Source organism: Bombina bombina, chromosome 1 (assembly GCF_027579735.1).
Source record: "Bombina bombina isolate aBomBom1 chromosome 1, aBomBom1.pri, whole genome shotgun sequence".
Lineage (NCBI taxonomy): Eukaryota > Metazoa > Chordata > Amphibia > Anura > Bombinatoridae > Bombina > Bombina bombina.
The window spans coordinates 1,331,106,485-1,331,250,663 of NC_069499.1; the positions used below are offsets into that span (position 1 = coordinate 1,331,106,485).

The 144,179-nt window shown below is 38.8% G+C and overlaps 1 protein-coding gene across 1 annotated transcript; it reads left to right on the forward strand.

Moving 5' to 3' along the window:
• The first annotated feature begins 6,452 nt into the window (after positions 1-6,452).
• PLLP (plasmolipin) lies at positions 6,453-115,995 on the forward strand. The gene is made up of 4 exons (XM_053702093.1): positions 6,453-7,821; positions 86,617-86,790; positions 87,874-87,993; positions 115,580-115,995. The coding sequence occupies exons 1-4, from the start codon at positions 7,690-7,692 to the stop codon at positions 115,679-115,681; spliced, it is 528 nt and encodes a 175-aa protein (XP_053558068.1). The 5' UTR covers positions 6,453-7,689; the 3' UTR covers positions 115,682-115,995.
• Positions 115,996-144,179: the final 28,184 nt, after the last annotated feature.

Below are 144,179 nucleotides of genomic sequence, written 5' to 3' on the forward strand. Positions count from 1 at the left end.
ACTAAATTATTCCTATTTAAAACTAAATACTTACCTATAAAATAACCCCTAATACAGCTACAATATAATTAATAATTACATTGTAGCTATTTTAGGATTTATATTTATTTTACAGGCAACTTTGTAAGGTAGAAAAAAATCTGATTGGCTGATGCAATATGCCAATCAGATTGAAGTTCAATCCGATTGGCTGATCCAATCAGCCAATCGTATTGAACTTGCATTCTATTAGCTGTTCCGATCAGCCAATAGAATGCGAGTTCAATACGATTGGCTGATTGCATTAGCCAATCAGATTTTTTCTACCTTAATTCTGATTGGCTGATAGAATTCTATCAGCCAATCGGAATTGAAGGGACGCCATCTTGGATGACGCCCCTTAAAGGAACCTTCATTCGTCGTTAGTCCGTTGGTAGAAGAGGATGGCTCCGCGTCGTCTCCTTTGAAGATGGCTCCGCTCCGGATGGATGAAGATTGAAGACGCCGCCTGGATGAACACTTCTACCGGATGGAAGACCTCTTCTTGCCCAGCTTGGATGAAGACTTCTACTGGATCAAGGACCTCCTCTGCGCACCTTGGATGAAGAATTCAGCTCGGCTGAGTGAAGACGACTCAAGGTAGGATGATCTTCAGGGGGTTAGCGATAGGTTTTTTTAAGGGGGTTTTGGGTGGGTTAGAGTAGAGGTATGTGGGTGGTGGGTTGTAATGTTGGGGGGGTATTGTATTTTATTTTCAGGTAAAAGAGCTGATTACTTTGGGGCAAGGCCCCGCAAAAAGCCCTTTTAAGGGCTGGTAAAAGAGCAACAGCCGAAACGCGTCAGCCAAGGGGTACGTGACTACCCACACCGCATTGTCTATGTTGTCCGGTTTTGTTGCACCGGGCTTGTCCATATTATTTTTTTTTTTTTTTAAACTGACGCAATAAAGTTTCACGTTTTACAGCAGTCTGGTGCTCTTGTTCTTTCTTTGTACTACATAATGTTATTAACCCCTAATCTGTCGCTCCCGATATCGCCGCCACCTAAATAAAACTATTAACTACAAACTTGCCACTCCTGATTTCGCCACCACTATACTAAAGTTATTAACCCCTATTCCGCCACTCCCCAAAGATATTAACCCCTAAACCTCTGGCCTCTCACATCACTACCACTAAATAAACCTATTAAACCACCAGCCCCCCACATCGCTACAACCTAAATTAAACTATTAACCCCTACACCTACCCCTAAACCTAACCCTAACCCTACCCCTAAACCTAACCCTAACACCCCCTAACTTTAATATAATTAAAATAGATCTAAATTAAATTTACAATTATTAACTAAATAATACCTATTTAAAACTAAATACTTACCTGTGAAATAAAACCTAAGCTAGCTACAAAGTAACTAATACAGGTGGCCCTCGCTTTACAACGGTTCAATTTGCACCGTTTCAGAATAACAACCTTTTTTTCAGTCATGTGACTGCTATTGAAAAGCATTGAGAAGCAGTGCATTGATTAAAATAGCCAGTAGGTGGAGTTGTCCACTTGTGTTGCAGCAAAGATATGCAAGCCAAGCAAGCTGAAATTAATCAGTTTAACCAGACCTGAGCTATTGAGTAGCTTGCAAAGGAACAAGATCTTCCTGTCTATAAACCAGTCCAGATTGGAATGCATAGAAAGAACTGTTTGCATGAAAATGCAAGTAAAGTCTGTGTTGTGTGATTATTTTATTAGGTTTATAATGCTGTTTAGCAAATGTTTTTGCTCATTTAACTTAGTTTAATTATATATTCTGTATTGTGTGATTATTTTATTAGGTTTATAATGCTGTTTAGCATTTAAAGTCTTCATTTCAAAGCTTTAAAAATAATGTATTAGGTGTTACTTATGACAATTTTGAGAGGGGCCTGGAACCTAACTCCCTCACTTCCCATTGACTTACATTATAAACTGGGTTTCAATTTACAACGGTTTCGATTTACAACCATTCCACCTGGAACCTAACCCCGGCGTAAACTGAGGGCTACCTGTAGTTATATTGTAGATAGCTTAGGTTTTATTTTTATTTCACAGGTAAGTTTGTATTTATTTTAACTAGGTAGACTAGTTAGTAAATAGTTATTACCTATTTACTAACTACCTGGCTAAAATAAATACAAACTTACCTGTGAAATAAAACATAACCTGCCTTACACTAAAACCTAACATTACAAAAAATAAAAAAACACTAAAATCACAAAAAAATAAAAAAAACTACCAGTACAAAAAATAAAAAAAAACAAAATTATCCAAAAAAAAATAAGATTATTCCTATTCTAATACCCTTAAAAAAAAAAAAAAAAAAAAAACACCCCAAAATAAAAAGCCTAATCTAGAATAAACTACCAAGGGCCCTTAACATGGCCTTTTTGGGGTCCCTTAAAAGGGCCTTTTGTAGGGCATTGCCCTGAGATAAACAGCTCTTTTGCTCCAAAAAAAATACAAACACCCCCTAACACTATACAAGCCACCACCCCCCAAACTACTGGGGCCCCTTAAAAGGGCCTTTTGTAGGGCATTGCCCTGAGATAAACAGCTCTTTTGCTCCAAAAAAAATACAAACACCCCCTAACACTATACAAGCCCCCACCCCCCAAACTACCAAGGACCATTAAAAGGCCATTTTGGGGGGCCCTTAAAAGGGCCTTTTGTAGGGCATTGCCCTAATTTAAACAGCTCTTTTGCTAAAAAAAAATAAACATCCCCTAAAAAATATACATTACACAAAATAAACAAATTATCAAAAATAAAAAAATATTCCTATTCTAATACCAATAAAAAAAAACACCCCAAAATAAAAAACCTAATCTAGAATAAATTACCAATGGCCCTTAAAAGATATCAGCTCTTTTAGTGAAAAAAAATTACAAACCCTACTAACATTACAAACCCCCACCCCCCAAAAAAACTTACAAAAAACACTAATGTTAGGGGTTTTAAAGGGTTTTTTGGGTGGGTTTTTATTTTAGTTTAGGGTTTGGGCAATGTAAAAGAGCTAAATGGGTAGCTTAGGTTTTTTTAGAAATAGGTTTTTTATTTTAGGGGGTTGGTTGGGTGGTGGGTTTTATTGTTGGGGGTGATTTTTCTTTTAGATGTAAAAAAAAAAATCACCCCCAACAATAAAACAATAATTTTGATAGGGCTATTACATTAGGTGTAATTCTTTTTTATTTTTGATAATTTCGTTTGTTATTTTCCGTAATTTAGTATTTGTTATTTTTTGTAATTTAGTAATTTTATTTTTTGTAATTAGATACTTTGTCATTTTTAGAGTAGTGTTAGGATTTTTTTTTAATGTGTAGTTTAGTTTTATTTAATTGGTAATTAGTTTCATTTTAGTTGACTAATTATATTAGTTTAATTGTTAGTTTAAACTTAGTTTTTTCTTAATTTGACAGGTAAGTTTTAATTTAATTTAAGATAGGGAAATTGAAATTTTAATATAAAGTTAGGGGGGCGTTAGGTTTAGGAGTTACTAGTTTAAATTTGTTTATTGCGATGTGGGGGGCTTTCGGTTAGGGGTTAATAGTTTAATTTAGTATATTTCGTTGTGGGGGGCTTTTGGTTTAGGGGTTAATAGGTTTATTATAGTGGCGGCGGTGTAGGGCTTAATAACTTTAGTATAGTGGGGGCTATGTGGGCGGACGACAGATTAGGGGTTAATAATATTTAAATAGTGTTTGCGATCTAGGAGGGTGGCGGTTTAGGGGTTAATAAATTTATTATAGTGGTGACAATGTCGGGGAATAGGGTTAATATTTTTTTTTAAGTGTCGGCGATGTCGGGAGCGGCGGATTAAGGGTTAATACATTTATTATAGTGTTTGCGATGCAGGAGGGCCTCGGTTTAGGGGTTAATAGGTAGTTTATATATGTTTAGTGTACTTTGTAACACTTTAGTTATGAGTTTTATGCTACAGCTTTGTAGTGTAAAACTCATAACTACTGACTTTAGATGGCGGTACGGATCTTGTCATTTTAGGCTGTAACGCTCACTTTTTAGCCTCACCGCAAAACTCGTAATACTGATGCTATGGGAATCTCACTGAAAAACGTAATTTTTAGGAGTGCGAGGCTGACGTTGTGGTACAGGCTAAAAGGCTTGCGGTACAGCTATACCAACAAGATTTGTAATGGCGGCGGTGCTGTTTTAACTCTGAAAATACCATATTTTCAGCGTTAAAAGACAAACGCACAAACTTGTAATCTAGGTGATAGTGAGTAGTTACTTATCTTTTGTACAGGGAGTGCAGAATTATTAGGCAAATGAGTATTTTGACCACATCATCCTCTTTATGCAGGTTGTCTTACTCCAAGCTGTATAGGCTCGAAAGCCTACTACCAATTAAGCATATTAGGTGATGTGCATCTCTGTAATGAGAAGGGGTGTGGTCTAATGACATCAACACCCTATATCAGGTGTGCATAATTATTAGGCAACTTCCTTTCCTTTGGCAAAATGGGTCAAAAGAAGGACTTGACAGGCTCAGAAAAGTAAAAAATAGTGAGATATCTTGCAGAGGGATGCAGCACTCTTAAAATTGCAAAGCTTCTGAAGCGTGATCATCGAACAATCAAGCGTTTCATTCAAAATAGTCAACAGGGTTGCAAGAAGCGTGTGGAAAAACCAAGGCGCAAAATAACTGCCCATGAACTGAGAAAAGTCAAGCGTACAGCTGCCAAGATGCCACTTGCCACCAGTTTGGCCATATTTCAGAGCTGCAACATCACTGGAGTGCCCAAAAGCACAAGGTGTGCAATACTCAGAGACATGGCCAAGGTAAGAAAGGCTGAAAGACGACCACCACTGAACAAGACACACAAGCTGAAACGTCAAGACTGGGCCAAGAAATATCTCAAGACTGATTTTTCTAAGGTTTTATGGACTGATGAAATAAGAGTGAGTCTTGATGGGCCAGATGGATGGGCCCGTGGCTGGATTGGTAAAGGGCAGAGAGCTCCAGTCCGACTCAGACGCCAGCAAGGTGGAGGTGGAGTACTGGTTTGGGCTGGTATCATCAAAGATGAGCTTGTGGGGCCTTTTCGGGTTGAGGATGGAGTCAAGCTCAACTCCCAGTCCTACTGCCAGTTTCTGGAAGACACTTCTTCAAGCAGTGGTACAGGAAGAAGTCTGCATCCTTCAAGAAAAACATGATTTTCATGCAGGACAATTCTCCATCACACGTGTCCAAGTACTCCACAGCGTGGCTGGCAAGAAAGGGTATAAAAGAAGAAAATCTAATGACATGGCCTCCTTGTTCACCTGATCTGAACCCCATTGAGAACCTGTGGTCCATCATCAAATGTGAGATTTACAAGGAGGGAAAACAGTACACCTCTCTGAACAGTGTCTGGGAGGCTGTGGTTGCTGCTGCACGCAATGTTGATGGTGAACAGATCAAAACACTGACAGAATCCATGGATGGCAGGCTTTTGAGTGTCCTTGCAAAGAAAGGTGGCTATATTGGTCACTGATTTGTTTTTGTTTTTGAATGTCAGAAATGTATATTTGTGAATGTTGAGATGCTATATTGGTTTCACTGGTAAAAATAAATAATTGAAATGGGTATATATTTGTTTTTTGTTAAGTTGCCTAATAATTATGCACAGTAATAGTCACCTGCACACACAGATATCCCCCTAAAATAGCTATAACTAAAAACAAACTAAAAACTACTTCCAAAACTATTCAGCTTTGATATTAATGAGTTTTTTGGGTTAATTGAGAACATGGTTGTTGTTCAATAATAAAATTAATCCTCAAAAATACAACTTGCCTAATAATTCTGCCCTCCCTGTATTTGTGCACAACAGTTTAGTGTCCCTTAAACAATTAGTTAAAATCTTAACACTAACATTAAAACTGAAGAAAGGCTTGACATAGCATTGAAGGGTATTTTATAAGCTACAAAAATGATTGAGTGCTCAGTATTTACACTGGTTCTTAGGCAACAAGATCAGAGTTTCACAAGCAAACCTAGTTGCTCACCATTTTCTCTCTTTTTCAATGTTATTTACTTTACTATTGCAATACTAGGGGCAAACACAATCACAAAATATTATTAGGTGTGCGTATAATTAACAGTAATTTTGTGTTCTACTGCAGCAAAACAAAAAGCCAAATAGAGTAATTGGCGGTATAAATTATCTTTTAGTTTAATAAAACAAGTATGGCTGTGCAGAATTTGCAGCTCATCCACTGACTTATATTTAACTTCACAATGATTCCAGTCAGTGAAGGGTACAGAGAAAATATTACACGGGTGAGAGTGTCAGATTTTGGAATAGACTTTGGACGGTGCTGTAGCAACAGGGATCCTAACATCCTATTACTGTTTAACTTGCCTGTTCCCGCCCACCTTTACCTTGATGCCTGACTGCCGGGGCGTTGGTACCGAGATCTCTATCTGAGGGAAGAGGAGAAGCCAGAGCAGGGCTGAGCACATCTCCCCCTTGAACTGAACCATCACCAGCTTTTCACAAGACAACTGGGCCTAAGAGACACAGAGAGACCGTGTGACACATCTGACAGATCAGAGCTTGTGACATCAGCTTGTGTAGCATCTTTTGTTTTTCTAATACTATTAGAACACCTGAAATACAAAAGTGGGACAGACCGGTGACTTGTCTGAAAAAAGTATTGTGACACCTAAGATACTCCTCAACAGACAGGCTCTGGACAACCCGAAAGTTACCAAAGAGACAGGACAATCGAGACAGACTCTTTACACGATTAGAAAAAAGACATTAGACAAGTCACTTGTGCCACACCTATAATATGCTAGAGAGGCACTTGTAGTGTGCATTAGACTGACACCTTAGAGACAGACTTGTCCCACACCTGTAGTATACTGGAGGTACATTTAGCGTGTATTAGAGAGACAGTCTTGTCCCACACCTGTAGTATACTGGAGGTACATTTAGCGTGTATTAGAGAGACAGACTTGTCCCACACCTGTAGTATACTGGAGGTACATTTAGTGTGTATTAGAGAGACAGACTTGTCCCACACCTGTAGTATACTGGAGGTACATTTAGTGTGTATTAGAGAGACAGTCTTGTCCCACACCTGTAGTATACTGGAGGTACATTTAATGTGTATTAGAGAGACACATGAGAGACAGTTTTGTCCCACACCTGTAGTATACTGGAGGTACATTTAGTGTGTATTAGAGAGACACATGAGAGACAGTTTTGTCCCACACCTGTAGTATACTGGAGGTACATTTAGTGTGTATTAGAGAGACACATGAGAGACAGACTTGTCCCACACCTGTAATATGTTAGAGAGGTATTTGTAATGTGTATTAGAGAGACACCTGAGAGACTTGTAACATACTAGACAGGTACTTGTAGTGTGCAGGAGACAGCTGAGAGACTTATAACACACCTGTAATATACTAGAGAAGGACTTGTAGTGTGCAGGAGACAGCTGAGAGACAGGCTTGTGACACACCTGTAATATACTAGATAGGTACTTGTATTATGCATTAGAGAGACACCCGAGAGACTTGTGACACACCTGTAATATGCTAGAGAGGAACTTGTAGAGTGACAGCTGAGACACACCTAAAAGATACCTGAGAAACAGAGCTGGGACACACTTGAGTCACACAGTACCTGAGTAAAACGTGTCTCTGGAACAAACACATTCTACAGTCATGGCTGAATTTCCATCTAAAGTCAGCACTCAGACCAGCACCCCAGAGGCTTCAAGGGGAATATCTGGTTTTCTGAGCTTTGATGTTGACTTTGTCAGATCCATTCCTGGTTTACTGATGATCTTGGAATTTGTGAGTACAGTTGTTTAGATTTTGGGGATGGGGAAAACTACTTTATAATGCTGTATCCACTTGTCCTCTTATGGCTGTATCATATTATTGTAAACACTTATATGCTCTATAATTTGTGATTAAAAAATGTGATGTCTATAGAAAGTGTAAAACCAAAACAATGTTTATCTCATTCCTTTCAGAGCATTAGGCAAACACTACCTGCCTCTAGCATTCATTTTTTCTCTATTTAAGACATTCCTCTCCTTTCTTTCCCTTGGTAGTGACAGCTTGTGCTGTTATGGAGATAGAGCTTATTCAGAGAACCGAATCCTGGTCTTTGTTCTCCCAGTTCCCCCCACCCCCTTCCCCCCGGAGAGAACATAGTGAACTGTGAGGCACTAGAGCTGCTGCAGGAAACACATAGGTACAATGTCTGCATGTAATATGCACAGGCATTATATGTTATTAATACATACACACACATGCAAGCAAAGATTTGTAACAACAATTATCCTGATGTAGGAATATATATGTAAAAACTCACACACACTCTCACACACACTCTCACACATACATACACACACTAAACTCTCTCTCACACACACACACACACACACACACACACATTCGCACACACATACACTCACACAAACACACACTCTCACTCACACACATACTAACACACATACTCACACACACACACTAAACTCTCACTCACTCACTCTCTCACTCTCTCTCTCACTCTCTCACTCTCATACTCTCACACATACTCACACATACACTCTCACACACTCACTTTCACACATACACTCTCACACATACACACACATACTCACACACTCACTTTCACACATACACTCTCACACATACACTCTCACACATACACACACACACTAAACTCTCTCTCTCACTCTCATACTCTCACACATACTCTCACTCACACATACTCTCACTCACACATACTCTCACTCACACATACACTCACACATACTCTCACTCACACATACTCTCACTCACACATACACTCACACATACACTCTCACACATACTAAACTCTCTCACACAAACACACATACTTTAAAGTACTTATTTGTGAATTTCTGATTTGTGCTGCTGCTAGTTTTCAGAGCCCTGGCTATAGGTAACTAGTAAGAGATGTCAAACACAAGTCATCAGGTGGTAGCAGTTTCTGCTGGCTTCCCTTCCAACTTCCAGGAATTGTTGCAAGTTATTCAAATTGTTAAATGTGTAGAGAGTGAGCAGCTCACACTTTTAAAGTCTTGTAACATTTTAACTTACCAGGTGAGGATAAAAACCTTCTGAATACATCTGCACCATATTTGGATGAGCCAATGATTGGCTTGTAAAGTCTGGAGTATGCATGTCCAGTTCTTGCAGAAATTAGAATATCCACCGTTTTTAGAGTTAAAGGAACATGAAAGTCAAAATTAAACTTCCATGGTTCAGTTTTTAAAGGGACTGTAAAGTCAAAATTAAACTTGCATGGATTGGATAGAGGATGCAATTTTGAACAACCTTTCAGTTTACTTCTATTATCAATTTTGCTTAGTGTTCTTGTTATTCTTTGTGAAAGAGTAATCCTTGGTGAGCTCAGGAGCATGTACGTGTGTTTAGCCACCTAGCAGTAGTGTTTGCAACATTGTTTATAGCCATGTTATACATAGTTGCAAACACAGCTTCAATAGAAAGCTAAACACACTTGCATGTTCCTGTGCTCCTATCAGGATACCTAGATTTATCCTTCAACAAAAGATACCAAGAGAGCAAAGCTTTGATGATAAAAGTAAATTAATTCGCAGGAGAAAGAGGTAGCAGGCACTGCACAAAGGTTTGTACAGACCATGGAGGTGGACAAAGACAGGTGTCTTCTTCCCACCTCCATGATCTGTACAGCATTTTTATGTCCCATGTACTTCGTTATGTATTTTTTTATATTAACGTGTCAATACATTTTGGACTTTATTTTCACCCTTGTGCAGTGCCTGCTACCTCCTTCTCCTTTAATATACAGTCTTGCAGGGTGGTTTACCCGCTTTCCAGCTACGGCGCTCCAGGAGAATTGGTTAGTTTGGGTGATTTTTGTAGACTTCCGGATTTCCGGTTTTGGGGCCAGTTGTGTGCTGGAGCTGCTGGGACCGTACTTCGCTATTACTAAATTAATTCGAAAGTTGTTTAAAATGACATGCTGTTTATGAATCATGAGTGTTTAATTTTGACTTTACTGTCCCTTTAAGAGACTTTTATTATTATATTTTTATGGTAAAATTTAAGTTGTTCTTTTGTATCCTTTGTTGAAAAGCATACCTAGGTAGGCTCAGAAGCCGCAATGCACAACTGGTAGCTAGCTGATGAGTGGTTGCTATGTACATATGCCTCTTGCCATTGGCTCAACCAATGTGTTCAGCTAGCTCACAGTAGTGCATTGATGCTCTGGACCTTAATTAAATTATGTGTTTAACCCCCTTGCTGGATTTGAAAACATAGTTATATGGAAGTGATAGTGCAAAAATAAAAGGCCCTAACACATTACATAACAAAAAGCATTTTATTTTTGTACTTTTATGTTCCTTTAAGTTACAGAAAAAGTGGGCAAAATAAATAATGAAGCTATATAGTAATTTTATTTACTACTCTCCCTTTAAAGTTTAATTTTTGTTGGGTAAAACTAACAGATGCAGGTTCATTGTTTCTGTTTAAGGAATGGGGAAGTGATAGAAGATAGAGTTTAATCTGGCACTCCCTTGTTTATTAGGTAAGTTATTACCTTATTAATTTGGCCCCATCAGGGTTTTCTTTAGGGTTCTATGTGGTGGTACAAGTTAATGTTCTATATAGGCACTAACAAGATAAATATAAAGACAAGCATGTGCTGTCCACTGTAGACTCCCATTATGTGCTGCTTGGTTAAATTACACTTTTTATTCAGTTCCAGAATAATCACTTCACTTGACACTCATAAAATAAATATACACTGTGTATGTCTATGGGCTACGCTCCCACCATGCACTACTAGTACTTGGACAAATGTCACTTCCAGTTTCTAGTATATCCAGTTCCAGATCACTCACTCTGTTCAAGTGGCCCCATCCATAGGAGAAAATGTTTGGTCAGTGGCCCCCGTATACAATGAGCTTGTAACCCCTGATTTAGAAGATCTAGATTATTAGGCTCAGGTACAGCCCTTCCTTCATGAGTTTTTTGTTTTATTTTGACAATGCAGCCTATCACAAGCTATAGTGACAAAGTCAATATCTGCTAAGGGAACAGATTTTCTATCTTTCTTTTTGTCTATTGGATTGTTATTTGTACGGCAGCTCATACACAATATTTTAATTGCAAGAGAAAATGGGATAGCACTAGGATTAATACACAGTACAATTTAGCTAACATGGTATCAAAAATCCTCATGAAATGACAGCACAAGCAATGCAGCTTTTGATTGGTTGCATTATCATCAACCTATAAAAAAAAAAACAGTTGCACAGGAAAGGAGGCTGCACTTGTGCCTCTGAAGAGGTGAATCTGAATTAGTAAAATTCTAAATCTACCCATATCTGTTCAATATCCTGTTGTAATCTCAGCAAGGGAAGGAAAGTGATACATAAAAATGTAAATATCTGTGTTATGTCCCTTCAAATTACATAATGCCTTATAAATACAGACATTTTACTTAAGGAAAACCTTAAGTGATAGCCACATTGTGCAACCATTGGGCTTGACAGAGGAATTTAATGCAAGCAGTGGCTTATTAAATCGATGGTAAACTTTACATTTTAAAATCAGGTCCAGAATCTAAGCAATATTTTACAGGGACTTTAATTTATCACTTCGAATGAAGATGCTCTGTAACTTACTTTTTAATCTAGCCGTGCCATTCTAATACCCGCGTTCCGGCTGCCAACTTTAAAACAATTTTTTTTCTTCTTTTTGTTAAAGGGACACTGAACCCAATTTTTTTCTTTTGTGATTCAGATAGAGCATGCAATTTTAAGCAACTTTCTAATTTACTCCTATTATCAAATTTTCTTCGTTCTCTTGCTATCTTTATCTGAAAAAGAAGGCATTTAAGCTTTTTGTTTGGTTCAGTACTCTAGAGAGCACTTTTTTTATTGGTGGATGAATTTATCCACCAATCAGCAAGAACAACCCAGGTTGTTCACCAAAAATGGGTCGGCATCTAAACTTAAATTCTTGCATTTCAAATAAAGATACCAAGAGAATGAAGAAAATTTGTTAATAGGAGTGAATTAGAAAGTTGCTTAAAATTTCCTGCTCTATCGGAATCACGAAAGAAAAAAATTGGGCTCAGTATCCCTTTAACCCCTTAATGACCAAGGACGTACGCCACACGTCCTCAAAAAAAAGACAGTTAATGACCGAGGACGTGTGGCGTACGTCCTTGGTCTGGAAAGCAGCTGGAAGCGATCCTGCTCGCTTCCAGCTGCTTTCCGGTTATTGCAGTGATGCCTCGATATGGAGGCATCCTGCAATAACCCCCCTTGGCCATCCGATGCAGAGAGAGCCACTCTGTGGCCCTCTCTGCACCGGACATCGGTGGCCGGTATCGTTGGTGGGTGGGAGCAAGTCTGGGAGGCGGGTGGGCGGCCATCGATGTGCCGAGTGGAGGGAAGGGGGGCGGGATCGGGGGCGGGGGGACGGGAGCACGCACGGGAGCGCACACGTGCACGGGGGGGGGGGGGGGCGGGCGCGTGCACGGGGCGGGAGCGGGAGGGAACCGCTACACTACAGAAAAATAAAAGTGGTAAAAGTTAAAAATAAAATGTTTTCAAATATAGAAATAAACATCTAAGGGATCAAGACGGGGTGGGGGGTTGGTCTTGGGGGGGGGGGAAGCTACACTACAGAAAAGGGCATTTTTTTTTTAAAAAAAAAGGCACATTTGTTGCTAAACTGGGTACTGGCAGACAGCTGCCAGTACCCAAGATGGCGCCCATTAAGGCAGAGGGGGAGGGTTAGAGAGCTGTTTGGTGGGGGATCAGTGAGGTTGGGGACTAAGGGGGGATCCTACACAGCAGCATATGTAAATATGCCAAAAAAAGCCCCAAAAAAGCCCAAATATAGCTTTTATTTTAGTACTGGCAGAGTTTCTGCCAGTACTTAAGATGGCGGGGACAATTGTGGGGTGGGGGAGGGAAGAGAGCTGTTTGGGAGGGATCAGGGGGTCTCATGTTTCAGGTGGGAGGCTGAGCTCTACACTAAAGCTAAAATTAACCCTGCAAGCTACATAATTAACCCCTTCACTGCTAGCCATAATACACGTGTGAAATGCAGCGGCATTTGGCGGCCTTCTTATTACCAAAAATCAACCCCAAAGCCATATATGTCTGCTATTTCTGAACAAAGGGGATCCCAGAGAAGCATTTACAACCATTTGTGCCATAATTGCACAAGCTGTTTGTAAATGATTTCAGTGAGAAACCTAAAATTGTGAAAAATTTAACGTTTTTTTTTTAATTTGATCGCATTTGGCGGTGAAATGGTGGCATGAAATATACCAAAATTGGCCTAGATCAATACTTGGGGTTGTCTACTACACTACACTAAAGCTAAAAGTATCCCTAAAAGCTCCCTACATGTTCCATAATTAACCCCTTCACTGCTGGGCATAATACACGTGTAGTGCACAGTGGCATTTAGCAGCCTTCTAATTACTAAAAAGCAACGCCAAAGCCATATATGTCTGCTATTTCTGAACAAAGGGGATCCCAGAGAAGCATTTACAACCATTTAAGCCATAATTGCACAAGCTGTTTGTAAATAATTTCAGTGAGAAACCAAAAGTTTGTGAAAAAATTAGTAAAAAAGTGAACGATTTTTTGTATTTAATCGCATTTGGCGGTGAAATGGTGGCATGAAATATACCAAAATGGGCCTAGATCAATACTTTGGGATGTCTACTAAAAAAAAATATATACATGTCAATGGATATTCAGAGATTCCTGAAAGATATTAGTGTTCTAATGTAACTAGCGCTAATTTTGAAAAATAATGGTTTGGAAATAGCAAAGTGCTACTTGTATTTATGGCCCTATAACTTACAAAAAAAGCAAAGAACATGTAAACATTGGGTATTTCTAAACTCAGGACAAAATTTAGAAACTATTTAGCACAGTGTTTTTTGGTGGTTGTAGATGTGTAACAGATTTTGGGGGTCAAAGTTAGAAAAAGTGTGTTTTTTTTCATTTTTTTCCTCATATTTTATAAATTTTTTTATAGTAAATTATAAGATATGATGAAAATAATGGTATCTTTAGAAAGTCCATTTAATGACGAGAAAAACGGTATATAATATGTGTGGGTACAGTAAATGAGTAAGAGGAAAATTACAGCTAAACACAAACACCGCAGAAATGTAAAAATAGCCTTGGTCCCAAACGGACAGAAAATGGAAAAGTGCTGTGGTCATTAAGGGGTTAACTAACGATTTGAATTGTTTGCTAGCTACATAGAATTGCCATAGGGCTAGAGAGATGATTGGAGAACAGTTCAAACAATATGGGGTATTGGAATGGTACGGCTAGATTATAAATAAATTAGAGGGCATCTTCATTAGAAGATCAAGATTCCAGACCTGATTTTAAAACATGTTTGCCATCACTTTAAATGCATTTTATTGGCAGTGGGTTGCAAAAACTATTGGATTAAACCACAGGAATAATTTTTACAACTTGCAGTACTGGTGATTTTTTTTTTCTTTTTTCAAATTGAATTAAAAGAAGCAAAAATATATTAAACTGCATAAATAAAGTTTAATCAGCATTGTTTTAGCAATATCAACAAACGTGCATTTACTGTACGAACAGACAGTGACGTAAATAATACTAAAGAGCGGAGTACGGGAATAAGCCTGTTGAAGAAAGAAAAATAAATCATGTGTGTGTTGCAAATAGAAGATGGAGGAGTAATAAATGTGCCAGATAAAACTTACTATGCTGGTGCCAAGGAGACCCATCATTCTAATTTCCCTTTAATGCAAGCTAGCTCCCAGAACTTGTAAGCCATTGTAGTTTAGCGTATCTTGTTTTAAGCAAACTATGTCTCCACCAGGCTCCTAACCTGATCTTTACCTATGTGCATGTATTTTTTGTAGGTATAACTGTATTTTTCCTATGCAAGGTTTGTTTGTCTAGCACCAGGTCACAAGGTGATTCAGATGGCTTGGGCCAGTACAGCTGAGATAACAAATATCAGGCTCTGATCTCAGTTGATGAGCTACACCCATGTCTCAGCATTATTCCACTAGACTCACCTAGATTTATGGCATTAGCTCCTTTAGGCTGGCATGTGCTAGTTTAAAGCAAACCAACATTGCTTCAGTGGAAACATGAAAGATTGGCTGAATTCCACAGCAATACTATCTGCTTATTATTACTTTTTGTGGCAAATATAAATATATTTTTATAGTGTCCTCATTTAGGCTCAGAAGCTTCAAATTTCCCGTTGGTGAAGATGTAATATGGTGTTTGTAAATAAACCGGATTAGTCACAGAGCGTAAAATGAAGAACCTAATCTGTTGTCACTCTACAAATACCTGATAATAATAATAACAACCTGCACTTTTGGTATCACATAGTGTTTACAGGCAAAATGGTAGAATCAGGGGGAAATGCTTCTGTTTGGATGACAAGTGTTGGGAGTTTGTTTTTACACACATCCGTGGTTGAGCACTGTTAATTGCTTTTGTTTGCTGGCAGTTACTATGAATACTATGGAAGTACTATGTATATGGAGGTGATTTATAAAGCTGAGGCGGACAGGGGAGCAGATATGTGCCCCTGTCCGCTGCAGCTCGCCTCTGGCGGGCTGAATTCCCCTGGCGGAATTCAGCATTGCAAACAAGCGCTATTTTGCGATCGCGTGCAATCCCGCCCCCTGCCCGCGCACAGCCAATCACTTGCGGGCAGGAGCTGTCAACCTCCCCGGTCGCACTAGACCATGGAGATTGAATTTTGGCACTTTAGAGGTGGCGAAAAATTAGGGAAGCAGCGGTCTGATGGCCGCTGCTTGTTAAATACGGCATACAGGTTCTCTTGTGAGAACCTGCAGCCGTAGTGGGTTGAAAGGCTTGCAAAGCCTTTGATAAATAGACCCATATATGTATTTGCCATTTAGTAACATTATGTTCTCTGTTGCTTGTGTGTATACTTAATAGGGGTGCTGATTCTGTGCCACCTTTTTCCCCCAAGCATTTCAAAGACATTTTTGAGGGGCTGTGGGTTGTGGGGATCATGTTGTAAGTGTGGCCATTCATGTGACCCAGTAACTACACACCCAGCATGCACCACAGTACAGCTCACCTTAGGCCTACTGTAATATTTCCATTAAATGTCTATTTATTATTATTATTATTATTATTCTTTATTTATAAAGTGCCAACAGATTCCGCAGCGCTGCCCATGGGTACAAGGATTAAAAGTACAACGAAGAAACAATACAATAAGAGACAACATTTTACAGACAAATACAGGGGGAATTGAGGGCCCTATTCCCGTGGGAACTTACGATCTTACAATCCTCTGTTATTTTTTTTCTCTAACTCTCCCCAGCACTGCAAGTACCCTGAGCTCTCTCTCACATTATCCCCAGCATTGCAAGGACCCTGAGCTCTCTCTCACATTATCCCCAGCACTGCAATTACCATGAGCTCTCACACATTATCCCTAGCACTGCAAGTACCCTGAGCTCTCTCTCTCACATTATCCCCAGCACTGCAAGTACCCTGAGCTCTCTCACATTATCCCCAGCACTGCAAGTACACTGAGCTCTCTCTCACATTATCCCCAGCACTGCATGTACCACAAGCTCTGTCTCACATTATCCCCAGTACTGCAAGTACCCTGAACTGTCTCTCACATTATCCCCAACACTGCAAGTACCATGAGCTCTCTCTCACATTATCCCCAGCACTGCAAGTACCCTGAGCTGTCTCTCACATTATCCCCAGCACTGCAAGTACGCTGAGCTCTCTCTTACATTATCCCCAGCACTGCAAGTACCCTGAACAATCTCTCACATATCCACAGCACTGCAAGTAACCTGAGCTCTGTCTCTCACATTATCCCCAGCACTGCAAGTACCCTGAGCTGTCTCTCACATTATCCCCAGCACTGCAAGTACCATGAGCTCTCTCTCACATTATCCCTAGTACTGCAAGTACCCTGAGCTCTCTATAACGTTATCCCCAGCACTGCAAGTACCATGAGGTCTGTCACATTATCCCCAGCACTGCAAGTACCCTGAGCTCTCTCTCACATTATCCCCAGTACTGCAAGTACCCTGAGCTCTCTAACGTTATCCCCAGCACTGCAAGTACCCTGAGCTGTCTCTCACATTTTCCCCAGCACTGCAAGTACCCTGAGCTCTCTCTTACATTATCCCCAGCACTGCAAGTACCCTGAACTCTCTCTCTCACATATCCACAGCACTGCAAGTACCATGAGCTCTTTCACATTATCCCCAGCACTGCAAGTACCCTAAGCTCTCTCTCAAATTATCCCCAGCACTGCAAGTACCCGGAGCTGTCTCTCACATTATCCCCAGCACTGCAAATACCCTGAGCTATCTCTCACATTATCCCCAGCACTGCAAGTACTATGAGCTCTCTCGCATTATCCCCAGCACTGCAAGTACTATGAGCTCTCTCGCATTATCCCCAGCACTGCAAGTACTATGAGCTCTCTCGCATTATCCCCAGCACTACAAGTACCCTGATATCTGTCTCTCACATTATCCCCAGCACTGCAAGTACCCTAAGCTCTCTGCCTCACATTATCCCCAGCAAGCTAGCTCCCAGAACTTGTAAGCCATTGTAGTTTAGCTTATCTTGTTTTAAGCAAACTACTACTTTCTATGTCTCCACCAGGCTCCTAGCCTGATCTTTACCTATGTGCATGTATTTTTTTGTAGGTATAACTGTATTTTTCCTATGCAAGGTTTGTTTGTCTAGCACCAGGTCACAAGGTGATTCGGATGGCTTGGGCCAGCACAGCTGAGATAACAACTATCGGGCTCTGATCTCAGTTGATGAGCTACACCCACGTCTCAGCATTATTCCACTAGATTCACCTAGATTTATGGCATTAGCTCCTTCAGGCTGACATGTGCTAGTTTAAAGCAAACCAACATTGCTTCAGTGGAAACATGAAAGATTGGCAGAATTCCACAGCAATACTATCTGCTTATTATTACTTTTTGTGGCAAATATAAATATATTTTTACAGTGTCCTCATTTAGGCTCAGAAGCTTCAAATTTCCCGTTGGTGAAGGTGTAATATGGTATTTGTAAATAAACCGGATTAGTCACAGAGCGTAAAATGAAGAACCTAATCTGTTGGCACTCTACAAATACCTGATAATAATCATAACAACCTGCACTTTTGATATCACATAGTGTTTACAGGCAAAATGGTAGAATCAGGGGGAAATGCTTCTGTTTGGATGACAAGTGTTGGGAGTTTGTTTTTACACACATCCGTGGTTGAGCACTGTTAATTGCTTTTGTTTGCTCGCAGTTACTATGAATGCTATGGAAGTACTATGTATATGGAGGTGATTTATCAAGCTGAGGTGGACATGGGAGCAGATACGTGCCCCTGTCCGCCACAGCTCGCCTCTGGCGGGCTGAATTTCCCTTGGCGGAATTAAGCATTGCAAACAAGCGCTATTTTGCGCTCGCGTGCAATCCTGCCCCCTGCCCGCGCACAGCCAATCACGTGCGGGCAGGAGCTGTCAATCTCCCCGGTCGCACTAGACCACAGAGATTGAATTTTGCCACTTTAGAGGTGGCGAAAGATTAGGGAAACAGCGGTCTGATGGACGCTGCTTGTTAAATACAGCATGCAGGTTCTCTTGTGAGAACCTGCAGCCGTAGTGGGTTGAAAGGCTTGCAAAGTCTTTGATAAATCGACCCCTATATGTATTTGCCATTTAGTAACATTATGTTCTCTGTTGCTTGTGTGTATACTTAATAGGGGTGTTGATTCTGTGCCACCTTTTTCCCCCAAGCATTTCAAAGACATTTTTGAGGGGCTGTGGGTTGTGGGGATCATGTTGTAAGTGTGGCCATTCATGTGACCCAGTCACTACACACCCAGCATGCACCACAGTACAGCTCACCTTAGGCCTACTGTAATATTTCCATTAAATTGCCTTTTATTATTATTATTATTATTATTATTCTTTATTTATAAAGCGCCAACAGATTCTGCAGCGCTTCCCATGGGTACAAGGATTAAAAGTACAACGAAGAAACAATACAATAAGAGACAACATTTTACAGACAAATACAGGGGGAATTGAGGGCCCAATTCCCGTGGGAACTTACGATCTTACAATACTCTGTTATTTTTTTTCTCTAACTCGCACCAGCACTGCAATTACCATGAGCTCTCACACATTATCCCCAGCACTGCAAGTACCATGAGCTCTCTCTCACATTATCCCCAGCACTGCGATTACCATGAGCTCTCACACATTATCCCTAGCACTGCAAGTACCCTGAGCTATCTCTCACATTATCCCCAGCACTGCAAGTACCCTGAGCTGCCTCTCACATTATCCCCAGCACTGCAAGTACCCTGAGCTCTCTGCCTCACATTATCCCCAGCACTGCAAGTACCCTGAGCTATCTCTCACATTATCCCCAGCACTGCAAGTACCCTGAGCTGTCTCTCACATTATCCCCAGGACTGCAAGTACCCTAAGCTCTCTGCTTCACATTTTCCCCAGCACTGCAAGTACCCTGAGCTCTGTCTCATTTATCCCCAGCACTGCAGGTACCCTGAGCTCTCTCTTACATTATCCACAGAACTAAAAGTACCCTGAGCTCTCTCTCTCACATTATCCCCAGTACTGCAAGTACCCTGAGCTCTCTATAACGTTATCCCCAGCACTGCAAGTACCATGAGCTCTGTCACATTATCCCCAGCACTGCAAGTACCCTAAGCTCTCTGCTTCACATTTTCCCCAACACTGCAAGTACCCAGAGCTCTGTCTCACATTATCCCCAGCACTGCAGGTACCCTGAGCTCTCTCTCACATTATCACCAGTACTGCAAGTACCCTGAGCTCTCTCTCTCACATTATCCCCAGCACTGGAAGTACCCTGAGATCTCTCTCACATTATTTCCAGCACTGCAAGTACCATGAGCTCTGTCTCATTTATCCCCAGCACTGCAGGTACCCTGAGCTCTCTCTTACATTATCCCCAGAACTAAAAGTACCCTGAGCTCTCTCTCTCACATTATCCCCAGTACTGCAAGTACCCTGAGCTCTCTCTCTCACATTATCCCCAGTACTGCAAGTACCCTGAGCTCTCTATAACGTTATCCCCAGCACTGCAAGTACCATGAGCTCTGTCACATTATCCCCAGCACTGCAAGTACCCTAAGCTCTCTGCTTCACATTTTCCCCAACACTGCAAGTACCCAGAGCTCTGTCTCACATTATCCCCAGCACTGCAGGTACCCTGAGCTCTCTCTCACATTATCACCAGTACTGCAAGTACCCTGAGCTCTCTCTCTCACATTATCCCCAGCACTGGAAGTACCCTGAGATCTCTCTCACATTATTTCCAGCACTGCAAGTACCATGAGCTCTGTCTCACATTATCCCCAACACTGCAAGGGCACTGAGCTCTCTCTCACATTATCCCCAGCACTGCCAGTACCCTCCCTGAGCTCTCTCACATTATCCCCAGCACTGCAAGGACCCTGAGCTCTCTCTCCCATTATCCCCAGAACTGCAAGTACCACGATCTCTGTCTGGCATTATCCCCAGCACTGCAAGTACCACACACTCTCTCACATTATCCCCAGCACTGCAAGTACCCTGAGCACTCTCTCACATTTTTCCAAGCACTGCAAGTACCATGAGCTCTGTCTCACATTATACCCAGCACTGCAAGGGCACTGAGGTCTCTCTCACATTATCATACCTCCCAACATTTCAAAATTCAAAAGAGGGACCCCCCCCCCCGTGGAAATTTTTTTAAATGTGGTGGGCGGGGCTTAAAAAATCATAAGATTAAAGTAATATAAATAAAATTCTAAATAAAGTCATATATTTTAATACACTTAGGCAGCAAATCAAACACAAGCTCAAACCACTGGTATGGCTATGTGAGCTATGTATTTAATTAGCCTTTGCAAAGACATTGCTAAATATTTTTATCTTAATTGGACATTTAATAATAAATTCTTTAAAACTGCTCTCTGCATTCCCCATTAATATTCTAGATTCTGGCCTTTAAAGTCAGCAAAAATGCACAGTAGCACACTACATAGCATACACTTACACATGCAGATACACACACACACACACACACTTCATAGCATACACTTATACATGCAGATACACACACACACACTACATAGCATACGCTTACACATGCAGATACACACACTACATAGCATACACTTATACATGCAGATACACACACACACTACATAGTATACACTTATACATGCAGACACACACTACATAGCATACACTTATACATGCAGATACACCCTTTTACATGCAGATACACATACACACACTACATAGCTTACATTTATACATGCAGACACACACACACACACTACATAGCATAAACTTATACATACAGATACACACACACAGTTATGGATACAGATAGACACACACAATACATCATATATGGTTATCTGTAATTCATTGTATGAGGTCCTGGGGTTGGCAAGCACATTAGCTGGCAGTCTGCGGCTTCCACTGTTCATTACCCTGGTATTAGCACTGTTCATTGTATAAAACCATTCCTTTTCCACAGGGAATCTAACAGGTATCTAACCCTGTGAGAGCAAAGCCAGCTGCTTCTGAGTATGGGCCCAATAGAATTTAAAAAAAAAAAAAAATTGGGACTGTCCCGTGAAAATCGGGAGAGTTGGGGGGTATGTATTATCCCCAGCACTACAAGGACCCTGAACTCTCTCTCACATTATCCCCAGCACTGCAAGTACCCTGAGCTCTCTCTCACATTATCCCCAGCACTGCAAGTACCCTGAGCTCTCTCTCACATTATCCCCAGCACTGCAAGTACCCTGAGCTCTCTCTCACATTATCCCCAGCATTGCAAGTACCCTGAGCTCTCTCACGTTATCCCCAGCACTGCAAGTACCATGACCTCTCTCTCACATTATCCCCAGCACTGCAAGTACCATGACCTCTCTCACACATTATCACCAGCACTGCAAGTACCCTGAGCTCTCTCTCACATTATCCCCAGCACTGCAGACAGTGTGGCTACATTTACAGTGAGGGAAAAAATATTTGATCCCCTGCTGATTATGTACGTTTGCCCCTGACAAAGAAATGATCACTCTATAAGTTTAATGGTTTATTTAAACAATTAGAGACAGAATGACAACAAAAAAATAATATTTTTTTCCCTCACTGTATCACATTCTGTCTACTGCACACACTAGATGCAACTGCTCTTGATGACTCTTATCTCCCCAATATTCAGGCACTTCCTCCAACCTCTCTTTGTCTCTCTCCACCAGGACATTAGGAGGATGACACAGGACATACCTCCACATTTCTCAAGGTGCAAGTAAATAAATATCAGTCCATTGACTTGCATTGGGTCAGGGTGGTAGACAGAAAATATATGTTTGCTTTTCTATTCAGAGGCTGCAAATGTATGCTGTTGTAGTTACTTAAAGGTGTGTTACTGTGTTAAGCAGTACCTTCCAACTTGCCAAATATTTCATAGTGTGTGCTCATTTGCATATAGTGCGTCACATTGCCTGTTTGTGTGACTTGGCCCTTCTGTCAATAAAATATCAAAAATGCAGAACATGTTCAGGAAGTTAAATTCCCTAGGTACTCTAGGCGTATATCAAGAGATCCAATCAAGGGGGGATATATGTTTAAGGTCCCAATAATGTCCGTATCAGTATAGGACCAGTAGTCAATACAGTAAAGTCACTCTGGGCAATTCCAAGCGCACTGTCCCAGGTAAAAGTCCCAAAATAACAGTATGCCCCACTTCTGCCTAGTAGTCACGGGTGACCGGAAGTGTAAAGTCACTATTGAAATCGATCTACGGTAATCTCTTACCCTCCACTGGTCTGGTGGGGTGCCTGGGCGCACTGCTGTACTTCACCTTGGATTGGCGATGGAACCCTTCCGGGGGGGTGCAGCCTGTGTGTCCTTCTTGGCGTACGAAAAAGAGATCCGGTTCATGGAGGTGTTTCCTCAGTACGTCACCCGTGACGTTGCAAGGCTCTCTCAAGTGGTATGGCGTGGGGGGGCGGGGGGAGATAAGAATCAGGCTCGGAGTCCCAAGTGAAAATAGCAATTGAGTGGTGCTGAAAAGAGCGGTATGCCCAACCGCTATGGAACAATAAATCACAAAGGAGTGCACCAACTCAAAAGTTAGTTATGCTGAAAACAAGTATTTTTATTGTACAATCCATCAGTGGTAAGGTAACAAGGTCACAGTTAAGAACGCCTGACGCGTTTCAGCATAACTAACTTTTGAGTTGGTGCACTCCTTTGTGATTTATCCTTCTGTCAATAGCAAGAATGGTATTGCTACACCTAGTTGAGAAATCTGTGGCATTACATCATAGGCAGCATTACAGTGTGTAGTGTAAGGATTAGATTAACCCTTAATCTACTAGAGAGGACTTTTGCACATCTCTCTAGGGGCCAAAGTATCTAAAGGTCTTTGGGCTTGCAAGATTCTGTATAAAATCTTAACAGTACTCTGTAGCCCCTGGTGGAATTCTCTAAAGGCAGTTTTTTTTTAAAAAAAAACAACTTTATTGTAGTTAGTTCAGTTTTACATATGCTTGGACGCAACTCCATTATGTAACATACAACAATAGTTGTTACTTTTAGAATAACTTAGTAACAAAGAATAAAGTTTGTCGATACTGTCCAAACAACCACCTCCGTTTTACTTATCAGTCTTTTATGCAAGGAATTGTTTTACCACCTAGGGTCAGTTTACCAACAAGACTGCCTCTAATCTGAATGCATTTTGACTACTAGAGGACATAAGTTCATGTGTTTCATATAGATAACATTGAGCTCATGCATGTGAAGTTACCTAGGAGTGAGCACTGATTGGCTAAAATGCAAGTCTGTCAAAAGAACTGAAATAAGGGGGCAGTTTGCAGAGGCTTATATACAAGGTAATCACAGAGGTAAAAAGTGTATTAATATAACAGTGTTAGTTATGCAAAACTGGGGAATGGGTAATAAAGGGATTAGCTTTCTTTTTAAACAACAAAAATTCTGGTGTTGACTGTCCCTTTAATTTTGGGGGGCTTGTTCAATAACCATATCAGAGGGTCTAGCGGTAGCTGAGTTTCCAGTATGGATTCTATTTCCAAAATTATTGTTCTCCATAAATTTTGGACAGAATTACACCACAACCATATATGTGCTGCACTGCTGTTTACATTACCGCAGCGCCAAAACTGTTTTTTTTTAGTGTGGTACAGGCGATGTATTTTTCTTGGTGTGAGGTACCATCTATGTAATAATTTGAAATTAATTTCCAAAATGGAGGATGAAATTGAGCTCTAAAGGCAGTTTTTACCATAAGAAAATGGTGTCTGGCAAAGGGGTTACCCCCCATTTTAGCATGTGAAGTAGATGCAGCATACATTACAGTAGGGCTCCCCCCAAAAAAAATTGTAGGAAACTAATACATTTAATTATTGAAATAAAAAGATGCAGTAAAGGATTGTATTGTTAAATCACATTGAAAATTGTAACAAAATTGTAATAAAACTACACTTCATGTGCAAAAATAAACCGTGTGAAATTTGTACTTATAATAGGTGTTCCATGGGCATTGCTGAAAGTTCTCCATCAGGTCTCAGTGTATTTTCTAAACATTTCCCCCATGCAGATACCGCAGTTTTATCGCACAAACTTAAGGTGGCGAGATAAACCAAAAACGTATTTACGTAATAAAAAAAATACATGTATTCGAAAATATAGGTAACCGTAAAGGGGCGCAACATAGCGTATCACACGGTGGACCAAAACTATGACATTAGCTGCTTCAGGCTCATACTCACAATTTACAATATATATCACAAGCTGAGATCTCAGAGTTACTAAGCAAACTCGCTCCCGATACCGGGATCACTTCTACTTGTCTGTAATGTATAAACTCCAGTCACCAAGTTAAAGGGATATAAAAACCCAAAATGTTTCTTTCATGATTCAGCTAGAGCAGGCGATTTTAAGTAACTTTCTAATTTACATCTATTATAATTTTTTTCTTCATTCTCTTGGTATATTTTGTTGAAAAGCAGGGATGTATGCGTAGGAGCTGGACGGTTTTTGGAGCACTATTTGGCAGCAGTTTTGCAAGAATTGTATCCATTTTAGGGCTGCAACTAACGATTATTTTCATTATCGACTAATCGGATAAAAAATAAATAAATATTTTTTTCCTATATTTTAAATAAAATCCACATACTGAGTGTTACAAATATAAACTTCAGACTTAAACTTTACAACTTTACATTAAAACAACTATTGGTCCAATTTTTTAAGCAGCAGAACACATTTTTATAATTAGGCAAAACAAAACCACCAACTGTTTGAAAAGAGGTAGAACTAGTAATAGGTAGACTACCACTGCTTATAATATTCTGTTATTCACTCTTTCAGAAACTTTGCATTGAAATGCAAAAATGTCACCATGTCAACATGCTCCTGACTGTGGCTAGCTCTCTTTTTTGCAAGCTATTTTGCCTACAGCAGAGAAGAGGTGCTCAGATGGTGTTGAGGTGCCTGAGATGTATAAGTAGGGTTTTGCCAATTTCACCAAGGTGGGCTATTTATCTTTGTTAGCTCTCCACCAATGCAAGGTTCCTCTTAACAAAGTAATCCTGGAATTTATTCTGACATAAAAATAATCTTGAATATCTATATGCAATGGTAAACAACCAGCTATAAGGTTAGGGAAAATATATATTTAGTCCACTCTTAACTAACAGATATATACTTACAGAGGTTGAATTTGGTACATATTACATTAATTAAAAATATAGAAGAAAAAACAGGTAACAGGACACAGCCTTACACAATTATCTATAGAGTACATATAATCAGCAATAGCAAGCGATCCGCTAATAATTGTGCAAACAGGTAATAGGACATCAATTCATATAACAAATCCCATCAATCTATGGCTAGGTGTAAATAACAAGCTGGGCACTATCATATGCAACGCACAGTCCCAAACAATACAAATGATGACTCCTATTTTTCTCTGGGTTGCACATAAGCCAGGAGTAGTTGTAAACTTAAAAAAAACTGATAGTGTCCTGAAAAAGTGAAACGTAAAATGTCTGTAGACGTCCTTTAGGCTAAGGGCATAACCATAAAACACCATACCATGTGCAGGAGCTCATTGGAGTAAAGCAGCTGGTGCTGTGTGCAAACCAACTAATTGCAAACCCACTAATCAATTATGAGATTTGTTGACCACTATTTTTATAATCGATTATTATCAATTATGCCGATTAGTTGTTGCAGCTCTAATCCATTTGCAAGAGTATTAGATGGCAGCCCTATTTCCTGCCATGTGGTGCTTCATATACCTACATAGGTATCTCTTCAACACAGAATATCATGGGAGAAAAGCAACGTTGATAATAGAAGTAAATTGGAAACTATTTTAAAATGTTGTGCTCTGTTTGAATCACAAGAGAACATTTTTGGGTTTCATATTCCTTTAAGGAATTTATAGAAATGATCCAGTAACCGTCATTGTGTTCGCTGAGTAACTGAGATCTCAGCTTGTGATATCCTACCCATTGGGTGATTGTAAATTGGGAGTATAAGCCTAAAGCAGCTAATTTGACATGTTTGGCCCATCGTGTGATCTGCTATGTGGCGCCCCTTTGTTTGTCCTTTGTTTTTCTAGTGAAGAGGATTTGAATCTCAGCATTTCAAGCTAATTGCAGCCTGAGCATAGATCAGTGTAGATTATTTGACACTAAAGCCTGCATTTAACATCCACAGATGGACAGGGACATACATATTCTTCCCTGTCCACCCAACCCCTCCTCTGACGGGCACAAAGAGCTGCCCGAATTTAACATTGCACACAAGTGCTCCTTTGAGCTTGCATGCAGCACTGCCCGCGCACCGCCAATCACGCACAGGCAGTAGCTGTCAATCTCCCCGGTTGGACGAGAGGTGGAAAATAGGGTAGAGAAACAGCTATCTTATGGCCATTGCTTGATAAATCCTGAGTGCAGGTTCTCTTGTGCAAACCTGCAGTCAAAGGGAGGGGAAGGGCTTGATACATCGAACTCAATGGACAGTAACTTGTTTACGCACATTTAACTTTTATTGATCTGCCATATTGGTGTGTATACATATTTATAGAAGTGTGTGCAACATCTAGAGAAGGTGTGCTTTTCACATTATATAATTGATTTATTATATTCCACTACACACTGGAGTTAATTTATGGTAAAGATTTCTTGGCACCCTCTTTTTTGTTTGTCTGTTACAAACATAAAATAATGTAAACTAAAAACAAGGTAATCTGACTTGCATTGACTGCCCCTGCTAACTTCTCTCTTATCAGCAAAGTTTCCTTTTCCAGTGAGTGCCATTGATTTCTAGGGAAGGCATTTCGCAGGGATTTAGAGAATTCTCTTAGGGCAGTTTCACAGGCCAAGGGGTTAAAATTATTTTCTATACTAGTTAGAGTTAATGGTAAATATAGTTTTAAGAATATGGTTAACCCATAGGCTGACCTATTCAGCAGCCAATAATTAACCAGAGAATGCAGTAGTAGTTTTAGTGTTTTTAAAGGCAGATGAAAGTAAATCTATAATCCGGAAACCTGATACCCTCAACATATCTGGACCTACAATAAGATCACACCGCAAGAATCTCCCCATCTTGTCTACAACAACCACCAATTAGAGTGTGAGCTATCTAGGGAACCTGGTACTCTACTCTATCTGCTTATCAATAATTTAACAGTAAAGATAAAAATAATAACATTGTTTGTAATATTTGTAATACAAACTTATACATACTTATAACTTGTAGCTACCTTTTCAAGCCCAGAAATACATTGTAGCCACTCATCGTAAATGTGTGTGCCCTTAATTTACTTGGCTAGAAGTGGGCAAGCCCAGAGACAATTAAAAACCAGTGTTGAAGAATTCAGTATGACTTCTAGGTGGTGTTGGGGTACTAAGCACACACTTTATTACTGCAGCAGCCACAAACCTCAAAGGTACCAGGATGTATTGCTGTTTTACATGTCCAGTCCTCTGCATGGAGTAGGAGAAAGTTAAGAGGAAATGGGTAGAGAAAAGGTAATAATAAGCGCAGGGTGGGATCACCAAACTCCTGAAATACCTAGGGGTTCCTATCATAGGCGTGGGAAAGTTATATACATGTAATCAAACAGGAGCGCTATAGCTAAAGGTGATTAGGGAATGTCTAGATAAAAGTTATAAAGTGCAAATCTATAAACGTGTCTGAACACAAGTGTTACAAATATTGTAATAAAAAATACCTATATATCTTAGATATAATGTGAAACTAGAATAGAAAAGTGAATACAATTTGAAAAAAAATATTTTTCTATATGTTAATATAAACTCTGATTGTGTAATGTGTAAGTGTGAAATGATAATAAATTCAAAAGTGAGTAATTACTAAGGCTCTTCCTAAAATTAAATCAGGACACCAAGTGCAAACAAATAATAATACATATATAGTTAAAAACGGACATCTCCGTATAAAAAATAGGTTGCCACCACAAAAAATAAAAACATATAAGCAGTCAGTGAGAAACTTCTTTCCAAGTTAGAAACGCCTGAAATCGAGATACACAGTTTTTATTCAAAGAAGACTTCTTGGCTTGCCCCCAAACAGTTCAGCAGTCGGTTCCGTAAGATGAAAGTTACCGCCGTGGTGGAGTGACGTCACTTTTGTAAGCGCTATCCTCAATGCGCAGTCTGATTGGTCCTCGGACGAACGGCTTGAGATTTTTTGCTGCCGTATTCCTTCAGATAAAGTATCCACTCTTAAGTGCTAGAGAGCACGCAGGATACTTTTTGGATATGTGTGTAAAGCAGCAGGTAGTAGATTTGATGAGAAAACCTTGGTCTCACCTTATATCAAAATAACACTGGTTTAATGCACAAAAAAGTCCAAATGTGCAATCAGTACGTCTTTGCCTGTTGGAAAAGTACTGGTATATTAGAGGAATGTTCCACAGCTTTGTTTTTAACCAGTTACCAACCGTAGCACTCAGGCAAATTGTGGAAAAGATTGTAGACGGAATTGTAGCTTCAACTACAAATAGTATAGCTTAGTTCATAGGCAACTAACGTCAACGCGTTTCTCCCTATACAGGGCTTTTTCAAGATTTGCATAACCAACACAGTTATAATAATACACTTTTTACCCCTGTGATTACCTTGTATCTATGGCTCTGCAAACTGCCCCCTTATTTCAGTTCTTTTGACAGACTTGCATTTTTAGCCAATCAGTACTGACTCCTAGGAGCTTCAGAATAGAGGCTGCCTTCAAGGTCTAAGAAATTAGCATATGAACCTCCTAGGTTTAGCTTTCAACTAAGAATACCAAGATAACAAAGCAAAATTGGTAATAAAATTAAAATGGAAAGTTGTTTAAAATTGCATGCCCTATTTAAATCATGAAAGTTTATTTTGGACTAGACTGTCCCTTTAATGCACAAATAATACCTCAATTCAAAGTATGCACTGAAAATATCAGTTTGTATTAATAGTAATAATCTCATTCTTGCCATCATTAGGATTATTATTTACAGTGATAGTTATTACATAGAACTGTCTTTCAGAAAATGTAAAGGACCACGAAAAAAAAAAAAGAAGCAAAAACTACTTAGCTAAGCTGGTTTCACAGAACACACGTGCACTAGCAGACACATGCACTAACAAAAGGGAGTCAGTTTACTGCCCATGCTCAGTAGATAACTTTTACTGCAAAAATTATGTGGCAGGAAGCAACAGTAGAACTTGAGTTCTATAATTGTAGTTCCAATATCTTCCTTCAGACAGTGCCTACACTTAATTATGGTGTAGTTGCTCACTACTAATGCACACCTTGCCTTGGGCCAGTTAGATAATATGCAGCAATTACTGTTTAAGCTGTGGCTTTTGCTAAAAGCTTAGTGTAAATAAATAAAACACATAAGGTGTGGTAGCAATATGCAACCAGTACAGATGGAATATCCGGCAACTCATTAAAGGGACAGTCTACTCCAGAATTGTTATTGTTTAAACAGATAGATAATCTCTTTATTACCCATTCTCCAGTTTTGCATAACCCAACACGGTTATATTAATATACTTTCTACCTCTTTGATTACCTCTGCAGATGCTTATTTCAGTTATTTTGACAGGCTTGCATTTTTTTAGCCCTCTCATAAGTAACTCTACAGGTGTGAGCACAATGTTATCTATATGGCACACATGAACTAACGCCCTCTAGCTGTGAAAAAATGTTAAATGTATTCAGATAAGAGGCAGCCTTCAAGTGCTTAGAAATTAGCATATGAGCCTACTTAGTTTTAGCTTTCAACTAAGAATACCAAGAGAACAAAGCAAATTTGATGATAAAAGTAAATTGGAAAGTTGTTTAAAATTACATTCCCTATCTGAATCATTAAAGTTTAATTTTGACTTGATTCTCCCTTATTACACACAAACCAAAGTAACTGATTTTACAAGTGAATATTTACATTTAAAACACACCCAAAATGGAACAACTTTTGTAAATTTAAAAATAAAAAAAGGTTTCTTAGTTCAATGTTATTTATATATTTGTAAAGGTTATTTGAGGTTTAGAAATAAGACGAGAATAGTACTATATGATTTCATAATCAAGAAATAATTTGCTCAGACTTTTGGAATTTATCACATTTGTTTTTTGCAAGTTGCACCTAGTCACATGATACTCAGGTCCTGCGAGCGGTCATGCTCCAAGAACTGACACTTGGTAGTGATAAGACACAAGGACTAAGATCTTGTGATAAAGGCAATCTACGTCATTATAGTATTCAGAAACAATGCATCTGACAGTGAATAAAGTCCAGACAACAAGCACTAGTACCTGCCAGGTAATGTTAGCAAAAGACAATATTGCACAATAGCCCCTAGGTATGAGTCTAAGGGCTGTGTAGTCAGATACATTATAGAGCATAATCTTCTATAATAGTGGTGAAGTGATTGCGTTATCCCAGAACAATATATAATAAACATGCTTCATTTTGTAGAGAGACCGCCCCCCTTGCCCCAGAATTTTATATCCCAGCATAAGCACACATATGGATCACTTTTTTTCCAATGAGCTATCTTTTTTAAACTTGAATTGCAACCCAGCCACATATATATATATATATATATATATATATATATATCACCTTTGAGCCCTTCCCAGTCCAACACCTTATCATCTACCATATCTCTTTAAATCACTATTAGAACACTTTAATTAATAAAACACACACACACACACACACATATATATATATATATATATATATATATATATATATATATATATATATATATATTTTTAACATTTAAAATATAGTTTGACTGTGAAGAACACTGTATCTTCTTTTTTAGAGCACCTTTGGGTTATCACTACAGCAAAAACCAGCTCCTGAGTTTTGTAGCGCACTCAAAGAAGTTTATTAGGTGAGGGATTTAGCAGAGCTGCACTTTTTGACCTCTAGATGTTTGCGTGCCTGAGGCTTTTGCTCAAGAGCTATCATTTCAGTTTCCACTTGTAATATAGAAGTATAGAATGCGCTCTAGCGGTGTTAGCGCACCGCAAGTTTAACTTTTTTACTCTCCACCTGTAATTTAGGCCTAAATGTATATATTAAAAATATAAAGCAACACATCTCTCACATAAAGACAGCAGCTTTGCACTGAGCTACCTAAACCTGATTCCCTTCTAATTCTCCCCTTCTCACACCCTACACTCTGTACACCAGTCCCTGCCAAGCCATTCTATGCTCCCTGCTACCAGTTACACCCGCCACATGCAGCAGGATGCACTTCTGAAGCTGTGGTAAGATGCAGATTATTTGCTTAGCTTGTCAATTTACTCTAAATCCTTTATCCTTTATCAACACTCTTCCATTCCGTTAGGGAGTACTCTTGCTGTCATCTTTGTGGGATGCCCACTCCAAATGAGAGTAACAGCAGTGCTGAACTTTCTCCATTTATAGAGTTTGTTTTATAATGGACTAATGAATGTGACGTTTAGAGACACCTTCTGTAAACTTTTCCAGCTTTATGCAAGAAAATAATTTACTTTTTTACTTTTATTATTCTTAAACAATACATTAAACAAACATACACAGTATAAATCACAAATATAATTATTTAAATATAAATACGGTACAGATGTAAAGCTTTACCCATATGCTTGTTCAGGAGAGCTGTATATAAACAAGGGAAATATTTGATCCTATCGTAAGAACTGAATAACGTTATCTGGACCCCTGTCAAACTGTATTTCTATATACCAAGTATAGGCCTGCATATTTAATGTTGTTTGCCGTATCTGGATATAACATTGCCTTTAATAGGGCTGTGAACAGCTGAATTTGCCTTCTAGGACTGCTTACTGTATGGACTTTGGTCTTTGGCTAACTTTTATTTATATTGGCTATATATTAGCTTAAAGGGACAGTCTACCATAGAATTGTTATTGTTTTAAAAGATAGATAATCCCTTTATTACCCATTCCCCAGTTTTGCATAACCAACACAGTTATATTAATATACTTTTTACCTCTGTGATTACCTTGTATCTAAGAACGTTTTTCCAGCCCCCTGATCACATGACTGTGTTTTGTGCTAAATCTTAAGTAACCCCCTGTGCCTGAACACAGTGTTATCTATATGGCCTACGTGTACTTTCTGTCTTTGTGTTGAAAAGAGATTTAAAAAGCATGTGATAAGAGGCAGCCCACAAAGGCTTAGAAATTAGCATATGAGCCCTACCTATGTTTAGTTTAAACTAAGAATACCAAGAGAAAAAAGCAAATTTGATGATAAAAGTAAATTGGAAAGTTGATTAAAATTAAAAGTCCTATCTGAATAATGAAAGTTTAATTTATACTAGACTGTCCCTTTAAGATGGTAATTATACTGTGAGTAATCACTGTTATGTCATGGACTATTTTTTTCATTGGCTTGTTCACAAACATATTTTGTTGTTAAAAAAATAGCTGAGTGCTGGAATGGAGTATTTTACTGTTTTTTTTTTTCTTGTAGTATTCATATTTCTCTTGTTAAGTGTAGTCAGTCCACGGGTCATCCATTACTTATGGAATATATCTCTTCCCCAACAGGAAGTTGCAAGAGGATCACCCAAGCAGAGCTGCTATATAGCTCCTCCCCTCACATGTCATATTCAGTCATTCTCTTGCAACCTAACTAAAGATAGGTCGTTGTGAGAGGTCTGTGATGTTTTTAAACTTAGTTTATTTCTTCAATCAAAAGTTTGTTATTTTAAATGGCACCGGAGTGTGCTGTTTGTTCTCAGGCAGCATTAGAAGAAGAATCTGCCTGCGTTTTCTATGATCTTAGCAGACGTAACTAAGATCCACTGGCTGTTCTCACACATTCTGAGGGGTGAGGTAACTTCAGAAAGAGGGGAATAGCATGCAGGGCCCCCCTGCAAATGAGGTATGTGCAGTAAATTATTTTTCTAAGGAATGGAATTGACTGAGAAAATACTGCTAATACCAATGTAATGTAAGTTCAGCCTTAAATGCAGTGGTAGCGACTGGTATTAGGCTGATGAGTGTGTGTACACTGAAGTATTTTTCTAGGGAATGGAATTTCACTCAGAAAATACTGTTAATACTGAAGTAATGTATGAGCCTTCACTGCAGTAAATGCGACTGGTAGCAGGCTTATTAATAACACTTCATAGCTTTTAAAATATATGTTCAAAACGTTTACTAGCATGTTAATCGTTTTTTGTGAGGTACTTGGTGATAAAACTTATTGGGGCATGATTTTTACCACATGGCTATCTTTGTTTTCTGCATAGAAACAGTTTACTAAGCTTCCCCACTGTTGTAATATGAGTGGGAGGGGCCTATTTAGCGCTTTTTTGCGCAGTAAAATTTCAGTCACAATCTTCCTATTTCATCCTCCATGATCCAGGACGTCTCTAGAGAGCTCAAAGGTCTTCAAAATTCGTTTTGAGGGAGGTAATCAGTCACAGCAGACCTGTGACAGTGTGTTTGACTGTGATAAAAACGTTAATTATATAATTGTTATCCGTTTTTGGGTATTAAGGGGTTAATCATCCATTTGCAAGTGGGTGCAATGCTCTGCTAACTTAATACATTTACTGTGAAAATTTGGTTGCTATAACTAATTTGGTTCATTGTTATTTCAACTGACAGCTTTTTGTGCTTCTTAAAGGCGCAGTAGCGTTTTTTATATTGCTTGTAAATTTATTTGAAAGTTTTTTCCAAGCTTGCTAGTCTCATTGCTAGTCTGTTTAAACATGTCTGACTCAGATGAATCTCTTTGTTCACTATGTTTAAAGGCCAATGTGGAGCCCAATAGAAATTTGTGTACTAATTGCATTGATGTCACTTTAAATAAAAGTCAATCTTTACATGTAAAGAAATTATCACCAGACAACGAGGGGGAAGTTATGCCGACTAACTCTCCTCACGTGTCAGTACCTTCGCCTCCCGCTCAGGAGGTGCGTGATATTGTGGCGCCAACAGGGAGGCCCATACAAATCACTTTGCAAGACATGGCTACTGTTATGACAGAAGTATTATCTAAATTGCCAGAATTAAGAGGCAAGCGCGATTGCTCTGGGTTAAGGACAGAACGCGCTGATGATGGGAGAGCCATGTCCGATACTGCGTCACAATTTGCAGAACATGAGGACGGAGAGCTTCATTCTGTGGGTGACGGATCTGATCCGGGAAGACTGGATTCAGAGATTTCTAATTTAAAATTTAAGCTTGAGAACCTCCGCGTATTGCTAGGGGAGGTATTAGCTGCTCTGAATGATTGTAACACGGTTGCAATTCCAGAGAAATTATGTAGGCTGGATAAATACTATGCGGTACCGGTGTGTACTGACGTTTTTCCTATACCTAAGAGGCTTACAGAAATTATTAGCAAGGAGTGGGATAGACCCGGTGTGCCTTTCCCCCCCCCCCCCCTCCTATATTTAGGAAAATGTTTCCAATAGACGCCACCACACGGGACTTATGGCAGACGGTCCCTAAGGTGGAGGGAGCAGTTTCTACTTTGGCTAAGCGTACCACTATCCCGGTGGAGGATAGTCGTGCCTTTTCAGATCCAATGGATAAAAAATTAGAAGGTTACCTTAAGAAAATGTTTGTTCAACAAGGTTTTATCTTACAGCCCCTTGCATGCATTGTGCCTGTCACTGCTGCGGCGGCATTCTGGTTTGAGTCTCTGGAAGAGGCCATTCGCACAGCTCCATTGGATGAAATTATGAACAAGCTTAAAGCACTTAAGCTAGCTAACTCATTTGTTTCTGATGCCGTCGTACATTTAACCAAACTTACGGCTAAGAACTCCGGATTCCCCATCCAAGCGCGCAGAGCGCTGTGGCTTAAATCCTGGTCAGCTGATGTGACTTCTAAATCTAAATTGCTTAATATTCCTTTCAAAGGGCAGACCTTATTCGGGCCCGGCTTGAAAGAAATTATCGCTGACATTACGGGAGGTAAGGGCCATGCTCTGCCTCAGGACAGGGCCAAATCAAAGGCCAAACAGTCAAATTTTCGTGCCTTTCGTAACCTCAAGGCAGGAGCAGCATCAACTTCCTCCGCTCCAAAACAGGAAGGAGCTGTTACTCGTTACAGACAGGGCTGGAAAGCTAACCAGTCCTGGAACAAGGGCAAGCAGGCCAGAAAACCTGCTGCTGCCCCTAAGACAGCATGAAGAGAGGGCCCCCTATCCAGAAACGGATCTAGTGGGGGGCAGACTTTCTCTCTTTGCCCAGGCTTGGGCAAGAGATGTCCAGGATCCCTGGGCGTTGGAGATCATATCTCAGGGATATCTTCTGGACTTCAAAGCTTCTCCTCCACAAGGGAGATTTCATCTTTCAAGGTTATCAGCAAACCAAATAAAGAAAGAGGCATTTCTACGCTGTGTACAAGACCTCTTACTAATGGGGGTGATCCACCCAGTTCCGCGGACGGAACACGGGCAAGGATTCTATTCAAATCTATTTGTGGTTCCCAAGAAAGAGGGAACCTTCAGACCAATCTTGGACTTAAAGATCCTAAACAAATTCCTAAGAGTTCCATCATTCAAAATGGAAACTATTCGAACCATCCTACCCATGATCCAAGAGGGTCAATACATGACCACAGTGGACTTAAAGGATGCCTACCTTCACATACCGATTCACAAGGATCATTACCGGTACTTAAGATTTGCCTTCCTAGACAGGCATTACCAGTTTGTAGCTCTTCCCTTCGGGTTAGCTACGGCCCCAAGAATCTTTACAAAGGTTCTGGGCTCACTTCTGGCGGTACTCAGACCGCGAGGCATAGCGGTGGCTCCGTACCTAGACGACATTCTGATAAAAGCGTCAAGTTTTCAAACTGCCAAGTCTCATACAGAGATAGTTCTGGCATTTCTGAGGTCGCATGGGTGGAAGGTGAACGTGGAAAAGAGTTCTCTATTGCCACTTACAAGGGTTCCCTTCCTAGGGACTCTTATAGATTCTGTAGAGATGAGAATTTACCTGATGGAGGCCAGGTTATCAAAGCTTCTAAATGCTTGCCGTGCCCTTCATTCCATTCCACACCCGTCAGTAGCTCAGTGCATGGAGGTAATCGGCTTAATGGTAGCGGCAATGGACATAGTACCATTTGCGCGCCTGCATCTCAGACCGCTGCAATTGTGCATGCTAAGTCAGTGGAATGGGGATTACTCAGATTTGTCCCCTCTGCTAAATCTGGATCAAGAGACCAGAGATTCTCTTCTATGGTGGCTTTCTCGGCCCCATCTGTCCAAAGGGATGACCTTTCGCAGGCCAGATTGGACGATTGTAACAACAGACGCCAGCCTTCTAGGTTGGGGCGCAGTCTGGAATTCACTGAAGGCTCAGGGATCATGGACTCAGGAGGAGAAACTCCTCCCAATAAATATTCTGGAGCTTGGCCTCAGTTAGCAATTCTGAGGTTCATCAGATTTCAGTCGGACAACATCAAGACTGTGGCTTACATCAACCATCAAGGGGGAACCAGGAGTTCCCTAGCGATGTTGGAAGTCTCAAAGATAATTCGCTGGGCAGAGTCTCACTCTTGCCACCTGTCAGCGATCCACATCCCAGGCGTGGAGAACTGGGAGGCGGATTTTCTAAGTCGCCAGGCTTTTCATCCGGGGGAGTGGGAACTTCATCCGGAGGTCTTCGCTCAACTGATTCATCGTTGGGGCAAACCAGATCTGGATCTCATGGCGTCTCGCCAGAACGCCAAGCTTCCTTGTTACGGATCCAGGTCCAGGGACCCGGGAGCGGTGCTGATAGATGCTCTGACAGCACGTTGGGTCTTCAACATGGCTTATGTGTTTCCACCATTTCCGATGCTTCCTCGATTGATTGCCAAGATCAAACAGGAGAGAGCATCAGTGATTCTGATAGCGCCTGCGTGGCCACGCAGGACCTGGTATGCAGACCTAGTGGACATGTCGTCCTGTCCACCATGGTCTCTGCCTCTGAGGCAGGACCTTCTAATTCAGGGTCCTTTCAACCATCCAAATCTAATTTCTCTGAGGCTGACTGCATGGAGATTGAACGCTTGATTTTATCAAAGCGTGGCTTCTCGGAGTCGGTTATTGATACCTTAATACAGGCTAGGAAACCTGTTACCAGAAGAATTTACCATAAGATATGGCGTAAATATTTACATTGGTGCGAATCCAAGAGTTACTCATGGAGTAAGGTTAGGATTCCTAGGATATTGTCTTTTCTACAAGAGGGTTTAGAAAAGGGTTTATCTGCTAGTTCGTTAAAGGGACAGATTTCTGCTCTGTCTATTCTTCTACACAAACGTCTGGCAGAAGTTCCAGACGTTCAGGCTTTTTGTCAGGCTTTGGCTAGGATTAAGCCTGTGTTTAAGACTGTTGCTCCGCCGTGGAGCTTAAACTTAGTTCTTAACGTTTTGCAAGGTGTTCCATTTGAACCCCTTCATTCCATTGATATCAAGCTGTTATCTTGGAAAGTTCTGTTTTTGATGGCTATTTCCTCAGCTCGAAGAGTCTCTGAGTTATCTGCCTTACATTGTGATTCTCCTTATCTGATTTTTCATTCAGACAAGGTAGTTCTGCATACTAAACCTGGGTTCTTACCTAAGGTAGTTTCTAACAGGAATATCAATCAAGAAATTGTTGTTCCATCATTGTGTCCTAACCCTTCTTCAAAGAAGGAACGACTTTTGCATAATCTGGACGTAGTCCGTGCCCTGAAGTTCTATTTGCAGGCAACTAAAGATTTTCGTCAAACTTCTTCCCTGTTTGTCGTTTACTCTGGACAGAGGAGAGGTCAAAAAGCTTCGGCTACCTCTCTCTCTTTTTGGCTTCGTAGCATAATACGTTTAGCCTATGAGACTGCTGGACAGCAGCCTCCTAAAAGGATTACAGCTCATTCTACTAGAGCTGTGGCTTCCACCTGGGCCTTTAAAAATGAGGCCTCTGTTGAACAGATTTGCAAGGCTGCAACTTGGTCTTCACTTCACACTTTTTCAAAATTTTACAAATTTGACACTTTTGCTTCTTCGGAGGCTGTTTTTGGGAGAAAGGTTCTACAGGCAGTGGTTCCTTCCGTTTAAAGTTCCTGCCTCGTCCCTCCCATCATCCGTGTACTTTTAGCTTTGGTATTGGTATCCCATAAGTAATGGATGACCCGTGGACTGACTACACTACACTACACTTAACAAGAGAAAACATAATTTATGCTTACCTGATAAATGTATTTCTCTTGTAGTGTAGTCAGTCCACGGCCCGCCCTGTCTTTTACGGCAGTTCTAAATTAAACTCCAGTCACCACTGCACCCTATGGTTTCTCCTTTCTCGTCTTGTTTCGGTCGAATGACTGAATATGACATGTGAGGGGAGGAGCTATATAGCAGCTCTGCTTGGGTGATCCTCTTGCAACTTCCTGTTTGGGAAGAGATATATTCCATAAGTAATGGATGACCCGTGGACTGACTACACTACAAGATAAATAAATTTATCAGGTAAGCATAAATTATGTTTTTTCATCTCCCCGTATAAGGATATATTTTGAAACGCTATCCCTTTAAGGCTAAGGCTATATAAAACCTCTATGTGAAAGTGAATGTAAAGTTGAAAGAATGAGTGCCCAGTTTCTAAAAATACTATTAAAAACAGAGGCACTTTTATTCATTAAACTTTACATTGCAGCGTTTTTTTTTTTTTTTAAATACTTACCTTTTTCTTTAGCAAACCCAGTGCGTCCAACTTGTGAGGCCACGCCATGATTGGAGGAAGCCGGTTTCGTCATTGCTGTGCTAAGTACAGCATGATAAGCTGACAGGGGATCGCCGGTCCGGGTTTGCTAAAGTAAAGTTAAGTATTTAAAAAAAACCAAAAACGCTGCAATGTAAAGTTTAATAAATGAAAGTGTCCCTGTTTTTAATAGTATTTTTAAAAATCGGGCACTCTTTCATTCAACTTTTCATTCACTTTAAAGCCCTTTCGCTTTTGCCTGCCATTTTTTTCTTCTAACCTTAGACTTTATATTTTTGAGCAATTATAACTTTTTTTATGCAATTTCTTTTAGTAATTATTATTAGATAGTGTTATTATGAGTGTAACTGTACATTGTAATGTAATTTTGATGTGTTTTGTGCAACTTTTTATTCAAGCATAACAGTTAACCAGAGCTCTGAGCAGGCGCTATCCTGGTGTCTCTTAAATTCAATTGCTTTCAAGTGAACGCATTTACTTTCAACTTGTAATATTTATGACGCACACAAACAGCCGGGATAAATTTGATATCGCTCGCGTGCAGCAGTGTACCACTTGTAATCTAGCCCTAAGATGGAAGAATTCAACATAAATGCCAACATTTATTTTAGAGGTTTGAAAAATAAATAATATCAAATTTAGCAGCAATCCAGGCAAGTATGTTTAGCAGTGTTTTAGCAGCTATGGAAGGAATAATAGTGTACTTACTTTTTTTTCAGACCCCTCATGAGAAGCTTGTGACATTCAGATCTTTTTGTAGCTGGATTGATTCTAGTAAAAGATCTCGATACTAACATCTGGATTTGCACATATTTTAGGGAATTTTCACTAGAATCAATCCGGCTAAGAAAAGATCTGAATGTAACGAGTGGCAGCCTTCTTCCGCATTTAGAGTGCACATTTTTTTTTATAATCGCACATAATACACAATATACAGACACTTGCACTCTTTGTCAAGTAGACAACAGTAACCCCTAATGTCTCTCAAAATCTCATACAATTCAAACATTTATTTGGTTAGAAAAAACAACTGAAGATCTCATGAAAAATAATTGCTCCTCCAAAAGAGTTAAAATATAAACACTACAGTATAAGCATTCTTTCTTATGTTTAGAACAATTATAGTATTTTCTTTAGGTTACACACTGATCTGTGAATGCTCTCTATTTAGGAGCACGGCTGTAAAAGGCTTTCACTTATACAATAAAGTTTAAATAAGTAGAATATGACTTTTCACTGCCTGCAAAAATCTGTGTTGCGCATGTGAAATTTATAGAATTAGGGCCAGAGTGTTGCTGTTTAGCACTCTAGCTCAAGCTTTAATTGTGCTAGAAACATAATTTATGTAAGAACTTACCTGATAAATTATTTTCTTTCATATTAGCAAGAGTCCATGAGCTAGTGACGTATGGGATATACATTCCTACCAGGAGGGGCAAAGTTTCCCAAACCTCAAAATGCCTATAAATACACCCCTCACCAAACCCACAAATCAGTTTAACGCATAGCCAAGAAGTGGGGTGATAAGAAAAAAAGTGCGAAAGCATTAAAAAATAAGGAATTGGAATAATTGTGCTTTATACAAAAAAATCATAACCACCACAAAAAAGGGTGGGCCTCATGGACTCTTGCTAATATGAAAGAAATGAATTTATCAGGTAAGTTCTTACATAAATTATGTTTTCTTTCATGTAATTAGCAAGAGTCCATGAGCTAGTGACGTATGGGATAATGACTACCCAAGATGTGGATCTTCCACACAAGAGTCACTAGAGAGGGAGGGATAAAATAAAGACAGCCAATTCCGCTGAAAATAATCCACACCCAAAATAAAGTTTAAATCTTATAATGAAAAAAAACTGAAATTATAAGCAGAAGAATCAAACTGAAACAGCTGCCTGAAGTACTTTTCTACCAAAAACTGCTTCAGAAGAAGAAAACACATCAAAATGGTAGAATTTAGTAAAAGTATGCAAAGAAGACCAAGTTGCTGCTTTACAAATCTGATCAACCGAAGCTTCATTCCTAAACGCCCAGGAAGTAGAAACTGACCTAGTAGAATGAGCTGTAATCCTTTGAGGCGGAGTTTTACCCGACTCGACATAAGCATGATGAATTAAAGATTTCAACCAAGATGCCAAAGAAATGGCAGAGGCCTTCTGACCTTTCCTAGAACCGGAAAAGATAACAAATAGACTAGAAGTCTTTCGGAAATTCTTAGTAGCTTCAACATAATATTTCAAAGCTCTAACTACATCCAAAGAATGCAATGATTTCTCCTTAGAATTCTTAGGATTAGGACACAATGAAGGAACCACAATTTCTCTACTAATGTTGTTAGAATTCACAACCTTAGGTAAAAATTGAAAAGAAGTTCGCAACACCGCCTTATCCTGATGAAAAATCAGAAAAGGAGACTCACAAGAAAGAGCAGATAATTCAGAAACTCTTCTAGCAGAAGAGATGGCCAAAAGAAACAAAACTTTCCAAGAAAGTAATTTAATGTCCAATGAATGCATAGGTTCAAACGGAGGAGCTTGAAGAGCCCCCAGAACCAAATTCAAACTCCAAGGAGGAGAAATTGACTTAATGACAGGCTTTATACGAACCAAAGCTTGCACAAAACAATGAATATCAGGAAGATTAGCAATCTTTCTGTGAAAAAGAACAGAAAGAGCAGAGATTTGTCCTTTCAAGGAACTTGCAGACAAACCTTTATCCAAACCATCCTGAAGAAACTGTAGAATTCTCGGAATTCTAAAAGAATGCCAGGAAAAATGATGAGAAAGACACCAAGAAATGTAAGTCTTCCAAACTCGATAATATATCTTTCTAGATACAGATTTACGAGCCTGTAACATAGTACTAATCACAGAGTCAGAGAAACCTCTTTGACTAAGAATCAAGCGTTCAATCTCCATACCTTTTAAATTTAAGGATTTGAGATCCTGATGGAAAAAAGGACCTTGAGACAGAAGGTCTGGTCTTAACGGAAGAGTCCATGGTTGGCAAGAGGCCATCCGGACAAGATCCACATACCAAAACCTGTGAGGCCATGCTGGAGCCACCAGCAGAACAAACAAGCATTCCTTCAGAATCTTGGAGATTACTCTTGGAAGAAGAACTAGAGGCGGAAAGATATAGGCAGGATGATACTTCCAAGGAAGTGACAATGCAACCACTGCTTCCGCCTGAGGGTCCCTGGATCTGGACAGATACCTGGGAAGTTTCTTGTTTAGATGAGAAGCCATCAGATCTATTTCTGGAAGTCCCCACATTTGAACAATCTGAAGAAATACCTCTGGGTGAAGAGACCATTCGCCCGGATGTAACGTTTGGCGACTGAGATAATCCGCTTCCCAATTGTCTATACCTGGGATATGAACCGCAGAAATTAGACAGGAGCTGGATTCCGCCCATACCAGTATTCGAGATACTTATTTCATAGCCAGAGGACTGTGAGTCCCTCCTTGATGATTGATGTATGCCACAGTTGTGACATTGTCTGTCTGAAAACAAATGAACAATTCTCTCTTTAGAAGAGGCCATGACTGAAGAGCTCTGAAAATTGCACGGAGTTCCAAAATATTGATCATTAATCTCACCTCCTGAGATTCCCAAACCCCTTGTGCTGTCAGAGACCCCCAAACAGCTCCACAACCTGTCAGACTTGCATCTGTTGAAATTACAGTCCAGGTCGGAAGAACAAAAGAAGCCCCCTGAACTAAACGATGGTGATCTGTCCACCACGTCAGAGAGTGTCGTACAATCGGTTTTAAAGATATTAATTGAGATATCTTTGTGTAATCCCTGCACCACTGGTTCAGCATACAAAGCTGAAGAGGTCGCATGTGAAAACGAGCAAAGGGGATCGCGTCCGATGCAGCAGTCATAAGACCTAGAATTTCCATGCATAAGGCTACCGAAGGGAATGATTGTGACTGAAGGTTTCGACAAGCTGAGATCAATTTCAGACGTCTCTTGTCTGTCAGAGACAGAGTCATGGACACTGAATCTATATGGAAACCTAAAAAGGTTACCTTTGTCTGAGGAATCAATGAACTTTTTGGTAAATTGATCCTCCAACCATGATCTTGAAGAAACAACACAAGTCGATTCGTATGAGATTCTGCTAAATGTGAAGACTGAGCAAGTACCAAGATATCGTCCAAATAAGGAAATACCACAATACCCTGTTCTCTGATTACAGACAGAAGGGCACCAAGAACCTTTGTAAAAATTCTTGGAGCTGTTGCTAGGCCAAACGGCAGAGCCACAAACTGGTAATGCTTGTCTAGGAAAGAGAATCTCAGAAACTGATAGTGATCTGGATGAATCTGAATATGCAGATATGCATCCTGTAAATCTATTGTGGACATATAATGCCCTTGCTGAACAAAAGTCAGGATAGTCCTTACAGTTAGCATTTTGAATGTTGGTATCCTTACATAACGATTCAATATTTTTAGATCCAGAACTGGTCTGAAGGAATTCTCCTTCTTTGGTACAATGAAGAGATTTGAATAAAACCCCAGCCCCTGTTCCAGAACTGGAACTAGCATAAATACTCCAGCCAACTCTAGATCTGAAACACATTTCAGAAATGCTCGAGCCTTCGCTGGGTTTACTGGGACACAGGAAAGAAAAAATCTCTTTGCAGGAGGCCTTATCTTGAAGCCAATTCTGTACCCTTCTGAAACAATGTTCTGAATCCAAAGATTGTGAATGGAATTGATCCAAATTTCTTTGAAAAAACGTAATCTGCCCCCTACCAGCTGAGCTGGAATGAGGGCCGCACCTTCATGTGGACTTAGGAGCTGGCTTTGGTTTTCTAAAAGGCTTGGATTTATTCCAGACTGGAGATGGTTTCCAAACTGATACCGCTCCTGTGGATGAAGGATCAGGCTTTTGTTCCTTATTGTGACGAAAGGAACGAAAACGATTATTAGATCTAAATTTACCTTTAGATTTTTTATCCTGTGGTAAAAAAGTTCCTTTCCCTCCAGTAACCGTTGAGATAATAGAATCCAACTGAGAACCAAATAATTTATTACCCTGGAAAGAAAGGGAAAGCAAAGTAGACTTAGAAGACATATCAGCATTCCAAGTTTTAAGCCATAAAGCTCTTCTAGCTAAAATAGCTAGAGACATATACCTGACATCAACTCTAATGATATCAAAGATGGCATCACAAATAAAATTATTAGCATGTTGAAGAAGATTAATAATGCTATGAGAATTATGATCTGTTACTTGTTGCGCTAAAGCTTCTAACCAAAAAGTTGAAGCTGCAGCAACATCCGCTAAAGATATAGCAGGTCTAAGAAGATTACCTGAACACAAGTAAGCTTTTCTTAGAAAGGATTCAATTTTCCTATCTAAAGGATCCTTAAAGGAAGTACTATCTGCCGTAGGAATAGTAGTACGCTTAGCAAGAGTAGAGACAGCCCCATCTACCTTAGGGATTTTGTCCCAAAACTCTAATCTGTCAGATGGCACAGGATATAATTGCTTAAAACGTTTAGAAGGAGTAAATGAATTACCCAAATTATTCCATTCCATGGAAATTACTTCAGAAATAGCATCAGGGACAGGAAAAACTTCTGGAATAACTACAGGAGATTTAAAAACCTTATTTAAACGTTTAGATTTAGTATCAAGAGGACCAGAATCCTCTATTTCTAATGCAATTAAGACTTCTTTAAGTAAAGAAAGAATAAATTCCATTTTAAATAAATATGAAGATTTATCAGCATCAACCTCCGAGACAGAATCCTCTGAACCAGAAGAACCATTATCAGAATCAGAATGATGATGTTCATTTAAAAATTCATCTGAAAAATGAGAAGTTTTAAGACTTTTTACGTTTACTAGAAGGAGGAATAACAGACATAGCCTTCTTAATGGATTTAGAAACAAAATCTCTTATGTTATCAGGAACACTCTGAGTATTAGATGTTGACGGAACAGCAACAGGTAATGAAACATTACTAAAGGAAATATTATCTGCATTAACAAGTTTGTCATGACATTCAGTACAAAAAACAGCTGGAGGAACAGATACCACAAGTTTACAGCAGATACACTTAACTTTGGTAGATCCAGCACCAGGCAGCGATTTTCCAGAAGTATCTTCTGACTCAGTGTCAATCTGGGACATCTTGCAATATGTAATAGAAAAAACAACATATAAAGCAAAATTGATCAAATTCCTTAAATGACAGTTTCAGGAATGGGAAAAAATGCCAGTGAACAAGCTTCTAGCAACCAGAAGCAATAAATAATGAGAGTTAAATAATGTGGAGACAATAGTGACGCCCATATTTTTTTTTTAGCGCCAAAAAAGACGCCCACATTATTTGGCGCCAAAAATTACGCCACATCCGGAACGCTGACAGTTTTGGCGCAAAAAAAACGTCAAAAATGACGCAACTTCCGGCGACACGTATGACGCCGGAAATAGAAAACAAAATTTGCGCCAAAAAAGTCCGCGCCAAGAATGACGCAATAAAATGAAGCATTTTCAGCCCCCGCGAGACTAACAGCCCACAGGGAAAAGTCAAATTTTAAGGTAAGAAAAAATTGATTTATTCATATGCATTATCCCAAATATGAAACTGACTGTCTGAAATAAGGAACGTTGAACATCCTGAGTCAAGGCAAATAAATGTTTGAATACATATATTTAGAACTTTATATAAAAGTGCCCAACCATAGCTTAGAGTGTCACAGAAAATAAGACTTACTTACCCCAGGGCACTCATCTACATGTAGTAGAAAGCCAAACCAGTACTGAAACGAGAATCAGCAGAGGTAATGGTATATATAAGAGTATATCGTCGATCTGAAAAGGGAGGTAAGAGATGAATCTCTACAACCGATAACAGAGAACCTATGAAATAGACCCCGTAGAAGGAGATCATTGAATTCAAATAGGCAATACTCTCCTCACATCCCTCTGACATTCACTGCACGCTGAGAGGAAAACCGGGCTCCAACCTGCTGCGGAGCGCATATCAACGTAGAATCTAGCACAAACTTACTTCACCACCTCCATAGGAGGCAAAGTTTGTAAAAACTGATTTGTGGGTGTGGTGAGGGGTGTATTTATAGGCATTTTGAGGTTTGGGAACCTTTGCCCCTCCTGGTAGGAATGTATATCCCATACGTCACTAGCTCATGGACTCTTGCTAATTACATGAAAGAAAGTAAGCTTTTTGTGCATCAAGTTGCACCCATATTATGGGGCTGAATTATCAATGTGCCGGTGGACATGATTCGCTGTAGCAGACCATGTCTGCTACACTTTGATAAATGCCGAAAGCATATGCTTTCGGCATTTATCATTGCACAAGCATTCTTGTGAAAGGAGCGAGCTGCATTTAATCTTATGGCGCGGTCGGGCCGGGCTGTGACTATACAGCTGGCCCGATGCGCTGTGTAAAAAAAGCGGCGTTTTTTGTTAAAAATGAAAAGGGAATATTATGTGTTAGAAAGTTTGGCTAATATAATTCTGCACTATGTGCAGAATTATATAACATTAATTTTAAGGTTTACTGACCCTTTAACTGCAAAGGTCTCCAATGCACACACACATATATATATATATATATATATATATATATATATATATATATATATATATGGGGCAGAACTACCGTGCTCGCAATAGTCGTGGCTGCGACCAGGCCTTGGATGTCCTCCACTCGGGGGGGGGGCGGTGTGCCTCGGTGCTGGCTGGGATAGGTGCCCCTGCAGAGATATCCTTCATCTGCACAAGGCAGTTGCCTAGGGCAGAAAATGTTGGGGGTACGTATGTAACTGTATAGTGCGATTTTGAATGCCACTCGGTGTCCAAATACTTTGTATGTACCACTTTTTATGTAATATTTTATAGCAGCATTAATCCAGCGGCTCGGTGGTCACTTCCGGTTTCTGTGACAGTATCTACCAGTGGAGCAGTTACCTTGTGCAATGGATGAGGATCTCCCTGGTTGCCTAGAGGGAAGGTTCTGTTTTTCGGTAAATGAGCCACACAGCCACAGGCTGTGGTGTTCATTATGAGCCTGCCTTTGCTTATTTCCTAAGTTTCCTGCATATCCTGACATCCGTTATATATATAAAATGGTGCAGGGAACACATTTCTCATCTGAGGTTGCACATTCCCCCACTCTTATTGATTAGCTAGAATGACCAATTTGTGGATCCTTCCTTATTGCTTTCTCAATAACTTTTCTACCTGTCTAGGACTGTCCGTCCTACAATCCTCTACTAATGTAGAATAAAGTATTGCATGCACAGCAAGTTGAGTCCATGAAATACTGAATACCATCTAGAAGTTTTGACAACCCTGGCTTGATCATTCTAGTAAATAATGAATTAAAATGTTTGATATATGGGGTTATTTGCAACAAGTATTTATTATTTACTCACTCAGTGATTATTCATTGGATTAGGCTGGAGTTTTGCAATGCTGCTGTTCCCTTAACAATTTTGCAATAACATCTTGTGCAACTTTGGAAGCACTGCTTTTTTATTGTGAATTAAGCACTGTGGAGATACACATTACAAGTTTGATTGTCATATTTGATTTTATTTTTAATGCATCAGCTCCATCTCTATCTGTAGTGTGTATGTGATTGAAACTTGTTTGTTTGACATAATATTAAATGCACTTTTTTACATTAGATCAAAGGTGAGGCTGAGTATGGGTTATCACTAAAGGGTGCAGCTTTATGGTATATAGATAGACTTGACCCTCTATAATCAATAAACTCAGCTTATCAAGTAGCATTTCTACACCTACTAGACTGCTTTTAAGTAGATTTTTATATGATAAATGCTTTTATACTAATTTAAAAAGTTACTAAGCCTACAAATCATGTATTTGATATTGGTCAATTCTATACCTACTAGCCTGGTTTGTATTAGACTTTTATAGCATGCAAAAAATTTTTTATTAGTATACAAGCCAAAACTTTCCTATATAAATGTAAGCGTTCATAAGGATACAGGAATAATTGTTATCTGTAAATACCTACACATATACAAAGGGGTAGAAAAATATCAATATACTTTACTGATTAGGGGAAATTGCCAAATTATTAATTTCTGACTCACCCAAGATTAGTGGGGATATATATATATATATATATATATATATATATATATATATATATATATATATATATATATATATATATATATATCCCATTGAGTGGACTACACATCACTAAAGCCCCTATTCTCTTACTACAGCCCCTATTCCCTAACTACCTTCATGGATTCTTGCACTGGGGCCCTGAGGTTTCTAGTTACACCTCTGTGTGTGTGTGTGTGTGTGTGTGTGTGTGTGTGTGTGTGTATGTATGTATGTATGTATGTATGTATATATATATATATATACACACACACACACATATGTATTTATGTGTTTATATGTCTGTAAATACATATATACACATATAAATACATATGTTCACATATAAAGAAATATATAAACACACACATGTACATCTTTATACATGTATTTGTATGTATCTTTATATTAAAGCCCTTTGCCTGACTTTTTTTCCTAACACCTGAGACCTCATATCTTTGAGTCCTTATATCTTTTCTGTGTAATATTTTTTTAAATATTTTTTATTAGATAGTGTTAATTATGAGTGTAAGTGTATTTTGTAATGTATTTTCGATCTGTTTTGTGACACTTTTTGTTTTACAAGACAGTTAACCAGGGCTCTGAGGACACGCTATCCCGATGAGCGTTAACTTTGCGCTCAAACGATCACATTTATTTTCAACTTGTAATACACAAGCGTGCGCAAACATTAGCGCACCACTTGTAATCTGACCCTTAGTATTAAACAGCGACACAGTACAGACTAGCTATGCTTGGTGTATAGGTGAAACATACATTCCCAAGAAAAAAATGCTTATCTAAGGTAAAATTTGAAAGTAAAAATGTAACGCGTGTGCGAAACCCAACATGTATTGACTAAAAGACTTCTGATATCGCAACCACAGTATCTTATTCTCCCCAGAGACTTCAATGGAGGGTGCTATTGAGAATAAAAAAAAAAAAGATCCAGTCACCTTATTAAGCTCACGACAGGACTTACCATATTAATCTTTATGAGAGGACTTATTAATATTTCACATTCCAATGTTCTTCACATACAGGACAGTTATTTTTATTTTAAATAGATATTTCTATAGGTATTTGTATATACTTATACCTGTATGCACATTCATATATATAGGTATAGATATATGTTTTATATTATTATACCTGTATGCACATTCATATATATAGGTATAGATATATGTTTTATATTATCATCAGATATATATATATATATATTTCTCTTGTAAGGTGTATCCAGTCCACGGATCATCCATTACTTGTGGGATATTCTCCTGCCCAACAGGAAGTTGCAAGAGGATCACCCACAGCAGAGCTGCTATATAGCTCCTCCCCTAACTGCCATATCCAGTCATTCTCTTGCAAACTCTCAACATAGCTGGAGGTAGTAAGAGGAAAGTGGTGTAATATAGTTAGTTTTTTCTTCAATCAAAAGTTTATTGTTTTTAAATGGTACCGGAGTTGTACTGTAACAACAGATGCCAGCCTTCTAGGTTGGGGTGCAGTCTGGAATTCCCTGAAGGCTCAGGGATCGTGGACTCAGGAGGAGAAACTCCTCCCAATAAATATTCTGGAGTTAAGAGCAATATTCAATGCTCTTCTAGCTTGGCCTCAGTTAGCAACCCTGAGGTTCATCAGATTTCAGTCGGACAACATCACGACTGTGGCTTACATCAACCATCAAGGGGGAACCAGGAGTTCCCTAGCGATGTTAGAGGTCTCCAAGATAATTCGCTGGGCAGAGACTCACTCTTGCCACCTATCAGCAATCCATATTCCAGGTGTAGAGAACTGGGAGGCGGATTTTCTAAGTCGTCAGACTTTTCATCCGGGGGAGTGGGAACTCCATACGGAGGTGTTTTCTCAATTGGTTCATCGTTGGGGCAAACCAGAACTGGATCTCTTGGCATCTTGCCAGAACGCCAAGCTTCCTTGTTACGGATCCAGGTCCAGGGACCCAGAAGCGGCACTGATAGATGCTCTAGCAGCGCCTTGGTTCTTCAACCTGGCTTATGTGTTTCCACCGTTTCCTCTGCTCCCTCGACTGATTGCCAAAATCAAACAGGAGAGAGCATCTGTGATCTTGATAGCGCCTGCGTGGCCACGCAGGACCTGGTATGCAGACCTAGTGGACATGTCATTCTTTCCACCATGGACCCTGCCTCTGAGACAAGACCTTCTACTACAAGGTCCTTTCAATCATCTGAATCTAATTTCTCTGAGACTGACTGCATGGAGATTGAACGCTTGATTTTATCAAAGCGTGGCTTCTCCGAGTCAGTCATTGATACCCTTATACAGGCACGAAAGCCTGTCACCAGGAAAATCTACCATAAGATATGGCATAAATACCTTTATTGGTGTGAATCCAAGAATTACTCATGGAGTAAGGTTAGGATTCCTAGGATATTGTCCTTTCTCCAAGAGGGTTTGGAAAAAGGATTATCAGCTAGTTCTTTAAAGGGACAGATTTCTGCTCTGTCTATTCTTTTGCACAAGCGTCTGGCAGAAGTTCCAGACGTTCAAGCTTTTTGTCAGGCTTTGGTTAGAATTAAGCCTGTGTTTAAACCTGTTGCTCCCCCATGGAGCTTAAACTTGGTTCTTAAAGTTCTTCAAGGGGTTCCGTTTGAACCCCTTCATTCCATTGATATCAAACTTTTATCTTGGAATGTTCTGTTTTTGATGGCTATTTCCTCGGCTCGGAGAGTCTCTGAGTTATCTGCCTTACAATGTGATTCTCCTTATCTGATTTTCCATTCAGATAAAGTAGTTTTGCGTACAAAACCTGGGTTTTTACCTAAGGTATTTTCTAACAAGAATATCAATCAAGAGATTGTTGTTCCATCATTGTGTCCTAATCCTTCTTTAAAGAAGGAACGCCTTTTACATAATCTGGACGTGGTCCGTGCTTTAAAGTTTTACTTACAAGCTACTAAAGATTTTCGCCAAATATCTACTCTGCTTGTTGTTTACTCTGGACAGAGGAGAGGTCAAAAAGCTTCGGCAACCTCTCTTTCTTTTTGGCTTCGGAGCGTAATACGCTTAGCCTATGAGACTGCTGGACAGCAGCCCCCTGAAAGGATTACAGCTCATTCTACTAGAGCTGTGGCTTCCACCTGGGCCTTTAAAAATGAGGCTTCTGTTGAACAGATTTGCAAGGCGGCGACTTGGTCTTCGCTTCATACCTTTTCAAAATTTTACAAATTTGATACTTGTGCTTCTTCGGAGGCTATTTTTGGGAGAAAGGTTCTACAGGCAGTGGTTCCTTCCATTTAAGCCTGCCTTGTCCCTCCCTTCATCCGTGTACTTTAGCTTTGGTATTGGTATCCCACAAGTAATGGATGATCCGTGGACTGGATACACCTTACAAGAGAAAACATAATTTTAATTTTGTGGTGCATCCAGTCCACGGCCCGCCCTGTCTTTTTAAGGCAGGTCTAAATTTTAATTTAAACTACAGTAACCACTGCACCCTATGGTTTCTCCTTTCTCGGCTTGTTTCGGTCGAATGACTGGATATGGCAGTTAGGGGAGGAGCTATATAGCAGCTCTGCTCTGGGTGATCCTCTTGCAACTTCCTGTTGGGAAGGAGAATATCCCACAAGTAATGGATGATCCGTGGACTGGATACACCAGAAGAGAAATAAATTTATCAGGTAAGCATAAATTATGTTTTTTTTAAAACATTTTCTTCTATGTGAAGAACATTGGAATATAAAATATTCATAACCTGCTTCAGGTTTCACGATAAAGGTCTAACATGGTGTCAGGTTAGCACACATGAAGAATTAGTTATCTTAAGTCTTGTTATGTTGATATTAAATATTGAAAAAATATTATTAATAATTATTATAGTTACTGTAAAACATGCATATATATATTCAAATGATTTTTTAGAATTTTTAAGTACATTTATAATAATTATTTACATTATTAAATATAAAATAATGAAAAATAATAATAAATACATAACGCACCTTAATATAACTGCTCACATAAACCTAACAGGAGTACACTAATTCTTTATGTGGGCTAACTCAACATGAGTTATATTAAGGTGCATTATGTATTTATTAAATATAAAATATAAATAATGTCAATAATTATTATAGATGTACTTAAAATTTCTAAAAAATAATTTGAATATATATGTATATTTTACAGTAACTATAATTATTATTTTTTCAACATTTTATATTTAATATTTAGATCATGTGCCTTAAGATAACTAATTCTTCATGTGTGCTAACTAACCCAACAAAGGGTTAAACCTACAGTGAGTTATGCATATTTCCCATTCCATTGTACTTCACGCAGAAGAAAATGTTCTTTTTATTTTTAAATATATATATATTTCTATATAGGATTTTATTGCAAAATATATATGTATATTTTTATATTTATATGAATAGATACAGGTATGTATATATATATATATATATATATATATATATATATATATATATATATATATATATATATATATATATATATAAAAATATCTATTTGAAAATACAAAGAACATTTTCCTGTATTAGAAGAACATTGGAATGTGAAATATGTACATTAAATACATTAAGGGACACTGAACCCACATTTTTTTTGTGTGATTCAGATAGAGAATGTAACTTTAAGCAACTTTCTAATGTACTCCCTATTATCAATTTTTCTTTGTTCTTTTGCTATCTTTATTTGAAAAAGAAGGCATCTAAGCTTTTTTTGGGGTTCAGGGCTCTGGACAGAATTTTTTTTATTGGTGGATGAATTTATCCACCAATCAGCAAGGACAACCCAGGTTGTTCACTAAAAATGGGCCGGCATCCAAACTTACATTCTTGCATTTCAAATAACGATACCAAGAGAATGAAAAAAATTGATAATAGGAGTAAATTAGAAAGTTGCTTAAAATTTCATGCTCTATCTGAATCATGAAAAAAAATTTTGGGTTCAGTGTCCCTTTAAGAAATATTAAGTGTGTGTGTATATATGTATATGTATATATATATATATATATATATATATATATATATATATATATATATATATATATATATATATATGTGTGTGTGTGTGTATACATTTGTATATATATTTATCTGTGTATTTACAAATACATAAATACACATGTAAATATACATTATATATATATATATATATACCCACATACACATATTTAGACGTGTGTGTGTGTACATTTGTATATATATTTATCTGTGTATATACAAATACATAAATACACATGTAAATATACATATATACTGTATATATATATATATATATATATATTTATATATATACACATACACAAGTATCCACATAGGTGCACTCACTGTTACCTTGGACATCCGCCGGGGTGCTGCATGGAAAACATACAGTGAAAACATACAGTGATATCAATCAACCCCAAAATGAAGGAAGAAAGAACACTTCACTCTCCGGTCTCTTCAAAAAGTTTTAATCAATCCGTTTCATAACATCAATCAAACATTCCCAAACGTTTCGATACCTGTTGGTATCTTTGTCAATGGGTAATTTTCCAAGTATCCTTATCCCAAGAAAGCTCCTAATCTACCCCATACACCACTCACCTATAAGTACCCGTATGTGCTTGTGTCACTTCCGGTGTATCGGAAGCCACCTCCGCACGCGCATGTCCGGCCAAACATGATCGTGAGCACGGACAAGATGCTACCATTCTCACGTATGACAGCTCCACGGATGGTTTATAAAAGAGCACCTAATTTGAAAGATATCTTGGTCCACAACGACCCTATAAAGTGTTCTGAAAAAGGTACGTGGTTGAATACCAAGAGAAAATTAGGATGCTACAGATGTGGGGACTGCACTACGTGCAACAGTATGCTGACTGGGATGTATTTTCATCACCCTCACACTGGGAGAAAGTACAAGATCCTACATAGATTGTCATGCATGAGCACCTACGTGGTCTATATACTGATGTGTCCATGCTCCTTGGTGTATGTAGGGAAAACCTCCACCACGTTCCGTGAGAGGATGGCCAATCATCGCCATACCATTAGACTAGCGATAGACAAGAAAGTATCAGATCAACCTGTCGCCCGGCATTTCCTCCAGGCGGGACATACAGCTGCAAGCCTGAGGACAATGTTAATAGACCATGTGCCCCCCTGCGGAGGGGAGGTGACAGAAACACTAAACTCCTTCAGGTAGAGACCTCTTGGATTTACCGTCTGGACACGGTGGCCCCGAAGGGGTGAAATATACAGCTGGACTTTAATGTCTTTCTTTAAAGGGATGTCTATGATTGTTCGATCTAGGTCGTCTTTTTTTTTTTAAAGGATGGGCGTGTCCTCCAAAGATGTATATTAATGGGGACGAATATTCTCCAATAAGGACAGTACTCCGTGGTACAGTGTATTGTTGCGGCCTGATAAAGTTCTTTACCATACTCCCATAGACATGAATAGTATATTAGTGTTATCTGCATTAGGCATTATGATTGAATTTATTGCAATGCATTTATCTATCTTTTTAGTTTGGGTAGTGCTGTTGTTTTTTTTGTTAAAATTAAGATAACCATCAATATTACAGCGCCCCCCCTGTTGGTGACTATGATTGATAGTGCGCTCCTAATGCTGCTTTTTGTTAAAGATAGGGCAGTCATATGGTTACCAGTGTATACGATCCATTAGGGATCTCAAGCAGTGTTGTTTTTGACACTGTTTTTAAAGTTTCTTTTGGTGTAGGGAACATCCTGGTTTTAACTATAGAATCTTGTTTGTAAGAGTTAGTCCGATGATATCGGAACTACCGCTACCCAATATGCACGTTGCCAAGGAGTGTTACGTGTGACAGATACATAAGCGTCATCACGTAGGCGGTACTATGGTAATTAGCCATGTGGCCGATGTTTGGCCGGACATGCGGGGGCGGCTTCCGATACACCGGAAGTGACACAAGCACATACGGGTACTTATAGGTGAGTGGTGTATGGGGTAGATTAGGAGCTTTCTTGGGATAAGGATACTTGGAAAATTACCCATTGACAAAGATACCAACAGGTAACGAAACGTTTGGGAATGTTTGATTGATGTTATGAAACGGATTGATTAAAACTTTTTGAAGAGACCGGAGAGTGAAGCGTTCTTTCTTCCTTCATTTTGGGGTTGATTGATATCACTATATATATATATATATATATATATATATATATATATATATACCCACATAAACATATTTAGACGTGTGTGTGTGTATGTGTGTATATATATATATATATATATATATATATATATATATACACACAGTATATATATATTTTTATATATATATATATATATATATATACACAGTATATATATATATATATATATATATATATATATGTGTATATACTGTATGTAGCTAATGTCATAGTGTGCTGGTGACAATCCCAAAATTTTTATAAGCATTACTCACTTTCTTGCATAGAGATGGTTGCCACAATATGACTCTTTAAACTTTCAAAGAGAGACATAGAAGTAGCTAGGAGTAGGATGGGCGGGGTGGAGGCAGAAGTGTGAGGTAGCTTAGGTGCAGCTTCTTTTTTTTCACTTCCAATACTGGTTTTAAAGGGATAGTAAACCCAAAATGTCTCTTTCGTGATTCAGATAGAGCATGCGATTTTAAGCATCTTTCTAATTTACTTCTATTAGCAATTTTTATTTGTTCTCTTGGAATCTTTATTTGAAAAAGCAGGAATGTTAAAGGGACACTAAACCCAAATTTTTTCTTTTGTGATTCAGATAAAGCATGCAATTTTAAGCAACTTTCTAATTTACTCCTATTATTAAATTTTCGTCATTCTCTCGGTATCTTTATTTTAAAAAAAAAGCAAGAATGTAAGTTTAGATGCCTGACCATTTTTGGTAAACAACCTGGGTTGTTCTTGCTGATTGGTGGATTAATTTAACCAACCAATAAACAAGTGCTGTCCAGGGTCTAAACAAAAAAATAGCGTAGATGCCTTTTTTTCAAATAAAGTTTGCAAGAGAACGAAGAAAAATTAATAGAAGTAAATTAGTAAGTTGCTTAAAATTGCATGCTCTATCTGAATCACGAAAGAAAAAAAATTGGGTTCAGTGTCCCTTTAAAGTAATGGTAAATTTCAGACTATAAGAATGTTGCAATAAAATATACCTGAAATAGGATTGAACTTGCATTCTATTGGCTGTTCCAATCAATAGATTCCAATCAATGATTGGATTAGCCAATAGGAATGAACTTCAATCCTATTGGCTGATTGCATCACCCAATAGGATTTTTTCTACCTTAATTCCGATTGGCTGATAGATTCTGATTGGCTGATAGAATTCTAAGGGACGCCATCTTGGATGACATCACTTAAAGGAACCTTCATGTGTCGGGTAGTCGTCGGATGAAGAGGATGCTCCGCGTCGGATGTCTTGAAGATGGACCCACTCCGCGTCGGATGGATGAAGATAGAAGATGCCGTCTGGATGAAGACTTCTGCCTGTCTGGAGGTCCACGGCCCGGTTGGATGAAGACTTCTGCCGCTTTCTTGAGGATGGATGTCCGGACTTCAGAACTGTGTCGATCTCCAGGGGGTTAGTGTTAGGTTTTTTTAAGGGTGTAATGGGTGGGTTTTATTTTTAGGTTAGGGTTTGGGCCTGCAAAAGAACTAACTGCCCTTTTAAGGGCAATGCCCACCCAAATGCCATTTTCAGGGCAATGGGGAGCTTAGTTTTTTTTAGATAGTATTTTATTTGGGGGGTTGTTTGTGTGGGTGGTGGGTTTTACTGTTGGGTGGGTTGTTTGTATATTTATTTTACAGGTAAAAGCTGATTACTTTGGGGCAATGCCCTGCAAAAGGCCCTTTTAAGGGCTATTAGTAGTTTAGTTTAGGCTAGGGTTTTTTTTTTCATTTTGGGGGGCTTTTTTAATTTTGATAGGGCTATTAGATTAGGTGTAATTAGTTGAAATATCTGTAATTTGTTTATTATTTTCTGTAATTTAGTGTTTTTTTGTACTTTAGCTAATTTAATTTAGGTAATTGTATTTAATTTAGTAAATGTATTTAATTATAGTGTAGTGTTAGGTGTTATTGTAACTTAGGTTAGGTTTTATTTTACAGGTACTTTTGTATTTATTTTAGCTAGGTAGTTATTAAATAGTTAATAACTATTTAATAACTATTGTACCTAGTTAAAATAAATACAAACTTGCCTGTAAAATAAAAATAAAACCTAAGCTAGCTACAATGTAACTATTAGTTATATTGTAGCTATCTTAGGGCTTATTTTATAGGTAAGTATTTAGTTTTAAATAGAAATAATTTAGTTAATGATAGAAATTTTATTTAGATTTATTTAAATTATATTTAAGTTAGGGGGTGTTAGGGTTAGACTTAGGTTTAGGGGTTAATAAATTTAGTATAGTGGCGGCGACGTTGGGGACGGCAGATTAGGGGTTAATAAGTGTAGGTAGGTGGCGGCGATGTTAGGGACAGTAGATTAGGGGTTAATAATATTTAACTGTTTGCGAGGTGGGAGTACGGCAGTTTAGGGGTTAATATGTTTATTATAGTGGCAGCGACGTTGGGGTCAACATGGCCTAGTAACGTCACGGCAGTCAGATACAAAACATCAGCAGGATAGGAAATATACTCACAAGCGTAGCGCACCCAAATGGTGCTATTGTGGCAGCCTGGAACATCAAACAGTGGTCCAGCTCACTGGTGTCTCCAGCCAGATAGAGATGATCCTTGGCGAGGGCCTATCCTATGATGCCTATAAGGGCAAAAAAGGCACACACATAGCCCAGTAACGTTTGTACACCAGATAAAATAGCATTCAAGGTTGTACTTACAGGAAACAAAGCACCACCAGGTGCAATATCAGCAGTACTGGGACCTCTCAGCCGCCCAGTGGACTGTGGAATCCAATTTGCAGGATGCAGAAAATCACCACTTTGGAAGATAGGACAAGCACACACACTCTGCCTGAGGAAACAGCCTGAGGAAACAGCCTGTGGTGGCTGAGAAACATGTCGCTATTTTTAAAATAAAAGTTTTTAAATATACACTTGCTTTATCACAATTATTCTGCTCCTGTTTGGGGGCAGAGTGTGTGTGCTAGTCCTATCTACCAAAGTGGTAATTTTCTGCATCCTGCAAATTGGATTCCACAGTCCACTGGGTGGCTGAGAGGTCCCAGTACTGCTGATATTGCACCTGGTGGTGCTTTGTTTCCTGTAAGTACAACCTTGAATCCTATTTTATCTGGTGTACAAACGTTACTGGGATGTGTGTGCCTTTTTTGCCCTTATAGGCATCATAGGATAGGCCCTCGCCAAGGATCATCTCTATCTGGCTGGAGACACCAGTGAGCTGGACCACTGTTTGATGTTCCAGGCTGCCACAATAGCACCATTTGGGTGCGCTACGCTTGTGAGGATATTTCCTATCCTGCTGATGTTTTGTATCCGACTGCCGTGACGTTACTAGGCCATGTTGGCGCCTCTGTGCTTCTTTTTCTTATAGATCACGCCACACCAGGATGACCGTCCTATGACAGAGAGCTGCCTTCTTTCTTTTGGATTATTCTTTGTGCGGACATTTTGTTATTTGATTATACCAATATCATCTGGGTCCACTTGTGAGCATATCATCTCTAATAATCTGATATAAGTGTGCTAGGTTTATTGTATATTCTCTTAATTATCTGTATATATCTGCTTACCTGTTTGCTGTTTATTGTTAGCTCCCCCTAGGAGTGTGGTGTATGTTCTATATGCACCATCCTCCTTATATCTTTTGTTAGCGACGTTGGGGTGACAGATTAAGGGTTAATAAGTGTAGGTAGGTTGCGGCGACATTGGGGACGGCATATTAGGGGGTTAATAAATATAATGTAGGTGTTGGCGATGTTGGGGGCAGCAGATTAGGGGTTCATAAATATAATGTAGGTGGCGGCGATATCCGGAGCAGCAGATTAGGGGTTAAAAATTTAATTTTAGTGTTTGCGATGCAGGAGGGCCTCGGTTTAGGGGTTAATAGGTAGTTTATGGGTGCTAGTGTACTTTTTAGCACTTTAGTTATGAGTTTTATGCTACAGCGTTGTACCATAAAACTCTTAACTACTGACTTTTAAAGGGACATTAAACACTTTGAGATGGTAATATAAATTAATAAATCGTGCATATAAAAAAAAACTTTGCAATATACTTTCATTATTTATTCTCTCCTTTTTTCTGTAGTTCCATTCTGAAATTGTGAGCTTTCCAGTTCCTGTTAGAAATGGAAGTGCAGAACACTGTTATATTCCACACAGCCATTGGCTGCAAACTCTAGTGACCTATTTATAACTGCTCCTAATTGGCCACAGCAGAGAAGGTAACCTAGGTTATAATATGGCAGCTCCCATAGTTTTATAGACACTAAAACTTTAGACTTATTTAGTCAATACTTAAATATCTAATCCAACTTTAACCCCTTAATGACCGCAGCACTTTTCCATTTTCTGTCCGTTTGGGACCAAGGCTATTTTTACATTGTTGCGGTGTTTGTGTTTAGCTGTAATTTTCCTCTTACTCATTTACTGTAACCACATATATTATATACCGTTTTTCTCGCCATTAAATTGACTTTCAAAAGATACCATAATTTTCATCATATCTTATAATTTACTATAAAAAACATTATAAAATATGAGGAAAAAATGGAAAAAAACACATTTTTTCTAACTTTGACCCCCAAAATCTGTTACACATCTACAACCACCAAAAAACACCCATGCTAAATAGTTTCTAAATTTTGTCCTGAGTTTAGAAATACCCAATGTTTACATGTTCTTTGCTTTTTTTGCAAGTTATAGGGCCATAAATACAAGTAGCACTTTGCTATTTCCAAACCACTTTTTTTCAAAATTAGCGCTAGTTACATTGGAACACTAATATCTTTCAGGAATCCCTGAATATCCATTGACATGTATATATTTTTTAGAAGAAGACATCCCAAAGTATTGATCTAGGCCCATTTTGGTATATTTCATGCCACCATTTCACCGCCAAATGCGATCAAATAAAAAAAAAATTGTTCACTTTTTCACAAATATTTTCACAAACTTTAGGTTTCTCACTGAAATTATTTACAAACAACTTATGCAATTATAGCATAAATGGTTGTAAATGCTTCTCTGGGATCCCCTTTGTTCAGAAATAGCAGACATATATGGCTTTGGCTTTGCTTTTTGGTAATTAGAAGGCTGCTAAATGCCCCTGCGCAAAATACGTGTATTATGCCCAGCAGTGAAGGGGTTAATTAGGGAGCATGTAGGGAGCTTCTAGGGTTAATTTTAGCTTTAGTGTAGTAGACAACCCCAAGTATTGATCTAGGCCCATTTTGGTATATTTCATGCCACCATTTCACCGCCAAATGCGATCAAATTAAAAAAAACGTTAAATTTTTCACAATTTTAGGTTTCTCACTGAAATTATTTACAAACAGCTTGTGCAATTATGGCACAAATGGTTGTAAATGCTTCTCTGGGATGCCCTTTGTTCAGAAATAGCAGGCATATATGACTTTGGCGTTGCTTTTTGGTAATTAGAAAGTCGCTAAATGCTGCTGCGCATCACACGTGTATTATGGCTAGCAGTGAAGGGGTTAATTAGGTAGTGTGTAGGGAGCTTGCAGGGTTAATTTTAGCTTTAGTGTAGAGTTCAGCCTCCCACCTGACACATCCCACCCCCTGATCCCTCCCAAACAGCTCCCTTCCCTCCCCCACCCCACTATTGTCCCCGCCATCTTAAGTACTGGCAGAAAGTCTGCCAGTACTAAAATAAAAGATTTTTATTTTTTTTTAAAGAAAAAGAAAAAAAAAAGCATATTTACATATGCTGTGTTTAGGATCCCCTCTTAGCCCCCAACCTCCCTGATCCCCCCCAAAACAGCTCTCTAAGCCTCCCCCTCTGCCTTATTGGGGGCCATCTTGGGTACTGGCAGCTGTCTGCCAGTACCCAGTTTGCACAATTAAATGTTTATTTCTTTCATGTAATTAGCAAGAGTCCATGAGCTAGTGACGTATGGGATATACATTCCTACCAGGAGGGGCAAAGTTTCCCAAACCTTAAAATGCCTATAAATACACCCCTCACCACACCCACAATTCAGTTTTACAAACTTTGCCTCCTATGGAGGTGGTGAAGTAAGTTTGTGCTAGATTCTACGTTGATATGCACTCCGCAGCAAGTTGGGGCCCGGTTTTCCTCTCAGCGTGCAGTGAATGTCAGAGGGATGTGAGGAGAGTATTGCCTATTTGAATTCAATGATCTCCTTCTACGGGGTCTATTTCATAGGTTCTCTGTTATCGGTCGTGGAGATTCATCTCTTACCTCCCTTTTCAGATCGACGATATACTCTTATATATATACCATTACCTCTGCTGATTTTCGTTTCAGTACTGGTTTGGCTTTCTACAAACATGTAGATGAGTGTCCTGGGGTAAGTAAGTCTTATTTTCTGTGACACTCTAAAGCTATGGTTGGGCACTTTTTTATAAAGTTCTAAATATATGTATTCAAATATTTATTTGCCTTGACTCAGGATGTTCAACATTCCTTTTTTTCAGACAGTCAGTTTCATATTTGGGATAATGCATTTGAATCAATCATTTTTTCTTACCTTAAAAAATTTGACTTTTTCCCTGTGGGCTGTTAGGCTTGCGGGGGCTGAAAATGCTTCATTTTATTGCGTCATTCTTGGCGCGGACTTTTTTGGCGCAAAAAATATTTTCTGTTTCCGGCGTCATACGTGTCGCCGGAAGTTGCGTCATTTTTTTGACGTTCTTTTGCGCCAAAAATGTCGGCGTTCCGGATGTGGCGTCATTTTTGGCGCCAAAAGCATTTAGGCGCCAAATAATGTGGGCGTCTTATTTGGCGCTAAAAAAATATGGGCGTCGCTTTTGTCTCCACATTATTTAAGTCTCATTATTTATTGCTTCTGGTTGCTAGAAGCTTGTTCACTGGCATTTCTTTCCCATTCCTGAAACTGTCATTTAAGGAATTTGATCAATTTTGCTTTATATGTTGTTTTTTCTATTACATATTGCAAGATGTTCCACGTTGCAACTGAGTCAGAAGATACTTCAGGAAAACCACTGCCCGGTGCTGGAGCTACCAAGCTAAGTGTATCTGCTATAAATTTTTGGTATCTGTTTCTCCAGCTGTTGTTTGTATTGCATGTCATGACAAACTTATTAATGCAGTTAAAATTTCCTTTAGTACTGTTACATTACCTGTTGCTGTTCCGTCAACATTTAATTTTCAGAGTGTTCCTGATAACATAAGAGATTTTATTTTTTAAATCCATTAAGAAGGCTATGTCTGTTATTTCTCCTTCTAGTTTACATAAAAATCTTTTAAAACTTCTCTTTTTTCAGATGAATTTTTAAATGAACATCATCATTCTGATACTGATAATGGTTCTTCTGGTTCAGAGGTTTCTGTCTCAGAGGTTGATGCTGATAAATCTTTGTATTTGTTCAAGATGGAATTTATTCGTTCTTTATTTAAAGAAGTATTAATTGCATTAGAAATAGAGGATTCTGGTCCTCTTGATACTAAATCTAAACGTTTAAATAAGGTTTTTAAATCTCCTGTAGTTATTCCAGAAGTGTTTAATCTCCCTGATGCTATTTCTGAAGTAATTTCCAGGGAATGGAATAATTTGGGTAATTCTTTTACTCCTTCTAAACGTTTAAGCAATTATATCCTGTGCCATCTGACAGATTAGAGTTTTTTGGGACAAAATCCCTAAGGTTATGGGGCTGTCTCTACTCCTGCTAAATGTACTTATGGCAGATAGTACTTCATTTAAGGATCCTTTAGATAGGAAAATTGAATCCTTTCTAAGAAAAGCTTACTTATGTTCAGGTAATCTTCTTAGACCTGCTATATTTTTAGCGGATGTTGCTGCAGCTTCAACTTTTTTCATTAGAAGCTTTAGCGCAATAAGTAACAGATCATAATTTTATAGCATTATTATTATTCTATAACATGCTAATAATTTTATTGGTGATACCATCTTTTGATATCATTAGAGTTGATGTCAGGTATATGTCTCTAGCTATTTTAGCTAGAAAAGCTTTATGGATTAATCTTGGAATGCTGATATGTCTTCTAAGTCAACTTTGCTTTCCCTTTCTTTCCAGGGTAATAAATTATTATCTCAACTGTTTCTGGAAGGAAGGGAACTTTTTTACCAAAGGATAAAAAATCTAAGGTAAATTTAGGTCTAATAATCATTTTCGTTCCTTTCCTCACAACAAGGAACAAAAGCCTGATCCTTCATCCTCAGGAGCGGTATCAGTTTGGAAACTATTTCCAGTTTGGAATATATCCAAGCCTTATAGAAACCTATAGCCAGCTCCTAAGTACCCATGAAGGTGCGGCCCTTATTCCAGCTCAGCTGGTATGGGGCAGATTACGTTTTCTTCAAAGAAATTTGGATCAATTCCGTTCTCAATCTCTGTTTTCAGAACATTGTTTCAGAAAGGTACAGAATTGGCTTCAAGTTAAGGCCTCCTGCTAAGAGATTTTTTTCTTTCCCGTGTCCCAGTTAACACAGCAAAGGTTCAGCATTTCTGAAATGTGTTTCAGATCTAGAGTTGGCTGGAGTAATTATGCCAGTTCCAGTTCTGGAACAGGGGCTGGGGTTTTATTTTATCTCTTCATTGTACCAAAGAAGGTCAATTCCTTCAGACCAGTTTCGGATCTATCAATATTGAATCGTTATGCAAGGATACCAACATTCAAGATGGTTACTGTAGGACTATCCTGCCTTTTGTTTAGCAAGGGCATTATATGTCTACAATAGATTTACAGGATGCGTATCTGCATATTCCGATTCATCCAGATCACTTTTAGTGTCTGAGATTCTCTTTTTAGACAAGCATTACCAGTTTTGTGGCTCTACCGTTTGGCCTAGCCTCAGTTCCAAGAATTTTTTTCAAAGGTTCTCGGTGCCCTTCTTTCTGTAATCAGAGAACAGGGTTTTGGTATTTCCTTATTTGGACGATATCTTGGTACTTGCTCAGTCTTCTCTTTTTCGAAGAATCTCATACGAATCGACTTGTGTTGTTTCTTCAAGTTCATGGTTGGAGGATCAATTTACCAATAAGTTCATTGATTCCTCAGACAAGGGTAACCTTTTTAGGTTTCTAGATAGATTCAGTGTCTATGACTCTGTCCTTGTCAGACAAGAGAAGTTTAACATTGATATCAGCTTGTCAAAACCTTCAGTCACAATCATTCCCTTTGGTAGCCTTATGCATGGAAATTTTAGGTCTTAGGACTGCCGCATCAGATGCGATCTCCTTTGCTCGTTTTCACATGCGACCTCTTCAGCTCTGTATGCTGAACCAATGGTGCAGGGATTACTCAAAGATATCTCAATTAATATCTTTAAACCGATTATACGACACTCTCTGACATGGTGGACAGATCACCATTGTTTAGTTCAGGGGGCTTCTTTGTTCTTCCGACCTGGACTATAATCTCAACAGATGCAAGTCTTACAGGTTGGGGAGCTGTGTGGGGGTATCTGACGGCACAAGGGGTTTGGCAATCTCAGGAGGTGAGATTTCCGATCAATATTTTGGAACTCCGTGCAATTTTCAGAGCTCCTCAGTCTTGGCCTCTTCTGAAAAGAGAGTTGTTCATTTGTTTTCAGATAGACAATGTCACAACTGTGGCATACATCAATCATCAAGGAGGGACTCACAGTCCTCTGGCTATGAAAGAAGTATCTCGAATTTTGGTTTGGGCAGAATCCAGCTCCTGTCTAATCTCTGCGGTTCATATCCCAGGTATAGACAATTGGAAAGCGGATTATCTCAGTCGCCAAAACGTTGCACCTGGGCGAATGGTCTCTTCACCCAGAGGTATTTCCTCAGATTGTTCAAATGTGGGATCTCCCAGAAATAGATCTGATGGCTTCTCATCTAAACAAGAAACTTCCCTGGTATCTGTCCGGATCCCGGGATCCTCGGGCGGAGGCAGTGGATGCATTATCTCTTCCTTACAAGTGTCATCCTGCCTATATCTTTCCGCCTCTAGTTCTTCTTCCAAGGGTATTCTCCAATATTCTAAAGGAATGCTCGTTTGTCCTGCTGGTAGCTCCAGCATGGCCTCACAGGTTTTGGTATGCGGATCTTGTCCGGATGGCCTCTTGCCAGCTGTGGACTCTTCCGTTAAGACCAGTCTTTCTGTCTCAAGGTTCTTTTTTCCATCAGGATCTCAAAACCTTAATTTTAAGGTATGGAGTTTGAACGCTTGATTCTTGGTCAAAGAGGTTTCTCTGACTCTGTGATTGATACTATGTGACAGGCTCGTAAATCTGTATCTAGAGAGATATATTATAGAGTCTGGAAGACTTTTATTTCTTAGTGTCTTTCTCATCTTTTTTCTTGGCATTCTTTTTGAATACCAAGAATTTTACAGTTTCTTCAGGATGGTTTAGATAAAGGTTTGTCCGCAAGTTCCTTGACAGACAAATCTCTGCTCTTTCTGTTCTTTTTCACAGAAGGATTGCTAATCTTCCTGATATTCATTGTTTTGTACAACCTTTGGTTCGTATAAAACCTGTCATTAAGTCAATTTCTCCTCCTTGGAGTTTGAATTTGGTTCTGGGGGCTCTTCAAGCTCCTCCTTTTGAACCCATGCATTCTTTGGTCGTTATATTACTTTCTTGGAAAGTTTTGTTTCTTTTGGCCATCTCTTCTGCCAGAAGAGTCTCTGAATTATCTACTCTTTTTTGTGAGTCTCCTTTTCTGATTTTGCTTCAGGATAAGGCGGTGCTGCGAACTTCTTTTGAATTTTTACCTAAGGTTGTGAATTCTAACAACATTAGTAGAGAAATTGTGGTTCCTTCATTATGTCCTAATCCTATGAATTCTAAGGAGAAATCATTGCATTCTTTGGATGCTGTTAGAGCTTTGTAATATTATGTTGAAGCTACTAAGTCTTTCTGAAAGACTTCTAGTCTATTTGTCATCTTTTCCGGTTCTAGAAAAGGCCAGAAAGCTTCTGCCATTTCTTTGGCATCTTGGTTGAAATCTTTATTTCATCATGCCTATGTTGAGTCGGGTAACACTCCGCCTCAAAGGATTACAGCTCATTCTACTAGGTCAGTTTCTACTTCCTGGGCGTTTAGGAATGAAGCTTCGGTTGATCAGATTTGCAAAGCAGCAACTTGGTCCTCTTTGCATACTTTTACTAAACTCTACCATTTTGATGTGTTTTCTTCTTCTGAAGCAGTTTTTGGTAGAAACGTACTTCAGGCAGTGGTTTCAGTTTGAATCTTCTGCTTATGTTTTTCCATTAAAATTTTATTCTGGGTGTGGATTATTTTCAGCAGGAATTGGCTGTCTTTATTTTATCCCTCCCTCTCTAGTGACTCTTGCGTGGAAAGATCCACATCTTGGGTAATCATTATCCCATACGTCACTAGCTCATGGACTCTTGCTAATTACATGAAAGAAAACATAATTTATGTAAGAACTTACCTGATAAATTCATTTCTTTCATATTAGCAAGAGTCCATGAGGCCCGCCCTTTTTTGTGGTGGTTTTGATTTTTTTGTATAAAGCACAATTATTCCAATTCCTTATTTTATATGCTTTCACACTTTTTTCTTATCACCCCACTTCTTGGCTATTCGTTAAACTGATTTGTGGGTGTGGTGAGGGGTGTATTTATAGGCATTTTAAGGTTTGGGAAACTTTGCCCCTCCTGGTAGGAATGTATATCCCATACGTCACTAGCTCATGGACTCTTGCTAATATGAAAGAAATGAATTTATCAGGTAAGTTCTTACATAAATTATGTTTTTTTTAATTTTTTTTTTATTTTTTCTGTAGTGTAGCTTCCCCCCCCACGGACCAACCCCCACCACCTAAATAACGCCTAAGGGTTTTTTAAAAAAAATTATTGGTCCCACTTTTATTTTGGGACACATTTTTTTCTGTAGTGCAGCGGTCCCCACCCGGTCCCTGCCCCGGCGCGCGCGCCCCCTCGTGCACGTGCGCGCGCCCGGACTTCCACGCCCACGATCCTGCCCCCCTCCACATGACCAGGGCCATCGATGGCCGCCACCCACCTCCCACACCGGCTCCCACCCACCAACGATACCGGCCATCGATGTCCGGTGCAGAGAGGGCCACAGAGTGGCTCTCTCTGCATTGGATGGCCATCTAAGGTTATTGCAGGATGCCTCCATATCGAGGCATCACTGCAATAACCGGAAAGCAGCTGGAAGCGAGCAGGATCGCTTCCAGCTGCTTTCCACACCGAGGACGTGCAGGGTACGTCCTCAGGCGTTAACTGCCTTTTTTCTGAGGACGTACCCTGCACGTCCTCGGTCATTAAGGGGTTAAAAAATACATCTACATGTTATTCTCAGACTAATGTTTTCTTTGAATGCATTATTCTATCTAGCATTTATTTAGTGTTTAATGTCCCTTTAAATGCGTTAGGAATCTTGACAGGGTAGGGTGTACCGCTCACTTTTTGGCCTCCCAGGACAGACTCGTAATACCGGCGCTATGGAAGTCCCATAGAAAAAAGACTTTTACGAAGTTTACGAAAGTCGTTTTGCGGTAAGGCCAAAGAAGTGTGCGGTGCCCCTAAACCTTCAAGACTCGTAATAGCAGTGGTAGTGAAAAAACAGCGTTAGGACCTGTAAACGCTGCTTTTTCAGCCTAACGCACAACTCGTAATCTAGCCGCCTTTAAGGTATTTATTTGTGGGGTGTATTGACAATTGGAACTGTAAGTTTAATATTCTTGAATAAAGTTACTGTTATCTCATAACAAAGGTAATAAATTCTTGGAGACTGGTAGGCAAAGTTTACTTTGTCACATTTCTGATAAGAAGGAATTACACATTGATTTATTACAGTGGATAATTGTATTTTTCATCTGTATGCTAGAATAACTATTTTTAAAGTCACGCTAATATGGCCCCCTGTGTCCTTGACATTTAATTTTGTGGACAACTTTTTGCACTGCCAAACCTTAAACATCTAGAATGTCTTCATTTTGATGTTCAAATAGTAAAACATCTGTTCTACCGTTTGCATGTTTCTGTAGAACAAAGGTTAACATTAGAACATTCAAACATTCCAATGTAATGAAAGAACATTCAGTAGTTTTCTTTATACTTTTTGATAGCATTTATTGATCTTGATGTTTCCTAATTGAGGCGTTGAAATTATTAAACATGCATCTCTAGTAGGATCATATATTTCTGTGCGTAATACTATATGCACTAGGAGTTCATGGAAGCTCCTTTAAAACAGAAAATCTTCAAAAGCTGCAATGTTATACTTAAATTAATTTTATATTTTGACTTTATTACAAAACAGGCGGCAGCAAAGATAAAACATAAAGAGAGGGAAACCCCCCCACAAATCTTTGTAACAAGATTGCACCAACCAGAAAACAGCAGCACAATTAAGGATGGACGAATGTTTCTAAACATTTGAAATTTAAAACAAATTTTTATACATTTGTTCATTCGAATCGAGTTTAGAATGTTAACATAACATTCTAACATTCAATTTTCGAATGTTCATTTTCGAATTTTTCGATTACATTCGAAAATATTTGTTCTAATAATAGAATGGTTGGCTTTGTATTTTATTCAATATTCAAATTCGATATCTATATTTCACATTCGAATTTGAAATGTAATATTCAAATTCGATTACAATATATCAAATTTGATTTTGTTATGTAATATTCAAATGCGTTTTTGTTTTTTTTAAGTTTTCAGACAAAGCTGACATATTACTTTATTGCGAGAATCAACAGAAAAGTCTTGTATTTACAAGCTGTTTTTGCTTTCTTTTCCTGTATTTTTTTTTTTTTTAAATATTTTTATTGAGGCAAAACAATCAGAGTAACAATCTTGAAATGAAGGGCAATATCTCAGATAATAACATAAGTCAGTAATTTTGTACAGTAAACATATATAAAACAAGACAATGATCAAGTTGTGAAATCACCTTTCATCGGTGCCTCAGATTTTGGAATAATTAATGTTTCTGGTGTCCACAATGTAGAATAGATCCGCTCATGGGATCAGATAGCTGATACATATCTGTAGACATAGTACTTGACTTAAAAGAGTGATGAAGTTAATAATAGAAGGACTGGTTTTAGTGTACATGATGTAGAGGCAAACTTTGGGTTAAAGACACTTTCACAGCTAATAAAGGTGTAATAAGCACATCAAAGCAACTCTGCAAGTAGAAGACATTAGCTTACCAAAATAAACCTCAAGTGCCACAGCAAGCGTGATTATGTGTTGACACTGTACCATTATAAAAACATGAACATCAGTAGAACTATTACTTTTGATAATCTTCAGAAACCAGAGTGTAAGAAACGAAGAAAACTTATCTGTATTAGGGCCCATTGAGCCTTATCTCATGGATACAGGGAAGAACTTAGCCATGGCTCTTTGGGCTAAGTAGACTGCTCAACTCTACCAAAAGGGGATGGGGAGGAGAAAGTATTCATCCCTACTACATCAGAGTAGTGGGGGGGAGGGTAGACCAGCGACAGTTTACCCTATTATTGCTGCTGGGTACTATGACCAACAGTTAAATAAACTCTAGTGTTAATGGGAAAATAGCAAAGGTTCACTAGGTGAATGGTATTCTATATGCGCTGCATGATGATCGATATAGAAGAGTGCTTAGTTAAAACTTAACTTTATACATGGAAAACTAACTGACAGTGCTGACTGAACATCTGGTATAGTGCTCTATGATGTGGCTGATGCCTTCTGGGTTAATTAGTAGGGGCTTAAGATTAGGACGGTAGCATCATATGGCAGGTATACATCGATAGACATAAGAAGCAACCTACTATTTAGGACAGGGTATTTAATAGCAGCTATCATACTTCAATTATTGTCCTACTACTATTAGGCCCCAGCGGTTTTATTTATATTATTGAAAAAGAGCGACTCAGACTGACACACCCATACATGAAGAGAGCTGGCCACACTCTCTATAGTCTGTTTGACAGGAAAACTGAGTACAGAAAACCCACTATGCTTTCATGTAACAAGGATCGCAGTTACCAATGTTAAATCTCTGTGTTGCACTTATACGACAGGGATCTATTCAACCACTGAAAAGCAACTCACACACCAATATGCTTCCTCTACTGGCGTTTGTACGCTTATGTATTACCAAGGGCTAGCTAAAAAGAGTGTAACATTCACACATCCGTTCGCAGCCCCATATCACTCCAGTCAGTAAAATACACTCAAACTTCAACCGATACTTGTGAGGAGCAACAAATGAGTGAAACTAGGTAACTATCTGCCCACGGCAAGTAACTTGATAAAGGTAGGCATAATTAGCAATATGATATAGAATAGTACATAGCATATATTAAAACAACCAGTTTGTTCAGATAACTTATCAGTTACAACTATCGCCAAGAAATCCCCAGTAGTTCTGCACACAATATGACAGCAGGAGGGTATAGGTATAAGTCCGCACATCTTTAGATCCATTTAAAGGATCCATAAGAGTATCTTGACTGTGGGGACATCTGCTAATGCAGATCTGTCCCTATAATTGAGTCACCGGGTTCATCCAATGCCAGACCGGGGGCCGCATGAGAAGTGACAGTCCATTTCTGCAACCTGGTGCATGAGCAGAACACGCCAGCTTCCCTCACCAACCTGCTGAAACAAATGCACAGTGTTCCACCCAGGTGCCAAGCCTTGCTTTGTACCCACGCAGTCCCTCTGCAGCACTCAGCGGTGACAAGAAGAAGCGCTCCTGGAAATGTGCAGGCAACACATCACAATGTGGCACTTGTCTCTCCATGTAGTACGCCCTGTGATTCTCCGCTGCATCTGTGTACTCATCTGTCAGAGGTAAGTAGGTCTCACATGAGAGAACTTCTATTTGGGGACTCGTGCTTATTGATAGCACGTGTGGCGCTGTGGATGTTTTAGCCCCCTGTGGCTCCTGCAGTTCTTTATGTTCTCCCTCGATCTCATTGTTACGAGCATGTGCTGATCGGATCATACAGAGGAAAGCGTCAAACCTCCTACATATCCTCTTCTCATGGTCCTCTAACAATTCTTTAACCACCTTAAAGGTTAGTTGTGTATTCATATTAGTGGGTGCTGTAACACACCGTAGGAGATGCAGGAGAACAGAGGCCCAAGATTGGTTAGTAATCCAAAATGGCGTCTCAGTGTGTGGCGATCAGCTCCGGTGTAACTGCTCAGTTCAGAGTAGATCACTCAATTTCCTTGGCGTTTGCGGCATGTCCAGGTTACCTCCTTACATTACCCTTCAATGTAGTTCTCTATTTACTATTATTGGGGCTTTCTTGGGTGCTGTTTACACGGAGCTCCCAAATCATGCGACCATCCCAGTTGCTGGCCAGCTCCGCCCCCCCTCAAATGCGATTTTAATTTCGAAAAAGTATTTCTAAGCTACAATTTTCTTTTGTAATGTAATATTCAAATTTAGTTTTATAATTCAGTTATCTTATAAATATTAGAATTATTTAATATTCCAATTTAAATATTAAAATCAACTTATTCCCTCCTATATGCAAATGTTATAGTTGTAGTTGTTAAAATTTCATTTGACAGGTTTAGTTTTGGAGAAAAGGGACGTACTGGTTTGGTGGTTGTGTTGGAATATTTTGATACAATTTTTTTTTCTATATACTACTATTATTTATCTATTTGCTCCTGTGGCATCTTTTATTTTTGTGTGAACACAACTGTGGAGGGTTGACTGCACACCATGAGAAGACGCATTTTTTATATTCATCTTCAATCAATTTCATATATTTTTGGAGAGGTAATATGCGGTCTATTATTTTTTATAGGCAAAAATTCAGGTGATAGTAATAGGTGGCTACCTGCTTTTACTTTGTGCATTTATTTAGGTTTTTTTTTTTAGAATTTAATTTGAAAAAGTATTCATCTTTATATTATAATTTTTAAGTCTATTCTACATTAGTGTTTCTTAACGAGAAGTGGCCCTAACAGGCCATATTTTCATGATGTCTTAACTAGAGTACTGGTAAAATAATCAGTACCTATGGTGAGAGCCAAGTTAGTTACCATGGTTACTGATTATTTTACCTGTGCTCCAGTTAAGACGTTCTGAAAATATTGCCTACTAGCCTAGGTTTACTTGAGGACTGTGGTTGAGAAGTACTGATGTTCATCATAGAGATGTTGGACTTGTATAATGTAGCGTGGGTTGTGTTTTACTGTGCTAGTCCTGCCTTCTATCTGGGCACTATTGAATGGGCATTGGCAGCCAGTGATGCTGACTGACTAGGGTCTAATTTATATTTGTAGACTAGATTTTCTTTTAGATTTGTGAAGTATGATATGTTAAAAAGATACATTTTGATACATTTCGAATATTCGATTTCAATCAAATGTTTTCGAATGTTAAATTCGATTTTCAGAGTCATATTCAAAATAATGCAATCCATTTTGATTTTGAATGTTCATAAAAAATCGAATATATACATTCGAATTTCGAATGTGTATATTAAATCTTTTATGTACATTCGAAATTGAAAGCGACATTCGAAATCGAATATACACATTCGAAAACTGTAAATAACATTTGAAAATAGAATTTTTAAGAATATTCTTTCTTATCAACAGTCCAATTTGTAATTCAAATTTCGGTAATAACATTCGAATTCGAAAATTTACACATTCGCCCATCCCTAAGCACAATAAACTGTCCCAAACAAAACTAACACTTCCTCTTTTCTTTGCTGCCATCCAGACAGCAGGTCACGTATACCTTACTCTCTTGCTTTTTGCAATAAGTGCTTTGCTTATGTCTTTTTTTATTATTTTATAATGCTTTCATGTATCTTTATGTTACCATGTGGTTAGCTTTCTTAAGAAATTATCTTTTAGTAATTATTTCCTAGCTGGTATTGTTTTCTTATATTTCTGATTATTTACTTAATCTAAGATTTATCTTTTTGCCAATATTGGTTGTATTCTGTTAATATTTCATTGGTAGCAGTGGCACTTCTTACCTTTCTAGGTGGCCAAGAACATACTATTCCGGCGTTCCGGTCAACTGCTTACGGCCGTATTCTTAACCTAAATCTTGATGCCCTGAGTGAGAAACGCAGCGGCCTCCTTGAACTGTGCAGCATTACCACTTTTCCTAGATCTTCGCTAGGCCCGATACCGCACAGAGCCCTCCATGCCACCATCTTTGTGCGCTTTCGGGAGGAGCAGTTTGGTGCTCGGATTGTAGGCTTCCAAGCATGTTTCAAGGTCTTTTCCTATTCAGCCTGTAATTGGCTCTCAGCATCTGTATTTCGGCCTAGAGTGTTTGCAGCCTGTTAATAGGCCTTGAGTGATTGAGGCCAGTAGCTAGGCCTTAAATATTTGAGATCTATATATAGCGCTTTGTTGTCTTCAGCCTATACCAAGACCTTTAGTGAAGCTTTCTATCTGCAGCTTTTACTAAGCCGTCAGTATTTGCGGTCTGTAGAGAGGCATTTTATTTTGCAGTGATTGCGACCTGCAGCTTGGTTGTGGCCTGTAGTGTATTTTTAACCTGAAGCTCCTTGAGTGTGCAGCCTCTATCTAGGCCTTGATGCTTTTCGGCCTATTAGTGGGCCTTATTGATTTATTGTACTCTTAGTTTTTCTACTAACTTTTGCCTTTCAATATTTCTTGTTATTAAAACTGTTTTATTATCGTGTTACAGGTCATTTTGTTACTCGGTTGTAATTTTTGAGCCATTTATACTATTATGGATCTGCAATCTTCAATCTACAGATACCCAGCCCAATCTCATAGAGGAGCCATTGACTCCACTGTTGCTCAGGCTATGAAACAAAATAGAGAACCTCCACTCTCTACCTAGGCAGAGTCAGAACCCAGACCGGCACACTCTAAAGCTGAAGATTCTCAGACTCCTCGAGTTCTGATTTTGAGACCCCCTAGACCCTGCAAACCTCATTCAAAAGTCCAATCTCATCCAGCTCCTCACAAGGGCAAAGCTCCAGCCCGTAATCGGCAAACCCCTCCAGCAGACGTTTCAAATAGGGGTGATAGCAACTTCTCCCCAGATGTGAAATGGGTAAAAGAGCTCTTGTTCTGATAATAATCCTCAAAATAAAAATTGTCAGGATTATTATCCTGACCAGGATTTGGGGGGCAGATTAACCTTCTGATTAGGAAGTGGGCCATCTGCTTCCCAACCATGCCCTTCGCAATCACTGGTGAGCCATCTGGAAATTGAGGATGAATTAGTGGACCCTACTGTCCAATGTCCCAAACACACCCTAGACAAGACACCCTAGGTCCTCTGACTGGTCCTTGGCTCCTCATCTCGCCTTGTTCTTGCAAATGCTCCTTAGATGGCCTCTTTGTGCTGAGTGTGTCGCAGACCTTCCCTTCCTGGAAGGGAATCTCCGACGCCCGAGTTCTATGCCAAATTAGCTACCTTCCTCACAAGGAAAAGCAAGGATCCCAGGAAGGGCTTTGCGAGGGCTTTTAGAGGGGTGCAAGATAAATTACTTCTTGTTCCTGGCCCCGTTGGCCCAGATTCTTCCCCTCTCTGATGAGGCCCTCCTCTCTGGCTCTTCTTTTGAGCTTTTTGCTATAAGAGAATGGGCCTTTCAAGCATTTTGTGTTTTGGGTACCACCAATGTTGTTTTTAGTAAATGCAGGAGAGCAGCGCTCATGTGCATCAACTCCAAACTGGCAGTTTAGACTGTTGAGGAAGGCCAAGGGCCTTCTTTTTGGCAAGTCATTTTTGCAAATTATGAGGCATTATGTCTCTGCATTCACATCCATTGACAAAATTCAAACCTCCCTTAGAAAAGTGTTTCAACTTTCCAGAGTGATAGGCCTCTTATCCTCATCAATTCAGTTGATTTTTCCAACCCCTCTTCACTATCAGGCTATGCAGCGCCACAAAGTCATTCCTTTCAGGAATCCAGGTCCTACCAACAGATGATTTTCCTGACCGACAATGTCCGCATGTAGATATCCTGGTGGCTCCTTCATATGGAGTCTTGGAATGGCAGAGCCATCTTTGGCTCTACCCCAGACTTTGTGATGTTCTCAGATGCAAGTCTTTTGGGCTGGAGGGCTTCATGCAGATCTGCAGTGACTGGGGGGTTCCTGGTACTCTCAGGAGTGCTCTCCTCACATAAACTATTTAGAGCTCTTAGCAGGCTCCTTTGCAATCCGCTTTTTTTCTAAACAGTCCACAGATTGTTGGGTTCTTTTTCAGATAGACAAGACTTTAGCTGTCCAATACATCACCACCTCGGGGGTTCCAAATCCAAGGTCCTTTCAGATCTTACATCTGATCATTAAAGTTTTGCATTTCCAGCAATATCTCCCTCAAGCTCAATACATTACTGGGGTCTCCAACAACATAGCAGTCTGGTTCTCTCGCTTTTGAAGAGACTCCAGTGACTGACAACTGTTTTGTGTGGCATTCCTGGCTATTCAGGACCTATTCGATCTATTTTCTTTGGGCCTTGATCGCTTTTTCAGCTGGCTTCTGTATCCAAAGAGTGAGGGCCCTTCACTCTCCCCCGTAAAATTCTATATCCCAGAGAGCCTCATTACTTTATATGGCAAGCATCTCGCATCTCTCATCTCTTTGGGACTTCCACATTCCACTCTTTTTCTTATAGAATTCAGTGAGTCTGCACTATAATTTCTCCCCAAACTACAGAATTTTTTATCATTAGGACCATAGAAAGTAATGAAGCTCTCTGTGAATTTGATGCTGACAGTTTTTTATTTTAAATAGAACAAATACAAAATGCAATGCAATTTGTAAACGATACACATAAATATAAAAAGTATGACCTAAGTTACACACAAATTGTCAAAGCATAATAATAATTTGTAAAATCAAAATCCTAAATGCACTGCTATATAAAGAATTTATCTGCATTAAAATACAAAATAAAAGTGCAAAGTTTAAATGTAATTAAATGTAAAGGACAAAATCTAAAGTAATATAAATTACACAGCACAAAGTGTGAATGCAGCAAAACTCTCATGTCATGCAGTGCTATATTGCACTGAGCTTGTCTCTTCTTCACATGTAGGGAATGCCCCTTGAAGAAGTATAGCTAAATCTGACTTTTTAGAATCTTGTTAGGTATTTCGTTGTGCTGGAGGATCATTTTATATCATCTTATCTGAGCAGAGAGCTTTAAAACATCAGGCCCTAAGAGTTCAGAATGTAAAACTCCCACATAACCAAGCAGGCTCATAAGCAAAAGCAAACCAATTGGTGACACCAACAAACATTTTAATAGTGATGCTTTATCCATAGACATTGTGTCTTGATCTGAAACATTAAATTGATAATGCTTAAAGAACCACTAACCACAGCAGAATAACATAACCAACAAATGCATAATAAATAGACAATAAAACCACTTGTAAATAATTTTGTGGTCCTTTTTAGTTTATGCATTAGTTAGAGGGACAGTATAGTCAAAACACAATTTATGTAGAGTGCAGTTTTAAGATACTTATTAATTGCATTATGACATTTTTGTGCAGCATTTTTATCTACTACTGAGCAATGTGCAAGAGTTAAAGGACCACTAAACCCAGTAAAGCAGCATAATCAATAAATCCACAACTAGGAGACAATGTAAAATCACTTAGTTTGAATTTCATGAGTAGTAGATTGTTTTCCGACAAATGTCAGTTTTATTTTACCTCTCACTGTATCATGTGACAGCCATCAGCCAATCACAAATACATATATTCTCAGAGTCTTGCACATGCTTAGTAGGAGCTGGTGCCTCATAAAGTGTGCATATGAAAAGATTGTGCAGATAATAATTGTGTAGATAATGGGTGTGAATTGGATAATTGTTTAACATTGTGTGCTCTATCTCAGATATTCTCAAACTTGGCCTTCAAGAGGTTGAGCAGGTTCCAAAACCTCTGGAGGACCAAGTTTGAAGATGTCTGCTCTATCTAAATCATGAAAGTTTAGTTTTGACGTAAGTAGTCTCAGTTATAAAGAATTCACTTAAAGCCTAATGAGCAAAAAGCAACATTTAAAACATCTGATTCACGCGGTCATGCCGGATTGCAACCATTTTTTCTCCTGTGGGCTGTGGCTGGTGTGGAACACTTACTGCAGCAGCACAGTGGGAGGTAGTTTTTGGGGTCATTAGTGCACTTTGCAGTAAGATTCGTTTTTAAAATACACCCTTTTTGTTAGCAAATTAAAACAAATCATAAAATTTGTAATAAATGGTACTTAAAGGCACAGTCTACAATAGAATTGTATTTATTATCCCTTTATTACCCATTCCCCAGTTTTGCATAACCAACACAGTTATATTAATATACTTTTTACCTCTCTGATTACCTTGTATCTAAGCATCTTCTGACAGCCCCTGATCACATGACATTTTATTATCTATTGACTTGCATTTAGTACTGTTTTGTGTTAAAGTGTCATGAAACCTCAAAAATAATGTTATATAATTCTGCACATGGTGCAGAATTATATAACATTATATTAGCCTTATCTTTATAAAACCTAATATTCCCTTTGATTCTTTTAAAAAAATGATTGTTTTTCAGACCCGCTCTCTGTGCTCTTCTGAGCGGGTCTGTTTTTTATAACACAGCGCATCGGGCCAGCTGTATAGTCACAGCTCGGCCCGACCACGCCATTATACTCAGTGCAGCTCGCTCCTGCTGTCAGACAGAGCAGGAGCGAGCTTGCACTGAGTATAATGGCGTGGTCGGGCCGGGCTGTGACTATACAGCTGGCCCGATGCGCTGTGTTATAGATAATCACAGAGGTTAAAAGTATATTAATATAACTGTGTTGGTTATGTAAAACTGGGGAATGGGTAATAAAGGCATTATCTATCTTTTTAAACAATAACAATTTTTACAAAATTAAATTTTTATTTTATCTCAGATGGGATAGGCTTTAGATAGAGTTATAATGGATGTTGGAGAGTACTTTTCTAAACAAGGATTTTATTCAGTTGAAAAGCTTTATTCTAGAGATTTTGCCTTTATAGTCTATGGAATACATTTTTGCTGGTAAATAATTTGTTAAATTCTTTCAAAATTCTTTCAAATTTTACACAATAACTTATCAAGAATAATTAATTGCAAGCAGTAAATTATGACTGCATATCAATCAATGCTTAGAAGCATATTAAAACAGAATTAATTTTTCCATTTGAATGTTATGGCAATCTGGGGATGGTTGCAAGGGAGATGACTGGGCAGTCTTAGTTGTCCATGGTGGAACATAACAATCTAGGGGCTAGTCTATAAGTCTGGAGGTATGGGCTGGTTATTACTGGGTGGTCCCAGATGTCTCTGAGAAACCTGGAGTTAAAAGATAAATAGAGGAAGGGTGTGTGGTGGGACAGATCTCCTAATTCCCAAGGAATCTGCAAATGGCAAGATGATTGGAATCTCCGAAATAGGCCCTGCTGGTAGATAGGTGCTTACAGAGTAATAATAGTAGTAGTAAAGTCCCCCCCCCCCCTCTTGCTTTTTTTGTTGTATTCCTATAGCCCTTGTGGATTTTCAGCTTCCTGATATATTCTGTACTAAAATCCCAGTGTCCAAATTGAAAAACCTACTGAAAGGTTCATAAAACGTCATGTAGTTTTTTTTTATTCTTTACTTTTTAAGGAGTAGATATATAGTTGAAACAGCTGTCTGTGGGTAATATTCCTGCACTGTCTCTAATAATTAAAAACAAATATAATCATGTCACAGTAATGAATACTACTTACCAATTGTGGAAGATTTATTGTTTGTGAAACTGGTCTGCTGATGAGTAAAAGTACTTATTAGATAAATTAGAGGATCAAGCAATTTTAAACAACTTTTCAATTTACTTCTGTTATCAAATCTGCTTCAATCTCTTGTATCTTTTGTTAAAAAGTAAACCTAGCAAGACTCATAGGAGCTCAGGAGCGTGCACGTGTCTTTAGCACTCTATGGCAACAGTGTTTGCAAGTTTGTATAACATTGCTACAAACGTTGTAAACACTGCTAGACACATGCGCACTCCTGTGGTCTTATGTACCTACCTAGGTTTACTCTTTAACAAAGGATACCAAGAGAACAAAGCAAGTTTGATAATAGAAGAAAACCGAAAAGCAGTTTAAAATTTAATACTCTTTAAAAGGGACAGTATACGCCAATTTTAATTTAACTGCATGTAATAGGCACTACTTTAAAGAATAAAATGCTCAGATACGAATATAAAAAACAGAATTTATGCTTACCTGATAAATTACTTTCTCTTACGGTGTATCCAGTCCACGGATTCATCCTTACTTGTGGGATATTCTCATTCCCTACAGGAAGTGGCAAAGAGAGCACACAGCAGAGCTGTCCATATAGCTCCCCCTCAGGCTCCGCCCCCCCAGTCATTCGACCGACGGTTAGGAGAAAAAGGAGAAACCATAGGGTGCAGTGGTGACTGTAGTTTTACAGAAATAAATTTGAACCTGACTTAATTGCCAGGGCGGGCCGTGGACTGGATACACCCTAAGAGAAAGTAATTTATCAGGTAAGCATAAATTTTGTTTTCTCTTACATGGTGTATCCAGTCCACGGATTCATCCTTACTTGTGGGATACCAATACCAAAGCTTTAGGACACGGATGAAGGGAGGGAACAAGTCAGGTAACCTAAACGGAAGGCACCACTGCTTGCAAAACCTTTCTCCCAAAAATAGCCTCCGAAGAAGCAAAAGTATCGAATTTGTAAAATTTGGCAAAAGTATGCAGTGAAGACCAAGTCGCTGCCTTACAAATCTGTTCTACAGAAGCCTCATTCTTGAAAGCCCATGTGGAAGCCAAAGCTCTGGTGGAATGAGCTGTAATTCGTTCAGGAGGCTGCTGACCAGCAGTCTCATAAGCCAATCGGATGATGCTTTTCAGCCAGAAGGAAAGAGAGATAGCAGTCGCTTTCTGACCTCTCCTCTTACCAGAATAGACAACAAACAAGGAAGATGTTTGTCTGAAATCCTTAGTTGCTTGCAAATAGAATTTCAAAGCACGAACCACATCAAGATTGTGTAATAATCGTTCCTTCTTAGAAACTGGATTAGGACACAGAGAAGGAACAATAATTTCCTGGTTAATATTCTTATTAGAAACCAGGTTTGGTACGCAAAACAACCTTATCTGCATGGAACACCAGATAGGGTGAATCACACTGCAAAGCAGACAATTCAGAAACTCTTCGAGCAGAAGAAAAACCTTCCAAGATAATAACTTAATATCTATGGAATGTAAAGGTTCAAACGGAACCCCTTGAAGAACTGAAAGAACTAAATTAAGACTCCATGGAGGAGCCACAGGTTTATAGACAGGCTTGATTCTCACTAAAGCCTGTGCAAACTGCTGCCAGACGCTTGTGTAACAGGATAGACAGAGCAGATATCTGTCGCTTTAAGGAACTAGCTGACAATCCTTTCTCCAATCCTTCTTGGAGAAAGGACAATATCCTGGGAATCCTAACTTTACTCCATGAGTAACCCTTGGATTCACACCAACAAAGATATTTCCGCCATATCTTATGGTAAATTTTCCTGGTGACAGGCTTTCTGGCCTGGATCAGAGTATCGATAACTGATTCAGAGAACCCACGCTTAGCTAGAATTAAGCGTTCAATCTCCAAGCAGTCAGTTGCAGAGAAACTAGATTTGGATGCTTGAATGGACCCTGTATTAGAAGATCCTGCCTCACTGGCAGCTTCCATGGTGGAACAGATGACATGTCCACTAGGTCTGCATACCAAGTCCTGCGTGGCCACGCAGGCGCTATCAGAATTACCGAAGCCTTCTCCTGTTTGATTCTGGCTACTAGCCGAGGGAGAAGGGGAAACGGTGGAAAAACATAAGCTAGACTGAAGGACCAAGGCGCTACTAGAGCATCTATCAATGCCGCCTTGGGGTCCCTGGACCTGGATCCATAAAGAGGAAGTTTGGTGTTCTGACGGGACGCCATCAGATCCAATTCCGGAATGCCCCATAGCTGGGTCAGCTGAGCAAAAACCTCCGGGTGGAGTTCCCACTCCCCCGGGTGAAAAGTCTGACGACTCAGAAAATCCGCCTCCCAGTTGTCTACTCCTGGGATGTGAATTGCAGATAGATGGCAGGAGTGATCCTCCGCCCATTTGATGATCTTGGTTACCTCCTTCATCACTAGGGAACTCTTTGTTCCTCCCTGATGATTGATGTACGCTACAGTAGTGATGTTGTCCAACTGAAATCTGATGAATTTGACCTCCGCTAGCTGAGGCCAAGCCTGGAGCGTATTGAATATCGCTCTCAGTTCCAAAATGTTTATCGGGAGAAGAGATTCTTCCCGAGACCATAGGCCCTGAGCTTTCAGGGAGTCCCAGACCACACCCCAGCCTAACAGACTGGCATCGGTCATTACAATGATCCACTCTGGTCTGCGGAAGCACATTCCCTGAGACAGGTGATACTGAGACAACCACCAGTGAAGAGAGTCTGGTTTTCTGGTCCATTTGTATTTGAGGAGACAAATCTGCATAATCCCCATTCCACTGTCTGAGCATGCACAGTTGTAGTGGTCTGAGATGAATTCGGGCAAAAGGGACAACGTCCATTGCCGCAACCATTAACCCGATTACCTCCATGCACTGAGCCACCGAAGGCAGAGGAATGGAATAAAGAACTCGGCAAGTAGTTAAAAGCTTTAACTTCCTGACCTCCGTCAGAAATATTTTCATTTCTACCGAGTCTATTAGTGTTCCCAGGAAGGGAACCCTTGTGAGTGGGGACAGATAACTTTTTTCTACGTTCACCTTCCACCCGTGAGACCTTAGAAAGGCCAGAACAATGTCCGTATGAGCCTTGGCTCTGTGAAAAGATGACACCTGTATTAATATGTCGTCTAGGTAAGGTGCTACTGCAATGCCCCGCTGCCTTAGTACCGCTAGAAGGGATCCCAGCACCTTTGTGAAAATTCTGGGAGCGGTGGCCAATCCGAAAGGAAGGGCCACGAACTGGTAATGCGTGTCCAGAAAGGCGAACCATAGGAACTGATGATGATCTTTGTGGATAGGAATATGTAGGTACGCATCCTTTAGATCCACGGTAGTCATATATTGACCTTCCTGGATCATCGGTAAGATTGTCTGAATGGTTTCCATTTTGAATGATGGAACTCTGAGGAATTTGTTTAGAATTTTCAGATCCAGGATTGGCCTGAAAGTTCATTCCTTCTTGGGAACTACAAACAGGTTTGAGTAAAAGCCCAGTCTGTGTTCTGCAATTGGAACTGGGTGTATCACTCCCATCTTTAGAAGATCTTCTACACAGCGTAAGAACGCCTGTTTCTTTGTCTGGTCTGAAGACAAATGAGACACGTGGAACCTTCCCCTTGGAGGAGAGTCCTTGAATTCTAGAAGATACCCCTGAGCAACAATTTCTAATGCCCAGGGATCTGGAACATCTCTTGCCCAAGCCTGAGCAAAGAGAGAAAGTCTGCCCCCTACTAGATCCGGTCCCGGATCGGGGGCTACCCCTTCATGCTGTCTTGGTAGCAGCCGCAGGCTTCTTGGCCTGTTTACCCTTATTCCAGCCCTGCAAGGGTTTCCAGGTTGCTTTGGGCTGTGAAACGTTACCCTCTTGCTTTGCGGCAGCAGAGGTTGAAGCAGGTCCGCTCCTGAAGTTGCGAAAGGAACGAAAATTGGCCTTGTTTTTGGCCTTAAACGGAATATCCTGTGGAAGGGCATGGCCCTTTCCCCCAGTGATATCCGCGATAATTTCTTTCAACTCAGGACCGAAAAGGGTCTTTCCCTTGAAAGGAATGTTTAGTAACTTTGTTTTGTACGACACGTCAGCCGACCATGATTTGAGCCAAAGCGCTCTTCGCGCCATAATGGCAAAACCAGAATTTTTCGCCGCTAACTTAGCTAATTGGAAGGCGGCATCTGTGATAAAAGAATTAGCCAGCTTTAGAGCATGAATTCTATCCATGACTTCGTCATATGAAGTCTCCCTCTGGAGCGACTCCTCCAGCGCCTCAAACCAAAAAGCAGCTGCAGTAGTTACAGGAATAATGCAGGCAATTGGTTGAAGAAGGAAACCTTGCTGAACAAACATTTTCGTCAGTAAACCTTCCAATTTTTTATCCATAGGATCTTTGAAAGCACAACTGCCTTCTATTGGAATGGTTGTGCGCTTGGCTAGAGTTGAAACTGCTCCCTCTACCTTAGGGACCGTCTGCCACGCGTCCCGCCTGGGGTCATTTATGGGGAACATTTTCTTAAAGATAGGGGGGGGAACAAAGGGTACACCTGGTCTCTCCCACTCCCTAGTCACAATATCCGCCACCCTCTTCGGTATTGGAAAAGCATCAGTGTATACAGGGACTTCTAGAAGCCTGTCCATTTTGCACACTTTTTCTGGGACCACCATGGGGTCACAATCATCCAGCGTAGCTAAAACCTCCTTAAGCAGTACACAGAGGTGTTCCAGCTTAAATTTAAACGCTAAGACATCTGATTCTGCCCGCTGTGTTAGAAATTTCTCCCTCGGACAGCCCATCCCTCACTGCCACTTCTGAGTGTTGTGAGGGTACAACAGATAGATCATCCAAAGCCTCTGATTGCTCATCCTCTGTTCTTAAAACTGAGCTATCACGCTTTTTAGGAAAAACTGGCAGTTTGGATAGAAAAGCTGCAAGGGAATTATCCATGACTGCTGCTAATTGTTGTAAAGTAATAGGGCCCAATGCGCTAGAGGTACTAGGCAACGCTTGCGCGGGCGTAACTGGTGTCGACACATGGGGAGAGGAAGGAGGACTATCCTCGTTACCTTCCATCAAAGAATCATCTTGGGCCACATTTTTAAGTGTCACTGCATGGTCTTTAAAATGTTTAGAAACTTTAGCACACTTTAAACACAAATGTAAAGGGGGTACCGCCATGGCTATTAAACACATAGAACAGGGTCTATCTGTAGGCTCAGACATGTTAAACAGACTTAGACAGCACTCAAATACAGTAAAATACAATTTTTGAAAAAACGGTACTGTGCCTTTAAATAATAAAAAGCGCACACTTTTTTGACTAAATCTCAAAAAAACATCCAATCTTTATGAAATTTTCACCATATGATCCTAATGCTTTGAAATGATTGCACAGTAAATTTCAAGACAATTAACCCCTTATTGCCCAAACCGGAGCAAATTAAAGCAGGCCACCGGTTTAACAAGCTACAGCACCATGCCACAGTCTCTGCTGTGGCCCTACCTTCCTTGGGGATTAGTTTTGGATGAAAATAAGCCTCTCTGGAGTCCTTCTAGCAATCTCTGGACTCTACACGTGAAGCTGCATGAAGCTGTCTTGCAAAAGAACTGCGCAACTGAGGCGCGAAAATTAGGCCCCCTCCCTCTTCACTCGAGTTGTGGGGCCTTCCCAAGCCAAAATAGGTGTCTAAAGATATGCCAGGCTTAGTAAAACCCCAAAAAGTGTTCCAAATGTAATAAACACTGGTACAAATATCAGATTATAGTAATAAAATAATTGATTTCCCCATAACAGTGTCCACCAGTGATTTAAGCCCTTTTAACTAAGCCATCCTTCTATACTGAGTCTCAGAATATGGGTTACCTTCCCACATGGGGATCCTTGTCAGTCTTCTAGCATTACCAAGTCTTGACTAGAAAAAAAGTGACTGAGCATACCTTAAAGCAGTTAAGCCTGCAAACTGTTCCCCCCAACTGAAGTTCTCCGGTACTCAACAGTCCTGTGTGGGAACAGCAATGGATTTTAGTTACAACATGCTAAAATCTTTTTACTCTCAGCAGAAATCTTCATCACTTTCTGCCTCAGAGTAAATAGTACAAACCGGCACTATTTTAAAATAACAAACTCTTGATTGAAGAAATAAAAACTACAAATCTAACACCACATTCACTTTACTCTCCCGTGGAGATGCTACTTGTTAGAGCGGCAAAGAGAATGACTGGGGGGGCGGAGCCTGAGGGGGAGCTATATGGACAGCTCTGCTGTGTGCTCTCTTTGCCACTTCCTGTAGGGAATGAGAATATCCCACAAGTAAGGATGAATCCTTGGACTGGATACACCATGTAAGAGAAATACAGTATAAAAACTTTAAAAACTTACTTAGAAGCTCCCAATTTAGCAAAGAATCAATGTGAAGTCTGTATACATCAGTATACATTTAAAACTCTGGGGCTTGGTTAGGAGTCTGAAAACCAGCACAATGTTATTTAAAAATAAGCAAAACTATACATTTTTACAAAAACACTCCCAGATGAACTATATAAATGGACGATCTACAAAACATTTATATAAAGAAAAATTTAGTGTACAATGTTCCTTTAATCATGAAAGTTTAAATTTTACATGTTTTAAAATCAGATCCGGAATCCAAGTGATATTTTATAGGGACTTTAACTGATCACTTCTAATAAAGATGCACTGTGACATTTTAGCGCATCTGTGCCATTCTAATACCCTGCACTCCAGTTGCCCACTTCAAAACTCATATTTTTTTGTGAGCTAACGGTTTAAATTGTTCTCCAATCGGTGCACTAGCCATATGGCACTTTTTTTTATAGCTAGAGTGCTGATTGGAGAACAGTTCAAATTGTTAGCACAAAATATGAGTTTTGATGTGGGTGGCCGAGCGGGATGTATTAGAATGGCACATTGCATTTTCATTAGAAGTGATCAATTAAAGTCCCTATAAAATATCACTTCGATTCCGGAACTGATTTCAAAACTTGTAACGTTTACCATTACTTTAATTTGTATTTTTCTGTCCCTTTAAAGATGTCTCTATAAAATGTATTGAATCTTAAAATAAGACATATTGATGTAAAACATGCTTTTAAGTTTATAAACAGCTAGTGACTGTGTATGTAAAGGATTATCTGATGATCTTACACAAACAAATGTTGCTGGGTCAAGAAGCCATATTTACCCTATCTTTCTGTCTTGCAGGCTCTGGGTCTCCTGGTTTGGGCGCTAATTGCAGATACTAATTACAGACAGTACAGCGCTTATGGCTGGGTGATGTTTGTAGCCATTTTCTGCTGGCTTGTGACTCTCATCCTGTTTGTGATCTACATGCTGCAGCTGCAGAGAAAGATGACCATCATCCCATGGCCTATAGTAGTAAGTGTTCATGTTATGGTGATTCAATTAACCCAAAAACAGAAGAGTGCCTTGCACTAACAAAACGGTCTATGGGAATCTATTTTACTGTCGTAGGGGCCAATTTATTATCCTGCGGACAGAAATGCTCCACTGTAGCAGATCATGTCCGCCGCACATCGATAAACGCCGATTGCTGTCCACCGGATAAATGCTGATTGCTGTACACCGGAGTTAAGGACCGCTGCTTCTTAAAGGGACAGTCTATACCAGAATTGTTATTGTTTTAAAAGATAGATAATCCCTTTATTACCCATTCCCCAGATTTGCATAACCAACACAGTTATATTAATATACTTTTAACCTCTGTGATTATCTTGTATCTAAGACTCTGCAAACTGCCCCTTTATTTCAGTTCTTTTGACAGACTTGCAGTTTAGCCAATCAATGCCTGCTCCCAGATAACTTCACGTGCACAGTACAGTGTTATCTATATGAAACACATGAACTAACACCCTCTAGTGGTGAATAACTGTTAAAATGCATTCTGAAAAGAGGTGGCCTTCAAGGTCTAAGAAATTAGCATATGAACCTCCTAGGTTAAGCTTTCAACTAAGAATACCAAGAGAACAAAGCAATATTGGTGATAAAAGTAAATTGGAAAATTGTTTAAAATTACATGCCCTATCTTTATTTTGGCCTAGACTGTCCCTTTAACTCCTGTTTCTGGCGAGCCTGAAGGCTTGTGCGGAAACAGAGGCATTAGGGGCTGTATAGGGCATGATAAATCGGCCCCATAGTCTGTAGTTTCAAAATGAGTATATGAGACATCCTAACCATAACAGGTCTTTTATTTTTACGTTTGATAGAAACCATTTTCAATAGTCATTTGAAATCAATAACAACTTTACTTTCTATGTGATGTGAAAAATAATTAATTATGGTGATTGTTATGGCCATAGATATATATTTTATAATTTTTTAATGTCACTGCCGTTGAAGCAGTTTTCTGGTGGGGAAAACCCTGTCCGACTAAAACATCACTTTGGCCCAACAAAATTATCAGGGTTCTGTGAATTTAACAGAGCAATTTTCTCTCTACAGATTCTTGGTTATCACGTAGCAGCCACCCTCCTGTATATAACTGGATTTATCACCTGCGCAGCATCCGTTCAAACAACATCAAAAGTTACAGAAAGCTACAATAAAAGAGCAGCTGCATCGGTAAGACAGCACAGGGTCTTACACTGTTGCTTTATATCACTATGACCTAGGGGATATACAAGGATTCCTTATGCCAGTTACTGAGTATGTGTAGGTGTGAAAACAAGCACTTATTGATAGTTTATACTATTAGGTAATATCGAGCAGACTTGCTGGGCCTATGGCTCTTATCTGCAGTCAATATCTATGTTTCTATATGAATACATTAAGTATAGTTCTAAAAAGTATAATGGCATCAGTAACGTGTAGGTTCCTGCCCTGCACCATTTATGTACTGTAAGTCACTATCTGCTCTCTTCCCCTGCACCCTTTATTCACCCACATTTGCACCCTATACTTCCCTGCTTTGTCTAGAACTTCCTGTGGCAATTGCTGTTTTATAACATTCTATCTGCTGCAAACTGAACCCTTTGAAAGAGTTAGTTCAAATGAATATATTTCTGTGGTGAAAGATCTCCAGCTGAGGACTTGATCCCATCTGGATTTTGTTGTATGAATTTCTATGTTCCAGTAAACCCTGAGATACCACAATTAGTATGTCTCACCAAATTTCCAAGTGTGAATTAATATACTGTTAATTAACATTGGTTAAGATTAATTTACATGTTTATAGCTTAAGAAATAGAAAGTCCATATGGGGCAATATTTATTAATCATATTGATTAAAGGTACTAATACCATTAATGAATCATGTAGTGGATGGATTGAAAAACAGTTTAAAATGACTTGAGATAAGAAAAATAATTAACGGACAAAATTACTGATTAAATTGGGATCTAGAACACTGTGTGCTTCTGTGTTCTTCCTTTCTAATTGCCGGTAAACTTTAGATTCTGTTTGTCGGTATATATATATATATATATATATATATATATATATATATACACACACACGCACACATATGAGAAACAAGATAACTTTTCAAGGAAGCTGTTTTTTACTACTGAACTGGTAGAACCACCCAGAGATACAGACATAGGCACTACAGCCTCACCAGGCACCGCTGCCTCACCTAGAACTACACTAGCAGCCCTGGTAAAGACCCCGAACCAAACCAGCACTCCTAAAAGCGCTAGTCAACCACATAGATACCCCAGCAGGACAGCCTCAAAAAACAAAAAGAAATAGGCAATGTTATAAACTTGTCTAGCACTCAATTATCACCTGCACAAATATCTATTCTGAATAAAGGTCTCACCTTTGCACTTTCCACTAACTTTGATGTTTTTTCTACAGTGATAGATGTAAATAGGTTGGTTCGTAAGCTTACCTTAAGAAAGCACTTTACTGGAATAGATACTGACCCTTCTCTCACTCTCTCCACTTTACCCACACAAACAGAAAACACACACACAGGCCTGCTATACAAAGACCAGTGTAACTTTATCACTTTGTTAACTCTACAGCATACCACTCCAGGGAACACCACCCCCACACATAACTTCAATCATAAGGATAGGTCCTACTTTTATCCAGTCCAGGCTAGAAGCACCAGCATAGAATTATACCAGGAAACAGTACTGAGAGACATTCTTGCATTAAATGACTCCTTGAAAGGGACAAACACATTGAAATATAACATCACACTACAAGAAAAGAATGCACTTGCAGAATTAGAAGAAAACCCTAATATAGTAGTGACCCAGGCGGACAAGGGAGGGGCGGTGGTTATCTTAAACACCTCAGACTATGTGGAAGAATTAAAAAACATAATTTATGTAAGAACTTACCTGATAAATTCATTTCTTTCATATTAGCAAGAGTCCATGAGCTAGTGACGTATGGGATATACATTCCAACCAGGAGGGGAAAAGTTTCCCAAACCTCAAAATGCCTATAAATACACCCCTCACCACACCCACAATTCAATTTAACGAATAGCCAAGAAGTGGGGTGATAAAAAAGTGCGAAAGCATATAAAATAAGGAATTGGAATAATTGTGCTTTATACAAAATCATAACCACCATAAAAAAAGGGCGGGCCTCATGGACTCTTGCTAATATGAAAGAAATGAATTTATCAGGTAAGTTCTTACATAAATTATGTTTTCTTTCATGTAATTAGCAAGAGTCCATGAGCTAGTGACGTATGGGATAATGACTACCCAAGATGTGGATCTTTCCACACAAGAGTCACTAGAGAGGGAGGGAAAAAATAAAGACAGCCAATTCCTGCTGAAAATAATCCACACCCAAAATAAAGTTTAACGAAAAACATAAGCAGAAGATTCAAACTGAAACCGCTGCCTGAAGTACTTTTCTACCAAAAACTGCTTCAGAAGAAGAAAATACATCAAAATGGTAGAATTTAGTAAAAGTATGCAAAGAGGACCAAGTTGCTGCTTTGCAAATCTGGTCAACCGAAGCTTCATTCCTAAACGCCCAGGAAGTAGAAACTGACCTAGTAGAATGAGCTGTAATTCTCTGAGGCGGAGTTTTACCCGACTCAACATAGGCAAGATGAATTAAAGATTTCAACCAAGATGCCAAAGAAATGGCAGAAGCTTTCTGGCCTTTTCTAGAACCGGAAAAGATAACAAATAGACTAGAAGTCTTACGGAAAGATTTCGTAGCTTCAACATAATATTTCAAAGCTCTAACAACATCCAAAGAATGCAACGATTTCTCCTTAGAATTCTTAGGATTAGGACATAATGAAGGAACCACAATTTCTCTACTAATGTTGTTGGAATTCACAACTTTAGGTAAAAATTCAAAAGAAGTTCGCAACACCGCCTTATCCTGATGAAAAATCAGAAAAGGAGACTCACAAGAAAGAGCAGATAATTCAGAAACTCTTCTGGCAGAAGAGATGGCCAAAAGGAACAAAACTTTCCAAGAAAGTAATTTAATGTCCAATGAATGCATAGGTTCAAACGGAGGAGCTTGAAGAGCTCCCAGAACCAAATTCAAACTCCAAGGAGGAGAAATTGACTTAATGACAGGTTTTATACGAACCAAAGCTTGTTCAAAACAATGAATATCAGGAAGAATAGCAATCTTTCTGTGAAAAAGAACAGAAAGAGCAGAGATTTGTCCTTTCAAAGAACTTGCGGACAAACCCTTATCTAAACCATCCTGAAGAAACTGTAAAATTCTCGGTATTCTAAAAGAATGCCAAGAAAAATGATGAGAAAGACACCAAGAAATATAAGTCTTCCAGACTCTATAATATATCTCTCGAGATACAGATTTACGAGCCTGTAACATAGTATTAATCACAGAGTCAGAGAAACCTCTTTGACCAAGAATCAAGCGTTCAATCTCCATACCTTTAAATTTAAGGATTTCAGATCCTGATGGAAAAAAGGACCTTGTGACAGAAGGTCTGGTCTTAACGGAAGAGTCCACGGTTGGCAAGAGGCCATCCGGACAAGATCCGCATACCAAAACCTGTGAGGCCATGCCGGAGCTACCAGCAGAACAAACGAGCATTCCTTCAGAATCTTGGAGATTACTCTTGGAAGAAGAACTAGAGGTGGAAAGATATAGGCAGGATGATACTTCCAAGGAAGTGATAATGCATCCATTGCCTCCGCCTGAGGATCCCAGGATCTGGACAGATACCTGGGAAGTTTCTTGTTTAGATGGGACGCCATCAGATCTATTTCTGGAAGTTCCCACATTTGAACAATCTGAAGAAATACCTCTGGGTGAAGAGACCATTCGCCCGGATGCAACGTTTGGCGACTGAGATAATCCGCTTCCCAATTGTCTATACCTGGGATATGAACCGCAGAGATTAGACAGGAGCTGGATTCCGCCCAAACCAAAATTTGAGATACTTCTTTCATAGCCAGAGGACTGTGAGTCCCTCCTTGATGATTGATGTATGCCACAGTTGTGACATTGTCTGTCTGAAAACAAATGAACGATTCTCTCTTCAGAAGAGGCCAAAACTGAAGAGCTCTGAAAATTGCACGGAGTTCCAAAATATTGATCGGTAATCTCACCTCCTGAGATTCCCAAACTCCTTGTGCCGTCAGAGATCCCCACACAGCTCCCCAACCTGTGAGACTTGCATCTGTTGAAATTACAGTCCAGGTCGGAAGCACAAAAGAAGCCCCCTGAATTAAACGATGGTGATCTGTCCACCATGTTAGAGAGTGTCGAACAATCGGTTTTAAAGATATTAATTGAGATATCTTCGTGTAATCCTTGCACCATTGCTTCAGCATACAGAGCTGAAGAGGTCGCATGTGAAAACGAGCAAAGGGGATCGCGTCCGATGCAGCAGTCATAAGACCTAGAATTTCCATGCATAAGGCTACCGAAGGGAATGATTGTGACTGAAGGTTTCGACAAGCTGCAATCAATTTTAGACGTCTCTTGTCTGTTAAAGACAGAGTCATGGACACTGAATCCATCTGGAAACCCAGAAAGGTTACCCTTGTCTGAGGAATCAAAGAACTTTTTGGTAAATTGATCCTCCAACCATGATCTTGAAGAAACACCACAAGTCGATTCGTATGAGATTCTGCTAAATGTAAAGACTGAGCAAGTACCAAGATATCGTCCAAATAAGGAAATACCACAATACCCTGTTCTCTGATTACAGACAGAAGGGCACCGAGAACCTTTGTAAAAATTCTTGGAGCTGTAGCTAGGCCAAACGGCAGAGCCACAAACTGGTAATGCTTGTCCAGAAAAGAGAATCTCAGGAACTGATAATGATCTGGATGAATCGGAATATGCAGATATGCATCCTGTAAATCTATTGTGGACATATAATTCCCTTGCTGAACAAAAGGCAAGATAGTCCTTACAGTTACCATCTTGAACGTTGGTATCCTTACATAACGATTCAATATTTTTAGATCCAGAACTGGTCTGAAGGAATTCTCCTTCTTTGGTACAATGAAGAGATTTGAATAAAACCCCATCCCCTGTTCCGGAACTGGAACTGGCATAATTACTCCAGTCAACTCTAGATCTGAAACACATTTCAGAAATGCTTGAGCTTTTACTGGATTTACTGGGACACGGGAAAGAAAAAATCTCTTTGCAGGAGGTCTCATCTTGAAACCAATTCTGTACCCTTCTGAAACAATGCTCTGAATCCAAAGATTGTGAACAGAATTGATCCAAATTTCCTTGAAAAAACGTAACCTGCCCCCTACCAGCTGAGCTGGAATGAGGGCCGCACCTTCATGTGGACTTAGAAGCAGGCTTTGCCTTTCTAGCTGGCTTGGATTTATTCCAGACTGGAGATGGTTTCCAAACTGAAACTGCTCCTGAGGATGAAGGATCAGGCTTTTGTTCTTTGTTGAAACGAAAGGAACGAAAACGATTATTAGCCCTGTTTTTACCTTTAGATTTTTTATCCTGTGGTAAAAAAGTTCCTTTCCCACCAGTAACAGTTGAAATAATGGAATCCAACTGAGAACCAAATAATTTGTTACCCTGGAAAGAAATGGAAAGTAAAGTTGATTTAGAAGCCATATCAGCATTCCAAGTTTTAAGCCATAAAGCTCTTCTAGCTAAAATAGCTAGAGACATAAACCTGACATCAACTCTGATAATATCAAAAATGGCATCACAGATAAAATTATTAGCATGCTGTAGAAGAATAATAATATCATGAGAATCACGATGTGTTACTTGTTGCGCTAAAGTTTCCAACCAAAAAGTTGAAGCTGCAGCAACATCAGCCAAAGATATAGCAGGTCTAAGAAGATTACCTGAACACAGATAAGCTTTTCTTAGAAAGGATTCAATTTTCCTATCTAAAGGATCCTTAAACGAAGTACCATCTGACGTAGGAATAGTAGTAGGTTTAGCAAGGGTAGAAATAGCCCCATCAACTTTAGGGATCTTGTCCCAAAATTCTAATCTGTCAGACGGCACAGGATATAAATGCTTAAAACGTTTAGAAGGAGTAAATGAATTACCCAATTTATCCCATTCTTTGGAAATTACTGCAGAAATAGCATTAGGAACAGGAAAAACTTCTGGAATAACCACAGGAGCTTTAAATACCTTATCCAAACGTTTAGAATTAGTATCAAGAGGACCAGAATCCTCTATTTCTAAAGCAATTAGTACTTCTTTAAGTAAAGAACGAATAAATTCCATTTTAAATAAATATGAAGATTTATCAGCATCAACCTCTGAGACAGAATCCTCTGAACCAGAGGAGTCATCAGAATCAGAATGATGATGTTCATTTAAAAATTCATCTGTAGGGAGAGAAGTTTTAAAAGACTTTTTACGTTTACTAGAAGGAGAAATAACAGACATAGCCTTCTTTATGGATTCAGAAACAAAATCTCTTATATTATCAGGAACATTCTGCACCTTAGATGTTGAAGGAACTGCAACAGGCAATGGTACTTTACTAAAGGAAATATTATCTGCTTTAACAAGTTTGTCATGACAATCAATACAAACAACAGCTGGAGGAATAGCTACCAAAAGTTTACAGCAGATACACTTAGCTTTGGTAGATTCAGCACTAGACAGCGATTTTCCTGTAGTATCTTCTGACTCAGATGCAACGTGAGACATCTTGCAATATGTAAGAGAAAAAACAACATATATATAAAGCAAAATTGATCAAATTCCTTAAATGACAGTTTCAGGAATGGGGAAAAATGCCAAAGAACAAGCTTCTAGCAACCAGAAGCAATGAAAAATGAGACTTAAATAATGTGGAGACAAAAGCGACGCCCATATTTTTTCGCGCCAAATAAGACGCCCACATTATTTGGCGCCTAAATGCTTTTGGCGCCAAAAATGACGCCACATCCGGAACGCCGACATTTTTGGCGCAAAATAACGTCAAAAAATGACGCAACTTCCGGCGACACGTATGACGCCGGAAACGGAAAAAGAATTTTTGCGCCAAAAAAGTCTGCGCCAAGAATGACGCAATAAAAAGAAGCATTTTCAGCCCCCGCGAGCCTAACAGCCCACAGGAAAGAGTCAAATTTTTGAAGGTAAGAAAAAATGATTAAATCAAATGCATTATCCCAAATATGAAACTGACTGTCTGAAAATAAGGAAAGTTGAACATTCTGAGTCAAGGCAAATAAATGTTTGAATACATATATTTAGAACTTTATAAACAAAGTGCCCAACCATAGCTTAGAGTGTCACAGAAAATAAGATTTACTTACCCCAGGACACTCATCTACATGTTTGTAGAAAGCCAAACCAGTACTGAAACGAGAATCAGCAGAGGTAATGGTATATATAAGAGTATATCGTCGATCTGAAAAGGGAGGTAAGAGATGAATCTCTACGACCGATAACAGAGAACCTATGAAATAGACCCCGTAGAAGGAGATCACTGCATTCAAATAGGCAATACTCTCCTCACATCCCTCTGACATTCACTGCACGCTGAGAGGAAAACCGGGCTCCAACTTGGTGCGGAGCGCATATCAACGTAGAATCTAGCACAAACTTACTTCACCACCTCCATCGGAGGCAAAGTTTGTAAAACTGAATTGTGGGTGTGGTGAGGGGTGTATTTATAGGCATTTTGAGGTTTGGGAAACTTTGCCCCTCCTGGTAGGAATGTATATCCCATACGTCACTAGCTCATGGACTCTTGCTAATTACATGAAAGAAATACATCTTGACAATTCTAACACCTACACTAAACTCAGCCATGACCCCACACTAATGTTCAGCCAGGAACTACTCTCATTTTTGGACACGGCACTGGAAGAGGGTCATATCTCGCAGGAGGTAAAGGAATACCTGTCCACTAAAGACCCTCTAGTCCCCACTTTCAGGGTCGTGCCCAAAATTCACAAAACTCTCATAAAACCCCCAGGGAGGCCCATTGTAGCCAGCATAGGGTCCCTGTGTGAGCGACTTGGAGCCTGGCTGGATTCTGTACTCCAACCCATTGTAATGGCCCTTCCTGGCTACATTAGAGATAGTGCCCACTTACTCCTTCAACTGGAGAAAATACATTGGCAACCCACTTTCCAATGGCTGACCATCGACGTGACAGCTTTATATTCGAGCATACCCCACCAAAAAGGCCTGGAGGCCTTGGGTAATATGCTAAGACGGTACACTGACTTCTCTGACAACTTTATAGAATTTGTAGTGTCTACAGCCAATTTTTTACTGACCCACAACTACTTTGTCTCTGGGGGGGAATTCTACTTACAAAACTGCGGCACAGCCATGGGGGCCAAATTCGCCCCGGCCTATGCTAACTTATACATGGGTTGGCTGGAAATCAACACCATTTATGCCGAAGACTTCCCCCTCAGAGACAATGTAGTAGTGTATGGCCGTTTCATAGACGACCTAATAATTGTCTGGAACCCCATTAACCAAAGAGAAGCCCAACATTTAGTTGACTTACTAAACACCAACCCCTTCAACTTGAGCTTTACATATAATGTCCACCCTAGATCTATTGCCTATCTAGACTTACAGTTGACCATAGATACTAATAACAACATTGTATCCTCTATCTACAGGAAGGCATTAGCACATAACACAATACTGAGGGCAGATTCATGCCATGTTAAACATACTATAAGAGGCATACCGAAGGGCCAATATATAAGAGCCCGGAGGAATTGCTCTAATTTTTTACAGTACCAAGAACAAGCTGATCAAATCACTGCCCGGCTTGTGGAGAGAGGATACAATAAGACAACTCTGACAAAAACAGCAAAAGAGGTTGGAAAATTAGACAGACGTACACTATTTGCTAACACAAATAGGAAAAACAAAAACAAATGCACCAGAGATAGACAGAACACAGAAATTGTCTTCTCCACCCAGTATAGCAGACAGTATGATGAAATTTGCAAAATAATACATAAATATTTGCCCATTCTACAAAGTGACCATAAACTTAAAGACATAACTAGACAGCAAATAAAATGTGTAGCCAAAAGAGCTCCCACAGTAGGAGATAAAGTAAGAAAAAGCTTTACCTCAAAACCTCAACACAACACAAACTGGTTAACTTTACATCCAGGCTTTTTCAAGTGTGGACGCACATGCAAAAGCTGTAATTATACCCAGAAGAAAGATCAGTTCACATCCTCAAATACAGGCAAGACTTTCCAAATCAAACAAAGAATAGATTGTACTAGTCAATTTGTAATTGATTTAATTACATGCCAACAGTGTCTCCTACAATATGTAGGTCTTACCACACGTCCCCTCAAGGACCGTATTAGACAACATCTATTATCACTGGAAGAGGAAGTCCCTAGAACACCTGTAGCAAAGCATTTTTGAACACATGGCGTACACATTAAACATTTATTCTCATTCTTAGGTATTGATCACATAGGAAAGGATATTAGAGGAGGTGACAGAATCAGTAAACTGCAGAGGAAAGAAGCCTTTTGGATCTTTACCTTGCAGACAAAAAGCCCAAAAGGCATGAATATGAGGCAAGACTTGGATCTATTTATAGATTAATCTACAAGTCCTTTGCCAACTGCTACTAAAGCAATATTATCTGTACAGAGCATTCTTATCCTCTCCCTATCTAGTATTGTAGTCGAATTCCATTGCCCCTTGGCACATATAAATATATAAAAATGAAACAACTACAACCAATGAGTGTTCATCGGTTTTATATATAAAAATATAATGTGTTTTATTTTAAAAAGATTTTTACAGATATATAGGTTTATTCTAGGTTACATCACGTATTAAAATGATTTTATCATTCTATTATTATCAGTTCACTAAATTCTTTATAAACAACATTGCACTTTTTTGAGACTCCCTTCCCTAATAGCATCTACTCTTGTATATAAATTTCAAATAATATATATTGGATCTATAGGATGTCACCACCATCATAGGTCCAACAGGAGTGTGAAACACATATTTGGGTAACGACCTGGGTGCCATATAGATAGGATCACCTAGGATTGAGTCCAACAGGCAATTTACAAGTATTCACTATATACATGCCAAACGAATGTTGTCCTCAATAAACATTTACCCACATCATACATCCCTTCACACTTATTCATGCCATCTCGCTATCACCTAGGAACTCAACTTCCAACTAGATACTTTTTGTACAGGACAGTTGAAACCTGTAGCAATTACTTTGCTACCTAGGATAGCAGGAACACCATATTTTCACACTTCCCGAATTACTACATAACACCTTCCTTGTCCAGCAATACAGCCACCATGTTAAATTTTCAATCAAATTGTAATTAATAACCAGCACATACAGGTGGCAAATAAATAAATAAACAAATAAACGAAGAAATAAACAAATAAATATTTATTATAAATCTATAATATATAATAACAACTGCCTGGCCCTGGATAGTGTGTAATATTAGGCATTAGCAAGAAAAGCCCTGTAGTACCCAAACAATAGAGTTGCTACCTTTATCCTTTTCAATCTGCATCTTTATCCTTATTTACATTTCTATTCTTATCTCCTGTGCTCAACTACAAGTTTTCTATATATAATGTGAGCTTTTGATAATAGTTCTTTTTCCTACACCCCTAGAGTACAATCCTGCCTATCACTGTGGTGATTGCTGAATTCGTTGTGCTTACATTTTTAAGTATAGCATAACTACTAAAAAGTTAAACTTTAGTTTTTAGTTCCTAGTAATATGTCACCATTCCCTAACTTAATTATAATAAACACACAACCACGTTATTTTTTGATTACAAGCACAGCCTACCAAATCACTGTTTAATAACACTTTCTCCTTTTGAGAGTTTCACATTTAAGATTTCCTTTTTTTTTGCACCAAACACCTGCACATTATGTTTTATTCACACAATACCAATTAGGCTTTGCTTACACACTATTGGCTAACACCAGTATTTAACCTGATAGCAGGTGAACACCACTAGATCTCTGATGAAGCGCATGTGAGCATGCGGGAAACGCGTCAGATCCAGCCCTGCACACTGTGACTGTGTATTTCACTTGACTGTTCATTAAACTAACCACTTTGGAAACAGAGCCTGCAGTTCCTCGTTTTTCTTTCCTCTAATACTATATATATATATATATATATATACACACACACACGCACACATATGAGAAACAAGATAACTTTTCAAGGAAGCTTTTTTTTTTGCAAACAGCTTATTTTATTTTTATACTTGAATGTAATTTATAGAAACTAAGAGATCGCTTTCATTGAGCCGTTAAAAATGGAGTTGTAAGCTACCGAAGTGGCCGTCAGCTAAAAGTAATTTACGGCTCCATTTTAGTACCAGGTTTCCATTGTCAGTATATGGCTGGGTTATAATACAATATATTTAATAATTATTCTTTAAAATAAACCCCCAATGAATATGCATATACCAAGACAATAAAATTAATGTAAATTCCTAAATTCTTTTTATTAGTTAAAATTTATAGACACATTGAAATATATTTGTAGAAAGCCAGATATGAATCAATATTATACACGTTTAAACTATTATAATATGCTATGCATAGATCATAAAAGTTGCCTTATTCACAATAGTCTCTCAAATCAGAGTTGCATTTAAAATACCACAATAAGATATACAAGAATCTAAACCACTAACATTCAAACAGTACAATCAGCTATATAGCCACAATTTATTTTATATAATTTCAATTTAAAACATCAGAAATTGTATATATTATTTGTGCCAACAACCAAACTCCTATGCCAATTTATCTAAGCTGAATTAAATTCTTAGTTACCTACAGTTAAGACAAATTCTAAAATATATTTATATATTTGCAAAGATAAATTACTTAGCATACAACAGACAAGCTTAACACTGTATAGGACTATGAAACACAAGGTTAAAAATACAATTTGTTCTTTTAAGTCTGCTAATTACAGCAACAATGGATGTTTGTTTTAAAATTGTACCTATATTTAGCAACCTCTTATACTTTACAAGATATAACCAAATAGATATTCAGCTTCCAATATTTCTCAGTAGGTCCAATTTCACTTCAGAATACAAAAGGAGTATTTTGCATGTGGAAAAGTAAGGGTAGCTATTATGCCTTTTAGTAACTGTATTTCAAACGCAGCCAATTTCAGTTACCAGTTAGCAGACAGACAGTAGCCATCTTTTACTATCCTATGCTTGGGGTTTTATCATGTGATATAACCCCACCCCTTTTTGTTCTGTACCATCATTGGTGAATTGGTTTGGGAGGCCCTTCTAGCTGAACATCTCATTGGACACCTGGGAGGTCTTGTAGGATTGGCCCTGGAAAATTTCAATTTTAACAGCCAAAGGCCTTTTGGCTGTAATACTGGATTTTGGCCATCAGGGGCAGCAGACAGACAAACAGTTTCATTTTAATTGTTTCTATACAGTAAAAATATTTCTTAAAAATGTTAATTTAAAATGCCATAATTTCTTTATATTAATAAGTTACATGTTCAAATACACATGGGTCACACAGTATCATTTTTCCTGATAATTTTAAAACCACATGTGAATGTATTTCACTTATAATGTATTGAATGCATTTAAACCATATTTTCTATGAAACAATTTAAGGATTATAATATCTTCATCCTGGATTCAATTTCCTTCTTCAGCCATCCACTCAACATCACATACATGCTTTGAGATCAGCAAATATATGTGGTTTTCACACAATTATATCTACATTGGATTATTATCCCATACAGATTAATATTTCATATCTGTATGTTTCTTTTTTGAGTGTAGAAAACACATAGGATATTATTTAAAATACCAATTATCTGTGTACTTATTAGGTGCCTGAAATGAAAGAAATAATTGTTAAAATGTTCATTTGAGTATTTCCTCACATTCATATGAAACCCAGCATTTTACACATTGTTCTACAAGAAACAAAATTATATCAGCTATATATAAAAATAATTGAATTCAAAATAGCTACACTGTAAACATGTGTTTTTGCCTGGCCAAACTTCCATTGTCTAGAATTTGTGGATTCAAACACAATAGGGGCCCCATATCTTTGCATATATTTAGGCCATGTCTGATAAGTTTATCACTCATCTTGGTATACACGTCTGAGGGGTTTCTGTGACTTAGATAATGAGACAGATGTTTTCTCTTTGAAATAACTTAAATGTTATCTTAATTAGGAGAAGCGTATCTTATGTCTGATCAAAGATTTACAATATACAAACTGTAGATGGCCATCTCTTTTGAAGTGATTTGCCCTTCTTTGAAATGACAGTCTGAGATTAACTAGGCCAATTGTCTTTTCTAAGATTACTTTGTAAACAATTTCTTTTGACGATTGGGACACAGGCTTGGTCTGTATCCTGTGTACTCAAAAGAAGTGGGTGCTAAATTACACACAGTGACATTTGGATTTTGACAAATAAAATGAATTATTTGGTGTATACAACCATCTATATATATTAAATAATATATATATATATATATATATATATATATATATATATATATATATATATATAAAATTTAATAACATTCACAGATCGTCTGACACCATTGAAAAGTTTTCCACTTTGCGGGCGGTTGCTCTTTTCGTGTAGGTGTAAGTTAGCGTTGTGTTAATGCTTCCACCCGATGCCGGATTTCTAAAACATTAATAGGTTACTATGGTAACCCAACCTTACACTACACTTGATCGCATATTCAGCGCCGTATATTTTACCCGTCGCTCACTATTAGAATAAAATGAAACACTTAACGCATGCGCAATATCTACCTCTCAGCCGCAACCCCCCCATCGCAATAACTAATGTATTGATCCCTAATCCGTCAACCCCCATACCGCAAAGTATCTATCAAAGTTATTAACCCCTAAACCGCCATCCCCCACATTGCAATCTAGCTAAACTATTAACCCCTAATCCATCAATAACCCACATCGCAATTAACCTAATATATTAACCCCTAAAACGCCATCCCCACAATGCAATCTAGCTTTTTAAACTATTAACCCCTAATCTGCCAATAACCCACATTGCAAGTAACCTAATTTATTAACCCCTAAACCGCCAAACCCCACAACGCAAATAACTAATCCCCTAACCTAATACCCCCTAAATTGACCCCATTATATAAATTAAAATAATCCTAAATTACAATTAAAATAAAAAACCTAACATTACTTTAAAAATAAAAAAATAAGTTTAAATTAAGCTAAAATTACATAAAATAAAAAAAGTAACATTACATAAAGTAATAAACAAAATTATCAAAAATTAAAAAATTAAACTTAATCCCTATGAAATTAAAAAGCCCCCCAAAATAAAAACACTGCCTAATTTAATACTTAACTACCAATAGCCCTTACAAGGGCCTTTTGTAGGGCATTGCCCTAAGTTAAACAGCTCTTTTACCTTTAAAAAAAAAACTAAGTTCCCCCTAACAGTAAACCCCCCACAACCAAAGCTCCTAAAATAAAAAAAAACTAACACTAAGAAAATCCTGAACTACCCATTACCCCTAAAGGGGCATTTATATGGGCATTGCCCTTAAAATGGCATTCAGCTCTTTTACAGCATCCAAATCCCTAATTTAAAAATAAAAATCTAACCCCCAAATAGGTATTCACGGTTCCTGAAGTCCGGCGGTGAAGTCTTCTTCCAAGCGGCAGCGGAACTGAAGACCGGCGACCCCAGAGCAATAGAGCGTGGAGAATCCTCTTTGTACGATCGCCGCCGTACACTGCATAGTGAATTCAAGGTACGCAATTATATATGGCGTCCCTTGCAATTCCTATTGGCTGATTTTATTCTTCAAATTCAAATCAGCCAATAGGATGAGAGTTTCTGAAATCCTATTGGCTGGCCAGCAGGAGGCAGCAAAGAGCACCACAGCCAAGCTGTTCAGTGTCACTCCCCTACCCATAACCCCCAGTCATTCGACCGAAAGAAAATGGAACAAGGAATAACACAAAGGTGTAGAGGTGTCTGAGGTTTAGACAAAATAACTGTCATAAAACAAAAAGGGTGGGGTCGTGAACTCACCATATCTGGAAAGAAATACATTTATCAGGTAAGAAGTTGGATATTCCACAGCGCTAACTTGAGATATGACCTAAAGCTCCCTTACGATTGGGTCTCTAGTTACCCAGTGGAAATCTAACAGAAACAATATATATGTAAGGAGCGCCTAATTGTAAGGCGAGGTCAACACGAGTGGGCCAGGATCAAATGCAAATTGGGTCGTAAATAAATGTTGAAAGAGGAATAAATAGCATATAAATGTCAATTTAATTTCAGGGTTAAAAATCAGTCTATATAGGTTAAAATAGGTTTACATAAACATCTGGTACAAATACAATTAATAACATGGATCCATGGTACAATTAATAAAAACAAAAACAAATGACAAATATGAATAAAAACAGATGACAAATATGAATAAAAACAGACGTCGACAATATAATCAAAATTAAAAAACAATGGTGACCGCTCCGGGGTCTAATGTGATATGGGATAATTCGTACTCCTATGCTAAATGCTCGTCTTAGGTGACTAAAAAAACTTTAATAATACCAAATCCAATAGTTCAAAAGTCCAAAAATAATCCAATGATCCAACTGATCCAACTTGTGTATGTTATTCCAAATGTGACGAAAATAAAAATAAAAATATCTAAAAAATGTGTTCAATTGCGATGATCAAGTTGTGAAAAAATGCTCAAAATATATCAGAAAATACGATGTTAAAAAATAGTGTTCAAAATAATTCCTCAAATGTGATGTGGATTTCAAACCAAAATGTAAATGCAAAACAAATAACACATCAGTGTTGTTGGGATACTTGATAGTGCTCAACTATAAACAAAAAAAAGAACCAAAAAACTCCAAACCTGTGAAAAAAGAAATAGTACAACATAGAGCAGTAACGTTTTAAATTAGCTGTAATTAATTGAAATGTAACTCACCATATAGGTCAACGCGTTTCGGCCCACCAATAGGGCCTTTTTCAAGACTGGTATACAGTTAGTAAGAGTGTGCAATTTATATGTTTGATTAGCCAAATGGCGCCAAAAGTGTTTGAATTGCGCCCATTTGTTGACCCTATGACCCGGATGTTCATTGTGGGACCGGATGTATAATCTTAACCTGCCAGCTACGTTATGTGATGACCCTGTATTTATTATTTAGGGATTCCTAGTAGTATCCTTTTGTTTATAATTGTTTTATCTTAAATGTTATTATTTGAATAGTGTTCCTTGTCCCTTTCGGTAAGATTGAAGCCAGACCGGAAGTTTAGTGTTTCCGCTAGACCGGATATGATCTATTGTGGGTAATCTATTTATTCCTCTTTCAACATTTATTTACGACCCAATTTGCATTTGATCCTGGCCCACTCGTGTTGACCTCGCCTTACAATTAGGCGCTCCTTACATATATATTGTTTCTGTTACATTTATCAGGTAAGCATACATTTTGTTTTCTTTCCTAAGATATGGTGAGTCCACTACATCCTCAATTACTAGTGGGAACCAATACCCAAGCTAGAGGACAAGGTTGACAAGGGAGGGATAACAAGACAGACAGGCCTAAACAGAGGGCACCACCGCTTGAAGAACCTTTCTCCCAAAGGAAGCCTCAGCCGAGGCAAAAGTATCAAATATGTAAAATTTAGAAAAAGTGTGCAGAGAGGACCAAGTTGCAGCCTTGCAAATCTGTTCCACAGAAGCTTCATTTTTGAAAGCCCACGAAGAGGAGACAGCCCTGGTGGAATGAGCTGCAATTCTCTCAGGAGGCTGCTGACCAGCAGTCTCATAAGCCAAACGAATTATACTTCTCAACCACAAAAAAGAGAAAGAGAAGTAGCAGTAGCTTTCTGACCTTTACTTTCCCAGAGAAACAAACAGGGCAGAGGACTGGCGAAAATCCTTAGTCGCCTGCAGATAGAATTTAAGAGCACGCACAACATCCAAGTTGTGCAACAAACGTTCCTTATGAGAAGAATGATTAGGACATAGAGAAGGAACAACAATTTCCTGATTAATATTTCAATCCGAAACAACTTTAGGAAGGAAACCTAAAAGTACAAAGAACCGCCTTATCGGCATGAAAGATAAGATAAGGCGAATCACACTGCAAAGCTGAGAGTTCAGAGACTCTCTGAGCTGAAGAGATAGCACCAAGAAACAAAACCTTCCAAGATAACAACTTAATATATATGGAATGCATAGGCCCAAACAGAGCCTGTTGTAGAACTTTAAGAACAAGGTTAAGGCTCCAAGGAGGAACAAAAGATCTAAACACAGGCTGGATTCTAACCAGGGCCTGACAAAAAACTTGAACATCTGGCACACCTGCCAAGTGCTTATGCAACAAAATAGATGCAGAAATTTGACCCTTCAGAGTACTGACTGACAAACCCTTCTCCAGTCAAAATTCTAGGACTCCTGACCCTACTCCAAGAGTAGCTCTTGGATTCACACTAATAAAGGTATTTACGCCATACCTTATGGTAAATCCTTCTAGTAACAGGCTTATGAGCCTGAATCCAGGTCTCAATGACCGACTCAGAAAAACCACGCTTAGACAAGCCTAAGCATTCAATCTCCAATCAGTCAGATTCAGGGAAACGAGATTTGGATGAAGGAATGGACCCTGAGTTAGATGATCCTTCCTCAGAGGCAACCTCCAAGGTGGAAGAGACAACATCTCCACTAGGTCTGCATACCAGATCCTGCGAGGCCACGCAGGGGCTATAAGAATCACTGATGCTCACTCATGCTTGATACGAGCAATGACTCTTGGAAGGAGTGCAAATGGAGGAAACAGGTATGCAAGATTGAAATCCCAAGGAAACGCCAGAGCATCTATCAGGGCGGCCTGCGGATCCCTTGATCTCGAACCGTACCTTGGAAGCTTGGCATTCTGCCAAGACGCTATCAGATCCAATTCCGGCACCCCTCATTTGAGGGTAAACCTGGAGAACACCTCCGGATGGAGTGCCCACTCCCCTGGATGAAACGTCTGTCTGCTCAGGAAGTCCACTTCACAATTGCTGTCTATCTGCCATCCACATTCCAGGAGTGGACAACTGGGAACTTCCGCCGACTGAACAATCCGAGTTACCTCCTTCATGGCTAAGGAACTCTGACTGGAACCTCATAAACTGGGGTAAGGACAACTGAGGCCAAGCCATCAGAGGATTATAAATCACTCTCAACTCCAAGACATTTATGGGGAGAGCTGACTCCTCCCGAGTCCATAGCCCTTGTGCCTTTAACAAGTCCCAGACTGCTCCTTAGCCCAGCAGGCTGGCGTCCGTGGTCACAATCACCCAGTAAGGTCTCCGGAAGCATGTACCCTGAGACAGATATCCCTGAGAAAGCCACCATGGAAGGGAGTCTTGTCGAATGATCTAGATCTATCCTCTGAGAGAAATCCGAATGGTCTCCGTTCCATTGCCTGAGCATGCATAACTGCAAAGCTCTCAAATGGAATCAAGCAAAGGGAATGATGTCCATGGAAGCGACCATCAGACCAATTACTTCCATACTGAGCCACAGATGGCCGAACAGTAGACTGCAGAGAGAGGCAAGAGGAAAGAATCTTTGATTTTCTGAACTCCGTCAGTAAAATCTTCATAGCTAGGGAATCTTTTATGGTCCCTAAGAAAACCACCCTTGTAGCTGGAACAAGGGAACTCCTTTCCAGATTCACTTTCCAACTGTGGGAACATAGATAAGACAACATGATCTCTGTATGAGAGTTTGCTTGTTAAAAAGATTGTGCATGAACCAATATATCCTCCTGGTATGGTGCCACAGCAATTCCCAGAGACCTGATTACTGCCAAAAGAGCCCCCAGAACCTTTGAGAAAATTCTGGGAGCTGTGGCAAGGCCAAAGGGAAAAGCCACAAACTGAAATTGTTTGTCTAGAAAAGCAAATCTCAGGAACTTGTGATGATCCCTGTGAATCATCACCCACGGACTATCTGGAGCCCTTGTCACCACAGATGACACTCAGAATCATGAAATCCATCCACTCTGGCGCACCCTCGGACCTATGCCCCCATCACATATTCAAGAAAGCAAGCAACATCATCGCCCCTGGACTCCGCCACACCATCAACTGCTCCATCAAAACTGGCACCTTCCCAGATATCTGGAAGTACACGGACCTGAAACCCCATCTCTCTACTCCCCTTCCCAGCCAAAGTCATAGAGAAGTCCATCAACTTGCAACTTATTGACCACATTGAGGCCAACCACACCCTGGACCACTCCCAATCCGGTTTCAGAAGCAACCACAGCACCGAGACCACCCTCCTCGCCGCCACAGATGACATCTGCGCCATGCTCGACCGAGGAGAAACCACCACCCTCAACCTCCTAGACCTCTCAGCAGCTTTCGACACTGTCGACCACAACACCCTCCGCACCCGCCTACAAAACGCCGGCATCCGCAGCAAAGCACCTTCCTCACGGGCAGGACCCAGAAAGTCAGACTCCCGCCTTTCTACTTCAAACCCACACCAGTCAACTGCGGTGTACCGCAAGGCTCTTCGCTGAGCTCCACCCTCTTCAACATCTACATGGCCCCTCTCGCCGCCATCATCCGACGCCACAACCTCAACATTGTCTCCTACGCCGACAACAACCAGTTAATCATCTTACTCACCCGAGATCCCACCACTGCCAAAAAGAACGTCCACGAAGGCCTGACAGCAGTTGCCACCTGGATGAAGGACAACCGGCTCAAACTAAACACAGACAAAACCGAAGTCCTCCTCCTCGGATCCAATAAATCCGCATGGGACAACTTCTGGTAGCCCACAGCCCTCGGTCACCCTCCAACCCCAACCGACCATGCTCGAAATCTAGGCTTCATCCTGGACTCTTCACTCTCCATTGACCGACAAATCAATGCCATCACCTCAACATGCTTACACATTCTCCACCTGCTACAAAAAATCTTCAAGTGGATCCTTACCGAAACCAAGAAAACAGTCACCCACACCCTCGTCAGCAGCCAATTAGACTACGGCAACGCACTCTACGCCGGCTCCACCATCAAACTCCAAAAGAGACTCCAACGTTTCCAGAACGCCTCAGCCAGACTCATCCTTGACATCCCTCTCCAATGCCACATCACAGAACACCTAAGGAACCTTCACTGCCTCCCCATCAACAAAAGAATCATCTTCAAGCTGCTTACCCATGCATTCAAGGCCCTACACAACATCAGACCCGAATACATCAACCACCGCGTAAATTTCTACACCCCCGCCAGACAACTCCGATCAGCAGACCAAGCACTCGCAGTTATCCCCTGCATCAGCAAATCCACAGCGGGGCGGAAGATCCTTCTCCCACATGGCAGCAAAGACATGGAACACCCTCCCGCTGCACCTCAGATAATCCACCTCCCTTACAAAGTTCAGAAAGGACCTCAAAACTTGGCTCTTCGACTGAATGCCCATCCCCCCTTCTCCTATCCTCTATCCCTTAGCGCCTTGAGACCCTCATGGGTGATTAGTTTGCACTCTATAAGTACCCAATAGATAGATAGAATGGGAACATGAAGATACGCATCCTTCAGGTCTATGGTTGTCATGAACTGACCCTCTTGGACCAAAGGAAGAATGGAACGAATAGTTTCCATCTTGAAGGACAATACCCTGAGAAATTTTTTTAGACACTTCAAGTCCAGAATAGGTCGGAAAGTTCTCTCTTTTTTTGGGAACTACGAACAGATTGGAATAGAAGCCTAGGCCCTGTTCTGGCACAGGAACTGGAACTATCTCTCCCAGGGAAAAAAGATCCTGAACACATTTCAAGAACGTTCCTCTTTTTATCTGGTCTACAGATAATCTTGAGAGGTGAAACATGGCCCTGGGAGGAAAAGTCTTGAATTCCAATTTGTTATCCTGAGAAACTATGTCCAAAGCCCAAGGATCTTGGACATCTCGAATCCAAGCCCTCCTTTAACAGTATACGGAGGTATTCCAGCTTAAATCTGAAGGTTGCAACTTCAGCATCAGATGAAGGAATTATACTGTCCGAATCTGAGATTTCACCCTCAGAGGCTACCGAAGTATCTTCCTCATCAGAGTCATGAGGAAGAGCAACTCTGGTGATAGCAGCAGGAGCAGAAACCTTACTATCTGAATCCTCTTGTGGTTTCCTTTTAACATAGGAAAAGCAGCTAATGCCGCAGATATCGCTGACGATTTCTGCTTGCAAATAAACGCCTCCAGGAGGTTGAGAGGAACTGCAGGGCACTGTATGTGACACCATAGAGGCTAGGGACGTTTGAGGAGAGAGCTGTGGCATTGCCCTAACAGCATCAACCTGAGAAACATTAGGCTCAGTCGAAAATAATTTATCTTTGCATTTTAATGTCCTCTTAACACATGAGGAACAAAATTGCATAAGGGAGACAATCTGAACCTCTGTGCACAAAAGACACGTATTCATTAAAGCAGCCTCCTGCTCCATTTCAGACATTTTCCAGAAATCCAACAAAAAGATATATTTAAATTGCAATAAAACAGGTTAAGTTCTGTGCATATCCTAAAAGCGCTAATTAAGTAAAAAATAGATTGCATAAAAAATTGTTTAAAAATTGTTGGGAAGTATTTTAAAATAATTTTCAAAAATAAGCAAAAAATAATTAAAACAGCCATGCTGTCTGGACACTGTGCTCCACCCCTCTTATCAGTGTTTAGACACAGGCATTGTATTTCACCTCAGTTCACAGCTTCTAGGCATGCTCCAGCAGATAATCCCTATTCATTTGTGCATTTTACCAAAACAACAATGCATATAGCTACAGCCATAAAATAAATTGTGTTGGGGGAGTTAGAGCTGTACAATTCAGAAACTTAAAAGAAAGGGTTAATGGCGGGGCACTGCAGTATAAATTTGCAGGTAAAGTAATTAATGTACATATTATATTTTGTCTCTATCTCAACTTGTTTTATGTCCCTTTAAGTAACCTCTGGGCAGAGCGCTTCACTAGCTAAAATGTACCTCACACTGATAACCTCTACACCTCAGCTAAACTGAGGTGCTTACCTGCCCCCTCCGCTTCCAAAGAGTTTAAGCTGACTTCTGATTGCTGCCACACGCTAGAGACGAAAGTTCTCTGATCGTTAGGAGCGGAAGGAAGACGATCATGTGACCCGCAGGGAAAACTAACTGCGTAACACACAGATCTGAAAGTTCGCGTGGAAAAAAAGCCTGCTCAGACTAAGTCTGCCCTCCGGCTGCTGTTACTGAGAGGATCACCAGTAAAAATACTCACAGTACAATCATACTCCTGCGCAACAGATCTTAATAACTGCCCGGCAGGCAAACTATACTTACAGAGTCTGCATACAGAAACTGACACACAGTTCCTGAATAAAAAATAATTTAACCCCTTACATAACGATTCTCCAATGAGAAAAAGTGAGCCAACTAAAAAGAGGCAGGGCCGCCATCAGGGGGTGACAGGGGTGACTACTGTCAGGGGCCCAATGGGCCGGGGGGGGGGGCCATGAGGCAAGAAAAACTAAAAAAATTTAATTTTGGCAGCCACCAGTGGGTACTACAGCAGAATGCTAATTAAGCATGGGAAATGTTATTACAAGGAGTAAAGTATTAGCATTTGAGAGGATTTCTGAGTGTGCACTAAACCACTATGCACAGTGTGAGACAGACTTGGCACTTTGTTTATACAGTGTGTGCCTGAGTCAGACGGCAGATCACTTTCATTTGCAGAGGAGGTAGGAATTACTTAGTAAATGTTTTTTTATTTCTTTGTGCAATTTCGGATTGTAACTTCAGTGTGGTAGCAGTTGTATGGTGGGGCCAGGGGTCCATAAAAACACATATTTTAGCAGCAGTGAATTTATGATTATTTGACAATGCTGTAGAAATTCTATATTTAAAGCCATGCATAAATGTTTCCTCCTCAGTACACAAACGGTAGGTGCCCTTTTGGCAGATATGAGTTTTTAAATTAATATATATATATATTAATTACATTCCAGTTTACTGCCCCTTTATGCAAGGACTTTCCAGATGCAAGGAGGCATTTTATCTATGATTTTTACAACTGCATAAAATGTTATACTCTCAGACTAAGATTCCTCAGTGTTTGAAATGAGACAGGTTAACTTAAAACTGTTCAGTTTACACTACAGCTGACTTAATTTTGAAAACATAATTTATGTAAGAACTTACCTGATAAATTTATTTATTTCATATTGGCAAGAGTCCATGAGCTAGTGACGTATGGGATATACAATCCTACCAGGAGGGGCAAAGTTTCCCAAACCTCAAAATGCCTATAAATACACCCCTAACGACACCCACAATTCAGTTTAACGAATAGCCAAGTAGTGGGGTGATAAAGAAAGGAGTAAAAAGCATCAACAAAGGAATTTGGAAATAATTGTGCTTTAAACAAATAAATCATAACCACCATAAAAAAGGGTGGGCCTCATGGACTCTTGCCAATATGAAAGAAATGAATTTATCAGGTAAGTTCTTACATAAATTATGTTTTCTTTAATGTAATTGGCAAGAGTCCATGAGCTAGTGACGTATGGGATAGCAATACCCAAGATGTGGAACTCCACGCAAGAGTCACTAGAGAGGGAGGGATAAAAATAAAAACAGCCATTTTTCGCTGAAAAATTAATCCACAACCCAAAATATAAGTTTATTCTCATGAATGAAAAGAAAAAACTTAAAACATAAGCAGAGGAATCAAACTGAAACAGCTGCCTGAAAAACTTTTCTACCAAAAGCTTCCGCAGAAATGAATACATAGAATTTAGTAAATATATACAAAGAAAACCAGGTTTGCGGCTTTGCAAATCTGATCAACTGAAGCTTCATTCTTAAAAGCCCACGAAGTGGAGACTGATTTAATAGAATGAGCTGTAATTCTCTGAGGCGGGGCTTAACCCGACCCCAAATAAGCTGAATGAATCAAAAAGCTTTAACCACCAAGCCAAGGAAACGGCAGAAGCCTTCTGACCTTTCCTAGAACCAGAAAAGATAACAAATAGACTAGAAGTCTTCCTGAAATCTTTAGTAGCTTCAACATAATATTTCAAACTCTTACCACATCCAAAGAATGTAATGATTTCTCCAAAGAATTCTTAGGATTAGGACACAAGGAAAGGACAACAATTTCACTATTAATGTTGTTAGAATTCACAACCTTAGGTAAGAATTTAAATGAAGCCCGCAAAACCACCTAATCCTGATGCAAAATCAGAAAAGGAGATTCACAAGAGCAGATAAATCAGAAACTCTTCTAGCAAAAGAAATGGTCAAAAGGAACAACACTTTCCAAGAAAGTAGTTTAATGTCCAAAGAATGCATAGGCTCAAATGAAGGCGCCTGTAAAGCCTTCAAAACCAAATTAAGACTCCAAGGAGGAGAGAATGAATTAATGACAGGCTTGATACAAACCAAAGCCTGAACAAAGCAGTGAATATCAGGAAGCTTAAGCAATCTTTCTGTGAAATAAGACAGAAAGAGTGGAGATTTGTCCCTTCAAGGAACTTGCAGACAAAACCTTATCCAAACCATCCTGAAGAAACTGTAGAATTCTAGGAATTCTAAAAGAATGTCAAACGAATTTATGAGAAGAACACCATTAATATAAGTCTTCCAAATTCGATAATAAATCTTCCTAGAAACAGATTTATGAGCCTGTAACATAGTATTAATCACTGAGTCAGAGAAACCTCTATGACTAAGCACTAGGCGTTCAATTTCCATACCTTCAAATTTAATGATTTGAAATCCTGATGGAAGAGGCCAAGGTTGGCAGCTGGACATCCGAACAAGATCCGCATACCAAAACCTGTGAGGCCATGCTGGAGCTACCAGCAATACAAATGAGTGTTCCATGATGATTTTGGATATCACTCTTTGAAGAAGAACTAGAGGCGGAAAAATATAAGCAGGCTGGCAACGCCAAGGAAGTGTCAACGCATCCACTGCTTCCGCCTGAAGAACCCTGGACCTGGACAGGTACCTGGGAAGTTTCTTGTTTAGATGAGAAACCATCAGATCTATTTCTAAAAGACCCCACATCTGAACAATCTGAGAAAAACACATCCGGATGGAGAGACACTCCCCCGGATGTAAAGTCTGACGGCTGAGATAATCCGCTTCCCAATTGTCTACACCTGGGACATGTACCACAGAAATTAGACAAGAGCTGGATTCCGCCCAAGAAAGTATTCAAGATACTTCCTTCATAGCTAGGGGACTGAGTCCCACCCTGATGATTGACATATGCCACAGCTGTGATATTTTCTGTCTGAGAACAAATGAATGGTTCTCTCTTAACAGAGTCCAAGCCTGAAGAACCCTGAAAATTGCACAGAGTTCTAAAATATTGATTGGTAATCTCGCCTCTTGAGATTTCCAAACCCTTTGTGCTGTCAGAGATCCCCAAACAGCTCCCCAACCTGAAAAGACTTGCATCTATTGTGATCACAGTCCAGGTTGGACGAAACAAAGAGGCCCCTAGAACTATAAGATGGTGATCTAACCACCAAGTCAGAGATAATCAAACATTGGGATTTAAGGATATTAATTGTGATATCTTTGTATAATCCCAGCACCATTGATTCAGTGTGTGTGTATGTATGTATTTGTGTGTTTTCTGTGGGTGTCTCTGTGTGTGTGTGTGTATGTCTTTGTGTGTTTTTTGAGGCTGTCTCTGTTTCCTTGGGTGTATGTGCAAGTTTGAGTGTGTGCGTGTGTCCATTGTCTGTTCCTTTTTAGGACATTTAGACCTTACTACTGATTATTTACATCTTTCTACAGACTTTGAGACTAATGAGACCTTTCCGGAAGTCACCAATCCACCATTTAACCTTTAAATTATTGTTTAGGCAGTTCAGGGCCCTTCCTTTAAGCCACTGCATGCTGTTATCATTTAGTTGGCATCTTCCTTGACAAAAAGATAATCGGAACTCCATATTTTGTTTTGTAAATCTCCCTTTTTGACCAAACTGTAATCTACCTCATTACTTGTCAGGTCAATGTAAACAAGTGCTGAGTGTCTGTTTGGGTGTCTGTGTCCGAGTGTGTTTCATTGCGTGTCTGCTAGAGTGTCTATATATGAATCCTTATGTGTGAGTGTGTTTCAGTGTATGAGTGTGTCTGTGTGTTTCTACCTTTACAACATTTCCAAGTTTGACTACACTTAAGAATAAAGTGCATATACGGTTTAGTCACTTGGTCAAAAATTGCACATGTCAAAGAGGGGGGGGGGCATGATCAATGGTTAAGTCAGGGGCCCCAAAATTTCTAGTGGCGGCCCTGAGAGGCTAATACCTTCATAACTATAAGAAGGTTTAACCCATACAGTCTCTCATCACATACAATAACAGTGCCTGCATTCTGCCACAATCAATCCTACTCGGGATCTGTTTGTCCCCTTAAAGCTGCAGGGAATCTTAAAAAAGTGCTAGTCTCCTACTCAGAAGACAGAAAAGCACTTAACTGCATCTAGCCATCCGGCAGGAGGACAGCTCACCCGGTATGAGAGGACACATACTCCTCATAGAGACCTGTGGAAAAAAGAAAGAACAGAGTAAACCTACTCTGGCTTTCTATACCATGGGCAGCAAATATGTTAGGAAAACGCAGCAAGACCCACCTTACAAGTTCCCAACTGCTAGCCACCACTGCCCTACTGAAAAAAACTAACATGGAGTACGGATAGACCCAAAATTCTTGCTTGTAGCGAAAATATTCCAGTTTTCTTCAGACACCAAAACTTCACCTCCTCCATTGACAGAGGCAAAGAGAATGACTGGGGGTTATGGGTAGGGGAGTGACACTTAACAGCTTGGCTATGGTGCTCTTTGCCTCCTCCTGCTGGCCAGGAGTGATATTCCCACTAGTAATTGAGAACGTCACGGACTCACAATATTTTAGAAAAGAAAAAAAGATAAACTAGCACCTCAGGAGAGGATGAATAGGCAGGTCAAGAGCGCTAGAAAAGCTGTTTCCAAGATAACTTTTCAAGGAGGCCTTTTTTTGTGAAAATAAGCAAAACTGGAATAGAAAAAAAATAGAATTTGGAGCATTAATCCATTTAAAAAAATAAATAAATAAAAATATTAGGTTAAGTATTATATAAGGGACACTCATGCGTGTTGATAATCAATAAGGAAATATAAAGTTAGGTAACAGCAAATAGATTTTGTATCCATGCATCATTCTGTCCATATCTTAATTTGAAAAGCTCAATGTTTATCCCCTTGTATTAAATTGTGTCCAGTTGATATGACAAATATATGTCAAAGGTGTCACCAAACAAAACAATTGACATCTACACACTTCATCCACCAAGTTATAAAACATTGAAGAACCCTGATTTTATTTGATTTAAAAATAGTCAATATACAACACAATACCACTATTGACCTATAATGTATGCAAATGTTATGAGCTATATATTTAAAGTAACATCATATCGTCACATACACAAGTACGACCAGCCCCCTGGGGGGAAAATACAATTTATACTTACCCGATAAATTAATTTCTGTCATGATGGGGAGAGTCCACAAGTCATCACAAGTGGGAATTCACTTCTGGTGGTCAGGATGACTTGTGACATTCGATGAAAGATTGTTGTGTACTATTCTTCATTTTCTGACTTTCTGTTCTCTCTTGCAGTTTTTTGCCTGCCTGGTAATGATCGCATATGGAGCAAGCACATTCTTCAGTTTCATGGCTTGGAGAGGAGGTGGCTCCAACGCTGCATCAGCTCAGGCCTGAGATTCTTGAAAGGACGTACTGGATTTTTAATGTATAGATTCACATTTTTACTTTATTTTTTAACTTTTTGCAAATGTGTATGTGCAGATTTTATTCAGTTCTCTGAGGATTCCAGCATACTTCAGAGGTGTCAACCTCAGAAATCTCTATACATATGACATTGGGTGACATCAGAATGGTCTAACTGCTGAGTTGCTGTGTAGCTGAGCATATCTTGCTCCTCATTTACAAGGAGAATAATGCATTACGGAGCTGGCATACAATCATTAAATATGGATCTCAAAAGCCAAATAAATTATCATGAATCAAAAAAACTGTCAGATACGCACTCGACTGTGGTTACTTAGAAACAACTGATCTATACACTTGGTAAAATGTTCACACTTACTAATTATGATTACTAATTCTTTATCCTTGTGTATAAAGGGACTGGACATAATAAAGGTGCAAAAACAAACATCCCTTGCACATACATCTATGTCATTAGTATGCGGCCAATTTGTGGGCAAAAACACTAATACTAATATATTATTATGTTACTCTATCATCCCTGGTGACAATATATCCTTTACCCTACACACAACGATGTAAACTACTGGCATTAAATTGCTTCATTTCTTTACCATTTACATACTAGCACAGATTATAGATTGACTGTGCATTTATGTTTGTGCACAGGTATAACACAGCTAGTTGTACAATATCTATGTGCACAGGGATTACACCACTAGTTGTACAGATATCTATGTGCACAGGGATTATACAGCTAGTTGTACAGATATCTATGTCCACAGAGATTACACAGCTAGTTGTACAGATATCTATGTGCACAGGGATTACACCGCTAGTTGTACAGATATCTATGTGCACAGGGATTACACCGCTAGTTGTACAGATATCTATGTGCACAGGGATTACACCGCTAGTTGTACAGATATCTATGTGCACAGGGATTACACCGCTAGTTGTACAGATATCTATGTGCACAGGGATTACACCGCTAGTTGTACAGATATATATGTGCACAGGGATTACACCGCTAGTTGTACAATATATATATATATATGTGCACAGGGATTACACAGCTAGTTGTACAATATATGTGCACAGGGATTACACCGCTAGTTGTACAGATATCTATGTGCACAGGGATTACACAGCTAGTTGTACAATATATATGTGCACAGGGATTACACAGCTAGTTGTACAATATATATATGTGCACAGGGATTACACAGCTAGTTGTACAATATATATGTGCGCAGGGATTGCACAGCAAGTTGTACAATATATATATGTGCACAGGGATTACACAGCTAGTTGTACAATATATATGTGCGCAGGGATTACACAGCTAGTTGTACTATATATATATATATATATATACAGTATATATATATATATATATATATGTGCACAGGGATTACACAGCTAGTTGTACAATATATATATGTGCACAGGGATTGCACAGCAAGTTGTACAATATATATATGTGCACAGGGATTACACAGCTAGTTGTACAATATATATATGTGCACAGGGATTACACAGCTAGTTGTACAATATATCTATGTGCACAAAAACAGACACACACTAACATAATACAAAAGCAGCTACACACCCACTGTAAGGATCTGACCCAAAAACACTAATACTAATATATTATTATGTTACTCTATCATCCCTGGTGACAATATATCCTTTACCCTACACACAACAATGTAAACTGGCATTAAATTGCTGCATTTCTTTACCATTTACATACTAGCACAGATTATAGACTGACTGTGCATTTATGTTTGTGCACAGGTATAACACAGCTAGTTGTACAATATCTATGTGCACAGGGATTACACCACTAGTTGTACAGATATCTATGTCCACAGGGATTATACAGCTAGTTGTACAGATATCTATGTCCACAGGGATTACACCGCTAGTTGTACAGATATCTATGTGCACAGGGATTACACCGCTAGTTGTACAGATATCTATGTGCACAGGGATTACACCGCTAGTTGTACAGATATCTATGTGCACAGAGATTACACCGCTAGTTGTACAGATATCTATGTGCACAGGGATTACACCGCTAGTTGTACAGATATCTATGTGCACAGGGATTACACTGCTAGTTGTACAGATATCTATGTGCACAGGGATTACACCGCTAGTTGTACAGATATCTATGTGCACAGTGATTACACCGCTAGTTGTACAGATATCTATGTGCACAGGGATTACACCGCTAGTTGTACAATATATATGTGCACAGGGATTACACAGCTAGTTGTACAATATATATATGTGCACAGGGATTACACAGCTAGTTGTACAATATATATGTGCACAGGGATTACACAGCTAGTTGTACAATATATATATATATATATATATATATATATATATATATATATATATATATGTGCACAGGGATTACACAGCTAGTTGTACAATATATATATGTGCACAGGGATTACACAGCTAGTTGTACAATTTATATGTGCACAGGGATTACACAGCTAGTTGTACAATATATATATATATATATATATATATATATATATATATATATGTGCACAGGGATTACACAGCTAGTTGTACAATATATATATATGTGCACAGGGATTACACAGCTAGTTGTACAATATATATATGTGCACAGGGATTACACAGCTAGTTGTACAATATATCTATCTGCACAAAAACAGACACAAACTAAGATAATACAAAAGCAGCTACACACCCACTGTAAGGATCTGACCCACCTAGTGGCCCTTTGTTCTGCTGGTGCCAGAATAACTTGGTTTTGTGAGGAGCAGTGGACTGCATGTGGACATGTGTTTACATACATGGAAATCCTAAAACAGTTTATGATCAGAGGATGTACTGTTTAGAATTATGTGGCAATAATCTATTACAAATCTTTGTATTTAATGCATTCTAAACCTTGACCTGTGGAGTTTTACTTACTGAACATGTGTTCCTCATTGACACCATTCATAAAGTAATTCCAATGTAAACAGCTGTGTTTTTTGTCCAATATTAAAGGCAAGGTACTGAGGTTAAACACTATCCTGGCAGAGGAGTAAGATGCTTTATTTTTGTATTATTTTAAGGGACATGAAACCCAAAAAATGTATTTCATGATTCATATAGAGCAAACAATGTTAAACAACTTTCCAATGTACTACTATTTAATTTACTTTTTACTCTTGGTATCCTTTGTTAAAAAGCATACAGAGGTAGACTCAGGAGCTGGGAGCTAGCTGCTGATTGGTGGCTGTAAATACATACCTCATATCATTGTCTTATCGATGTATTCATCTAGCTCCCAGTGGTACATTGCTGCTCATTCAATAAAGGATACCAAGAGAATGAAGCAAAATTGATAATAGAAGTAAATTGGAGAGTTGTTTAAAATTGTATTCTCTATCTGAATCACGAAAGAAAAAAAATTGTGTTTCACTTAATTAAGTGCTGTTTATTGTCATCTGTTTTTTGTTTACCACATTACACTGAAATGAAAAGTGAGAGTTTTGCATGATTCTGTGCAGTCTGTAAATGGTGTGCAGCGAGGAAACAAACGGGGCAATAAGGCGAATATAAAAGATACATCAACAAAAGAAAATATAAAAAACATAATTTATGTAAGAATTTACCTGATAAATTCATTTCTTTCATATTGGCAAGAGTCCATGAGCTAGTGACATATGGGATATACAATCCTACCAGGAGGGGCAAAGTTTCCCAAACCTCAAAATGCCTATAAATACACCCCCACCACACCCACAATTCAGTTTAATGAATAGCCAAGATGTGGGGTGATAAGAAAGGAGCAAAAGCATCAACAAGGAATTGGAAATATAATTGTGCTTTATACAAAAAAATCATAACCACCATAAAAAGGGTGGGCCTCATGGACTCTTGCATATATGAAAGAAATGAATTTATCAGGTAAATTCTTACATAAATTATGTTTTCTTTCATGTAATTGGCAAGAGTCCATGAGCTAGTGACGTATGGGATAGCAAATACCCAAGATGTGGAACTCCACGCAAGAGTCACTAGAGAGGGAGGGATAAAAATAATGACAGCCAATTCCGCTGAAAAAAAGAATCCACAACCCAAATCAAAATTTTTAATCTTTATAATGAAAAAAAATGAAATTATAAGCAGAAGAATCAAACTGAAACAGCTGCCTGAAGTACTTTTCTACCAAAAACTGCTTCTGAAGAAGAGAAAACATCAAAATGGTAGAATTTAGTAAAAGTATGCAAAGAAGACCAAGTTGCTGCTTTGCAAATCTGATCAACAGAAGCTTCATTCTTAAAAGCCCAGGAAGTAGAAACTGACCTAGTAGAATGAGCCGTAATCCTCTGAGGCGGGGATTTACCCGACTCCAAATAAGCATGAGGAATCAAAAGCTTTAACCAAGACGCCAAAGAAATGGCAGAAGCCTTCTGACCTTTCCTAGAACCAGAAAAGATAACAAATAGACTAGAAGTCTTTCTGAAATCTTTAGTAGCTTCAACATAATATTTCAAAGCTCTTACCACGTCCAAAGAATTCTTAGGAATAGGACACAACGAAGGGACAACAATTTCTCTACTAATGTTGTTGGAATTCACAACTTTAGGTAAAAATTTAAATGAAGTCCGCAAAACCGCCTTATCCTGATGAAAAATCAGAAAAGGAGACTCACAAGAAAGAGCAGATAATTCAGAAACTCTTCTAGCAGAAGAGATAGCCAAAAGGAACAATACTTTCCAAGAAAGCAATGTCCAGAGAATGTATAGGCTTAAATGGAGGAGCCTGTAAAGCCCTCAAAACCAAATTAAGACTCCAAGGAGGAGAAATTGGCTTAATGACAGGCTTGATACGAACCAAAGCCTGTACGAAACAATGAATATCAGGAAGATTAGCAATTTTTCTGTGAAACAGAACAGAAAGAGCAGAGATTTGTCCTTTCAAGGAACTTGCAGACAAACCCTTATCCAAACCATCCTGAAGAAACTGTAAAATTCTAGGAATTCTAAAAGAATGCCAAGAGAATGTATGAGAAGAACACCATGAAATGTAAGTCTTCCAAACTCGGTAATAAATCTTTCTAGACACAGATTTGCGAGCCTGCAACATAGTATTAATCACTCAGTCAGAGAAACCTCTATGACTAAGCACTAGGCGTTCAATCTCCATACCTTCAAATTTAATGATTTGAGATCCTGATGGAAAAATGGGCCTTAAGATAGAAGGACTGGCCTTAATGGAAGTGGCCAAGGTTGGCAACTGAACATCCGAACAAGATCCGCATACCAAAACCTGTGTGGCCATGCTGGAGCCACCAGCAGTACAAACGAATGCTCCATTATGATTTTGGAAATCACTCTTGGAAGAAGAACTAGAGGCGGAAAGACATAAGCAGGTTGATAATTCCAAGGAAGTGAAAACGCATCCACTGCTTCCGCCTGAGGATCCCTGGACCTGGACAGATACCTGGGAAGTTTCCTGTTTAGATGAGAAGCCATTAGATCTATTTCTGGAAGCCCCCACATCTGAACAATCTGAAGAAACACATCTGGGTGAAGAGACCATTCTCCCGGATGTATAGTCTGGTGACTGAGATAATCCGCTTCCCAATTGTCTATACCTGGGATATGGACCACAGAGATTAGACAGGAGCTGGATTCCGCCCATGCAAGTATCCGAGATACTTCTTTCATAGCTTGAGGACTGTGAGTCCCACCTTGATGATTGACATACGCCACGGTTGTGACATTGTCTGTCTGAAAACAAATAAACGGTTCTCTCTTCAGAAGAGGCCAAAACTGAAGAGCTCTGAGAATCGCACGGAGTTCCAAAATATTTATTGGTAATCTCGCCTCTTGAGATTTCCAAACCCCCTGCGCTGTCAGAGATCCCCAGACAGCTCCCCAACCTGAAAGACTTGCATCTGTTGAATTGATCCAAACATCTTTGTAAAATCTTAGTCTGCCCCCTACCAGCTGCGCTGGAATGAGGGCCGCACCTTCATGCGGACTTGGGGGCTGATTTTGATTTTCTAAAAGGCTTGGATTTATTCCAGACTGGAGAAGGCTTCCAATTGGAAACCGTTCCTTTAGGGGAAGGGTCAGGTTTCTGTTCCTTATTCTGACGAAAGAACGAAAACGGTTAGCAGCCCTAACTTTACCCTTAGATTTTTTTATCCTGAGGCAAAAAGGCTCCCTTCCCCCCAGTGACAGTTGAAATAATAGAATCCAACTGAGAACCAAATAATGTATTACCTTGGAAAGAAAGAGATAGCAACGTTGACTTAGAAGTCATATCCGCATTCCAAGATTTAAGCCATAAAGCTCTTCTAGCTAAAATAGCTAAAGACATATACCTGACATCAATTCTAATGATATCAAAAATGGCATCACAAATGAAATTATTAGCATGTTGAATTAGCTTAACAATGCTATACACATTAGGATCTGGTACTTGTTGCACTAAAGTTTCCAACCAAAAAGTTGAAGCTGCAGCAACATCAGCCAAAGAAATAGCAGGCCTAAGAAGATGACCTGAACATAAATAAGCCTTCCTTAGATAAGATTCAAGCTTCCTATCTAAAGGATCTTTAAAATAAGTACTATCTGCCATAGGAATAGTAGTACTCTTTGCAAGAGTAGAGATAGCCCCATCACTTTGGGGATCTTTTACCAAAACTCCAATCTATCAGTCGGCAAAGGGTACAGTTTTTTTTTAAACCTTGAAGAAGGAGTAAATGAAGTACCCAGACTATTTCATTCCCTAGAAATTAAATCTGAAATAGCATCAGGAACTGTAAAAAGCTCTGGAATAACTACATGAGTTTTAAAAAACGAATTTAAAAGTTTACTGGTTTTAATATCAAGAGGACTAGTCTCCTCCATATCTAATGCAATCAACACCTCTTTTAATAAAGAACGAATATACTCCATTTTAAATAAATTTGAAGATTTGTCAGTGTCAATATCTGAGGCAGAATCTTCTGAAACAGATAGATCCTCATCAGAGATGGATAAATCAGAATGCTGGCGGTCATTTAAAAATTCATCTAATTTATGAGAAGTTTTAAAAGACCTTTTACGTTTATTAGAAGGTGGTATAACAGACAGGGCCTTCTGAATAGAATTAGAAACAAATTCTCTCACATTAACAGGAATATCCTGAGCATTAGATGTTGAAGGAACAACAACAGGTAATGGATTACTACTAATGGAAATATTGTCTGCGTTTGAAAGCTTATCATGACAGCTAACACAAACTACAGCCGGAAGAACAGTTACCACAAGTTTACAACAAATGCAATTAGCTTTGGTAGAACCGACATCAGGCAGCAGCATTCCAGAAGTAGATTCTGAGACAGGGTCAGATTGAGACATCTTGTAATATGTAATAGAAAAAACAACATATAAAGCAAAATTATCGATTTCCTTATATGACAGTTTCAGGAATGTGAAAAAAATGCAAACAAAATAAGCCTCTGGAAACCAGAAGCAAAATGAAATAAGGACTTAAGGATCTATTTCTGGAAGCCCCCATATCTGAACAATCTGAAGAAACACATCTGGGTGAAGAGACCATTCTCCTGGATGTAAAGTCTGGCGACTGAGATAATCCGCTTCCCAATTGTCTTTACCTGGGATATGGACCGCAGAGAATAGACAGGAGCTGGATTCCGCCCATGCAAGTATCTGAGATACTTCTTTCATAGCTTGAGGACTGTGAGTCCCACCTTGATGATTGACATACGCCACGGTTGTGACATTGTCTGTCTGAAAACAAATAAACGGTTCTCTCTTCAGAAGAGGCCAGAACTGAAGAGCTCTGAAAATCACACGGAGTTCCAAAATATTGATTGGTAATCTCGCCTCTTGAGATTTCCAAACTCCCTGCGCTGTCAGAGATCCCCAGACAGCTCCCCAACCTGAAAGACTCGCATCTGTTGAAATCACAGTCCAGGTTGGACGAAGAAAAGAGGCCCCTTGAACCAAACGGTGGTGATCTAACCACCACGTCAGAGATAGTCGAGTATTGGGATTTAAGGATATCAATTGTGATATCTTTGTATAATCCCTGCACCATAGGTTCAGCATACAAAGCTGAAGAGGTCTCATGTGAAAACAAGCAAAGGGGATCGCGTCCGATGCTGCAGTCATGAGACCTAAAACCTCCATGCACATAGCTACTGAAGGGAATGACTGAGACTGAAGGTTCCGACAAGCTGAAACCAATTTCAGACGTCTTTTGTCTGTTAGAGACAAAGTCATGGATACTGAATCTATTTGGAATCCTAAAAAGGTTACCCTTGTCTGAGGAATCAAGGAACTTTTTGGTAAATTTATCCTTCAACCAAGTTGATTCGTGTGAGATTCTGCAGAATGTAAAGACTGAGCAAGTACCAAGATATCGTCCAAATAAGGAAACACCGCAATACCCCGCTCTCTGATTACAGAGAGAAGGGCACCGAGAACCTTTGAGAAGATCCTTGGAGCTGTTCCTAGGCCAAAAGGAAGAGCAACTAATTGGTAATGCTTGTCTAGAAAAGAGAATCTCAGGAACTGATATTGATCTGGATGAATTGGAATATGAAGATAAGCATCCTGTAAGTCTATTGTGGACATATAATGCCCTTGCAGAACAAAAGGCAGAATAGTCCTTATAGTCACCATTTTGAATGTTGGTATTCTTACATAACGATTCAAAATGTTTAGATCCAGAACTGGTCTGAAAGAATTCTCTTTCTTTGGTACAATGAACAGATTTGAATAAAACCCCAGACCCCGTTCCAGATATGGAACTGGCACAATTACCCCAGATGACTCCAGGTCTGAAACACACTTCAGGAAAGCCTGAGCCTTTACTGGGTTCACTGGAATGCGTGAGAGAAAGAACCTATTCTGTACCCATGAGAAACAATGTTCTGAATCCAATGATTTTGAATTGATCCAAACATCTTTGAAAAATCGTAGTGTGCCCCCTACCAGCTGTGCTGGAATGAGGGCCGCACTTTCATGTGGACTTGGGGGCTGGTTTTGATTTTCTAAAAGGCTTGGATTTATTCCAGACTGGAGAAGGCTTCCAATTGGAAACCGTTCCTTTAGGGGAAGGGTCAGGCTTCTGTTCCTTATTCTGACGAAAGGAACAAAAATGGTTAGCAGCCCTAAAAAAAGCCAGAAAAAAGCTCCCTTCTCCCCAGTGACAGTTGAAATTATAGAATCCAACTGAGAACCAAACAATTTATTACCTTGGAAAGAAAGAGATAGCAACGTTGACTTAGAAGTCATATCCGCATTCCAAGATTTAAGCCATAAAGCTCTTCTAGCTAAAATAGCTAAAGACATATACCTGACATCAATTCTAATGATATCAAAAATGGCATCACAAATGAAATTATTAGCATGTTGAAGTAGCTTAACAATGCTATACACATTATGATCTGGTACTTGTTGCGCTAAAGCCTCCAACCAAAAAGTTGAAGCCGCAGCAACATCAGCCAAAGAAATAGCAGGCCTAAGAAGATGACCTGAACATAAATAAGCCTTCCTTAGATAAGATTCAAGCTTCCTATCTAAAGGATCTTTAAAAGAAGTACTATCTGCCGTAGGAATAGTAGTACGTTTAGCAAGAGTAGAGATAGCCCCATCAACTTTGGGGATTTTTTCCCAAAACTCCAATCTATCAGACGGCAAAGGGTACAGTCTCTTAAACCTTAAAGAAGGAGTAAATGAAGTACCCAAACTATTCCATTCCCTAGAAATTACATCTGAAATAGCATCAGGAACTGGAAAAACCTCTGGAATAACTACACGAGGTTTAAAAACCGAATTTAAACGTTTACTGGTTTTAATATCAAGAGAACTAGTCTCCTCCATATCTAATGCAATCAACACCTCTTTTAATAAAGAACGAATAAACTCCATTTTAAATAAATATGAAGATTTGTCAGTGTCAATATCTGAGGCAGAATCTTCTGAATCAGATAGATCCTCATCAGAGATAGATAAATCAGAATGCTGGCGGTCATTTAAAAATTCATCTAATTTATGAGAAGTTTTAAAAGACCTTTTACGTTTATTAGAAGGTGGTATAACAGACAGGGCCTTCTGAATAGAATTAGACAAATTCTCTCACATTAACAGGAATATCCTGAACATTAGATGTTGAAGGAACAACAACAGGTAATGGACTACTACTAATGGAAATATTGTCTGCTTATGAAAGTTTATCATGACAACTAACACAAACTACAGCCGGAGGAACAGTTACCACAAGTTTACAACAAATGCACTTAGCTTTGGTAGAACCGACATCAGGCAGCAGCATTCCAGAAGTAGATTCTGATACAGGGTCAGACTGAGACATCTTGCAATATGTAATAGAAAAAACAACATATAAAGCAAAATTATCGATTTCCTTATATGACAGTTTCAGGAATGTGAAAAAAATGCAAACAAAATAAGCCATGCTGGAGCCACCAGCAGAACAAATGAGCACTCCTTTAGAATCTTGGAAATCACTCTTGGAAGGAGAACTAGAGGTGGAAAGATATAGGCAGGATGATACTTCCAAGGAAGTGACAATGCATCCACTGCCTCCGCCTGAGGATCCCTGGATCTGGACAGATACCTGGGAAGTTTCCTGTTTAGATGGGAAGCCATCAGATCTATTTCTGGAAGTCCCCACATTTGAACAATCCGAAGAAATACCTCTGGGTGAAGAGACCATTCGCCCGGATGTAACGTTTGGCGACCGAGATAATCCGCTTCCCAATTGTCTATACCTGGGATATGAACCGCAGAAATTAGACAGGAGTTGGATTCCGCCCATACCAGTATTCGAGATACTTCTTTCATAGCCAGAGGACTGTGAGTCCCTCCTTGATGATTGACATATGCCACGGTTGTGACATTGTCCGTCTGAAAACAAATGAACGACTCTCTCTTTAGAAGAGGCCATGACTGAAGAGCTCTGAAAATTGCACGGAGTTCCAAAATGTTGATTGGTAATCTCACCTCCTGAGATTCCCAAACCCCTTGTGCTGTCAGAGACCCCCAAACAGCTCCCCAACCTGTCAGACTTGCATCTGTTGAAATCACAGTCCAAATCGGAAGAACAAAAGAAGCCCCCTGAACTAAATGATGGTGGTCTATCCACCACGTGAGAGAGTGTCGTACGATCGGTTTTAAAGATATTAATTGAGATATCTTTGTATAATCCCTGCACCACTGGTTCAGCATACAAAGCTGAAGAGGTCGCATGTGAAAACGAGCAAAGGGGATCGCGTCCGATGCAGCAGTCATAAGACCTAGAATTTCCATGCATAAGGCTACCGAAGGGAATGATTGAGACTGAAGGTTTCGACAAGCTGAAACCAATCTCAGACGTCTCTTGTCCGTCAGAGACAGAGTCATGGACACTGAATCTATCTGGAAACCTAAAAAGGTTACCCTTGTCTGAGGAATCAATGAACTTTTTGGTAAATTGATCCTCCAACCATGTTTTTGAAGAAACAATACAAATCGATTCGTATGAGATTCTGCTAAATGTGAAGACTGAGCAAGTACCAAGATATCGTCCAAATAAGGAAATACCACAATACCCTGTTCTCTGATTACAGACAGAAGGGCACCAAGAACCTTTGTAAAAATCCTTGGAGCTGTTGCTAGGCCAAACGGCAGAGCCACAAACTGGTAATGCTTGTCTAGGAAAGAGAATCTCAGAAACTGATAGTGATCTGGATGAATCAGAATATGCAGATAAGCATCCTGTAAATCTATTGTGGATATATAATGCCCTTGCTGAACAAAAGGCAGAATAGTCCTTATAGTTACCATTTTGAATGTTGGTATCCTTACATAATGATTCAAAATTTTTAAATCCAGAACTGGTCTGAAGGAATTCTCCTTCTTTGGTACAATAAAGAGATTTGAGTAAAACCCCAGCCCCTGTTCCAGAACTGGAACTGGCACAATTACTCCAGCTAACTCTAGATCTGAAACACATTTCAGAAATGCTTGAGCCTTCACTGGATTTACTGGGACACGGGAAAGAAAAAATCTTCTTGCAGGAGGCCTTATCTTGAAGCCTATTCTGTACCCTTGTGAAACAATGTTCTGAATCCAAAGATTGTGAATCGAATTGATCCAAATTTCTTTGAAAAATCATAATCTGCCCCCTACCAGCTGGGCTGGAATGAGGGCCGCACCTTCATGTTGACTTGGGAGCTGACTTTGGCTTTCTAAAAGGTTTGGATTTATTCCAGACTGGAGATGGTTTCCAAACTGATACCGCTCTTGTAGGTGAAGGATCAGGCTTTTGTTCCTTATTGTGACGAAAGGAACGAAAACGATTAGAAGACCTAAAGTTACCTTTAGATTTTTTATCCTGTGGTAAAAAAGTTCCTTTCCCCCCAGTAACAGTTGAAATAATGGAATCCAACTGTGAACCAAATAATTTATTACCCTGGAAAGAAAGGAAAAGCAAAGTTGACTTGGAAGACATATCAGCATTCCAAGTTTTAAGCCATAAAGCTCTTCTAGCTAAAATAGCTAGAGACATATACCTGACATCAACCCTAATGATATCAAAGATGGCATCACAAATAAAATTATTAGCATGTTGAAGAAGATTAAAAATGCTATGAGAATCATGATCTGTCACTTGCTGCACTAAAGCTTCCAACCAAAAAGTTGAAGCTGCAGCAACATCCGCTAAAGATATAGCAGGTCTAAGAAGATTACCTGAACATAAGTAAGCTTTTCTTAGAAAGGATTCAATTTTTCTATCTAAAGGATCCTTAAAGGAAGTACTATCTGCCGTAGGAATAGTAGTACGTTTAGCAAGAGTAGAGATAGCCCCATCAACTTTAGGGATTTTGTCCCAAAACTCTAATCTGTCAGATGGCACAGGATATAATTGCTTAAAACGTTTAGAAGGAGTAAATGAATTACCCAAATTATTCCATTCCCTGGAAATTACTTCAGAAATAGCATCAGGGACAGGAAAAACTTCTGGAATAACTACAGGAGATTTAAAAACCTTATTTAAACGTTTAGATTTAGTATCAAGAGGACCAGAATCCTCTATTTCTAATACAATTAAGACTTCTTTAAGTAAAGAACGAATAAATTCCATTTTGAATAAATATGAAGATTTATCAGCATCAATCTCTGAAACAGAATCCTCTGAACCAGAGGAATCATTATCAGAATCAGAATGATTATGTTCATTTAAAAATTCATCTGAAAAATGAGAAGTTTTAAAAGACCTTTTACGTTTACTAGAAGGAGGAATAACAGACATAGCCTTCTTAATGGATTTAGAAACAAAATCTCTTATGTTAACAGGAACAGGAGTATTAGATGTTGATGGAACAACAACAGGTAATGTAACATTACTAAAGGAAATATTATCTGCATTAACAAGTTTGTCATGACATTCATTACAAACAACAGCTGGAGGAACAGATACCATAAGTTTACAGCAAATACACTTAGCTTTGGTAGATCCAGCATCAAGCAGCGATTTTCCAGAAGTATCTTCTGATTCAGGCTCAATCTGAGACATCTTGCAATATGTAAAAGAAAAAACAACATATAAAGCAAAATTATCAAATTCCTTAAATGACAGTTTCAGGAATGGGAAAAAATGCAAACAGAATAAGCCTCTGGAAACCTGAAGCAAAAAGAAACAAAGACTTAAATAATGTCAAAAAAACTGGCGCCAAGTATGACGCCCACAATTGACAAATTTTTTTGGCGCCAAAAACGTCTGCAACAAACACGTGCGTCATAGATGACGCAACTACGTGAAAACTCTCGGCGCCAACTAAGACGCCGGAAATGACGACATAACGTCAACAAACGTAATTCTCGCGCCAAAAAAGTCTCGCGCCAAGAATGACGCAATAAATTATATTATTTTTTTGCTCCCGCGAGCCTAACGGCCCGCAATTTAGAAAGAAAAGTCAAGTGAAAAAATTTTCAGGTAAGAATTTTTTTTATTCATATGCATTTCCCAAAATGAAACGGACAGTCTGTAAGAAGGAAATATGCTGATTAACCTGAATCATGGCAATTGGCAAATATAAGTACAGGTAGCCCTCAGTTTACGCCGGGGTTAGGTTCCAGAAGGAATGGTTGTAAATCGAAACTGTTGTAAATTGAAACCCAGTTTAAAATGTAAGTCAATGGGAAGTGAGGGAGTTAGGTTCCAGGCCCCTCTCAAAATTATCATAAGTAACACCAAATACATTATTTTTAAAGCTTTGAAATAAAGACTTTAAATGCTAAACAGCATTATAAACCTAATAAAATAATCACACAACACAGAATATATAATTAAGCTAAGTTAAATGAACAAAAACATATGCTAAACAGCATTATAAACCTAATAAAATAATCACACAACACAGAATATATAATTAAGCTAAGTTAAATGAACAAAAACATTTGCTAAACAGCATTATAAACCTAATAAAACAATCACACAACACAGACTTCACTTGCATTTTTCTGCAAACAGTTTTATCTATGCATTCCAATCTGGACTGATTTATAGACAGGAAGATCTTGTCCCTTTGAAATCTGCTCGATAGCTCAGGTCTGGTTAAACCTACTGGCTATTTTAATAAATGCACTGCTTCTCAATGCTTTTCAATAGCAGTCACATGACTGGAAAAAAAGGTTGTTATTCTGAAACGGTGTAAATTGAACCATTGTAAACCGAGGGCCACCTGTATGAAACATATATTTAGAACTTTACATATAAAGTGCCAAACCATAGCTGAGAGTGTCATAAATAAAATAAGACATATGCTTTATGTTTTGTTTGCATTTTGAGACTAGTTTACCCACTTTTTGAGCCTCCAGAATTTTTTTTTGTTTTAAAGGAACATGAAACCCAAAATGTTTATTTAAAGCAGAGCTTTCCAAACATTTCATGTTGGTGACACACTTTTTAGACCTACATCATTTTGCGACACAGTAATTAATTCAGTTGTACTAGCAAAAAGGAGGTTAAACTAACTTGTTTTAAGAGATACGGACACATACATAAATGATATAATAACTAAATGTATTTACAAGTAACAGTAAGTATGTGCAAGAATTAAAAAAAGTTTAATAACACCAATAGCTACTTAATATTTTAATGGGATGTATGAGGTTGATGGGATGAGCACAGTTTCTGAATATTTGGTGGAATATTAGATAAAGACACTCGCATTTTATATCAAGCATTTTTAAGTTTCCACTTCCTATCCATATATCAAGAGCAGGAGCTGCAATGCACTACTGTGAGCTAGCTGCAACCCCCCCCCCCCCCACTGACTTCTGCTCAGCGTTTAAGCTGCCGCCCTCAGCTCTGTGAGTCGGCCTGACTACAGCCCATGCTGCAAACACACTGCTGTCCCACTCACTGACTACACATGCAGTCAGGAGCCAATGTGCTGCCAAAGCCGCCAATGGGAATAGTTTAAGTTCCTGCTAAGCTGCGTCAATAGGTTAAGATGATCTGTGACCCACTAGGTATCAATCACGTGTCAACCATGTGATATGCATAGCAGGCAGGCGGAAAGTCGGAAACCAAAAAAACTATTTAAAAAAAATTCAAATAAAAAAAAAATGTGTGCTGAAGCAGGGACACACCTACACATGGCTGCCGACACACTAATGTGTCATGACACACAGTTTGGAAAGTACTGATTTAAAGGGACACTGAACCCAAATTTATTCTTTTGTGATTCAGATAGAGCATGCAGTTTTAAACATCTTTCCCAATTTAATTCTATAATCTAATTTGCTTTGTTCCCTTGGTATCCATTGTTGAAAAGGTAAGCTCAGCAGCAATGTAGTACAAGGAGCTAGCTGCTGATTGGTGCTTGCACAAATATGCTTACTGTAATTTGCTCACCTGAAGTATTCAGCTAGCTCCTAGTACTGCATTGCTGCATCTTTAACAAAGGATAGCAAGAGCTTGACAATAGAAGTATGTCAGTATATTTATGAAAATCTTAGTAGTGCTATCCAAATAATATATATAAGTTTATGGCAGGGTTATAAACACAATACAAAGAAATAGAAACCCTTATCAACCATGCACCTACTAGACCATACAATTAATATAAATATCTGAATTCTTTTATTTAGTTAATATCCATAAACATATTGAACTATATTTGCAGTAAAAGGAAACTAAATAAAAGTTTATATGCGTTAAAACCAACTCTTAAGATATGCTATCCTTCTTACAAAACCCAGAAAAATATACCTTCACAATTCAGCCTTTTATTTATTTAACACAATGGGACTAAAAACCTTTAACATCCAAGCAATACAATTCTAAACAGTGTTTATAAAACAATAGGATAATATATATATTCTGCTATTTAACTGCAATTATCCTAATACAAAATTAACTGACAATATCAGAACTTGCATAGATGAGTTACTTGGTCAATCAGACGCAGATTTAAACAATATATATATAGGCTGTGAAATGCTAACTAAAACACACTGTTTCTTTAAATCTATTAAATACAAATTGACTATGCATATAACTTATCTTATAATAAAACTTTTATATACATCACCCAAATAAACAGCAATCCGGTTCCCAATGTTTTGCAACAGATCCAATTCACCTCAGAAATTCAAAATTGGGGTAAAGCATATGGAGTCCATATGGTAGGTGTGTGCTTTTGATTAATAACTGCCGCAGTTACTCCTTTCTGGATCAAAATAACACAACCCTTTCTTAGTCTCTATGCTGGGGTTAAATCATCTGATCTTACCCCTCCCCTTTTTGATTATTTATCAGTCATTGGTGAATATTGGAAACGCCCACGGCCTTGTCTTGGATTAGTTCTTTGCAACTGAACATGGATTGGTTTATTTGGTAAATGTGTTGTCAAGGAAATGCATTCTTTGCAACAACCAATCATCTCATGGTTGCAATTCCGCATCATAACACTAGGTGGCAGCAGACGTACAAACAAACAAATACAACAAGACCATCTCTAACATTTTTAAGCAAGTTAAATTTTTTTTTTTTTTTTTTTCATAAAATGGTTATTTAATCAGATCACACTCTATGCATTAATCATATATAACCCCAATTACAGATGGTTAATATTAGGTTATTTTTTTCTGATTATTCTGATACCAAATATGTTATATTATTAACATTTTATTTTATTTAGGTAATTTAATACTGCTAATTATTAGTTTAAAATGCATTACAATGTTATCGGTATCCTGGCATTTATATGTGAATAATAGCTTATTTTTAATTCAGTATTGTACTGTATTCCAAGTGAATCCTGTCTATGTAGATCTGAAATAAAAATAAATGTTAATAATCACTTCTCTTCAGGTCCATAAACATCTATTCATGTTCTTAAACACACAGAGGCTAAGATATTCATGCTTTCAAAACATACACATATATATATATCATATATATATATATATATATATATATATATACACACACACATCTCATGTCCATTAAAACATATACAGTTGCTTTGAAATCATAATGTAAGTCATTTGTCTTCACTGTGTTATTCTAACCCCCGACACAACGTCTGTGTTACGTGTATTCTGATGTTATCATCCAAACAGCCTGAGTCACTCAACAAGTCTGTGCCAATTATCAGTTCCTTTGAAGAATGTTTGTATCTCTCACATTTCTTCAGACGGATCGGCATTTCTCTTGGAGGAAATCCATATATTTGCTGTATCCTGAAACTGTGTTAGTTTCCATTTCCTTTCAAAATTACTTCCCCCAACATTCCTCTAAGTGACTGTTCTGAAATTTGGCAGGCCAAATGTTCCATTGTCTCCCCCTGTGTGTTCAGCATAATTTTACATAATGAATGTGGGAGATCTCTTAGGAACAAACCTTTGTCTACAGACCATGTTCATATCCACAGATCTATTAAATAAAGACAAATATACCTCTATATATTATTTAATAATATTTCAAATACCTTGACATAAATCCCCCTTTCCAATTCAAAAATATGTAGGACACATGTATTTGAATTGGATCAAAGTTAGTGGTATTTGGTGAGGATGTTGACCGTACACATCATGGACAGTCTTCTATGTAGATAGTCTGTCAATTTTGAACCTTCATGTTTATCAGTTAGGCATCTTTAAACTATAGTATGTCTTTAGTTAATTTGGGGATATGACACTTCATTCTCCCTCTATGACTTGTAGTTGGGATCTGGGATGACACGCTCGCAATTGATTGATATGGACCCATTTATCTATGAAACTTTCATTTTTGGGGATCCGTATTTTATAGGCCACTGGAGATATTTTGTCAGTAATGACGAAAGGACCTTTCCATGAGGGAAGAAATTTCTTCTCCCTAACCTGATCTCTTCCAAAGTTATAAAGATAAACTTTATCATTTATTTCATATTCCTTTTTGGATGTTTTGAGATCATAATAGGTCTTAGTGGCAGTTGCGGCTCTTTCTAAATTCCTTTGAGCAAATGCAAAGGCATATTGCAGGTGCTTTCTTAGGTTTTCCACATATTGATGTGTATTGGCAGCGTTTATCAAGTTTTGGTCTGATGTACGGTACAGCAGATGCTGAGGTAGAACCATTCTTCTACCAGTCATCAGTTCAAAAGGTGACATCTTGGTAGCACTACTTGGAGTTGCTCTTAATGCCATTAAGACTAGAGGTAGTTTTACATCCCAGTCTTTACCTGTTTCACTCACAAACTTTTTGAGGATTTTAACAATAGACTGGTTGTAACGCTCTACACCACCACTTGAGGCAGCTCTATAAGCAATATGGAGCTTTCTTTTAACCCCTAGTATTTTCCACATTTTTGTCATTACTTCGCTAGTGAAGTGGGTCCCCCGATCTGATTCGATTCTTTGGGGCAAACCAAATCTGGAAAATACATGGTTGATGAGCAATGCTGCACATGTTTCAGCACTATTGTTAGGTGCACTAATGCACTCTACCCATTTAGTGAACAGGCATGTTACGGTTAACATGTATTTGTTACCTCTTGATGATCTTGTTACCGGGCCAATAAAATCAATTTGTATATCTGACCATGGCATTACCATCCCCCTTTTCTGCAATGGCGCTCTATGCGTTGGTGCAGTGGGTTGGAACTGTGGACAGATTAAACACCCTTGACAGTAGGTTTGAACATCTTTCAACATGTGTGGCCAAAAAGCATAATCACGTAATATTTCATACGTGAGTTTGGCACCACGATGACCAGATGTGGGAGCATCATGGGCATGTTGAAGCATTAGACCTCTGAACTTGGTGGGTACTACCCACTGCTGGATGCCAGTTTTGGAGGTTCTAATTAACAAACCATCCTGTAATTTGAATTGTGATTTAGATTTTATTAAGATTCTCAGATCTTCTTTGCCAATACAATCATCTTTTGAGATGGGGTTGCTTTCAGGATCTTCTATGTGTTTATAGAAGATGCCTACAATGGGGTCTTCTTTTTGACTAGTGATCAGGTCCTCACTAGGAGAATCCTGACTCCATTGTACCAAGTTAGGCTCACTCTGTTGTTTTGCCTGGTTTCTGGTAATGGCTTCTACCTGAATTGCACCCATTAAATGGTCAATATTAAGGAGTTCTCCAGTTATGGCTCCTTGTTTGGCTAATGAATCCGCAAGGTCATTGCTTTCCTTATCAGGACCTAGAACTCTGGAATGACCCTTGGTCTTTTTCCAGTGTATGGTTAAATCATTGGATACTACCAGATTATCAATCTCGCAGAACAACTTGCCATGCTTGACTGGTTTGTTATTGCTTTTCTGCATGCCATTTCTTTTCCAAGTTGGCAGGTATTCAACAAAACTGTCACGCACATAATTTGAGTCAGTTATGATCACAAATTCATGAATACCATGTTCAATAGCCATTTCAATGGTTTTGAAAACAGCAGTTAGTTCTGCAACTTGACTGGATCTTGGTCCAATGTTGAAACCTACAGATATATTTGGGAATCCATTTGCCCCCGTTATACCAATGCCAGCGACTAATCTGCGCTCATTATCAATAGTGGCATGGTAAGAACAACCATCAACATATACCCAAGGTAATGTTTGACAATGGTCCTCATTGTACATTTTATATGGGGAAAGCAATTGTTCTTCCAGAAAATCATCTTCTGATAATTCTTCCCCAGGATCTCTAGCAGTACAGTCGTGGAGCTCAGCAAGCCCTTGTGCGACTGGATTCTTTTTATTCTGCTTGTAGCGAATTTCTAAGGGCCAGCCTTGTAAGGAAAGAGTCCACGCTGTTATGCGGCTATTAGACAAATTCCCATCTCTTATTCTCTCACTTTGCAAATATAGCAAAAGGCTGGTGGGCCGTTTCCACAATAATTTTCTCGCCCTGTATATAGCTGCGGAAATTTTGTAGAGCCCATACAGTAGATAAGAGGGCTTTTTCGCAATCGCTAAATTTTATTTCTACTGGGGATAGATTTTTGCTCGCATAAGCAATGGCTTTGTTCAAATTATCATGCTTTTGGTATAACACAGCACTCATGCTTATATCTGTGTAACCTGTCTCTAAGAAGAAAGGTTTGCCACCTTCAGGGTATGCTAAGCAAGGTGCTTGAGTGAGTTTTCTCTTCAGCTCTCTGATGGCTGTCTCTTGAGACTCACTCCAGTGCCATTTCACATCTTTCTTCAGAAGAAGTAGTAGTGGTTTAGTTAATTCCGCATAATTATCAATGAATTTGCGAGAATAATTCGTCATACCCAGGAATGATCTCAATTCCTTTAAGTTAGTCGGGTTTTTAGAATTCACTATAGCTTCCACCTTTTTCTTCTGGGGATTTAATCCGTCAGAGGTAACTTCATGTCCCAAGAAGTTTACACGAGTGCGGCACCATTGAGCTTTTTGCAGGGATAATTTGACACCTGCCCTTTTAAGTTGGCTGAGGACATGTTTAAGCTCTGCGATGTGTTTTTCAAAGTCTGTGCTTTTGATTAAAACATCATCAACATAAGATAAGGTCCCCCTTTCCAGTGCGTCAGGCATAGCCTTATGCATGAATATAGCAAATTCATGTCCAGAATTTATGTATCCAAATGGAAGTCTCTGGAATGCATACTGAACCTTTTGGAAGGAGAATGCTAGCTTATATTGGTCCTCTTCATGTACCTTTATGGTCCAATATCCCTGTGCACAATCAATGGCAGTGAATATTTTGGATCCCTGCATTTGTGCTAGGCACTGGTCAATGTATGGTACAGGCCAGCCAGACATGTATACTCGTTTGTTTAGCCGTCTTAAGTCAGCACACAAACGCCATTGTCCATTGGGCTTAAGGACACCTAGAATAGGATTATTATAAGAGCTGTGCACCTGTCTGATAATACCTCTTTCTTCCAAATTCCTTATGATCTCTGCAAGAGAATCATATGAGGCTAAGGGAAGTCTGTATTGTTTGATAAATACAGGTGGCGCATTAGGATCTGTTTGTATTCTTGCAATGTGCAAGTCTGTAGTACCACAGTCATAAGAATCCTTAGCGAAAATATCCTTGTATTCCATTAGGAGTTCTCGCAGCTGTTGGCGTTCATCATCGCTGGAACAGCCATTAGCTAAGGATATTTGCTCTTCGACTATTTGCTGAAATCCTGGAAAGATTTCAGGCTGTCCTATTTCATAGGCTTCTTCCAATCTAGAGGTGAGGTCCCCTTGATTATAATTTACATTGCTCCCATGACTCTGGTTATTGGGGTAATCTTGCTGTTTGATTGGCTGATCAAACACTAGAGAGGCTTCTTCAATTTTACAGATGCCTTCCTCTGAGCTGAAGGGATAAATAGACTGAATATTAAATAGACCCTCTGGCATAGATGCAAAGGATTGTTCTATTAATTGTTCTTCAGTTAGGTATCCTTCAGGTATTAGCCCAATTACATTATTCTGGAATCCAAAAGTGTAATAACTTGATTCCAGTGCATATCCTATGGTAGTTCCCGTGGATAATGTTATATCCTGTGGGGTCATGTTATGCACAATAATATTTATTGGAACAGTTCCAATATTCACCATAGGAGTGTAGGTTACTGAGACACCCAGATTTTGTATTCTATGGGAGAGACAAATCAGTGTTTCAGAAGTTTTTAATTTCTGACCTCTCTTTACCTGTAAGGGTAAAAGAAATTTATCAGCCCCAGCAGGAATTATGACATCGCTAGATACCTGCATATTCACAGCATATGGCAATTGCTGGTTTGATTTCAGGGCTGCATTTTCATCCTGAAATACTTCAGGGTCCCCCTTTAACCTGCTCCAGAGGCAAGAATTAATCAAATCTATTTGTATGGCATATCTATGTAAGATATCATTGCCAATGTATATTTGATTATGGGGAGTATTTAAAACTAAAAACAGGTGCTTCACTGACTTATTTCCTATAGAGATAGATAATAAGCACTTAGCTGTGATGTTATAGCTTTCAGACCTGTCATCCAGGTTGCTGACACTGTGGTCTTGGGGAGAAAGATATTTAATCACTTTAGGTTCAGCTATCTGCGCTAATAAACCTTCGCTTATATAGCTAGCTTCCTGTTTTAAGTTTATTTTAGCATACTCGGTTTTACCAAGGTCATGCACTTGTATAGGGATAAATAGATCCTCTTTAACTCTCTCAATCCCTGTGAGGTATTGAGTGTGGCCTCCCCCCTTAGGGATTTTATGATCCCCCTTGTGGAGTGATATGGTTAATACATCGCCATCTAGGGAAATATTCGCTATCTTTCCAGGCGAAATTTTAAAAGTATTACCATCAGAGCCACTAAAAGGAGTCTGATCGTCTATTTGTAGAATAGTGATTTCAGGTGCAGAGTTATTCCTGAAATGAATCTCCACAGCATCTGGTTTCTCTTCCACCACGTGACAGCTATGTCGGGCGTGAGATATACCAGATTTTTCATAATTGATAGGCCGTTTAACTTGCGACCAAATTACATTATTTATGCAATCAATTATGGTGCTTAATCGTTTCAGGAGATCACTACCAATAATTAAACGATCAGTTGGCAGATCCACTATAATGACAGGGTGTCTTATGACCCTGTTCCCCAATTTAAATTTTAACCAGGCAGTACCGTAAACTTTTAGGGAGTCACCCCCAACACCTATTAGAGAACCGTCAAATTCTTTTATTTTAGGTTTGTGGGGTGTTAGCTCATTTAGCTGTGTGTAGTACCTGTGGGATAAGATAGTTGCCTGTGACCCAGTGTCAATTAATCCCCTGATAGGGTTGGAGACTGAATCTTGCAGCTCAACTAGTACATAATATCTTCCTGCAGTTTCTATCATTTCACACATAAAATTTGCATTCTTGTACATCTGTGGGCTTCGCCACGTTTTACCTGAATTCCCTGTGTCATTCGATGCAGAGGAACCTTCATACCTACCTGTTTCCTCTATGACAGGGTTGGTTGGATTCTTTTGTACTGCATCTGTGGAGATAAGGTTAGGAGAGAGCTGCAGAGGAAAAGTTTGGTTAATTTTTCCCGGCTGATGTCGCTCATTGTCACAGCTAATTTGTCCGTTTCCGGTCTGTGGGGAGATAACATGATTAGTATCATTGATATTTATTACTACATTTTGTATATCTCTACCCTCCCCTTCAGGTGATACTGCAGTATTTATGACTGTGCCTGTGGTCCACTGCTGACCACTGGCTGTACCCCTAAAAAAGTATTGTTCGGTTGCTGAGCCGTAGATTTTTGACTCATATTAGCGATTTGTTCGCTCAACCGATTTAATTGGGTAAACAGCATATCTACCTGATTGTACAAGTTACCTCTACCCCTGGGCCTATCTCTTGGTGCCCCATTGTACTGATTCCTGGACCATTGGGTTCCCTCAAAATCAGGGCCACTATTTCTATTCTGGCGTGGTTGCCCCTGGGGTTCAGCTTGTTCAGTATTAATATTTTGGGGAGCATTATATACCTGGGGTGTCTGGTTACCCTGAGAATATCTTCGCCGTTTATTGTATCTACCCTTGCGCGGAGACCAATTATTTGGTGAGTATTCTCTTTGTGAGTAATTATTCACCTGATTATGTCCCCCACTTTGGTTATAGTCTCCCTGCGCCTCAACCTGTGTAGGGGGAGGGGCAGAATTAAACCTCTGTGGAGATGGCCTGTTTTGACTGGCCACCTCTGCATAAGTTCTGTTTTTAGACTCCAAATTGAGGGGTTTAGGTGACACCCTAGTTTCTGCTACAATTTTGGGTTTTGATTCCTTTTTAACCCCCTGCTCACTGGACTGCTGAATAGAGTATAACTTCGTACTCTCTTTGATCAGCCATTCCAATGAGCAGTCCTCATCAAAATCTCTAGCTAAGTTGATTTTGATAGGTGTAGGCAATGCTTCAAAAAATAAATTTACAAATTCTGAGCCATCAAATCTGGGATTATCTTCAGCCATACTGTACGCATTTTTCAATACAGAAAGGAATTCGATTGGACTCTGATTTGCACGACACTTTAAACCATATACCGCTATTTTCGCGGCAGTTTTAGTGCGATATTGCCCGAATTCTTTTCTGCATTGTTGTTTTACCCCATTCCAGGAATGAATATTCATATCCTTTAGTGAAACAAAGAATTTGTGATGCTTACTGTCAAATACCCAAGGCAGAAATTCAATTTTCAATTTCTCACTTGTAACATTCATTATAGCTAACGCATTTTCAAAAGCCTGTAAATGATCAATTACAGATGTTGTTCCCTTATTGGAGAATATAGGTACTGCGCGTTGTACGAAGGTGATTATTTTATGGGAATCATAGACTTTATCAGACTTATTTTGGGACTCTCTGTTAGAGTTTCCCTCCCCCGCATCAGCTGCGCTACAGCTGTCCTCTGGATTTACATCCTGAGGGGATTGTCTATTTGGGAATCGTTTGTCTGTGACACAAAACGACATTTCGTCAATTATGCATATAAAAAGGGGCCAAGATTTTAGTATTAGTTCTTCTCGCTTTTTGGGATCTTTGCATTGATTAATCATTAATAATACCTGGAAGAATTCATTCTCCTCATTCCACATATTATTATTAACGATAATATTTTTAGCCCTAGTTTCAAGCATATCCACAAAATCATTTAATTCACCAGCAATATTTAACTTCCCTTTAATGTAACTTAAGATATCTTTCTTAAGGACCTGACCTTTAGTAATGGGTATTGTAATGGGACCAATTTCATTGCTATGTATAGAATTAAATGAGTCACTTCTGGCTACAGACATTATTATATTGGTTTAGTACTTAGTTAAACTAAAACGCTAATACAATTTTTGCCAATAAAAAGAGAGAAGGAAAATTTTTATATTTAAAAAAAAAAAAAAATATTATTAATTTTGAAATATGAAAAAAAAAAAAAAAAAAATTAATATTCCAAAATATGAGAAATTAATATTTTTGATTAACTTTGAAAATATGAAAAATCAATATTTTTGATTAATTTTGAAATATGAAAAATTAATATTTTTATTAATTTTTCAAAATTAATCTTTAATAATATTTCAAGATATTAATGTCAATCTCGAAATATGAAAATTAATATTTCAACTTTTCAAAAAAAATTATATCTTTAAAATATTGATATCGAAATATGAATTTTTTTTTTTTTTTTTTCTCTTTTATAATAATTTCTATTTACTTACAAATATATTATATCAATTATGATGGAATATTAATAAATCTCAGCAGTGCCTCCAATTATTATGTCAGTATATTTATGAAAATCTTAGTAGTGCTATCCAAATAATATATATAAGTTTATGGCAGGGTTATAAACACAATACAAAGAAATAGAAACCCTTATCAACCATGCACCTACTAGACCATACAATTAATATAAATATCTGAATTCTTTTATTTAGTTAATATCCATAAACATATTGAACTATATTTGCAGTAAAAGGAAACTAAATAAAAGTTTATATGCGTTAAAACCAACTCTTAAGATATGCTATCCTTCTTACAAAACCCAGAAAAATATACCTTCACAATTCAGCCTTTTATTTATTTAACACAATGGGACTAAAAACCTTTAACATCCAAGCAATACAATTCTAAACAGTGTTTATAAAACAATAGGATAATATATATATTCTGCTATTTAACTGCAATTATCCTAATACAAAATTAACTGACAATATCAGAACTTGCATAGATGAGTTACTTGGTCAATCAGACGCAGATTTAAACAATATATATATAGGCTGTGAAATGCTAACTAAAACACACTGTTTCTTTAAATCTATTAAATACAAATTGACTATGCATATAACTTATCTTATAATAAAACTTTTATATACATCACCCAAATAAACAGCAATCCGGTTCCCAATGTTTTGCAACAGATCCAATTCACCTCAGAAATTCAAAATTGGGGTAAAGCATATGGAGTCCATATGGTAGGTGTGTGCTTTTGATTAATAACTGCCGCAGTTACTCCTTTCTGGATCAAAATAACACAACCCTTTCTTAGTCTCTATGCTGGGGTTAAATCATCTGATCTTACCCCTCCCCTTTTTGATTATTTATCAGTCATTGGTGAATATTGGAAACACCCACGGCCTTGTCTTGGATTAGTTCTTTGCAACTGAACATGGATTGGTTTATTTGGTAAATGTGTTGTCAAGGAAATGCATTCTTTGCAACAACCAATCATCTCATGGTTGCAATTCCGCATCATAACACTAGGTGGCAGCAGACGTACAAACAAACAAATACAACAAGACCATCTCTAACATTTTTAAGCAAGTTAAATTTTTTTTTTTTTTTTTTTCATAAAATGGTTATTTAATCAGATCACACTCTATGCATTAATCATATATAACCCCAATTACAGATGGTTAATATTAGGTTATTTTTTTCTGATTATTCTGATACCAAATATGTTATATTATTAACATTTTATTTTATTTAGGTAATTTAATACTGCTAATTATTAGTTTAAAATGCATTACAATGTTATCGGTATCCTGGCATTTATATGTGAATAATAGCTTATTTTTAATTCAGTATTGTACTGTATTCCAAGTGAATCCTGTCTATGTAGATCTGAAATAAAAATAAATGTTAATAATCACTTCTCTTCAGGTCCATAAACATCTATTCATGTTCTTAAACACACAGAGGCTAAGATATTCATGCTTTCAAAACATACACATATATATATATCATATATATATATATATATATATATACACACACACATCTCATGTCCATTAAAACATATACAGTTGCTTTGAAATCATAATGTAAGTCATTTGTCTTCACTGTGTTATTCTAACCCCCGACACAACGTCTGTGTTACGTGTATTCTGATGTTATCATCCAAACAGCCTGAGTCACTCAACAAGTCTGTGCCAATTATCAGTTCCTTTGAAGAATGTTTGTATCTCTCACATTTCTTCAGACGGATCGGCATTTCTCTTGGAGGAAATCCATATATTTGCTGTATCCTGAAACTGTGTTAGTTTCCATTTCCTTTCAAAATTACTTCCCCCAACATTCCTCTAAGTGACTGTTCTGAAATTTGGCAGGCCAAATGTTCCATTGTCTCCCCCTGTGTGTTCAGCATAATTTTACATAATGAATGTGGGAGATCTCTTAGGAACAAACCTTTGTCTACAGATCTATTAAATAAAGACAAATATACCTCTATATATTATTTAATAATATTTCAAATACCTTGACAAGTATATTAGAACGTTGTTTAAAATTATATGGTCTTTCTGAATCATAAAGAAACATTTTAAGTTTTGTGTAACATAAAGTCTTTTTGTTGAGCTTCCTGATCCATGTCATAGACCTGTTTTTCTGTTAAAGTGATGGTTAATTTTATGTATGCAGACAGTAGATCCTGAATCTTAATGTTTTTTTTATATATAGTTTTATTTATCAAATTATGTGCTAAATGACTTTTTTTTAATTCTGTTCTTTATGTTTTATTAAATCCCCTCTGGCAGCCCACTTTTTTTTCTTGAGGCAATGTTTTTACCTCTTATCCAATCGTCTTTCTAGCTATACGGCTCGCATTGAGCAGCTCTACAACTTAGGAGGCAAAGTTTGTAAAACTGAATTGTGGGTGTGGTGAGGGGTGTATTTATAGGCATTTTAAGGTTTGGGAAACTTTGCCCCTCCTGGTACGATTGTATATCCCATACGTCACTAGCTCATGGACTCTTGCCAATTACATGAAATAAATAGGAGTTTTGTAGAGGGCAGCCATAAGTGGGGGTATGATAAAACTTACATTTCATAATAAAAGGTTTTTGCGCATCTCAAATAGCATTTAACAAATGAAGCTATATACAGCATCAAGTTTACCATCACTAATGAAGAACATTGTCAAAAGTATTATATTTCTCTCTGGCAAGTTTGGTTTCCTTAGCTTGCGGTTTGATGAATT

Coding starts and splice junctions, on each gene's coding strand:
- PLLP (XM_053702093.1), top strand. CDS start 7,690: ATGGCTGAATTTCCATCTAAAGTCAGCACTCAGACCAGCACCCCAGAG. Junction 86,791..87,873: donor TCATCCCATGGCCTATAGTA/GTAAGTGTTCAT, acceptor TTCTCTCTACAG/ATTCTTGGTTATCACGTAGC. Junction 87,994..115,579: donor ATAAAAGAGCAGCTGCATCG/GTAAGACAGCAC, acceptor TCTCTCTTGCAG/TTTTTTGCCTGCCTGGTAAT.